Source organism: Eucalyptus grandis, chromosome 2 (genome assembly GCF_016545825.1).
Source record: "Eucalyptus grandis isolate ANBG69807.140 chromosome 2, ASM1654582v1, whole genome shotgun sequence".
NCBI classification, from domain to species: domain Eukaryota; kingdom Viridiplantae; phylum Streptophyta; class Magnoliopsida; order Myrtales; family Myrtaceae; genus Eucalyptus; species Eucalyptus grandis.
Window position 1 is genome coordinate 34,031,329 of NC_052613.1, and position 139,543 is coordinate 34,170,871.

Consider the following 139,543-nt stretch of genomic DNA (forward strand, 5'->3'; position numbering starts at 1 on the left):
CTACCTCGCCTCCTGCCTTTCTGCCGCAGGCATCCGCAAGGGTGACGTCGTCCTCCTCTTCTCCCCCAACTCCATCTCCTTCCTTAAAAATCCCATTGTAAAAATTATTCAAGTGAGGCAAAATCACACAAATGAAGCAAAAGACCTCTTTCGCAAGTTTCAGTTATTAATTTTGCCCCAATCCATGATTGAGAGGTTAGGATTTGAAGAAAGGTTGAATTTAAGGGCAATCATGTGTTAAACAACGTCATTGAGGGCTATTAACGCTGATTGGGCCACCAACAAGCCATGTCAATGGGAAGAAATGTTAGGATAGTGTTGTCAGATTTTCAGCATCTCAATTCAGAGTTGACACTTAATAATTGTTTTTTTTTTTCAAATAGTGAAACATAAGTGACTTAACAAAAAGTTATGGCATCAAAGCGAGCGGTGTAAGAAAATTATGACACTTCTAATTTTCTTTTCCTGGTTTTAGGAGATTATGCCCTCTTTCTTTTTCTCTATGTATATTCCATCTACTTAGCGTTGCACTTTTCTTAAATAAATCAAAAGGTGCATATGATGACCCAAGTACGGCGTGATGTCCTCAGCTGTTTTTGCTTTACTTATGATTAACCTCCCTAATGTTGTTTATTACAAGAGAATTTGGATTATTTAGAGGAATCTTTTGCCGTCTTCTCTTGTCATTAAGTCGCCATCTTCGACCTCCATTGTATGGTCGGGGGTGGCCATAATACGTTAGGAAATCTCGGTTTACACAATGATCTAACCACAAGAAAACTCGGTTTTTGGCCGGATATTTGGAAAAAAGAAGCCTTTGACTTTCTTTAATTTGAATAGATTCAGCAATGCTAACTAAAGATTTCTGCTATTTAACTTATTAACACGATTTCAACAAGGTTATTAGCGGGCAAAGCGAAATCAAACAAAGGACAATTTGCGCCAACACCATCAACAACGGAACGACTCATTACTAGATTATTTGGAGCCTTAGCATAATAAATTAGCATCTTCAACACTAAAAATATAATCCCTAACAATCAGATGTTGAAGGCAAGAGATTAACTAGCATAATTAAGTTCTTTTTAATCATCACTTATCTTCCATATACATGTTTATCGAAATATGTTTGTCCAAATATGATTTGTCTCTAATCATGCCCACTGAAGTTGGCAAAGATGGAGGCTTTTGTTTACACACTTCCCTTAGGAGAATATATGACCTTGATGAAACGTGGAGCTTATTATACTAGATTCCCTCTACCGCACCAGACACCTCCTGGACATGTCAAATGTATACCAATCTCCATGCATCGTCACCTACTTCATCTGGCCCACGAAAACCTAAAATATCATTGGAGGATTACTCTTATCACACCTACATTTTGGTCAAGGATTTGACTCGTTTCACTCGTTGTAGGAGGCAACGCTGATCGCTAATGCAAGGAGTGGACATGGTCTCTCACTAACGGACATAGCAAGTCAAGCCAAGACGTTTGAGAACTAAGGCCTAGATATGTAGGATGCCGCCTGCATGTTCACTTGCATTAGTTCTCCAGATCTCCATCATTTGGTCTTTCTCTCTCTCTCTCTCTCTCTCTAAAGAAGAAGAGGAAGAACAATGTGCTTTGTTTTAATTTATGAGGAAGTGCCTCGTCGTCATAAGCTCTTTTTGAGAATTTGAGGTGAATATTTTCATGAGCTTCGACTGAGCACTAGCGGGACTAAGCATGACTCATTTGGTCATCTGTCTATTCATTCAAACTTTTGGAGTTAGCATGTTAGCTCTCAATTAGAATTTTGCATCAAGATTTGGCTACCGATTACTTGATACAGAACAAGAATAAGACCTAGAAGGCGAGGAATAGCTCTAGGAAATATGGAGGGATTCGAACGAGCGCAATCGTGGAGGCAAACGAGCCGAAACATGAGCTGGAGCCTAAGCAGGAGCAAGAGCAAGACTAATTGGGGCATGGACACCGTGTTTGCTGGTGCTAGGCAATCGAGTCGGACAAGTCGCATCGATGAAGACGAGGAAGCTCTCAAATGGGCCGCGATTGAGAGATTGCCGACGTATGACTGGCTACGGACGAGCATTATCCAAACTTTCGTCTTGAACGATGAGCAGAACTGCGAACAGAAGTTGATGGTGGATGTGAGGAAGATGGACCTGAATGATAGGCAGCAGTTCATTGATAGGATCTTCAAAGTGGCTGAAGAAGATAATGAGAGGTTCTTGAGGAAGCTTAGAAACAGGATTGACAAGTAAGTTCCCTTTCACTTTTGAATTGGATGCAAATGAAATGCTTCACGAAATATTTTAGCCCCACTTTTCTCAGCTAGGCTTGCAATGACATTGGTTCAATCTTATTTTCTCTTTCTTTATGAGAGATATATTATGATGAGTCATGACATTGTTCTTGTTCATTTAGTGATCTCTTCCAGCAATGCAGATGAACATGACCAAAGGAATGGCCGGCCAACCTCTGATTTGATAACGCATATCGTTGGTTCAAATTTTGGTTTTCTATTGCGATGATTTTGTGTTGATTGTGAATGCATAGAGCTCATGTGCATATCCAGACTACTAGAGGTGGGGGGATGACAGTGACATGCGTTGCCTTCTTTATTAACTCATGCATATCAGGACTTTTGATTTGTGTAATAGTACTGTTTCGTTAGAATTTGACTGCTCATAACTGTTCACAATATAACTGCTCATGAGTTGTTTCGGCCAGCCTTCACACCTCCGGAAGCTTTCAATTTCATATCTTCACATCGCCATTACTTCTCATTTCTACATGGATGCTAAATTAGATGAATAATTTTGTCATTCTATCTACGGTTACAAGAAGTTATCCATAAGAAACTCAAATATTCGAAAATATCACTATTAAGTAGTTACAGGTCAATATTAGTCGATGACTTCATCCCGAAATAACTTGCTTGGTTGTCAATACTTTTTAACTTGTCGACATTTATTTAAAAGAGCTAGGATTTTCGAAGACATCACTATTCATGGTTCTTTTTATTGATGACTACTGCTATTCACCATTTTACTCTCATTGGCTTAGACTATCACTAGCACATAATAATAAAAAGTTGGTATTTTTTGTGTGTGAACAAAAACAAGTGTTTAGTACAAGCACTCCTGTCGGTTGTAAAAAGGGACGAGAAAGTGACATGCATCGCCTTCTTTATCAACCCATATGAATATTTTAAGATATGCACATAGTGATTTAGCTAAGGCCGGGTCATGCTTCTCCATATATAATTTATTGATGTATATGCCGCCGATTGACTTTGTTTGTAATAGAATGACTGACATCCCACCCTGTTGACAAGGTCAGCTGCTAAGGACTAGGCCCATAAGGAAAAGAAGTAGTCAACTCAGCCAATTAATTAATCATGAATTAATGTGAATTACATTTGAATATTTGTCTTGTAATTGATTTGACTCGGATGATTGTTTGCAGGGTGGGGATCCAACTTCCGACGGTGGAGGTGAGATTTGAGCATCTAAATGTGGTAGCAGCTTGTTACGTCGGAAGCAGAGCTCTTCCAACACTCACCAATGTTGCCCTAAACATGGCTGAATCAGCTCTCGGATTGGCTGGGATTAGACGGGCCAAGAGGACAAAACTCACCATCCTCAAAGATGTCTCTGGCATTGTCAAGCCATCGAGGTAAACCAAAGGACATCACCCCAAAAAGAATTCTACTAAATTAAGGAAATTATTGTTAGGATTTAATTAATCGGTTCGGATTGTGTTTTTAAAACACTGACTTCTTGGTTGGACATTTCTTATGACTTAGTTACAGGATGAACCTCCTATTAGGTCCACCATCCTCAGGGAAGACTACACTTTTGCTGGCTCTGGCAGGAAAATTGGACACAACCTTGAAGGTAAAGACTGAACTTGGATAAACTCTCTTGACCCTATTGAGGATTTATAAACTGGTTAATAAGATAAGTGTGAGGCCGAAAAATAGATTGTGAAATTGTCATGATTGAGCAGGTTGGAGGGGAAATATCATACAATGGGTACAGGCTCAATGAATTTGTGCCGCAAAAGACATCTGCATATATCAGCCAAAATGATGTGCATTTGGGTGTGTTGACCGTGAAAGAAACCCTAGATTTCTCTGCAAGGTGCCAAGGAGTTGGAACTGGATATGGTAAATTTTGATTTTATTAAATAATTATCGAATTAATAATGTATTCTTTTTTGTTAAGAAGTTTGCTTAAATATATATGACCCATGATTGTATTTTAGTAAGTTGGTTTTTCTTGTCACAGAGCTGCTCTCTGAGCTAGCAAAGAGGGAAAAAGATGCTGGGATTTTCCCAGAGCCAGAGGTTGATCTTTTCATGAAGGTAATGAAGTTCAATATCTCTTCAGCTTTCAAACTACTTTTAATCCCGTGGTCACCGCATTTTAATATTAAGAAATTCTTGATTCCTGATGATTGAATTATTATTTTCCTCACAGGCCACAGCCATGAAAGGTGTTGAGAGCAGTTTGATTACAGATTACACCTTGAAGGTAAGCCAAACGTTAAGTATGCAATCACTTTCTGGCAAATTTTGAAATTTTATACTTGTTGGAAGCAGTCTTTTTTTTTTTTTTTTTCTTTTCCCTGAATTTCTTCAATTGGTTGGTTCGCTTGCAAGTTGCCTGGTATTCTGGGATCTTTAAGAAAGAGGAAGAGGAAATCAATAAAGATTTCATCTTTACTTAATTGACTATAAAAGAGTACATGGATGGCTCTATTTGTAAAAATGAAAGACACCCAAAACCCCTAATTACCTTATTTATGACCACCCACTAACTATTTAGTAATATTCATAACTATTCTTCAACATGGCCAAGCTTTTTTATTTGATTCTAGATCTTTTTGTTGGATCATAAGGCATATGAGCTAACTAGATTATCAATCTGTCCAACCACATGGAAATAAGTGAATTTAGGTCCTTTTCAATTTCTCACCTTGGTTAAGATTCATTTTCCTGTTTGTTAAAAATCATAGCAAATTGCTGATCATGAACGCGTTCATCATGATGCACCTTTGGAGACTTTGATTTATTGTAGGTGCACTCAGAAACAGACTCTGCCTTAATCCGCGGGAATTGTTAAAGTTGATGAACCCTCAATAGTACTAGGCAGTTTCTCTACATAAATGACCTCTTCCAATCTCACTATGTCTGTTTTTTTGCCTCTTTTTTCCATCAATATAAGAAACAGATCTTAGGGCTCGACATATGCCGAGATACAATTGTCGGAGACGAAATGCAGCGTGGGATATCCAGTGGACAGAAGAAGAGAGTAACGACAGGTTTTATTTTTAGCACCTCTTAGTATAATTCCTTCTAATTATCGACTCCATGTCCGTGTTTAATGAGCCAGAATAAGAAGTCATTGACAATTTACTGTGACCGTGCCTGCAAAAAGATAAACTTCCATGAAGCAATATTCGTTAAACTAATAACAAGCCCCCAAGATCATTATGGAAGAAGTAACTAATATGCTCAAATTCTTGTAAATACAAGAGAGATGATTGTCGGGCCTACAAAAACATTGTTCATGGATGAGATATCAACTGGCCTCGACACTTCGACAACATACCAAATTGTGAAATGCTTGCAACAAGTGGCTTATCTCACTGATGCCACAATCTTAATGTCGTTGCTGCAACCTGCACCGGAGGTGTTCGATTTGTTTGACGATATCATTCTCTTATCAGAAGGCCAGATTGTGTACCAGGACCATGTGACATTCTGAAATTCGACCCCGTATTGATAAAGTGAAATGGGCATTTCGTCGACATGCCTATGGTCTTTTTTTCTCTAAGTTGATCACTCACGAGTTAACTAATCTATTGAGTGAAGCCGTTAAGGGATGTATCCGCGGTAAAATCCCTAAAAGCTATCTAATTAGTTAGATTGGGCTAAAATCACGTCTGAACGATTCTAACCACAACATTGAATTTGATTTCGGGAATCGAATATTCAAGCGTGTTATAATTCATTTTTAGGATCCTATCTCATCGTCCGTCAAATTATTGACAAGTTCGAAATTTCGGGAAAAAAATTATTGAAGAAAAATTGAAAATCGAAAGAAATTAAAAGAGAAAGGGAAAATAATAGAAGTAATTTGAATAGTAGGATTTTTTTTACTATTTGATTACTTTTTTTTATTTTCTCTCTCTTCCCCTTCGTGCGAACTCCCCCTCCCTCCACCGACTGCCCCCTGATGTCTTCCACTTTGCTTCTCTTTTATTTTACTTTTCAACCTCATCTCTCCTCTCTCTCTCTTATTTTCTTCTATCTCTCTCCCCCTCACCGTTCGAACGAAGACAGAAGCAACAGCGCCGAAAGAAGAGGAAGACCGGAGAAGCTCGCCGTCTGCTCCACCGCCCGCCGTTCACGCGTCCTCCACAATTGTCAAGTTGCTGTGTGTCTCTCTTCATGCCAGTCCAGCCGCCTCTGTCCGACCTCGTGAGCGGCTGAGCAGGCCGCCGTGCAACCTCACGGACTGCCACCTGCCTTCTCGACTCTTCTCCGCCCCCAACCATCTCTATTTCCCCCTGTTTTGCAACCAAACCAGCAACCACCGAGTGGGTTTCCAGCCCCTTTGGGGCCCGCTTTTGGCTGTTTCCGGGCCTCGAACCCGAGACCCACTTTGGGGTTTATTGTTCCTCGCGTCGCCCCGTCGGATTGATCCGATTTGCGCGCGATTCCGGTGAGTAATCTCACTAATCCATGCTTAGTGGGCTAATTATACTTAATGATTGTTTATTTTTATTTAATTAGGTTTAGGTGGTTAGATTAGTGTTTATTAGTTAATTGTGATGCAAATTAGACAAATTGAATGTGTATTTAGCAAGTAGACATGGTCTACTATTTATTGAGGGTAGCTTAGGATTTTTCCGACCCTTTATTGGACTTCAATTTGACAATTCGGGCCTAAGTGGAATTTTTGGTATTTAAACATTATTTTTCGGAATTAAATTAATTAATTATTTATTTTTCGAAAATTCAACTACGATGGTCAGTCACCGGAATATTATGATGATGATCGTGGTGAAGTCCGTTATTAATTAATTAATATTATAAATTCAATTTAGCTCAAAATAAAGCCCGATTAAATAAACGAACCCGATTAAATAAACGAACTCATCACGATCATCAACATAATATTCCGGTCATTGGTCATCTCAGTTGAATTTTCGAAAAATAAATAATTGATTAATTTAATTCCAAAAAATAATATTTAAATACAAAAAATTATACTTAAGCCCGAATTATCAAATTGAAGCCCGATAAAGGGTTGGAAAAATCCCGAGCTACCCTCAATAAATAGTAGACCATGTCTACTTGCTAAATACACATTCAATTTGTCTAATTTGCATCACAATTAACTAATAAACACTAATCTAACCACCTAAACATAATTAAATAAAACTAAACATCCATTAAGTATAATTAGCCCACTAAGCATGGATTAGTGAGATTACTCACCGGAATCGCGAGCAAATCGGATCAATCCGACGGGAGCGACGCGAGGAACAATAAACTCCAAAGCGGGTCTCGCGTTCAGGGCTCGGAAACGGCCCAAAAGCGGGCCCAAAGGGGCTGGAAACCCACTCGGTGGTTGCTGGTTTGGTTGCAAAACAGGGGGAAACAGAGATGGTTGGGGGCGGAGAAGGGTCGGGAAGGTAGGTGGCGGTCCGGTGAGGCTGCACGGCAACTCCGACGGCCTGCTCAGCCGCTCACGGTGGCTGGAACGAGGTCGGACAGAGGCGGCTGGAGGCTCGACGGCGCTGGACTGGCGTGAAGAGAGACGCACAGCAGCTCGGCGGTTGTGGAGGACGTGTGAACGGCGGAACAGCAGCGGGCGATGGAGCAGACGGCGGTCCGGCGAGCTGCTCCGGTCTTCCTCTTCTCTCGGCGCTGCTGCTTCTGTTTCTGCTTCTGTCTTCGTTCGAACGGTGAGGGGGAGAGAGAGTACCGAGAGATAGAAGAAGATAAGAGAGAGAGAGAGGAGAGATAAAGGAGGTTGAAAAAGTCAAAAAGTAAAATAAAAGAGAAGCAAAGTGGAAGACAGCAGGGGGCAGTCGGTGGAGGGAGGGGGAGTTCGCACTAAGGAGAGGAGAGAAGAGAGAGAAAAAGAAAATAAAAAAATAGTAATCAAATAGTTAAAAAAATCCTACTATTCAAATTACTTCTATTATTTTTCCCTTTCTCTTTTTAATTTCTTCTAATCTTCAATTTTTTTCTCCGATAATTTCTTTCCCGAAATTTCGAACTCGTCAATAATTTGACGGACGATGAGACAGGATCTTAAAAATGAATTATAACACACTCGAATATTCGATTCCCGAAATCGAATTTAATTTCGTGGTTAGAATCGTTCAGACGTGATTTTAGCCCAATCCAACTAATTAGGTAGCTTTTAGAGATTTTACCACGGATACATCCCCTTAACGGCTTCAGCCAATAAGTTAGTTAACTCGTGAGTGATCAGCTCAGAGAAAAAAGATCATAAGCATGTCGACGAAAGCCCATTTAACTTTATCGAAACGGGATCGAATTTCAGGATGTCACAGACCACGAGAACACATTCTTGAGTTCTTCGAGCAATGCGCGTTTAGGTGCCTTGAGAGAAAGGGTACTGCTGATTTCTGGCATGAGGTAAAAAAGAAAATCAGCAACATTGATATGGTTAATTTAACTGCTTTTGCTGCATTTTGTGCTGCAACTTTGAGTGTCATTATATGGTAGAATGATCATTGGTCAGGTTAGGTCGATGTCTAGGACCTTCACGTGAATTATTGTTAAGCAGGTTCAAAATGTGCTAGACTTAGGCTGCTTTAGATATGTATATTAGGCAAAAGTGAAGTTATCAAGCCATGTCTGATATTGTCCCCCCGTGAATCTGACGGTCTAGCTTGATGGGTGCTACTACAACAGGTTACCTCAAAAAAGGACCAAGAGCAATACTGGGCAGACAAAACCAAACTGTACAGGTACATATCAGTCAGCGAGTTCATCAACAGATTCAAGCAATTCCATGTCGGCATGAGGCTCCACATTGAGCTCTCCATCCCGTTTGATAGGAGCAGGAATCACCAAGCGGCTCTAGTCTTCACGAAATACTCTGTCCCTATGATGAGCTAGTTAAAGCCTGTTTTGACAGGGAATGGCTGCTGATTAAAAAAAATGCATTCGTGTACATTTTCAAGACCTTCCAGAGCATGATCTTGGCAATCACTGGGTCAACGGTGTTCATTAGGAGCAGGATGCACACTCAGAACGAAATGGATGGGCAACTGTATATCGGTGCTCTCCTATTCTCGATGATCATCAACATGTTCAATGGTTTTGCTGAGCTAAGCATGGCTATTATGAGGCTTCCAGTCTTCTATAAGCAGAGAGACCTTCTGTTTCACCCTCCTTGGACCTTCACATTGCCTAATTTCTTGGTGACGATTCCCATGTCCGTGATTGAGTCCGTCGTTTGGATGGTCATTATATACTACTCCATGGGATTTGCACCTGAAGCTAGCAGGTATGTCAGATGAAGTTGCAGAAGCATCACTCGGAGCCTTTATGATATCACCATAAGTTGCGAGGATCAATTGCTTCTTGCCTACGTTAAAGTTGTGGGGGAGTTTGCAATGTCCTTCCTGACTTTGGCTCTTAACAATCTACCCCCAAAAAGTCTACAGATCATTCGATCTAACAAGCTAGTTTCTCACTCAGTTTTAGCCATCATAGGAATGATAATTCTCAAGAGCTCCTTCTTGATTAAGGAAAATAGCTCAGGTCATTTAGTTTGGAAGAATCGTTTAGTGTTGCTTTTCCTGCAGGAATGTATCGTTTTTACCTGAAATTCGGTACTGTTAATTGATAAAGCAGGCAGACTTTCTATTGGTTTGCAGTTACTTAGGAACGTCATGGCCATATATAGCAAAAGTTGAATTTTATTGGAGATTGCTGCCATTCTTTCCTTGAGGCAAGAATGCAATTGACCCTGAATCTTACTGCACAATGATAAAATTCATTAATCACACTAGACTTCAAGGAATGACACCTCAAAGTAATGTACTAAATGACCATACTTCGGTTTTACTACTTGCGGATTCTGCAAGCAACTTCTATTAATATTCTTGATCCAACAAATGGCTGCTGGGCTATTTCGATTCATATCAGGCGATTGTAGGACCATGATCATTGCTAGCACAGGTGTCTCTTTAATCCTTCTCCTTGTGTTTTTGCTTGGAGGTTTCATTATTCCTCGAGGTAAGGGTTCCATAAAAGAAAAAGGACATAAACTGCTCTTTAAAAGAATAGGTCCTGACTAGTACTTAGCAAGCAAGGTGTAGTGATGGCAGAGAGCTAAGAGCTTGTTCGGAGATGGCAGGTAATATGCCTAGTTGGTGGAAGTGGGGTTACTGGGCATCGCCCTTAACTTATGCTTTCAATGCCATTGCTGTGAATGAGATTACTGGTGAAATTTAGTAATTTTATCTTGAAATTGTCATGCTGCCAGATTTTTGTTGATGAAGTGATGGAATTGGTAGAATTGGATAATCTAAAGGATGCACTAGTTGGTCTTCCAGGAATCACGGGTCTACAGAACAGAGGAAAAGATTGGCTATAGCAGTAGAGCTTGTTGCTAATCCATCCATAATATTCATGGATGAGCCAACATCAGGTCTTGATGCACGAGCTGCCGCTATTGTTATGAGGACAGTGAGGAACACGGTGGATACCGGTCGGACTGTAATCTGCACGATTCATTGGCCTAGCATTGACATCTTCGAAGCCTTTGATGAGGTAACTAATTTGAAACTTCTGCTCCTTTCGTTCTGTACAAGCGAGCAATGACTATTAAAATATATATATATATAATTTATTTTTTTGAGCAAAAAAATACATATATTTAACTGGATTATCTTTGCTTCAGCTACTGCTGATGAAGAGAGGAGGGCAAGCGATATATTCTGGTGTGCAAATTTCATTTTACACATCTGGTGTGATACATATTGACAAGTCAGAAACATGTGGTCTCACTATCCTATTTACTAATTTCAGTCTATTCCTAGAGTCCCGAAAATCAAGGAGAAATACAATCTGGCAACTTGGATGCTCGAGGTGAGCTTGATAGCAGCTGAAATGCAGCTCAAGATGGACTTTGCTGAGCATTACAAATCGTCTGTCCTTGTTCAAGTAAGTAAAGCACTGAGACTTGAGATCAAACTAAATCCTTTCCATGTTTTCAATGAATACTTTTTGGCTGACCTGCTAAAATTATATGCCTTTGTGCAGGAGGAACAAGGAACTAGCGAAGGAGCTGAGTATGCCACCTCCAGGAGCCAAGGATCTGTATTTCCTGACCCAATACTCGCAGTCCTCATGGGGACAGTTCAAATCTTGTCTGTGGAAACAATGGTGGACTTACTGGAGAAGTCCTGACTATAACCTTGTGAGATACTGTTTCACATTATCATGCGTCCTAATGGTGGGGACAATATTCTGGAGGGTCGGCACCAGAAGGTACGTGCCTTCATGCCCTACTGAGTAAACTTTCGACGATGTGGTCTTTCTTAGAACTGCGAGGTTAAAATTGATGTTTCATCCAATTTATGCTTTGCTTCGTTATATCACCGTCCAGGGAAGATCAGTCTGATCTGACCACGATTATCGGAGCTATGTACACTGCGGTCTTGTTTGTCGGCATTAATAATTGTTCTACCGTACAACCTGTGATAGCTGTCGAGAGAACTGTGTTTTATCAAGAAAGAGCGGCCGGAATGTATTCTCCTCTGCCTTACGCAATGGCACAGGTAGAATCCACTGCTAAGTTATAACTCAATTCTTTACTGGCGATACATCTTCACTCAATTCATTAAACTTTAGCAATCCGCCATGTGCAGGTGATATGCGAATTGCCGTATGTGCTCTTTCAGACCGCATATTACGCGGTGATTGTGTATGCAATGGTCTGCTTCGCGTGGAGAGTGGCAAAATTCTTCTGGTTCTTCTTCATCTGCTTCTTCTCCTTCCTCTACTACACATACTACGGCATGATGACAGTTTCCCTCATGCCCAACCAGCAAGTCGCCACCATCTTTGCTGCTGCTTTCTATGGTCTTTTCAATCTTTTTTCTGGATTCTTCATCCCAAGACCAGTGAGTTCACTTTACTCCTCGATCTTTTATAACCATCGGGTTATACGTGCCCATGCTGAACATGTCAATTTGTCCTCAATTATTTTCAGAGGATACCGAAATTGTGGGTGTGGTACTACTGGATCTGTCCCGTGGCATGGACCGTGTATGGATGCATAGTGTCACAGTATGGTGATGTCGATGACAAGATCAAGGTCCCTGGCCAAGCTGACCAACCCATCAAGCAATACATTCAAGATACTTTTGGGTATGACCCGAACTTCATGGGACCTGTTGCTGGAGTCCTGGTTGCTTTCACAGTCTTCATATTTGCTTATTGCATCAAAGCACTCAACTTCCAGATGAGATGAGGCTATGTTGATGCTCTTGAAGATGAAGGCAAGTTCTTGCTCTGATCATATACATGTAAAACATGGACACAAAATGCAGCCCGGTAAGATTCTGCAAGGCATTGATTGATTTTGAGAGAAAGATTAGGCTATGACCCCCTACTGGCTTCAGATGCATAGAAAAATGCAGAAGTTAGCAAGTTTAGAGGATAATGCGCAAAATGTAAAGAATTTTCGTAGATAAACTTGCAAATTGGTCAAATTTTGAAAAGGTCACAGTTGCTTTCCGGGCGAACTTTATAGATGCAGACGCAACATCTTCCTAGCATCATATTAATGGATTCCCTCACTCTTTTTCCTTTATGAAAAGGTCGATATTCATGTTCCATGAAAGTTCTGCCATGTAAGAATCAGGAAAATTCAGAGAAAAAAATATGATAATTCCAACAAAACTGTGAAAAATTTGCATGTTACGGGAATGAAAAATATTGCTGGCTTATCTCACATTTTTTCAATTTTGGCCATAGAAATCGATCGCAGTTTAGTGTAGACTCGAGCAAGGTCTATCGAATTGATTAACTCAAGGATCATGTTAACTTAATACTTGTTTTGATCTCGTGCATCTAATTTAGTTTCATTACGTGGGTAACTACATAAGTAATGAAAAATGGATAAGGATTTTCAAACCTCCGATGGTAGAATTGCTTTTGTGCAAGTATCTTTCTCTACTTTAATGAATTATACAACTAAGTAATACCGTTGATGAAATTAGACACCGTTAGTTTTAAGATAATAATTAATTGTATGATATAAACACTTCATCATAAATCACAGGGCTAACTGGAGTTATTATATGTTCCAAAACCTATTCATCTATCCAAAGGCGAGGATATATGCAGTTTTCTTCCGTAATGATTTAGATACACTCTACCGATCAAATCAGCGTCCGAAATATGCGGGCCAAAACGTGCATATGATGACCCAAGTACGGCATGATCTCCCCAGCTGATTTTGCTTTACTTATAATTAACCTCCCTAATCTTGTTTATCACAAGAGAGATTCCGATTATCTAGAGGAATCTTGTGCTGGGTTCACTTATCACTAAGTTGCCATCGATTTACTATCACAAGGGAGATTCCGATTATCTAGAGGAATCTTTTGCTGAGTTCACTCGCCACCAAGCTGCCATCGATTTACACAATGATCTAATCACGAGAATAACTCGGTTTTCTGCCGGATATTTGGAATAAAGTACCCAAATTTGGGAAATATAGGAAAGAAGTCTTCGACTTTATTTAATCTGAATAGATTCAGGAACGATGATTAACCATTTCTGCCATTTAACCTATTAGCATGATTTCGACAAGGTTATTAGCGGGTGAAGCGAAATCAAACTTAGTACAATTTGCGCCAACACCATGAATAACCAGATCGACCTTAGCATGACGGATGGAGGTTGGAACATGTTGCAATCGAATAACTAAATGATTCATTATTAAATTATTTGTAAGTCTTGGCATAATAATAAGCATCTTTGACACTAGAAATATAATCCCTAACAATCAGATGTTGAAGGTGACAGATCAACTAGCAGAAATTTTTTTTTTTAATTATTATTATTGTTTTCTTCCATATACATGTTCATCGAAATATATTTGTCCAAATATTATTGTCTCTAATCATGCCCACCGAAGTTGGTAAAGATGGAGGTTTTATGTACACACTTCCCTGAGTAGAATCTGTTATCTTTTTTGATCATTTGTATATATGTTCACCAATCTTCAAGGATGCCGCTTGTTTGTTCACTTGCATTAGTTAGGCAGACCTCCATCATTTGGTCTCTCTCTCTCTCTCTAAAGAAGATGAAGAAGAGCAACGAGCTTTGTTTTGATTTATGAGGAAGTGCCTTGGCCTCGTAAGCTCTTCTTGAGAAATTGAGGTGAATGTTTCTCTTTGTTCTTTCTTTTTGTTTTCTATTTTCTTTGGTCAAACTACGTAATGAAAATGGTTTTGTCTGGTATGCATGCTTTCTTTCTTTCATGAGCTTCGACTGAGCACTAGCGGCGCTAAGCATGACTCATTTGATCATCCGTCTATTCATTCAAACTTCTGAAGTTAGCAAATTAGCTCTTAATTAGAATTTTGCGCCAAGATTTTGCTTACTTGATACAGAACAAGAGTCAGAATACGAGGAACAGTTCTAGGAAACATGGAGGGATTCGAACGAGTGCGATCCTGGAGGCAAACGAGCCAAAACATGAGCCGGAGCCTAAGCTGGAGCGGGAGCAGGACTTACTGGGGCATGGACACCGTGTTCGCTGGTGCTAGGCAATCAAGTCGGACTAGCCACATCGATGAAGACGAGGAAGCTCTCAAATGGGCTGCGATTGAGAGATTGCCAACGTATGACCGGCTACGAACAAGCATCTTCCAAACTTCCATTGAGAATGATGAGCAGAACCGCGAACAGAAGTTGGTGGTGGATGTGAGTAAGATGGACCTGAATGATAGGCAACAGTTCATTGATAGGATCTTCAAAGTGGCTGAAGAAGATAACGAAAGGTTCTTGAGGAAGCTTAGAAACAGGATTGACAAGTAGGTTCCTTTTCATTTTCAAATTGGATGCAAGTAAAATGCTTCACCATATAATTGGCCCTAGTTTCCTCAGCCATGCTTTTTAAATGATAAATTAAAACGAGATTGTCCGGGAATAATGTCTCGCAATTACATGGGTTCTCTATCATTTTCTTTTGTTTTCTTTTAGTGATATATTCCAGCAATGCGGATGAACATGAGCAAAAAAAAATGGCTGGCCTCATCAGCACCACCAGCCCCCTGATGTGATAACAGGGAAGGGGGGAAGATGAGAGCGAGAGGTCGTATTTCCTTTGCATATTCAATAGTCCATTTTTTATCACTTTCTAGGTTGTATTTTCTAGGTCGTATTTCCTTTGCATATTCAACTAGTCCATTTTTTTTATCACTTTCTAGGTTGTATTTCCTTTGCATATTCAACTAGTCCATTTTTTTTTATCACTTTCTAGGTCGTATTTCCTTTGCATATTCAACTAGTCCATTTTTTCCCCAACAAAACGACAGCGAAATCAACTTTAGAATAAGTTTTTAATACAAGCACTTCTGTTGGGCTTAGAAAGGGACGAGAAAGCGACATTCATAGCCTTCTTTGTTAAATTTGTTTATCATTCAATAGCTGACGTCCCACCTTGTTCCCAAGGTCAGCTGACAAGGACAAGGGTAGTCAACTCGGCCAATTTAATTTATCATGAATTAATGTGAACTATAGTTGAATGTTTGTCTAATTGTTGATTGATTTGGATGATTACTTGCAGAGTAGGTATCCAACTTCCGACGGTGGAGGTGAGATTTGAGCATCTAAATGTGGAGGCAGATTGTTGCATCGGAAGCAGAGCTCTTCCAACGCTCGCCAATGTTGCCCTAAACATGGCTGAATCTGCTCTTGGTTTTGTGGGAATTAGATGGGCCAAGAAGACAAAACTCACCATCCTCAAAGATGTCTCTGGTATTGTCAGGCCATCAAGGTGAACCAAAGGCACCCCCCAAAAGAAAAAATTCTTCTTAATTAGGGGAACTATTGTTATGATTTAATAAATCGATTCGGATCGGTTCTTAAAAAACTAATTTCGTGGTTTGACATATGCTATGATTTAATTGTAGGATGGCCCTTCTATTAGGCCCACCATCCTCAGGGAAGACTACTCTTTTGCTGGCTCTAGCAGGAAAACTGGACCCCACCTTGAAGGTATGGGATGAACTCAGATAAACTCTGTTGACCCTAGAGAGGATTTACTAATTGATTAATGTAATAAATATGAGGCTGAAGAGTAAATTGTGAAATTGCCCTGATTGAGCAGGTTGGAGGGGAAATATCATACAATGGGTACAGGCTCAATGAATTCGTGCCTCAAAAGACATCTGCATATATCAGCCAAAATGATGTGCATTTGGGCGTGTTGACCGTGAAAGAAACCCTAGATTTCTCTGCAAGGTGCCAGGGGGTTGGAACAAGATATGGTAATTTTAATTTTATCAAATAACTATCGAATTATTCGTATGTCTCAATATAAATGGACTGTCAATGAATTAGTAATCAAACACAAGCATAATTGGTCTTATTGTCACAGAGCTGCTTTCTGAGCTTGCCAAAAGGGAAAAAGATGCTGGGATTTTCCCAGAGCCGGAGGTTGATCTTTTCATGAAGGTAATTGAGTTCAGTATCTCTTCTTGAACTTGAACTTGTTTTGATTTCCTGGTCACTTCATTTTCATATTACAAAGTTAGTGATTCTTGACGATTGAATTATCAATTTCACTTGCAGGCAACAGCAATTGAAGGTGTTGAGAGCAACCTAATCACAGATTACACCTTGAAGGTAAGCACATTGCTTTCTGACAAATTTTGGATTTATGCTTGGTGGAAGCACGGACTCTTTTTTTCTTGACTTAGTCGAGTGTTTACTTGCAAGCCAGCCAAGCCGTTCTATTTGATTCTAGACCTTTTTGTTGGTTTATGTATACAGACATTTAAACTAAGTAGATTATGAACCGGTCCACCAACAAGATAAAAACTTAAATTTATGTCCTTTTCTCTTTCCACCTTACTTTTGGAAGATTCAATTTCCTTTTTGTTAAGATTTCCAGCAAATTGGTAATCAAGAACATGTTCATCTTGGTAAAACTGTGGAGACTCTTGACTTCTTTTCAAATCAAACGTGCAGTCAGAAACTGAGTCAGCCTTACTCCGCATGAATTGATAAAGTTGGTGAACCCTCAGATACTGATCAGTTTCTCTACATAAGTGGCCTCTTCCAGTCTCACTATGTCTACCTCTTTTTTCTTTTTTTTTTTTTTTTTTTTTTCGGTTACATGAATGAAACAGATCTTAGGGCTCGACATATGTCGAGATACAATTGTTGGCGATGAGATGCAGCGTGGGATATCTGGCGGACAGAAGAAAAGACTAACAACAGGTTTTACTTTTAGCATCCCTTAGTAAAAATCCTTTAGTTTTCGATTTTGCATTCCATATTTACAGAGCTTGAATAAGAAGTCATGACACTTTTACTGTGAGCATGCAATGCAAAAAGATAATATCCATGAGGCAATGTTAGGCGACAAGCCTTGTCAAAAGAAGTAACAAATATGCTCAAATTCATGTAAATACAGGAGAGATGATTGTTGGGCCTACAAAAACATTGTTCATGGATGAGATATCAACTGGCCTTGACAGCTCGACGACATACCAAATTGTGAAGTGCCTGCAACAAGTGGCACATCTCACTGACGCCACAATCTTGATGTCGTTGCTGCAACCTGCACCAGAGACATTCAATTTGTTTGACGATATCATTCTCTTATCAGAAGGTCAGATTGTGTACCAGGGACCACGAGAACACGTTCTCAACTTCTTCGAGCAATGCGGGTTCAAGTGTCCTGAGAGAAAGGGTGCTGCTGATTTCTTGCAAGAGGTAAAAAAAAAAAAAAAAAAAATCAGCAATAATGAGATGCTTAATTTAATAGCTTTTGCTGTGTGGTGTGCTCCGAATTTGAGTGTCATTACATGGTACAATGATCACTGGTCGGGTCAGGTTGGTGTCTAGGAAGTTTGTGTGAATTAGTGTTAAACACTTTGAAACTGTGCTAGACTCTGGCTGCTTTTAAATCGTGTATATTAGATAAAGTGATGTTATCACGTCATTTCTGATACCGTCGCCCCTATGAATCTGATGGCCTAGCTTGATGTGCGTTACTACAACAGGTTACCTCGAGAAAGGACCAAGAGCAATACTGGGCAGACAAAACCAAACCCTACAAGTACATATCAGTCAGCGAGTTCGCTAATAGACTCGAGCAATTTCATGTCGGCATGAGGCTTGCCAACGAGCTCTCCATGCCGTTCGATAGGAGCAGGAATCACCAAGCAGCTCTAGTCTTCACAAAATACTCGGTCCCTATTATGGAGCTAGTTAAGGCCTGTTTCAACAAGGAATGGCTGCTGATAAACAAAAACGCATTCGTGTACATTTTCAAGACTGTCCAGATCATTATCATAGCAGTCATTACATCGACAGTGTTCATCAGGAGCAGGATGCAAACTCAGAACGAAATGGATGGGCAACTATATATTGGCGCTATCCTGTTTGCGATGATCATCAACATGTTCAATGGTTTTGCTGAGCTGAGCATTGCTATTATGCGGCTTCCAGTTTTCTACAAGCAGAGAGACCTTTTGTTGCACCCTCCTTGGATGTTCACATTGCCTAATTTCTTGCTCACAATTCCCATGTCCGTGTTGGAGTCCGTCGTTTGGATGGCCATTACGTACTATTCCGTGGGATTCGCACCTGAAGCTAGCAGGTATGTGAGCTGAAGCTGCAGAAGCATCACACGGAACCCTGACTTTATCACCATAAGTTGCAAGGGTCCAATTGCTTCTCGCTCGCCCTAAAGTTTTGGGGTAGTTTGCAATGTCCTTCCTGACTTTGGATCTTAACAATCTACCCCCAAAAAGTCTACTGATCGTTTGATCTAATAAGCTAGTTTCTCTCAGTTTTAGACATCAAAGTAATGGTGTTTCTCATGAGCTTCTTCTTGATTGAGGAAATTTGCTTAGGTCACTTAGTTTGGAAGAATCACTTAGTTTCACTTTTCCTGCTAGCATGTATCAATTACCTGAAATTCAATACTGTTTACTAGTAAAGCAGGCAGACTTTGTATTGAGTTGCAGTTACTCTGGGACGTCACGGCTATGTATTGCACTATGTGAATCCTTATTAGAGATAGCTGCAATTCTTTCCTTACTTAAGGCAAGATTGCGTTGCCCTGAATCTTACCGCACAATGATGAACTTCATTAATCATGGTAGACTTCAAGGAATGACGCCTCAAAGTATGTACTGAATGGCCATACTGTGGTTTTACTACTTGTAGGTTCTTCAAGCAATTTCTATTGATATTCTTGGTCCAACAAATGGCTGCTGGGCTATTTCGATTCATTGCAGGCACTTGTAGGAACATGGTTATTGCTAGTACAGGCGGTAATTTAATGCTCCTGCTTGTGTTTATGCTTGGAGGTTTCATCATTCCTCGAGGTAAGTGCTCCATAAAAGGAAAAGGATAGAGTACTCAGTTAAAAGAATGGTGCTTATTAGTACTTAGCAAGGAAGGTGGCGCAATAGGAGAGAACTAAGAGCTTGTTCGGATGTGGCAGGTAGTATACCTCGTTGGTGGAGATGGGGTTACTGGGCATCACCTTTAACTTATGCTTTCAATGCCCTGACTGTGAATGAGATGTTTGCTCCTCGTTGGATGAATAAACCGGTAAATCTCCTACTCTCCTCTGATGTTCTGTTAAGTTAGCATTTCAGGGCCTGCTGTTAGTTCTGAGTCATTTCAGCAATTTGACTGAGACATTATGTTCTGCATATGTTTCATAGTTTTAAGGTTTTTGCTTACTTAATTAACATATCTTAAAAGAAGCATGAGCAAAGACAGCATTTGTCACCGTCAAACTTTTTGTTCCTTTACAAGAAACCGACATAATATCAGTTGTCTTACAGGCTAGCAGCGGTAATAGAACTTTAGGTTTGGCAGTGCTCAAGAATTATGATCTCTCCAGTGAGAATTGGTACTGGATTGGTGCAGCAGCTCTCGCTGGATTTGTCGTTATCTTGAATGTGCTTTTTACCCTTGCGCTCATGTACCTAAATCGTAAGCTCTTGCCCAACGTGTAAAAAGTACTGAGTTTCCATTTCCCCTGACATGCTCCCTCAGAAGGCATCAACTTTTTAACTCTCTTGTTTACTGGGATACATGGTACTGCAGCCTTTGGAAAACCTCAGGCTACAACATCTGCAGAAGCAGACAAAGATAAAGAGGACAAACAATCGGAATCGAAGGAAGAATCTAGAATGAGGAGACTTTCTTCGATTATGAGAGAGTCTTTTAGTGGACCCTTACCTACATTCAATGGCAACGACACAGGTAAACAAAAACACAGGACGAATTACTCTCCTTCCCGAGAAAATCTTACCAGTTTTTTGAAAATTTGCTTCTGAATCTTTAAGGAGGCACGGAGCTCCAAAGGATGAGTAGCCAAACAAATAGTAGTGGAGTGAGCAGAAATGCAGATTCCAAACTTGAAGTGGCAAGAGGTGTGGCTTCAAAGAGAGGAATGGTTCTGCCTTTCAGTGCTCTAGCAATGTCGTTTGATAGCATAAATTATTATGTAGACATGCCTCCGGTATGTAATCTCTAGCTTTCGAGCTTGTTTTGAGTCAACATCACATAATGTATAGTGATTTGAGATGGCGGAGCTACTCAAGTACTCAATGTTGTGAGCTTTATTCAACAGGAAATGAAGGAACATGGGGTCACGGATGACAAACTCCAGTTACTCAGGGAAGTAACAGGTGCATTTAGACCTGGAGTGTTGACTGCACTAATGGGAGTAAGCGGAGCTGGAAAGACTACCTTAATGGATGTTTTAGCAGGGCGGAAGACAAGTGGCTATATTGAAGGTGACATTAGAATTTCGGGATTTCCCAAGAAACAAGAAACCTTTGCCCGAATTTCAGGGTACTGTGAACAAAACGATATTCACTCACCACAGGTCACTGTGAGAGAGTCTTTGATCTACTCGGCTTTCCTACGTCTACCAAAAGAAATTGGGAAAGAAGACAAAATGGTAAAAGTACATTTGTTATCAGCCTTTCGCCTATTTATTCAAGTTGGTATAGAAAGATTTTTAAAACAGTACCATGAAGTCCGTGACATTTGACAATTTTATCTTGAAATGTTTGTGGTGTCAGATGTTTGTCGATGAAGTGATGGAATTGGTAGAATTGGATAATCTCAAGGATGCACTAGTTGGTCTTCCAGGAATTACGGGTTTGTCAACAGAACAACGGAAAAGATTGACTATAGCAGTAGAGCTTGTCGGCAATCCATCCATAATATTCATGGATGAGCCAACATCAGGTCTTGATGCACGAGCTGCTGCCATTGTTATGAGGACGGTGAGGAACACAGTGGATACTGGTCGGACCGTGGTCTGCACGATTCACCAGCCTAGCATCGACATCTTTGAAGCCTTTGATGAGGTACCTAATTTGAAACTTTTTTTTTCCTTCCTGTATAAGCAAGCAATGACTAATAGAAGTTCCTAAATTTAACCAGACTACTTTTGCTTCAGCTGCTGTTGATGAAGAGAGGCGGGCAAGTGATATATTCGGGACCCCTGGGTCGGAATTCCCACAAGGTCGTTGAATACTTTGAGGTACTAATCTTGTACACTTATACAAAATCCTTTCAACACATCTGGTGTGATACCTATTGACAAGACAAGGCAGAAACATCTGGTCTCACCCTCCTCTTTGCTTATTTCAGTGTATTCCCGGAGTCCCAAAAATCAAGGAGAAGTACAATCCCGCAACGTGGATGCTCGAGGTGAGCTCGATAGCAGCTGAAATACCGCTCCAGATGGACTTTGCTGAGCATTACCAATCATCATCCTTGTTTAAGTGAGTAAAGTGCCAAGACTTGAGATCAAACTAAATCCTTTTCATGTTGTCAACGTAAACTGTGTCACTGACCTGCTAACATTTTATGCCTTTGTGCAGGAGGAATAAGGAACTAGTGAATGAGCTGAGTACACTGGCTCCAGGGGCGAAGGATCTGTATTTCCCAACGCAATACTCGCAGTCCTCATGGGGACAGTTCAAATCTTGTCTTTGGAAACAATGGTGGACTTATTGGAGAAGTCCTGACTATAACCTTGTGAGATACATTTTCACATTAGCAGGTGCCCTAATGGTTGGGACAATTTTCTGGAGGGTTGGCACCAGACGGTACGTACCTCCTTGTCCTACTGAGTGAAGTTTCAGCGATATGGTTTTTCAGAAAACATCGAGGTTAATATTTGCTCTTTCATCCAATTCATACTTGCTGCATTACTTCACAATTCCAGGGAAGATCAGTTTGATCTGATCATGATTATGGGAGCTATGTACTCTGCCATCATATTCATTGGCATTAATAATGCTGCAACCGTACAGCCCGTGATAGCTGTTGAGAGAACCGTGTTTTATCGAGAAAGAGCGGCTGGAATGTATTCTGCTCTACCTTATGCGCTCGCACAGGTGGAAATTAATTACCAAGCTATACCTCAACTCTTTATCCCTGTACATCTTTCACTCGATTCTTAAACCTCAGTGATTTGCTGTGCAGGTGATATGCGAATTGCCATTTGTGTTCTTTCAGGCCACATATTACACGGTGATAGTGTATGCAATGGTATGCTTCGAGTGGACAGCGGCAAAATTCTTCTGGTTCTTCTTCATCTGTTTCTTCTCCTTTCTCTACTTCACATACTATGGCATGATGACAGTAGCCCTCACGCCCAACCAGCAAGTAGCCGCCATCTTCGCCGCCGCTTTCTATGGTCTTTTCAATCTTTTCTCCGGATTCTTCATCCCAAGACCAGTGGGTTCCTTTTAGTCCTCAAAGTTTGAACTCTTTTACGACCATCTGGTCATACTTTCCTGCTCAGGACATAACAATTTGTTCTCGATTCTTTTTCAGAGGATACCGAAATGGTGGGTGTGGTACTACTGGATCTGTCCCGTGGCATGGACCGTGTATGGATGCATAGTGTCCCAGTATGGCGACGTCGAGCACACGATCAAAATCCCTGGCCAAGCTGACCAACCCATCAAGCAATACATTCAAGAAACTTTCGGGTATGACCCAAATTTCATGGGACCTGTTGCTGTAGTCCTGGTTGCTTTCGCAGCCTTCTTTGCCACCATGTTTGCTTTTTGCATCAAAGCGCTCAACTTCCAGAAGAGATGAGGCTAAGCTGATGCTCTTGAAGACGAAGGCAAGCTCTTCCTCGGATCATCCTGTACATACAAAACATCAGCACGAAATGCAGTGTGGCAAGATTGTGCGTGGGACTGATTGATTCCTAGAGAAAGACTTGGCCACGGTATCTGGTGCAGGCTATACATAATCAGTACGTAAACTGTAAAGTTAGCAAGTATAGTGTATAAAGCGCAACCAAGGCTTATTACCTTGGTGACATTTGAGGAAAGTATGCTTTATTTCAGAACAAGTAATTGAAGCAAAAATGATTAAGTGAGACAAAATACTATTTAAAGCTATGAGATTTTGTGAAATCACTGTTGTTAGATGAAGGCACACTCTCCCCCATACTTATTAGTCTGGTCTTTTGCCTAGTACTAAGTGTGAAAGTTTAATTGGTAAGACAAATAGGGCTAAAAAAAATTCAAACTCAGATCATATGACATATTGTAGGATCATTGCTAATTATTCTAAAAGTTTGAGATATTAGATGAAAGCACATATACATCGTTATCATCATTTTCCCTTAAAAGTCAGCACGAAAAGTGATTTCATTGCCTGAAAAATCTGTGAGGAAGTCCTCCTGTTTCAATCTCCAATTTTATTTTATTTTTGGATATTATGGAGGAAAACGCCAATCCTGAAATTATGCATTGTTGCTTCTTGCGAACTTCAACAGCTTACCAAGGAATAGGATTTAGTCTGCAAATAAAAGCTTGCAAAAGAGTGGTGCGAACCAAAGAATGAATTTCTAGAATAATCAAACCTTGTTTCGGAACGGCAACGAAAAACTAACTTACGATTGCAAAGGTAGACGGGTCCATTTGGAAACCACTTTATAAGGGCCTTTAGACCTCTAAAGGCCCTTGGGCAAAAGCAAGTGTGTTTGGCATTTATTTTTAAGCTTACATTTCCCAAATGCCAGCCTTCACAAAGCTGAAAGCCAGCCCAAAACAGGTGAGGGGCTATCTTGAGCTTTCAGCATTTCGAAAATGGGCCAGGCACTATTCATCTTCTTCTTCGTCAGAGAGGCCAGCGAGATCGGTCGACGGGCAAGAGAGGCCGGCGTGGTTGTGGCACCTCGGCGACCGTTGCCGACCAATCGCAGAGGTCGCGCGCCTAGGTCGTGGAGGTGGCGGAGGTCGCCTGGGTCGCGGAGGTGGCAGAGGTCGCTTGGGTCGCGGCGCGCGACCTTTGCCACCTTGCTGCGACCTCCGGCGACCCAAGACCTCGCCGCGACCCAGATCTGGTTCGCGGAGGTCACCTGGGTCGTGGTGTGCGACCTCCTCTACCTCGCCACGACCCAGATCTGGGTCGCGGCAATCATAGAGGTCGCCTGGGTTGTGGCGAGCTGTCACCGCGACCTCCGACGACCCACGACCTTGCCGCGACCCAGATCTGGGTCGCGGAGGTCGCCTGGGTCGCGGTGCATGACCTCCTCCACCTCACCGCAACCTCCGACGACCCACGACCTCGTCGCGAAAGTGGCCCGGAGGCACCGCCCGACGGAGGTCGAGCGACCCACGACCCTCGTTGGAGGATCGCCCGACATGCCGCGACCTCCGCCAAGGCTGCGCGATCTAGGCACCGCTTGCCAAAGGGTTGCGTAACCCTCGCCGGACCGCCTACCTCTGCCAAACGGCCTGCGTCAGACTCCCCACCCTTCGCCGGACCATCTGCTCCTCACCGACGACAACTTGTTCTGGCCAGCGAACTTTTTTTTTTTTTCTTTTGAATAACAAAAGGCTTTGCAAATATAATTCCCCAAACACTATTTTGCACAAAATATTTCCCAAAGAGCTTTTAAACTATAATTTACCATGTTTACATTTTAAAAATCACATTTAACTCAAAGGCATTTTCATTCTCCAAAGATTTTCCCCAAAAAATTTTCCAAACGCACCTAAGATTGACAGATTACTTTTGGAACGTGTTCTCAATCCCATTTTACCAAAAATAAATTTTAACAAACAAAAAAAAAAAAGAACAACATTTATCATACAAGCTTGACTAACGGGTCGAATCTGCAAGGGCCATATTTGCTGTTTGAAGGAACTTAACATAGCTGCCGTTTGCCGGTCACGGATCTTCAAGAAAATTACCAAAAGAATCTTAAATTTATTGCAATCGTGTCAGTTCAGTTCTCAATATTTATTATACAAATTCAGTCTTAAACATTTTAATTCAGTCCACCTGGCCTATTTTGACCGGCCGATACTAATGAAATCTTTGGCCGTTATTGATGTAGACAAATTTTTAATAATATTTTTTTAAATTTTTATTTTTATTTTTTCAATTGCTGGCCATTGTGGGGAAAACGAAACAAGAAGGAGGAAGAGAAAGATAAAAGGGAAAAAAAATTCAAAAAAAGTAAAATACTATTAAAAATTATCCACATCGAGTATCGGCTTCTTGCTAAAATTAACCAAATCAACTAAATTTGTACAATTACAAAATATTTAAAACTAAATTAAAAATTATAATAAAATTAATATTTTTTTTTATAATTCTCTCTACATCTCCCTAGTATCATGTTCATGGAACTCTTGCTTTTTTCTTTTTGGAAAAGTCAAGATTCATGTTCAAGGAAAATTGTAAGAATATGATAAATTGCCACAAAACTATTGGAAAAAGCAGTTGGGGGCAGCAACGAATTAAATGCGTACTGGTCTAGTGAGAGAGGAAGATTTTTCGTGTGGAAGTCGCAACCGGCTCCCGCTCGCTAATGTGGCTTTACGTGATGCGTCGCTTCATGATTGGTTCGGGACCAACGCCGGTATGGGGTGGCCGGACCACCCCATGTTCTCCCATAGCTCAAGAGATCCTTGTGCCCATATGGAGGTGATTGATTGAGGTCTATTCATCCAAAAGCGGGTCACGGCATCTTGTGGACGAGGATAATCATTTTCCATAAACTAAATTGTAACATCAAAAAACCAAAATATAAGAAAAGAAAAATGAAGAAAAATCTTTAAGAAACATGTCATCTAACCCCAACTACTCATTCGAAAATTATTAGGTCAAGTCATTTGGATTGATTGTTACTTTACTTTTTTATCTCACATTCTACAAAATTGATTTTTTTTTTTATTTCATCTTGAGCATTTTTAAGCATTTCAATATCGATATGAATTAACACACGGGGATTTTTCTGAAAAGTTTTCTTGAAAATTCATTATTTTGGAATTTTAGAAGAGGAAGTTGAAAAGTACCCATCTTACCACACGAAATAATTCCGCCTTGTAAATATATAAATATCTTCATGGGACTAATTAGAATTAATTCATCTGCATCTATTTCTTTATTTCGTCTATTCCCTATTGTCTTTATTTCTTCTCTAAATCGGTGCATCTTAGAGGAGAACACAATAATATTAGACAAGACATCAAAATTCGAAAGGTTTCGTTAGAAACGCTCCTAAGGCACTAATTAAGAAAAGGTAATTAATAATGAATTCGTAATTTTTAGTACGCCGATTTATTCGTGTTATGCCAAATAAGTACTTCGAAAATCGAAATATTCTTTTTGATTAAACCAGGGAGGTCAACGAATGTAAAAGCGAAGCGCGTGGCTGCCACTAGCAAAATAAAATGGAGTGAGATGGCCCACATTTTTGGACCCAAACCCTAATAATAATAATAACAATATTTCTTTTTCCATGAGATGCAGCGAGTCGACGCGGCTCTCCTTCCTCCACCACCACTCTCTCTCTCTCTCTCTCTCTCTCTCATTTTGAATCTTTATCTTCAGCTTTAAATTTCACAGTAGACAATCCACCAAACTTGGACCACCTTGCAGATAAAATTTGCAGATTCTGTATCTTGTTTTCTTGCAGGAAAAATACAAAAATTGTCTGATTAGTCATGAATTTATTAAATGAATGTTAATTTGATTCTAAATTTATTAATTTTATCAATTTAATTCTTTTTTTTGTGATTTCAATATAGTCCTTTAGGCTAATTTTGCTAGAAATCATTAACAGGATGGATAGCCAAATTGAAATATTTAAAACTGAATTAACGTTCATATAATAAATTTAGGACTAGTTGGTTGACTTTCTTGTTGAAAATATTCAGCCGATTTCTGGAGTTCTCCACACATAACAAAGAGAGGAACTCTCCCTTTTTATGTTAAGTATGGCATTAGTTTCTAGCAATAATTTGATCTCGAATTGAAAACTAGAGAGAGAGAGAGAGAGAGAGAGAGAGAGATATGCACTTAATCTTACCCATTGACGGCTATATATGACATCTTAAATTAGATTCATATTGCTTAGTGTAGTGTTCTTGTGGTAAATTGCGCACTTCCTCTTCAACCTGCAATCTCAAAAGGTTATGTTGGATGATAAAATAAATGAAATTCATGACATCACGCTAGTAAAGTATCTGCAACATATGTTTTGTGCAACGAAGAAGGTCAAAAGAGCCACACCCAGTGTAACTACATGAATTTCCATTAGTGCGATTTATCGAATGCCATCCTATTAAAAATCGTGATGCTAAGCATAAGAGACTTGAAGGTACCAGCCACAAACAATCATGGGTAATTGTCCAAAAAGCCCTAGATTTTGTGGTTCCACGATCCCAAAGTTTCTTCTTCTTCTTCTTTTTTTCCATACTCTTTCATAACAATAACATAAATATTGTTAAAAGTTTTCTATTGTGAAAACACAACGCTGAAATGCTAATGGTCACCAATAAATAAGACAAGATCGAGGATACCCTTTAAGTAGTTAATTCAATTCTAAATCTTTCAATTGTACCAATTTGATTTTCAACCTTATGATAATTTATTAATATAATATTTTCGGTAAATTTTAATTGAAAGTCACTAACATGAATATCGACCACCTTACATGCGTGGCCAATACGATATAAACAACTTTTTGCAATTTTTTTAAAAAATTATGGATTTTATTATATTATTTTTCTTTTCTTTTCTTTTCTTTTTGCATTACCAAGACCCTAGTTGGCAAAGGAAAATGAGAAAAAAATAAAAAGAAAAAGGAAAGAAAAGAAGAGAAAAAAGAAGAAGAAAAATCAGGAAATTTAAAAATATATAAAACCATCAATGTCGGCATCGATCAGAATTTTATGTTAGCAATTTCCCCAAATTGGTCAAAATGACTATATTAAAAAAGTCTAAAAAAGTTTAGGACTAAATTGATATAATTAAATTATTGTATAATGGGTTTATGATTTTTTTAACGAATTACTTTTTAACTAGCCATGATTAATGAGTCGCATCACTTAGCTTTTGACACGACTACGCCTTTGACAACATAGCTCTGGCTTTACAGTTGACATGCACACCAATGGAACATGCGGAAAATCACCCGACATTTTTAGAACGACGATGTTCAGACGGCACACGTCAATTTATAGTAACATTACCTAGAAAAAGTCGGATCGCCAATTTGGCATGTAATTTGATGCCATCAAGAAAGTCACTATAAAGTAATGAACAAAAGGAGAGATATAATTGGTTGACCTAGATGATGTAGCACTTCCCATTTAATCATCATTTTTCTTTTCCCCTTCAACTATAGATGTCGCCTCACCTACTCTCCACCGACCCCTAATTTCGCCAACCATGAAACAACCAAAATCTCACCAATCTTAGGAAGAAGTCCATGATCATGGAAAACACGTTTTGGTGTTTCTATAATATTATTACCATTTTAGCATCCTAGAAAGACCTAGCTAATCACTTTTAATTTTCACTTTTACATATATTCCCACATGCACATTTTTAATGATTCTTATTCAACGCGAAACATCAAAAAGCTTTTCAAGTATATATAAATTGACACATGTAGATCCTTATATAACTATTTCACATCTTTCTAAATCTTGAATAACACTTGAATTATTGAGGAAAGGTAAAAAATAAATTGTTTTCCCTTAATGTGGCCTCACGTGATATGTCGCTTCATGATTGGTTCGGGACCAATGCCGACAAGGGCATGTTCTCCCATAGTTCAAGAGATAATTAAAAAGTACATGTTTGAGCCATTACTTCACTTGAAAAAAAAAATAGATAAATCCAATAATCAATGATCTATCGGAATGCCAGATCTTCATATCTATGTATAACAACTTTCAATGGGATTCAAGCAATTGATAGATATAACCTATCATTTTATAGACTAGAGAGGAGACTTAGCAATGTCAACTAGGCCCTTCCCATTACAGGCATCAGTTAAACACAATTGTCTACACTTTGTTGCTCAACTAGGCTCGTTATCAATAGATATCAATACCTAATTCAATCAAATCACTGTAGAGTTCAACAAAAATTGAAATATCCATTAACCCGATTATTTAGAATAGAAAACTAATTAATTAATGTAAACCCATATTATAAAAAATTTCCAATTTCCAACACCTTGTGCACATATGGATGAGGTGATTGACGTTTATTCATCCAAAAGCGCATCACGGCATCTTGTGGACGAGGATACCTCAATTGACTTTTGGATATCAATCATTTTCCATAAACTAAATTGTAACATAAAAAAACCAAAAAGAAAAAAAAAAAAAAAAGACATGAGGAAAATCTTTAAGAAATGTGTTGTCAAATCTCGACACTCATTCGAAAATTATTATGTCTAATCGTTTGGATTGATTTTTACTTTAGTTTTTATCTCACATTATGCAAAATTGATTTTCATTTAATGTCGAGCATTTTAAGTCATCCAACATCGATAAAAATTAACATGTACGACTTCTTCTAAAAAAAATATTGGAAATTCATTATTTTGGAATTTTAGAAGAGGAAGACGAAAAGTATCGATCTGACCACATCAACTATTTCAGCTTTGAAATATTAATTAAAGTTAGGTCATTTACACTTTTTTTTTTTGTCTATTCTATTTTGTCTTTATTTCTTCTCAGAACCATGGTTTTTAAAGGGGAACACGATAATAGACGATACATCAACGCTCAAAAGATTTAGTTAGAAATCGCTCCTAAGGCACTAATTGAGAAAGGTAATTTAGTAATGAATTTTTAATTTTTAGTACATCGATTTATTCGCGTGGTGTCTTATAAGTACTTCGAAAATCGAAATATTCTTTTGATTAAATAGGGGGAAATGAGAATGTAAAAGCGAAGCGCGTGGCTGGCTGCCACTAGCAAAAGAAAATGGAGTGAGATGGCCCACGTTTTTGGACCCAAGCCCTAATAATATTAATAATATTTCTTTTCCAAGCAGACGCAGCGAGTCGACGCGGCTGTCCTTCCTCCACCACTCTCTCTCTCTCTCTCTCTCTCTCTCTCTCTCTTTGAATCTTTACCTTCAGCTTCAAAATTCATAGTGGATGATCCACCAAGCTTGGACCACTTTGCGGATAAAATTTACAGACTCTGTATCTTGTTTTCTTGTGGGAAAAATACAGGAAATTGTCTGATTAGTCATGAATTTATTATTATATATATGTTAATTTGGTTCTAAACTTATCGGTTTTATCAATTTAATCTTAATTTTTTTGCAAAATTTCAATATAATCCTTTACGTTAATTTTGCTAGAAATCATTAATAGGAATGACAGCTGAATTGAAAAATTTAGAACTGAATTGACGTTTATATAATAAATTCAGGACTAATTAGTTGAGTTTTCTATTGAAAATGTTCGTACGATTTTTGGAGTTCTCCACACATGATAGAGAGGAACTCTTCCTTTTCGTGTTACGGGATTCGTTTGTAGCAACAATTTGATGACGCCATACATCCTTGAATTGAAAACTAAAGAGAGAGAGACAAATGCACCCATTGACGAGCATATATGACATCTTAAATTAGATTTATATTGCTCGGTGTAGTGTTCTTGCGGTAAATTGTGCACTTCCTCTTCGACCTAGAATCTCAAAAGGTTATGTTGGAAGATAAATGAAATTCATGACATCACACTAGTAAAGTATCCATAACATATGTTTTGTGTAACGAAAAAGGCCAAAAAGAGCCACACCTAGCATAACTACATGAATTTCCACTAGTGCAATTTATTGAATGCCATCCTATTATAAATTGTGATGCTAAGCATCAGAGACTTGAAGGTACAAGCCACAAATAATCAGGGATACTTGTCCAAAAAGCCCTAGATTTTGTGATTAATCCCAAAGTTTCTTCTTCTTTTTTTCCGTACTCTTCCATAACGATAACATAGATATTGTTAAAAGTTTTTGTCGTGAAAACATGATGCTAAATTGGTAATAGTCACCAATAAATAAGATAAAATTGAGAAAACCCTTTACGGCAATTAATTCAATTTTAAATCTTTCAATTATGTCAATTTGATTTTCAACATTTTAATAATTTGTAATATAGTCTTTTCGGTAAATTTTGATCGAAGATCACTAACAAAAACATCGACCACTTTACGTGCATGGCCAATACTAACATGGACAATTTTTGCAAATTCTTTAAAAAATTATGGATTTTTATTATATTATTTTTCTTTTGTTTTCTTCTTTTTCATTGCCACAACCTTAATTGGCGAAGGAAAATGAGAAAAAAAAAAAAAAAAAAAAAAAAAAAAAAAAAAAAGAAAGAAAAGAAAAGAAAATTCAGGAATTTTAAAAATACATATAAAAATCATCAATGTCGACACCAAATGCAATTATTTTTTTTTATGACTCGGAACCGCCGTACATGGGCGGTCGGAAGCGGCAATGTAAACCCAAGGTGACGCTAGTGCGGGAACCTACCTCTCACAGCACCGCACTTAAGTCACACAAATGCGACCGCGGTGACTCGAACTCCCCTCAACCGGAAGAGGGAGGAATGCCCAAACCAACGCGTCCGCAGCGGAATGGGTGCACCAAATGGAATTTTACATTAGCAATTTTCTAAAATTAGTCAAAATGACTACATTGATAAGTTTTTAAAAATTTTAGAATTAAATTGGTATAATTAAGAGATTTAAGATTGAATTAATCATTGTATAATAGGTTTATGATTTTTAACAAATTATTTTTTAAATAACCATGATTAATTAGTCGCATCACTTAGCTAATTAACATCCATTTCCATGTACACGTCACTTCATTCTTTCCCGACTCGTGCTTTTGACATGACTACACCTTTGACAACATAGCTCTGGCTTTATAGTTGACATGCACACCAATGGAACACACGCGGAAAATCACCCTCGACATTTTTAGAACGACGATGTTCAGATGGCGCACGTCAATTTATAGTAACATTACCTAGAAAAAGTCGGATCGCCAATTTGGAATGTAATTTGATGCCGTCAAGAAAGTAACTATAAAGTAATGAACAAAAGGAGAGATATAATTGGTTGACCAAGATGACGTAGCACTTCCCAATTGATCATCATTTTTCTTTTCCCCTTCAACTATAGATGTCGCCTCACCTACTCTCCACCGACCCCTAATTTCGCCAACCAGGAAACAACCAAAATCTAACCAATCTTAGGAAGAAGTCCATGATCATGGAAAACACGTTTTGGTGTTTCTATAATATTATTATCATTTTAGCATTTTCTAGACCTAGCTAATCACTTTTAATTTTCACTTTTACATATATTCCCGCATGCACATTTTTAATGATTCTTATTCAATGCGAAACATCGAAAAGCTTTTCAAGTATATATAAATCGACACATGTAGATCCTTATATAATAACACTTGAATTATCGAGGAAAGGTGAAAAAAAGAAATTGTTTTATTCCCTTTTTTTTTTTAACATGGATTGATGTTAACATGTGATCTCATGATACTAGTTAACATGACCATTTTTATAAAATAAAATAAAACATGCGCCACGGCCACGACCAGATATAATTGCTCATTTGCCAAACGATCCCTTAAATGATGCTCAAGACTTTTTGGGCCACGCAAGGCTGGTGATGTTATTGTCCTAACTGTCGGGTGGAATTTGAATGGCCGCTAGTGTTCGCCATAATTGACATGTTCTGTGGGGACTCCAAAGAGGGCGGAGTGCACAATGTGTGTTCTTTGGTGGGATCTCTTGTGCTATGGACCTTGGATTACTTGTCACCATAGTCGTGGAGATATAATTGCAATTCTTCTTGATGTATCGCCACTTTTTTAATTTCAAATTGGGGCCAATCACAGCCTTTCCCATTGCCTTGAAGTGACAAAGTATTGGACTAGTTTGAGTCATTAAGTTTCTTTTTGTCTTTCAATTCTATATAAGAAAGCCAACTTCCAACTAATCTGATGTCCACTCTTCACGTGATCAGTTTTTATGTCTGTGAAAATTTGATATATTTGGGTAATGATTTAACAAATCTCTTGCTTTCGTATGCCACGTACTTTCCGTTTGAAATCCATGTCTATGTTTGTCCTAATAAAGACAATCCCCGTGAGCTGTTCTATCTTGAAAATAAGGGCCATGCAAGAACTTTGATTTACATAAGATTTGACGTAAGATTTGATTCTCGATTTTAATTTTTAAGGATCTCCGATACCTACTAGGTGTGTGCACGCAAGCATATTCAATTTATGAAATGCGATTTTGTAATCTCAGGTGTGAAAGTCCTCCAATGGCCTAATGATTGCATTATTTAAGAAAACTATACACCAAGTGCATTCAGAAATAGATAATGCACAAGCCCCTAAAATATAATAATGCCATATACAGTTAGACTGATTCATAAAAATAGTTTCCTAAATGACAGGGTAAAAACCTATTCATCACATAAATTCCGAGAAAAATAAATCAATCTCATAAATCAATCTCAATTTATATTGGGGATGATGTACTTTTGTTCCAAATCTAATGAATGCCCAGCAAATAGGGAAGATTGTCCTGACCTGTGCATGATAAATAGCCAAGGAAATCTGGTGACAGAGAGGTCGACTTGAAATTCTACATAGAAGACAAGGCCTTCGATGCTAAACATCCATGCATCGACAGCGCCAGAAATTCTACATCGAAAAAGAAAATAAGAATCTCCAATGCCCCCACAAATTCCATATGAACCGGTCATTGTCTGATTGCTGTCTTAATCCAAGAGGTACGGTTGAGACATCATCGTCAACTTGTTGACAAAATCCGGAATAATCTTTCGTAGAGGGAGTTCTCAATTGTGCCGAAGAAAACAAAGAACAAACTCCCACCATATGTTTATGTTTATTTCCCTCCTTTTTTATAAGCAAAATGAATTAAATACGGTCCTTATATAATTCTGATACGTGAAAACAGATCCATACGTACGCATTTTTTATTGACAACATGCAATGCGATGCGATGCATGTTTGACTGATCTAGTATATAATTCGAACTTGAAACTGTTAATATAGCCACCGAAATACCTAAAAGGGAAAAAAAGATCTTTGATTTTGAGCCGTGAATTAACTTTTCTTGAAATTAGATCGCCAGAAATTAGTTTTTTGTGGATACCCTTTTTATCAATTTCCAAATGAAATATTTATCTTGGTTTGGATCGAAAAAAATAACCATTCCGTGTGTGTGATTAATATGGATCGAGACGCCGCATAATGACAATAAAAAAAGCGTCTCACATATTATTTTCTGTCACTATATTTTATACGCTCTTAAATCATTGGAAGGTCCGGCGAGATGGAAAAGGACCTTTCTGATTTCTCATTCTCAAGGAGAACTTTTCACTGCAAATGGACTAAATAACAAAAAAATTAATTTCACAGATATTATGCAGCTTAGTTATAACAAAAAAAAAAAAAAAAAAAAAAAACCTGATTTCACATATATAGATATGGTAAGTTGGTCTTGTTATGGCAAAACAAAGCATATTGTCAGATTGCTGCTAAAACTCAACTGTCAACGTGTTCAAATTGACCCTTTGCAGGCAGATGCATGGTCTGCTTGTAAAGGAAGCACTTTCTCCATATTTTGCAAACGATTAAGAGTATAATTCAAGTTCCACTCTTTGTCAAAACTAATTCGCCTAACTGCACGGCCCAATGCAAAATATTAAAAAAAAGTTAAGAAAAAAAAAAGCAAACCCAACCAAAAGTTTAAATTATCACAACTCAACTTGACTCTTTTAAAAAAATTTACATGAACTCGATTGAGATTGATATTTAAGATTGACTTACACTTAGTAAAACTCGAGATAGAGGCCTGATTTGATAGTCATACTAAAGTTTAATTTCAAATGTCCTTTTAAGTCTCAATGATGTATTTATATAAAAAACCAATCCAAGAGATTAGATTTTACATGGAATTTGTCATTAATTGAGTTGGTAAAACCCAGCATCATTGCAGCCGATAAATCTCCAAACTTCCTCACACAATTTTTTACGGGTGCCCACAAAAAGTCGTGATTTTGGGAATATTCCTCGCTCGAAAGTTCAACTTATGCAAAAGCAAAATAAAACCTCCGACCGAAAATGAAATAAAATAACATTGTTGGACCAAAAAAATATAATAATAAATAAATAAAATGGAAGGGAGGAGTAGCCGGGTATAATAGCCAGTTTTCTTGCCAAACTTCGTTCCTTCTTCCCTCGCCAGTCGCCACCTGATTTGCAGAGGAGAGAGAAAGAAGAGAGAGAGAGAGGAGAGAGAAGGAGGCAAGGGGAGGTGCCCAAGGAGGGGGGGAGCGAGACCCTTTCTTCCATTCTTCCTCTTTCGCCCGCTTCTCTCTCTCGCTCATATATCCACGCGGGAGCGGAAGACTCTCTCCTCTTCCCGACAGCTATTCCGTCATGATCTCCTTAAACCGCTCCTCTTTCCTGGTAATTCGCTCGTCTGATTATTCTGTCCCCGGTTTCTTCGTCTCCTTTGCCTCTTTCAAGCATCAAGTTCGGATCTTCGGTGGATTTTCGCATCTGGGTCTGCCTTGATTTTGCAATCTTCGAGCTGAAGTTCGAATCTTTCTCGTCACGACGTGTTTTGCTGTTCTTGTTGTTGGTTGGCTTCTTGTTTTTTTTTTCTTTCCTTGTCCGGTCTTGTCAGCTGCTTTAACTCGTGAATCGCGAGTTCGTTTCGGAGATTTCTTGAAACTTTTTCTTCGTTTCGAATGTTTTCATCCACATCGGTTTTCACGAAATATGAGTTCCTTCACTGCTTTGTCCCCTCTTCTGCATTGCGCGACTTCTGCGGGATTTCCGTCGATATTTGAGCGCCTAATTCATCCTCTTTGATCGCCACAACTGAAACTTTCGTGGGAAATTTGAACAATTTGTTGCTGGTTCTTTCGTCACAGAGCAACTCGGGCGTTAATGGGTCGGGTGTAAATGCCCAGAGGCAGAGAAGGCGACCCCCAGCTTTCGTGAAGGTCGTTGCTTCGCGCTCGAATCAGGATCAGAAAGGGAGAGCAACCAGCGAACGAAGCGGCAGCGTTTTGGTGGATAGCACTTTGAAGGAAATGAAGGACCATACTTCATCTTCGCCCATCGTGGACCCAGAGTCCGCCGTCGGTGGCGGCGTCAAGGACGTGTACGGTGAAGATAGCGCCACGGAGGATCAGCTCGTGACTCCCTGGACTGTGTCTGTGGCTAGGTATCGCAGAAGTTTACATTTCTTTTCTTGCCCTGATGTGTGTGCGCGTGTGTTTGTCATGTGATTGGTGCTTCATGTAAAAAGATTGTAGATTGATGGTTTTGTTGCTTTGGCCTTTGCATCGTAAGTTATATTTGAAGGAATAAAAAAAAAATTTGCGTGGATTTGAACTGCATTGTTTGTATGATTATTTTAGAAAATTCTTCTTTTATTGAAGCCTTATTCAAATGTTATCTTTCGATTTCTCTTCAATTTGCGTGGTCTGGTGGAATGATGGGAGACTTTAAGCTTGTTCTGTCATTTTTCTAGTTATCCTGTTTCTGGATAAGGCGTTCAGTGCTGTTTTGTCCCCTTATGACTTTAGGCTCCCAGGCTTGAGCTCCATGTTTCTTCCTCTAAAATGATTCATGTATGGATCACACTGCCATGTATCATATAAAACTTCTTTTTCATTGGCTGTTCTCTAATGGGTTGATTATGTTCTGCTTTCATTTGCCCAAAGCAGGTAGATTAGTAACTACGCTTATACATTGGCTCTTACCATATGATAAACTCAATGCCTCTAGTAAACATATTTTTTTCTTCTGACATGGTATATTAGTTCTTATAAGTTATAAATGTCTGATTTCCACACCACAAATTTAATGCGTGGATTGTCTTGTATTGGTTTCTTTTTATAATGCCATTTGAGTATGTACAATGGTCTGAGAAGTCGGTTGATTAGTGACTCCATGGCTTCAACATTCCAAGCTGGTCAATTTTTGTGAAGAAAATATTCTTACGATATTACAAAATCATACTGGGATAACTGATGGTAAAATTGGTTAGGGTTGTTGAGAGGTCTAAAATTCTTTATTGCTTTATACTGTCTGAGATTTTATTCATTTATTCTTTCCTTCTTAATTACAGTAATCCTTCCAAGTCACTTTTCTGTAGTTTGCTTTGCTGGTCTTTTGATTATAACCATAGTTCCTTACTGAAGTTGTATGGTCATTTGTGATTCATTGCTCTATATTCTTTTTTTTCCCTCGGCTTTATCCTGATATACTTTTTCCCCATCTTTTGGTTTCAGTGGATATAGTTTATTGCGAGATCCACACCATAATAAAGGACTGGCCTTTGCTGAGAAAGAAAGGGATGCACACTATCTGCGTGGCCTCCTTCCCCCAACAGTTGTTTCTCAGGACCTTCAGGTTATCAGATAAGCCTTACCATAGAAAGCAATACTTTTTTAATTTTATGGTTTTTATTTTTCTCACTATCGTTGACAAAGTTATTTATTACCTTGCATTTCCCCCTTTTTTTTTGTCTGCCTATTCTACTCGCCAGGTGAAGAAAATGATGCACAACATTCGCCAATATCAAGTTCCCTTGCAGAAGTACATGGCCATGATGGATCTTCAGGTAATTGTCTGCTTATATTCATATTTTAACTTTAAAAATAGCTTAAAACTAATTCGGAACAAACTCAATTTCCAAAAATGAATTATTGGTTTATAATTTGATGCATTAAGTCTTCTTTGTACACAACTTTCCCAATATCAAATGAAAGTAGTTTCCTCATGGAGTAGTGTCGTGATGAAACAGATAGTTAATGCTTGCAAATTTACCACCTTTGCAGGAAATGAACGAAAGGCTATTTTACAAGCTTCTCATAGAAAATGTTGAGGAGCTACTGCCTGTTGTCTACACTCCAACTGTAGGTGAAGCTTGCCAAAAATATGGGAGCATCTTCAGGCGTCCTCAGGGCCTGTTTATTAGCTTGAAAGAAAAGTGAGCTTAACTGTCCGTGTCACTTTATTTTGAGGGTCCTTATGTATTCCTGGTGCATATTTTGGTGACATTCTGTGAAAGTGTTGAATGGTGGGTTGTCTTTTGCTAGGGGGAGGATTCTTGAGGTTTTGAAGAATTGGCCGGAGAGGAGTATTCAGGTTATTGTTGTGACCGATGGTGAGCGGATCTTGGGACTTGGAGATCTTGGTTGCCAGGTATGATCTATGTCTACTGTCTTTGTGAGGGCAACTCTTGATAAGTTTGGTGGTGGACATGTAACTTGGTTAGGTGAACAAGGTTTCTTTCTCTCTCTGAGAACCCGCATTATTCATAATTATTCAAATATGCTCTCAGGGAATGGGGATACCAGTGGGAAAGCTTTCATTATACACTGCTCTTGGAGGAGTCCGTCCTTCAGCGGTAAGTTGCCACTGAATCATGAGTTGTCGGAAAAAGATTTCAATCAAAATTTTGTCCAGCTGGATATAGTTACTTGCTAATGCTAATTGTGACATTGTATCCACTCATTGTACTTCCACTGGAATAAAATAACTTTTTTCCTCCTCTTACATGCAATCTCGTTGATTTTGATTCAATCACCTATTAGTTGAAAGTTACCATGTACCTTCCTGCACAGTGCTTGCCTGTGACCATTGATGTGGGGACAAACAATGAGAAACTGTTGAACGACGACTTCTACATTGGGCTCAGGCAGAGGAGGGCTACTGGACAGGTTTCTAAATTGTTTCAATTGCTTTCTTTGAGCTACTTGGAGTTTGGTTGTCATAATGCGTCGCACTGTTTTACTGACTGATGCTGGGCTTTCATTTCCCTAGGAGTATGCTGAGCTTCTACATGAATTCATGTCTGCAGTCAAGCAGATCTACGGGGAAAAAGTCCTTATCCAGGTTGTGCTGTGGAAATTTTCAGTACTAGATGAGCTGTGTAGACTGTTCACTGATTCTGCTAAATGTTTTGCAGTTCGAAGACTTCGCAAACCATAATGCATTTGATCTACTCGAGAAGTATGGCACAACTCATCTTGTTTTCAACGATGATATTCAGGTAATGTGCATAACATGGCGGAATGGAGGAGTCTGTTGAAAATGCCTTAATTGCATGCTTATAATTTCTTTCCTCTACAGGGAACGGCATCAGTTGTTCTTGCTGGGCTTATCGCAGCTCAAAAATTAGTTGGCGGAACGTTAGCTGATCATAAGTTCTTATTCCTGGGAGCTGGAGAGGTTGGATCCAACCTGTGCTTATCACACTTGTGTTTCTTTGATGCCCTTCTAATTGTTGAGTGAAAGGACATCCTGGAACAATTGACAAAAGAGACTAGAAAAATGCTGTTTAGGCTGCCTTAGGGAAAGGAAAAGAACCCTCCCCCCCCTCTTTCCCTTTTTCTCACATTGTGACTGTTTTCATATGTAGACCTGCTAGTCTATTAGTCTTGCTGATTTCTATTGAGCCTCAACTATTTGGAATTTAGCATATTTGCAGCAATATTTGAACATTTATATTTTTTCTGGAAAAGGGAGGTAAAAAACATACCACACATTTTCTAATCCAGTTGTATCATGTTATCCCATGTAGTCCAACTGTCTCAGCATAATTGATTGTGCTTGCAGGCTGGTACTGGAATAGCGGAACTCATAGCCCTTGAGATGTCAAAACAGGTTTATCCTCTAGATCAAATTATTTATCCATATATTCTTTCGAATCTTGATTCGAGGATTTTGGACCGAAAACAATTTCTAAATTGCTGAGGGTTTTTCACTGTGCTATATGCAGACGGGTGCTCCTTTGGAAGAGACTCGTAAGAACATATGGCTTGTTGACTCAAAGGTAGTGAAACACATCATTTTGCTTATCATGTCAATGAAATTGCTTTTAGTTATTCTTTAGTCCAGTCCATTGGCTATGAGTTGACATAGTGATGAATAATTTCTCAGGGACTGATTGTTAGCTCCCGAAAGGAGTCTCTGCAGCACTTCAAGAAGCCCTGGGCTCATGAGCATGAACCCATTAAGGAACTCGTGGATGCTGTAAAAGTGTGCATTCTCTCTCTCTCTCTCTCTCTCTCTCTCTCTCGCGCGCGCGCGCCCACATGCAAAAAATGAATGCTCATGTGTGGTTGGAAATGGTCCTTTCCTTTATGTATGGGATTTTTTACTCACCTCACTTCTTTGACCTCATCAGTCAATCAAGCCAACTGTGCTGATTGGAACATCTGGAGTGGGAAGAACGTTCACCAAAGAAGTGGTTGAGGCCATGGCTGCTATAAATCAGGTAATTTTTAATCTGTGTATATTCATTTGTATTTGAAGGATCTTCTCTGTAAACTTGAGTAGCTGGAATTTAATCATTTGGGTGACTGCAGAAACCAATAATTCTTTCTCTTTCAAACCCGACTTCACAATCGGAATGTACGGCAGAAGAAGCATACGCATGGAGTCAGGTAACTTAAAAAAACGCAACTTTTAAATTGAAGCCTACAAATCTATCTTTAATCTCTATTTTTCTCTTCTGGTTCATAATGTGAGTCTTTAGCAACTAACCAGTATATGTTTATTTGTGTTACAATGCATCGAATATGACCCGTTCATGTTACCCCCTGATTACTACCTGCAGGGCCGTGCCATCTTTGCAAGTGGAAGCCCATTTCCTCCTGTTGAGTATGGAGGGAAGGTTTATGTCCCTGGCCAGGTTTGATTCATATAAATTCCCGTCACGTACAGATGCATGAGGTCATCGGAAGGCTGACTCATTTTTGCTATTTCTCTTCTTTAGGCAAATAATGCCTATATCTTTCCTGGACTTGGGCTGGGCTTGATAATGTCTGGCGCAATTCGGGTTCACGATGATATGCTTTTGGCTGCATGTGAGTGCTCTTATCTCGGTGTTCTGTACTCGCAATTTCAAATACAGTCTTTTCGAAATCTCAATTTTTGTAGCTCTTTTCTTTTCTGGGCATTTTTATTTTAATTTTTTAATCCTTGGGAACAGCTGAGACCCTGGCTGCAGAGGTGACTCAGGAAAATTATGACAAGGGACTCATCTACCCGCCTTTCGCTAATATCAGAAATATTTCTGCACATATTGCGGCCAATGTGGCTGCCAAAGCTTACGAACTGGGTAGGCGCTCTTTACACACATTGACAACTACCTAGGATTTTTTTCATAATGCATTAGTACGTCGTTGTGAACTAACTGGAGGAAAAATCTTTTTCAGGTTTGGCGACTCGCCTTCCTCAACCGGAAGATCTGGTGAAGTATGCGGAGAGCTGCATGTACAGCCCTGCCTACCGAAATTATCGGTGAACCCGTGAGAGATGCCGAAGTTTTGCCGCTTCGAGTTTGCTGTCGGAGCATACTATTTATTGGTCTGTCTGTTTTGCCTCATTTGCTTATTTATACCCTGTCACTGCCTTAGGAGAGACGCTCTACGAAAGGAAAGAGGAAGAACATAGGTCATACAATAGCGAAAGATGATAAGAGGGGATCATGATAACTATATATCTGACTACTAATGGGGGGAAAAGTTCAGGACTTGTGTGATTTATTATGTTCCAAGTTTGACAGACATGACGACGTACCAAATCTCGAATATTGCTGTAGCTCGGGCTGGATCGGTTCAAGGAAGACGGTTCTGACAACGTACACGCCTGAAATGTTATTTCAGTCTGTTCTTGTTGCGAATGTTTTGTATGACAGCATCCCTTGTCCCATTTACCTCGTGCCCCGGTACCAGATGTATACATCAGAGACGATGTTTTAGCGGATGTCACTGCCTTTGTCGCGCCCGTCGGATGTGCAAGACGATGGCATCATCGATCGGGATACGACGAACTAATCCTAGCCCGCTAAATTAAAGCCTTCTCCGATCGGCAATCGGGTTTAGCCCCGTATTTTTCTCGTGCCAAATACTGATGGTCGTGCACTACACGAGTGAAAAAGATAGTAAAATCCAAAGCAAAGCCAAGCCAAGCCAAGCCAAGAAAAGACGTTCCCTCTCCCTTCCACTTTCACGGGCACTTTGGAGGCGTCTCCCAACGTGGGAGCTGGCCATTGTTGACTCGGCTGGTGCACCGCCCGATGCCGTGTGGATCACGAGGAAAGGACAAAAAGATTCGATCTGGTTGGAGATCGGGGAAGGGTTTTGTCCCGAACCGATTCGTGCTCGTGGGAGGTGTGAACGCCATGCAACATGTTCTTGCATGCAAGTAGTACGATTTCCACCGATATTCATCGTGTCACATCTTCATCATCTCCTTCTTTTAAAAATTCAGTAATCTGCAAAGAAGAGGAGAAGTCGTTTTCAGAGATTCCAGCAAGATAGCGTTGGATCGAAGATAATGTACGTTTATGTTATCTTCTTTCTCTTCTTTCCGGGTAAAGAGATAAGTTAAAGTGGGCAGCTTTTCGGCGCGTCTTGGACTGGAGGGAACGTGATATCCGGGAGCCAACTTTGACTTCGCTTCCTAATTTCCTACTCTCTCGTGACTCGTTCTCCATATGCGCAATTGGATGAATTTTTAGATGTAATTGGTACTCCACATATTAAATGATTAGATAATGTTCGACTAGACATTTAAATGAATAAATAAATAAATAAATAAAGAGAATGCATTGGATATCGATAAACTTAATCAACATCATGTGTCGGTCCATTCACCTTCCCATGCAACAAGAGAAACCTGGTACTTGGGACCATTTTCGCATAAGAGCTTTACATGTCTATTCCCATCAGGTTTTAATAATGGGGTTGTCCTTTCCACATGTCAGCAATACCGACTCATGATTATATTTTCTAATTCTAAGCGACGTGCTCTTTGGAGCTAGGAAAATCAGGAGTGCCGTGCCCTGATTATTTCAATCATATGTATGTCACTTTCTTTTTTTTATAAGTTTCAACTATGCCTTTAGATGATCAAAAAAGTCCCTGTTAGATCGGATTGAAGAGGGCTTTGCATAGATAAGAAGCGAAAAGGACATTTTGGCAAAGATTTGGATAAAAATTTGGAGGAGCGGATAGATATTATTCTTCCTTGTGGATGAGGAAGATGGCCCACCGGACACGTGTACGGTGGTCGGGCGGCCCAGCGAGATCTTCCTCAAACCCAACGAAAAGAGGGGGGAGGTGGGGCCCCTGTCCCTCCACGTGGCGCGATGTTTGTGGAGAAAGTACATGCCTCCTTGGTCATGATTGCGGGTGACTTCCAATCGATTAGAAGCACCTGTTTGGTTATTTTTGTGGCTATCGATTTTGATTTTGACGGAAGACGTGACTGAAAATTCCACGTCACCAAGCGAAATTTATTCTCGTACGGTCCAATTTGGTTCGACATGTTTGGGGGAAAATGTAAGAATTTTTTTCTTTCCAAGTTTTGTTTTCTTTGATTTCAAATGCACAATTATTCATAACCAATCAAAGAGTAGGACGGTCCAATGGGGAATAAGAATTTCAGGCTGCTCGGTAAGCGACATGATGCCTATGTTGAAATAGAAGTCGTACTCGTCTTACTTTAAATGACATCGTACTATCTGATTGGATCGATGACTTATAACCTTAAATTTTATCGATGACTTTTCTTAAATGAGAATATTTTGATAAGACAGTAATTAGTTAAATATAATGCTTAGCAAAATCTACGGATTGGACGATAAGACTCAACCGAATGATATCTAGACATTCAATGGATACGGTCACAACTCATATAAATCCAATGTTTTTATTCAATTAGATGTTTGGAAGTAAATATAGTGAATCCTTTAACTATTATAACTTGCAAAATCAGATTACCCGAAATAATCGAAGGGAAAATTCTCACGAGGACCGTCTCTTTAAAATTTCAAAAAAAAAAAAAAATTTACAATTTTATTTTTTTCAATGAAAGAGCGCTCACTTTCCTCACCTCATTTAAGACGCCGAACGAGATGTACGCGCCCGAAAACGTTTTTCTGCCTCGCCCTAATATTTTCAGCACATCGCCGGACAAATGAAAAAAGCTAAAATATATTTTCTCGGGAAACGCCTTTCACGTGCGTTTTCCTTTACGACTAAAAAAAGAAGCACGCCCCGTAAAAAAATGATCCCCTTTTTTTTTTTTTTTTTTTTTTCAAACTAATGATTTTCCTTTTTCTCCTCTTTTTTTTCCCCGTCCGTTGGAAACGGTACATCGTAAAAATTCTAAATATCGCAGGGGCGTCCACACGGGAAACACCAAAAATACCCCTGGAAAAGACAAGCACGAGCGAGCGCAGAAGCCCAAAATGGTCATTTCGCGACCCCCGCCCCTTTTAACGAACCCCGGCAAAATGCCATCCGCCCCGCGTTTTTCCCATTCATCCTTCACTCGCGCGGACACGAAGCGACGATCGGGTCGTTTCGGTCGGGTCGGGTCGGGCGTCGTCATGACGCGGCGGTGCTCCCACTGCAGCCACAACGGCCACAACTCCCGGACCTGCCCCGCCCGCGGCGGCGGCGGCGGCGGCGGGGAGGCGGCGTGAGGCTCTTCGGGGTGAGGCTGACGGACGGCTCGATCATCAAGAAGAGCGCCAGCACCAGCAGCCTCTCGTCGCACCACCTCCTCCCCCCCTCCTCCTCGCCGTCGCCTTCGCCTTCGCCGTCGCCGTCGCCGTCGCAGGCCGCGGGCTCGCCGCCGTCGGGCGACCACCACTACGACCACCACCACCAGCAGCGCGACCCGGACGGGTACTTGTCCGACGATCCCGCGCAGGGGGCCTGCGCGTCCGATCGCCGCGGGGAGAGGAAGAAAGGTACGCACGTCCTGGCCAGATGTATGGTGCGGCTCGCGTTCGTCCGGTTCGACGGTGGACGTCGCGCCTTCCGTGCGTGATTCGTCGGCATCGAAATGTTGAGATGCCGCAGATGCAAAAATTTGTTCTTTTCAAACTAGCGCTGAAAAAGATGTGATTTTTACCTACCGGAGTAGTGCATGGATGCGAATTGATTGGTGGTGATTCGTGCTGTTGCTTTGGCTTTTGTGTGGCTATGGTAAACAATGGTGATGAGATTAAAGATCACATTTTGACGCATCACGACCACAAAAATGAGAAGGAAAAGAGGAAAACGCTTGATGTTGCAGAGGAAATATCGTGTTCCCTATCTTCGGACCGATGCGATGGCTTTGTCATTGCCACCTATCGTTTGCGTTATGGCGTACTAGTTCTGTGTTTTCGATTACGCGAAAGAGCTTTTTCCAGTTTGTTTTCTTGCACCGACAGCTCTGCTTTTCCGGCCCTTTTGTTCTTTCTTGTTTGTGATGTTGTTTACGTCTGTAATAATCCTTTTCTAGTGTTTTCATGGATGTAAAGGAATCGTGCCCCTTTTTACATTAGATTTTATGACGACAGCTCGATCTCATTCTGAGTCAGGCAGCAATTTAGATTGCTGAATCAGTGGCCTGGGGGGGAAGTCAATCGTAGATATTCCAATTTGACGGCGTTTTTGTCAAGCAAGAATGTTGTTTACAGACAAGAATGTTGTTTACACACCGCGTTTGTATTTGCAGTAACAGCTGCAAACCATTTCCTGTCTTTTTACCATCAATTAAGCGTTCTTTGAGATGCCATCCACGTTGAATCTGCGAGGCTAATTATTGGTAACTTGGTATTGCTACATGCTATGACCTGCTTGATTGCGAATGAAATTGCTCTTTGGTCAAAAGTTTTTTGAATGGGGGCACTAGGTGAAGTATTGTGCGACATCTGACCCATGTTGGATTTGGTTTTCTAGGTGTCCCTTGGACAGAGGAGGAACACCGACTTTTTTTGATTGGTCTGCAGAAACTGGGAAAAGGTGACTGGCGTGGGATAGCGCGCAATTATGTTACGTCGAGAACTCCTACTCAAGTGGCTAGCCATGCCCAGAAGTACTTCATTCGGCAGACTACTGCTGGCCGTAAAAAGAGACGCTCCAGCCTCTTTGACATGGCTCCAGAGATGGTATGATTTTCCTTCTACAACATGCCCGCTTTTTCCATGTATTCCATGAAACCTTAAGGCGCATCCGATGTTCAGCTTTAACTCAGTGAAGCACATTATCTGTTGAACCTTTGCAACAATAACGGATGAACTGCCAAGAAGTGCTTTTATGAAGATACCTCAATAGCAAAAGTGAACTGTCTGTTTACATGTGTCCTTAAAAAATCAATCATTAGAAATTATGAAGTTTGGAAGAATGGAATATATCTATCTTTAGATTTCTAGTCGCCATGGAGAAACTTCACTAGTAGCTTGATCTACGTTTACCATTCAAGGTTGACTTGTCTTGTATTTTTCTGCCTATTCAAGTTTTGTCATTTTACAGTACTTCATGATGCACTATTCTGATTAATCGATTTTGTGATTTTAGGCCACCGATCGTCCACTAATACCAAAGGAAACAACCTTGCCTCCTTTTGCAAGAGATTCTGATCAACCAGATTCAATGCCTTCGCTGGATCTCTCACTGGCCTCAGAATCTAAGCCAATGGAAACCTCTTCTCATGAAACAGTCAAAGATGTTGCCAAAACTGCAATGGTATCTGATGTGTTTCCGTGTACCATTCCTGGACATTTCCCAACTTATTATGAACAAGTACCTCTTTCAATCTGGCCATCCAATATAACCTCTGTGGAAAATAAGACTGCAGAGATATCTCATCATCAGGTCCTGAAGCCAATTCCCTTGCTTCATAAGGAACCCGTCAATGTAGATGAACTATGTGGTATGTCTCAGTTGAGTCTCTTAGAGAGTGAGAATGGCTTTAAGGATCGTCCAGTTCTCTCTTTGAATTTGCTTGGTGAGCCCTTGCGCCAATCGGCTTTTCATGCTAATGCTGCTCCAGTTGCTTCACCAGATATAAGCAATAGCAAGAACAGTCCAATCAAAGCAGTTTAATTTTCAGAAAGGGTATGGTACATAGGCGTCTCATCTTTTCCCTCCTTGAAACATCTTGTTTTCCTCAATATTATGCTTCTATGGTAGGCCCAGTTAGATAGGCATAGATAGATAGTAAATCATATTTATTTTATTCATCTGTAATCATGTATGCTATTATTTTGACTGATTTACATCCAGACTCTTATTTGGATCCAATATATGTGTGCTTGTTAATTCTATGCTCCTCCTCTATTTTCCCCTTTCATTCTTGGGGGCAAATGTAGCCCCTAATACACATTAAAGTCAACTGGAAGTTCATTCGTTGAAATCAATCGAGTCTTACCACCACGATGATTCTACCTGATATAGACCATTTCAAGATCACTTATATCACAAGTTTTGGGCAGGATTTGGACTCTAAGCTGTTCTCTTCTTTTCCCAGAAATGAGTCAGGAAGGTTATGATCAGAGATATTAAGCTAATCTGCCCTCTGTTTTCTTTCCAGTTTTGTAAATTGGCTAGAACCTCTTAATTTTCCTTTTGCTATAAATTAGTATTTGCTTACAGCTCCATAGCGTTCACTTGCAGCTCTTTAATAGCTATAGAATGGAGAGTACATATCATCTTGTGAGCTAGATTTGAGGGCAAACAGAACTTGAGCATCCAAGGAGCCTGTGCATTGAAGGCCAGGAAAGAAACAAATTGACAGCCTCAGTCTTAAGGATCGTATTGTAGTAATTGAAACGAATCAGGTCACCTTACTGAGAAATGAGAACATGACCGTGTTTCTGGAGAATTCCTAACTCGTTCCCCATACAGTTGAGAAAAGCAAAAATGAGAAATGATGTTATCAAGACAGAACATTCATGGGAACAGACATTACAAGGCACGCCATGGTATTCATCGACATCTTTCCAACTAGAGCTTTTGCACAGTTTTGCTTTTGCCAATGAGTTATACATAAAAATTCAAGAACAGCCGCAGTTCCGATCTGCCTGTCAGTTGCAGTGCCTAGAACTATTTGCAACAGGAATAATACTTATCTCTTCAGGGGCATCCAAAAGAAAATGCCATCATGATTGATCAAACTGTCAAAAATTGTACATGAAACCGTAAACAGGTAACGCATCCCATTTGTTGACCAAGAACCCTGCAAGATACAGCAGGAGCAAAATCTGAGACAGCCGATGCATGGCTGTTCTCGTCATCTCATGTTTTCTCACCCAGAATTTCATGCTGCGGAGGCATAAAATCCTCCAGTAAAGGCCATCGAAGCAAAAAAATACAGGCACCCAATTTACAAGTCAAAATTTCCGGGGTACTTTATGTCAGCTGAAGGTCTCTGCCGCTGGACTTCCTCCATCAAGGGAAACCTCATCTAATCTATCAAGAAATCCTTTCCCTTCTGTCTCTAATGGTGTAGAGCAGTTGACCCGGAAACCATAATCAGATGCTGCTTCAAACTTCGTCCACAGTTCTCTCTTAAGTGTAGTTTCGCCGGGTCTTTTGCCCATCAGAATACTCTCCGGTTCCTTCCAAACTGGAGTATTTTCAACGAGTGCCATGGTGCTGCCAACAGGTTCTGCCAAAAAAAAAAAAAAATCATTCCATACATTTTCATAGGCAAATGGCGTGTGTTACTAAGATCCTTTTTTTTGGAAAGTTTTTGAGACATATAACCTTGCTTTCTGGATTTCTCAATTGCTAGATGGCTTTCTAGAACAGCATTTCCTTGTGATAAAAGAGAGTCGGCTTGCTGGGCCAGAAGAGGCACAGTTTCTGTGAACTGGCCATTAGTGGTTGCGATTGTCAGCTGTTTCTCATCAGGGGGCTCCATCAAAATACAAGACTTGGGGGGAGACATAAACCAATCTGGTGAAGACGCCTTTTTCTCCTTTCTGATTCCCAGTTTAATATCCTGTCTTATCCCCAGAAGCTCTGGATACCTTGCGGCCAGACCTTCTGGAGCTCTGTCTCCAGATGATTCCGACAATTCTGACGCACTGTAATTATTGACTCCCACAGGAAATGGAGTTGACTTGCGAAGATTAAGATTCCCCAGTGAGAAGATTCAGAGATGGGTTCGAGCAATGAACAGGACTTCAGTGGTGACAGCTTGAAGCAAGGCGTCATCATGAGCGTGGAGCAGTCCCTCTTCGATACCACCATTGGAGAAACAAAACCCAGCTCTTCAGTGTTGTCCTTCCTCCTCACAAGAGTATCAATGGGTTTATTTGGGGTTGGATGTATAGCCACACTTTTTAGTGAGTCATCTTTAATTTCTTGAGGTACGGTAAGTGAAGGTGGTGGAGCAGTGGCCGAAGTTATCTTGTCCAGTAAAGATCTAGATGATTCCTGGCATTTGGATGACAATGCTCTTGATATTGGCAAAGGTGTGAGCATGAACACTTGCCTACCTCTTTCGACGGTACAATTAGCATGCCAGGATACAAAGGGAGAAGGAGAAATCAGCAAATCCATTTTGGCTTGCTCTGGACTTTGAACCACAATGCTTTCGTCGTCTTGGACAGGAGAAGCTAAGACTGCTGGAGACGGTTCTACCACATTTGTAGGCTCAATGGGAGGACTGGAGAAAGCCTTCTGCAATCTGGAAGGCCATGGCTGCAGACAAATATTTTCAGTAGCCTGATTAGGGAATACAATATATTAACAGAATTCTACCATAAGAAATCCCAACAGTCGGACCTTCAATGAAGACAGCATTTTGGACAGGAAGAGTGCCAAAGACTCAACTTCCTTTTTTCCCTGCTTGCTCATATCTTCGAGTTTAAATGCTTGGGCTACTAGTTCATCGATCTGGGAAAAAACATGGAACTCAATCACTAATTACCAAAAGGAAGAGTCTAATAATGGAGAGGCAATATATATTTTTATATGCAAAACTCATCGCTCGGTTAACTATATCCTCACTGTCAATAGAGCAACCCGATGAGAACATCCCAATGAACCTCTCCATGAAGAAAAGCAGACTAAAATAAAAAAAAATCGTTGATAAGTGCGTTTTTCAGGTGAAGCAGGGAAATGGTTCGTAAACATTCCGGTCAAACATCATACAATGCTCCACTGCAGATTTCAAGCAAATTCATCAAACTGCAGATTCCGCCCTCATCCTCCCCAACAAATTCAATGCCCTGCAAATCCGAACCTCGCACTGTCATCCTCCACATACACTCCGAAAACATGAATCGCATTGTCGGGCCTTGAAACCTTGAAGACTAATCACAAATGAGGAGCCCGCAAAAAGTAGCCGATTTTCATCATCACATACCACTTGATTTCTGGGCCTCTTTCTTCCAGTCATATCACCACACAGCGAGACTCAACAGCAATCGACACCAGCGCCAATTACAGGAAAAAAACCGAATTCGACCAATGAACCGCTCCAAAACCACTACCCAACTAGAATCCACGGCCGAAGCCAAATGGGTCACAGCCAAACCTAACGTTTCCCCCGCGCACAACGGGAAAGGCCAAAAAAAAAAAAAAAGGAATCATCTTTCTCATCAAAAGTACCTGGCGCACGACGCCGGAGAGATCGGACTGGACAAGCAGCAAGCGGTCGAGCGAGTCCCCGCCGCCGCCTCCTTCTTCTGGCACTCCATCCTCGATCTTGCATTCCTCGATTCCCACGGGCGGGGCGGACGGAGGGACCGATTTCTTGCTCATACCCGCGGCCGTTTTGAAACCGCACTTCTCCCCGGAGGCCTTCGCGCCGCCGGCGCCGGCGCCGGCGGTCGTGCAGCCATTGCCGCAGTTGTTGGGCAGTTCCTTCAGCGCCTTCCTCCCCGACCGCGCTCGGCTCCTCTGCATCTCTCTCTCTCTGAGATCGACCGAAAAAGTTCGTGCCTTTTTTCGAATTCTCGAACAGGCGGGCAAACATCACGTCGAATCCTCTCTAGAAATTTCTCTGGATCGGGCCGGAGATCGTGGGCCGGGCCCTGCTCGAGCCCATCACGATCGCCAGGGCCCAGACGAACGATCTCCCCGGGGGAAATTTCTGAACCTGGTCGCAGATCCCGTCCAGGTGGGGGAGGGGGAGAAAACGACCAGCGCAGACCTCCTTCGTCATCCTCGTTCGAGCACCATCGCGAAACCAGTAAGGAAAGCCACGAGCTTTGGCCATGGCGGAGCCGAGTCTTTTCGCGGAGGCCCGCCTGCCCCACCAGCGATCGTACGGCGGCGTCTTTTTCCCGTCGGTCTTGGCTCCGAACTCCGGGATTCCACCGCCTTCGCTGTCCGTGCTGACCCAGGCGATCAAGACGCAGAAGCCGTACCTCGAGTCGCTGGTCCGGGAGGCCGGGACGCTGCTGCTCCGGGGGTTCCCGGTGGGCTCCGCCGCCGACTTCAACGCCGTCGTCGAGGCGTTCGGGTACGAGGAGCTGCCGTACGTCGGGGGCGCCGCCCCGCGGACCAACGTCGTCGGCCGGGTCTTCACGGCCAACGAGTCGCCGCCCGATCAGAAGATCCCCTTCCACCACGAGATGGCTCAGGCGAGACTCTCTCTCTCTCTCTCTCTTCCCCCGACCCATTTCTTGCCCCTTACTACTTTTAGATCACTGGGTCTCAGACTTTTTGCGGGTTCTTGGATTGACATATTGGATCGTGGCGAGGTCTGTTCAACCATTGATATTTTCTGGGAAAGTGGAAACATTGAATAAAGATCAGTTTTTTTCCTGAAAAAATTTCAGCTTTGTTCTTGTTCCGATTGCGATGATGTTATATTCTTGCAATCTCTGTAGCATGTGAAGTTTAGTAGTATCAGTTCCTTGATGGTGCGTTGGTCCTTGTTTAATGAGCTGGATCCGATCGTCGACAGGTTCCTGAATTCCCATCCAAGCTGTTCTTCTTCTGCGAAGTCGAGCCGGCGAGCGGCGGGGAGACTCCCATCGTGCTCAGCCATGTCGTCTACGAACGGATGAGAGAGAAGTACCCGGATTTCGTGCAGCGGCTAGAAGAGCACGGGTTGATCTACACGCGGGTGCTAGGGGAAGAGGACGATCCATCTTCCCCGATCGGCCGCGGCTGGAAATCGACGTTCTTGACCGATGACAAGAGCTTAGCCGAGAAGAGGTTTGTGCAGACTCAATTCGACTCGGCAAACAACTAATTGAGCCGCCATTGTGATTGAATTATGAGTTCGTCGCATATCGTTTGTTTTCTCAAAATTTGTGGAGGATGATCTGGAGCGTTGTTGTAACACTTTCAGTAACCTGCTTAATCTGGACATGTTTATCAGCAATGGTTTAAGGAGACATTCTCATTTTAACCTCTCATAAACATTTGGCCAGGGCTGCTCGGTTGGGTATGAAGCTGGAGTGGACAGAAGACGGTGTCAAGTCGATCATGGGTCCGATCCCAGCAATCAAACACGATGAGTCGCGGAACCGCAAGATCTGGTTCAACAGCATGGTGGCGGCGTACACTGGCTGGGAAGACGCGAGGAACAACCCCGTGAAGGCAGTGACGTTCGGTGACGGCAGTCCCTTGCCTGGCGACGTGATTCACGACTGTCTCAAGATCCTCGAAGAAGAGAGCATCGCGATTCCCTGGAAGAAAGGCGACGTCTTGCTGGTGGACAACTTGGCCGTCCTTCATTCTCGGAGGTCGTTTGATCCGCCACGCCGGGTGTTAGCTTCACTTTGCAAGTAAATCACAGGCACTCTGGCCATCACACTGGGATGGAGAGGTGATGAGAATGGCCTAGATAGTACATCAACTGAATAATTCCAGTGTATATGATCATCACTGGAATAGATTGTACATGGTGGATCTACTCTGAACAATTAGCATATTCCTTCAATCCTCTAAACCGCACGTCATTGTCAACTTTTTACCAAATGAATCCCCAAGCACTGTTTCTGTCTGAAAGTAATCCGAGTACACTGAGAATCCGCATAAAGTAGAGACGCGATATGGGTCGAGAACCAGATTTGAACTCACTTGATAGTGAATATTCACATCAACAAAACAGAACAGATCTATTGAAAAATAAGCAGCGCACTTCGTCCTCACTTCATCCTCACTTCACAGTTACAATTTACACTGGAACTAGAACTAATTTTCCTGCCAAAAAAGATTTATACTTCCGAATGGCAATGCACCTAGATGGAGAACAAAAAAGTAGACTCACAAGAACGAAAAATAGGACGTATAGAAACAACCGTCCGGATCCGCATTTTGTATACACGCACGGCTACAAGTCACAGGGAGGTGGCCTCAAGCCAATATAGACTTTTTGAAACCCTAGCTATCTTCCTTGGACGAGGCCACTGAACACTTGGCTGTTACCAGCGAGAGTAGCTTCCCACTCCACCGACGACAAAAGGATTTGAGAAAGGGTGATCACCACTTGCTTCATGTCTGGCCTTAGGATGGGATCGTCTTCCACACATTGCCTCGCCAACATGGCCATCTAACAAGAAGAGCCCACCAAAAGTTTCTATGAGAAAACCATCCCAAGCACATACTCTGTTGCTTGAAGTTCTTGAGCCTAGTTAGGCGCAACAAGAAATCGGAATTCTTTTCTAGACCATGTATAGTGATCTTGTGATGTCATGGTGATGCTTCATGGCTTTACACTATTTGTGACACTAGTAATGCTTGATAAAGAACTTGTATAGGATCGCAAAAAGCCACTGCATATTACCTTGTATACACAGTCGTGGGGATACAAATCCATCAGATTGGGATCGATGCAGTCTTTCAGACTCGACATGTTCATGGAGTCCGGTGTGTTCCTAAGAGCTGCCAACATCTGCAGTTGTGTTAGCATTATGATTAGTACAATTCAAGGTCGTCTTTCTTTCGTTCTGCAGAACAATATCAAGACATTTCTGCATATTTTCCTACATTGAGTCGTGCCCAATGGGCAAGCCAACAAAATGATGACTTGAGACCAATTTCAGGAAGAAGATTAAAATCTCTATTCAATTGTATAATATAATCTAAAGATTGGACAGACTGTATATCATGACTGAATATGTGCTGGAGAGAACTTTCCATGAGAACTTACAATGGACACCAATGAACGTCTTTCTGTACTTTTTGTCCCTGTGCCTTCAGTGCGTATTGTGGCCTCCTTTCCAGATATGATCTCGAAAAGGACAACACCAAATGCGTATACGTCACTCTTGGTAGTGGCAAGGCCATTACTCAAATACCTAAAACCACCAACAACATTAATACACAGCTAACTAAGGAGGGACAGAGTCGCCACATAAAAGTTTGAAATCTTACTCCGGAGCCAAGTAACCAAATGTGCCAACAACTTTTGTGACGCTGGCCTCTCCTTCACCTGTTTTTCCAACAAGCTTTGCCAAACCGAAATCTGATATCTAACGGAAGCAAGAGGAAAGCACTTAAGTCAGCAAAGATGCATCAAATGGCCACTGGATCTCACTAAGAGAATCAAAAAACAAAAATACCTTTGCCCTAAAGGAACCATCAAGTAAAATGTTGCTGGTCTTGATATCTCGATGAACATAATGATTCTTGGCATGCTCATGAATGTATTCTAGACCTCTAGCAGCATCAAGCACAATCTGCAGCCTCATAATCCATGAAAGAGATGTTTGACCTAGCGACAGTATTTGCAAATCATCAAAAACTCAAACAGACAGGTCTAAGCTGAAATGTGTAAGAACATATTTAGCGCATCAGAATGAACAAGAACCAAATCTTCTACTTCCTTCTCCAAGTACGGTTGATAGACGACAAGAATATATCATCAAGCAGAAAGTACCCAGTGAGGCGCATGCACAGGCATAGGGCATTAAGCACAATGTTACCTTTGCTTTGTGGGTCATGTAAGTGATTCTTCAGTGAACCCTTCTGCGAATACTCATAAATAAGGAATAACTCATCATTGGTGGCTGCATAACCAATCAACTCCACCTGCAGAAACCAAAACGGGACCATCTTCAAACTGATGAACAAGATTCAGAAAGGAAATAATCTTTCCTTATTTAGATGAAGAAAGGACCTTACCAAATTTGCATGATGGACTTTGCATAAAACCTTCATCTCCGCTAGAAATTCTCTTGTTTTTGTAGCAGTCATTCTTTTGATTGCAACTTCCTAAAAGAATTTAACAGACAAGAAAGCTCTCAGGTAAAGAACATTACCCTATGAGTGAAAACATTTGTTATTAAGAATAGGTGGTTGTGTACCTGGTCATGCAAGACTCCGTGATATACAGAACCATATGTACCATGGCCAAGAAGGCTAGCGTCGGAGAATCCATCAGCTGATGACGTGACCTCTTCATAACTGAAAACTACAGGCTTCTCAACATCAAATACATCAGTTCCCAGAACTGCAAAATACAGAGAAGCACCTTAGCATATGAATGGAAAAAATTACCACAAAGACTTGAAGAAGGTATGTAGAGAAAAAGAAGGCTGAAAAAATTTAAATAAAAGAAAAGTCTCCAATCCACATCATTCAATTGGGCAATTGAGCTGAGAGAATAGCAAATAACTGTGACACCATTTCAATTAAACTGGGAAAGACGGTGAAGGCAACTTTCAGCATAATCATATTTTTGCAAATTTATGCGCTAAAGTTCAAAAGATATCTAGAAAAAGTGCAAGCACTTTCGTGGTGTTCAACTCTAGGGGTAGTGTATGGCGTAAGTTGCAGAGATGACTGAAAGTACTGTACCTTTTGGAAGATCTATCTGGCGAGTACTGGGTTCCCCATTGGTTTGCCTCCAATCTCCTGGTTTGCAGCAGATATATCTTCCTGAACCACAAAGGAAACTTGGATTCCGAAGGATATGAAACTTATGTTGACTTTTTTCATCATGATCCTTTCCACGGTTTCCTTGGGCTTCGCTGAAGCAGCTTGATGACCTCAATGAAATGAAAACAACAATGCATACTACAATAACAACAAGACCAATCCCCAAGCTCCCTATTATCCAGCCGTATGATACATGAGCCTTGTGATGCTCTTTGCCATCTGCAAACAAATAGGAGGTAATTACATGAAATTCTTGTGTCTAGGAAGCCCGAAGTCAATGTTTGATATCAGAAAGAAGTTAAGAGTGATATGCATGAAAAGGGAATGCCACATGGATGAAAAGATCTGTAAGAGGATGCTCCCCGTAAGATCAAATAGAGTGAGCAATTCATGGTTGCTTCCACAGCAGATTTCTGATCCTCAATTGCAAAATGGAAAAAGAATAAAGTTGGGATTCATATCAAGCATATCTATTCGTGAAGTGGATGTTGAAATATTGTCCCACATCGCTTGACAACGAATCTTAAATGCTCTTTATGTTCATGTGATATCCCTCCACTTATAGGCTTAAGCTTTTGGGTTTGACTTTTGAATATAGTATCAAAGCCAATTAAAGATTCCATATGAATGTGCGTAGGTGTGGGGTAAAAGTCAAAATTCCACGATTAGCTCATAATCCGACTTACGTGTGAGAGGAGGTGTTGAAATATTGCCCAACATCGGTTGACAACGGATCATAAATGCTCTTTATATTCATGTGGTATCTCTACACCTATAAGCTTAAGATTTTGGGTTGAACTTTCTAATGGTATATGCAATATGTGAAGATAATCTGCAGTTTTCTTATGCTCAATTAAATCAGCATCGTAAACAAAAATTACTTCGAATAAATCCAGTTCTAAGTGATCCACCCCCATGTTTATTCTCCCATGTTCACAACTAGAAGACATAGAAAATAAACAGGAAAAGGAAACACGGAATAGCCTACCTAAATGCAGAGCCCAACACTTGACTCAGATACATTATACACACCTGAAATGCTCTCCACAGATGGTCCTGGAGCAGGGGCCAGAGTAACATCATCCTCCAAAGGATAAGGCTCACCAGGAACTGCAGGCATTGAATCAAACAATGAAGTTAACAACAAAGGGCGACCATAAGGTCTACAGCGTGAAATTTTCAATGCATAACCAAAGACGGGAAACAAATCAAAATCTTAATCAGAAAATCGCAGGTGGATCTTACTTAATACAGCGAATCAGATTATTTAGTCCAAGAAATCGCCTATCTGGGATAAGCCCAGATCGAGAGACATCCTCATACACATTAGCTCAGACTGTAAAAGTTTCATTACATTGTGTTAAGCTCAAAGTAATTAGACACTGTGTTGGTATAACCTGCGAACCAGGATTTCACGCAGGAATTAACTGCTACACTCCCGACCACAAGCTTGAAACATGTGCAAGAAACTTAAGGCGAAAAACAACTTCATCATTTGGAAATTGGCCGAGAACATGACTACGACTCCTATGCCTCCCACCGGATAGCCACTATCCACGAATTAAACTCAATTTCCCCAATCGAATGGACAAACGTCAGGCAGAATTCGCCGTCGTCGCCGACTCAAAACACAACAATCTAACCGCGTTCTGAAACGGTTCACCCCCCCACTTTCCCTCATGCTTCAGAACCAAAATCAGATTAAAACACGAGAAATTACCTGAATTGAGGGGTATGTAGTAGAGATCACCGACCGTGAAATTGTCTGGGTTACTAATCCCATTCACTTGCTCAATGCTGTCCATGCTCACACCAAACCTACTGGCTAATGACTCCACACTATCCCCATCCTTCATCACGTAACTCATTAAGTAATTCCACAAACCACTCGAACACCCACAGAACAACCTCAGAGACACGACCGCGCCGGCCTTCGCTCTCCGCGTCGAATTCGGCAAGAGCGCGAGCCCGTCGTAGGCCTCAATCACGGTGTCGTAGACATACCCTCGTCGGATTTCATGGTGTAGGTGGTGTTGGTGGCGTATTTCCTCGGCGTGGACAAGCAAGAACAGTTCTTCCTCACGAATACGTAGTCAAGATTGGAGCTTTCCACGGTTACGTCCGCCGGCAATACGTCGAACATGGACTGGATCACGCCGAAAGTCTCGTTCTGCTCGGGCTTGAAGGCCAGAAACGACGTGCAGAGGCGAGATGTGTCCGTACAGTTCATGGGCGTCGAGGAGGAGCGGAGAGGATCAATGTGGAGGAGCAAGCAGAGGAGGGGAACCAGAAGACGGGCCTGCGAAAGATACATGCTTTCGACGAGTGGGGAAGGCTAAGCTTGGCGAAAGATGTCAACTTCGGGGACGCGGTGCATGAAATTTGAGGTGAATTTGCACAGGTACAGGGAAGAAGCCGAACAGTGGAAGTGAAACTGAGAAGCCGATGCTGAAACTTGGTGGGTTCTTCAGAGCTCCCGGAGGCTCCCACAATCAAGAATCGTCAAGAAGCAGGGGAGGGGGCGAGACCCAGAAAACAGGGGAAGATCAAGTGTGGAAAGACCGGAGCCTCTGCAGAAAGATTTTGCCAGAACAGGAGAGGATCCTTCCTTGCTGGGTGGAGGCTTTTGGGGACCGTGGAAGGGCAGACGAGAAGAAAGGAATGAGGAAGGGACTCATGAGAGCAGAGCACTTTCACTCATTTTCCTTTTGCGCCTTTTCTTCTTTCCTGTGCTACCGACTCTGCCTCTCTCTTTCTCTCTCTATTCTGCCAAAACTGTTCGCAGCACACGACAGTGAAAAAGAGAAAGCGACTTAGGGAAACTTTGGACAGGAAGACGAGAAAACCAACTGCTGCGGGGATACAACAGATATTTCCGCGATCTCTCGTGCTGGAGTAGGAATCCGCTCGCTGTCTTCTTGATCACGACCCATTTCTTGAAAAAATTTCTTGGAAATTTTTCATGAAAAATTCTAAAGTCTCTTTCTTTATTGTGGATTTAGCAAGATGGTGGATATTAGAGAGGAAAAAAAAATCTTCTTTCTTCTTTTCTTTTCTTTTTTGGTTTGGTGGGGGGAGAAGTTCCGTTGCCTACAAGTTATGCAAAGGCTTTGAGATCGTGTCCCATTTGCTGTCTTGACCCGGATCTCGCTCTCTCCCAGGCTAGCATCTTCAAATATCTCTGTTTTCTCTGTTTTTCTCTGTTTTCTCCCTTTTTTTTCACATCATATTATAGTGAGCAAGGTATAAAATTAATAAAGGACAATTTTGCATTTATTTTTCACATCATAATGTATAGCCGCCGAAATAAAAAAAAATATATGTAGGATGGAGCTTTTACTGGCCAAAACAGCTGGTCTTTGAATGAACAGAAGCAATCTCCATTATGACCCATTTGCCAAAAAAGGGTTCTTGTTTATCACGCATAATACGAGAAAAAAATTACTTTAAAAATGATGGAATTTCTTTATTTGAGTCGGGTGCAGTACTAAGATACGAAATTAAATAGGAAAAAAAAGGGTAAAGCCCTCTTAAATCTGGGATTTAGAAGGGTCTTCTCCTAAGCACGAGAGCAAGAAAAGGAGAGAAGCATCTCCCTTGTCATGAAAATAGAGACAGAGGAAGGGGCATGAGAAAAACAAATTTAATGAAAAGAAATCAATTTTAAAAAAGGAGCAAAAAGGCCAGGAAAAATTCAATTTAAAAAAAGGGGTAAATTCTTAACTCGTGGGTGAACATCTTGGGAAGTTTCACGGGGTTGATTTCGGAGTAGTTTAGGGGTAATTTAAAAAAGGAGCAAAAAGGCAAGGAAAAATTCAATTTAAAAAAGGGGTAATTTCTTAACTCGTGGGTGAACATCTTGGGAAGTTTCACGGGGTTGATTTCGGAATAGTTTAGGGGTGGGACATGGCTGGGAGTGGGTTTTGGGAAAAGTGGGGGCACGAACTGCGAAAAATATTGGGAAAAAAATGATATGTCCCGAAAATTAAAATTAAAATTAAAAATGAAAATGTAAAGGAAAATGAATAGGACGGTTGGGCCCCATTCGAGTAAGGCGCCGCGGGCCCCACGCTGCGTTGCCGATTAATCGTTGAATTCGCGGGTCAAACAGAGGGTAAAAAAAAAAAACGTTGACCGAAAGGCTGCGACCCCGGTAGCCGACACTACTAGCACTACTTCCTACTACTAAGTACTAGGAGCATCAAAGGACGGTTGATTTGATTGGCCACACGATTTTAAAATTTATTACGATAGTGTAATTAAATTATAAAATTTATAAAAAAATATAAATTAAATCTTAAAATTTATTAAATTTGCGCAATCTAATTCTTCTGTTAAGTCCGCTCGATTTGACTAATAGAAAATATTGACGTGATTATTTTTGAATATTTTTTGTCTTAGTCGTGATGATGTGACTAAAACTAAAACGACATAATTTTGATTTAAATCTGATTTTTCATATAATATTTATTTAAAATAAATTTTAAAAAATCTAAAATTAACAAAAGGAAAGACAGGAAGAGAGAACTGGGCAATGAGGGCTGCAAATCCCCATGGCTCGTCGCCATCTCCCACCATATGTTCAAGCAATATTAGCAAGTTCATCCTATGTTCTAATAACATTTTCAAATTGCACGACATTATGTAAAACTAAAGAGCACAACATGTAGATAGAAACCCGACTTGTCGGCTCTTTTCTCTTCTCCCATGTCAAATTTTGTGCGGAAACTATGCTCTCTTTTTTTCAATGTAAATTCAAATTTAAATCTCAATAGTCTTCATCCGAATCTTAAACCCCCTTCAATAACTTCTTTCTATTAACAACATGGCGATTTCATTCTTTTGCATTCGCAAGAAAACCTTCTACGCGATGGACTTGGATTATATCTCTCAAATAATGTCTTAAGTAAAGTATTCATAACTTGTGATCTTTTTTAATGGATAAATCTATTAAATGAAAGGGGACAACTGAGAAAAAATTTATGCGACATCGTGGACCATGCTAAATACTCTATGGTTAGTAGGACTGCAGGGAAATTAATCAAACATACCCGATGTTGCTTGGCTTGCGAAGATCTCATTTCAATTCAATTTCTTATTTTGGCCTCATTTTCGGTCGTTGGTGGGGGACCGATTAATTGAAGCGGCATGGAAATGTCGGAGAAAATCGGGGACTCGGGAATTTGACGGGACGCGGGACCGCACGTGGGGGCTGGAGACAACTGTAAGAAGATTGAAAAGATTATGATAATGTCCTTCGGGAGACACGGAGATCTAATGCACCTGGAGGAAACGCCAAAATATACTCTTCTCCTACTCCACCACCCGGGCCCCACCGCCCCCCAAAAAAGCCATCTTTCGCTTAATTAACTCTTGAATTAACCTAACTTTTTTAATCTTAATCTCAATTCCTTAATCTCTCTCTCCTCATTTTCAGGCACAGGTCTCCTCTCTGTCAGACAGTGGTGACTGATTTCTGCTAAAAATGCCCTTTTTCTCACTGTTCTAATTCATGGGTTACCATGAAGAAAAGAGAAAAGAGAAAAAAAAATGTGGGTTACTTGTGGTGTGGATACCATTTCTCAATAGGTTTTTGCTAGGCTGGGAGAATTTTGTTGTCAGATGAAGTCCAGAGTCCTTTTATCATGATGTGGTCTGTTGAAGTAAGGTTGCCATTGCCCTCTTGAAAAGAGAGGGAGAGGGCATTTTGAATAATGGAATGAGATTGGATGTAAAGTTCTGAGTTTGAGTGTGGTACAATTCATCTTGAATGTGTCTCATCATGTATCTCGCTGGCACTGAGATTGCAAGCAACAGACATAGAACCAACGGGTATTGAGAGTGCCCCTTCTTTTCTTGCGCAAGACTAGGAGTAAGTACGACTCTCATATATGATTTGAAATTGGAGAATCAAACTAGTGGGAACCTATTTGGTCTCAAATTTCAAGATATGCTGGCAAATGGGTGGGTCAGGTTGGGTATGGGTTGGGTCGACCCATATTTGACCTATTTAACCCGTTTTCACCCATATTTTTGTAGTATAAATCTAGTGACTCATACCCGACCCGATTCGTACCTGACTCATATCCAATCCGAGCCGTATTGCTAAAACCTATTAATATTTTAAGAAAATCCACTTCTACTATATGCTAATTGGATTAAAATTTCAAATTAAATTAAAAATAGTAAATAAAAAAGTTTTAAAAAAAACCTATAAATTAAAACATTTATAAAAAAATTAGACTATGCACATGCTTCTCTTATTTGAAGTGACCATACCACTAAATAACTAAAAGCTGTAACATGAAAAAAAAAAAAATTAACTAAACCTAAAAAAACTCATTTTTATGATTTTTTTGTTAAAAAAAAGTATTGTTAAAACAATTTTATGCAATAAAATTTCTTCAACAATTTTTATGCAATACAAATATAATGAAAAAAAAATTATAATTCTTTTTAAAATATTTTTAAAAATCCAATTTTTAAATTTTTAAATATAATTTTTAATAATTTTTAAATTTTTAAATATAATTTTTAATAATTTTTAATTTTTAAATATAATTTTAATTATTTTAAATTTTTTAAATATAATTTTTAATTATTTTTTTTTTCTCTTTTCTTTTTTTCTTCTTCTTCTTGGCCAGGCCACCGCCATGACGACGCCAGTGACCGAGCCACAAGCAAGATTGAGCCTTGCCAGTCATCAACGAGGCCGACGCCGACCGCCGGCTAAGGAAGGAAGAAAAAGAAAGAAAAAAAATAATTATAATTTCGATTTTTTATAATAAAAAATTTTTTATAAAGTTAAAAAAATACCATGGGTTTAAACTTTAAAGTGGGTTTCTTTTCATAATAACCCATTTAGACCCATTCATTTTGTGTTTTACTTTTTAGACCCATTTCTTACTCATATTTAACTTTCACTCGGATCCATTTCCGATCCATAGTTAACTTTTATTTGACCCATTTAACTAAAAATGGGTCATAATATGGGTTTGTGACCCATTTTTCCAGCTCTACTGATAAGTTTCAAATTTTAAAAAATTAAGGAATCTATTTTGATAGGTAAGTTTCAGATTTTATATAGGTAAAGCATGGAACGAGTTTTGTGTTTTTTTTTTGGTCTATATCATCGCAAGATCTTGAAGTTTTCATGATGTCCATTGATGAGTCCGTAACTGGAATCACTAGTCTATAAGCTTTTAATGATCGAGATTTTTATTTTGTTAATAGTTCATATTCTTCATGTAATTAAATATAAGTTGTGATTAATGAATTGCAGCAGAAAATGGTAGTCATTAAAAGCGATGGTTCACTGCAATTTTTCAATTAATATAAATTTCGAACTCTAAAATATGTAGAATAAATTTTAGGTTAAAAAAAAAAAGAGAAACCCATTTCAATAGGTAAGTTCTAGAGTCACTTAAAACTTATATGGAATCTAAAACCGCTCATCCTTATGTAAGACTCTCGTTGCATCCATGATCGCAAGATGTGCATTATCGAGTCGACGAGGAATGAAATGATATCGATACCCAAAGAGTGATGACGTTCGTGTCTTGGTTTGCCGCCGATCGCTTGGTCTATTCACATTGTGAGGAGAACGAAACGATGTCGATATGCATTTTCATCCGTCCAGACATACATGTGCAAAAGTTAAAAAAGTTTTATGTCTCTTGCGGTAACTATTGAGTCTTTTGGAGCTTAACCTACCTGATCCTTTTGCTCGGTTGGTGGACCTTTACCTAATTCTAATCACGAGATGAGCTCGCATAATTCTGACAGACCATGATTTCTGCTATCATTGCCTAAAACCACCTATGCTAGTTTAATAATTATAAATGACAAAAATAATAGGGGATGATTACATATATAAATTTTAAATTTTAATTTAATATTTGATATGGTTTATAAACTTTTAACATGTTCAGCGTCGTCCATAAAATTTAATCCAATGTGTAATCTCATTTCTGAAATTTTAATTTGTTAATTGTAATCCCTAAACTTTTTGTACACTTTCAATCTAACTCACAGACTTTTGGTAAATGTTCGATATTATTTTCCGTTAGTGCAAGTTCATGGGCAATATCGAGCATTTCTATATAGTACGGGGAATATATTGCATACGTACTAAAAGTTTACGAACGATACTGAACAGATTTAAAATTTATGGACGATACTAAATATTGAACTAAAGTTAGGGACTGCACTTCTCATTGGGGACAAAGTTTTGAGGGTCACTTGTGTCATTTTCTTAACAACAATCAATGCTAGACACATGATATTAGTTGGAGTAGGAGGAAGGACGAGGGAGTAAGTATGTGCATGAACTACCACATTTAGAAAACCTAATCTCTTTTAACTTTATCAATAACACCAAAAAGGCTTAGCAGGGACACGTGGGGCCCCAGTCCAACGTAGCATGCATGTGCATGTCCCCGAGACTCTCTTATTCATTCTTTATTATTATCATCGAGTTTAATTCCACGAAAAGAGCTTCTCTAATTATATAGTATGCTAAATTTATTATGCTTTTTATTCATATGGTGGGCTGCTCTAGCTATATAATATAGCTGATTATTAATTATTCTTTTAATGATGTTCCTTTTTTCTGTGTTTTTATATAGTGATCGGTGGACCCTCATCCAGACTGGAGTTGCGGGCAAAGCATGCTGTGTCCAACCTCATTCGCTTGCGTATGGCTGTAACATTTGCAATATATTACTACCTTGACATGATCCAATTTTGGGCACCTTCTTTTTTGGGATTTTCAAGGCTAAAATAGTTTGCTTAATTGGTAAAACTCTGTATCCTTTATTGTTAATTTTGGGGAAAATCGTCTAATAAAAAACTAAACTTATTATACACATGTCATTTTAGTTCTAATCCTTTGTGTGAAATTTCAGTGTAATCCATATTGATCAATTTCAAGGTCTCAAACTAAATTGACAAAATAAAAACTTTTAGAACTAAATAGCATCTATACTTTATGACTAATTCAACAGTTTCCCTACTAATTTTGGTACTCTAGCATGGGAATTATTTCTTGCTCTATAAATATAACCAAAATTCTCACTATCGACAACATGTCTATAACTAGAACTCTAGAACTATGTCCCATGCCTAAAAATGTGGTTTTTTTTTTTTTTTTTTTGAATTTGATTAGTGTTGGTAAGTGCGAAAATGGTAAAAACAAATGACCGGTGGCTTTTTTTTTTCCCAAGTAATTTGTTAGTGAAATATCAACACTTTTATGAAATTGCCAATTTTTATACATGCACTTTAGTGATTCAGTATCAACTTACCAATTTTTATTTGCACTTATATAAAATTATAAACCTAAATCATAGAGTGGCTTATTAACTTCAGTCAAACAAAAACGAATTAAGTTTGAGTTACCAACTCTAGTTTGAGCTATTTACTTCCATTTTATCTTCTTCTTGAATTTTTCAACTTCTTTTTTTCATTTTTTAAATTACTAGAAACCCATTGTGAAATCTACTCGGCCACGTCGGTGCCGATCCTGCACTTTCCACAAGTTCTTCGACACACCCCTAGATTCGATATACCAAAGCAAAAATCGCGAGGATCGATGGGGACCAAGCTTTTAGCTTCAGCACAGGAAAAGGGCTACTTGACAACCAGAAATCACTTCACCTAATGGCTAGACTTTTCGTGCTCTACAAAAGCCCTCGACACTAACCCAAAATGATGGCTCTCTTTTCAGGCTATTCACTTGCATGCTACTGAGCTATCTCCAAGTCTAAACCTAAGTCCTCATCTCCCATGGGGCCCTCCCCTAAAAATGATAAATTATGACAATTATGACATTCCTCGAGACCATAGTTGGAGAAAAACAGAGGAGCTTTTGCATGGCTTCCATAATTAATGATCTCATCTCTGAGAAGAGACTAGCGAAGAGATTATTATTACCCTTTCCTCTTTTCTGCTCATTTACTCATTTCTGGACCTTCATAATTGATCTGGTCCCTAATGCGTTCCACATCGTTTCATTCAAACCACAGTCAAGTTAAACTCTATAGCTGATGCGGGGCGGTTCTTAGTTATCGAACAGTCGTGCGAAGCTGAGCGGGCAATGACGCTGACGGCAGATGACTCTGTTCAGAATGTGCAGACTAATTACGAGCACAAAGTGATGTGGACATTCTGTAAGTGTATTGTGTACATCTTTCATTAATGAAAGGGGAGAAGCAATTCAAAACGAAGATGGCAGATGATACTGATGGATATCTCTGGGTTTGAGTGTAAGATGGGCCGAGAGGCCCGATGCGAGCGGGACTCTTCTGGGCCTCTCAGATCTTTGGGATAAGCAGAGGCCTCTGTTAGGCCCAATTTCTAAGCTTGCAGCCAGTCAATCAAGTCTCAAGAGCACAACCCAACACAACTTGTAATCTTATAAAAATAGCAGAATCTGATAACATGGGCATGAAATTTTGGAGGAACTGATTACGATTTCGTACATAAACAGCGTTGCGTGAACGTGTTGACATTATCCATCTTACCGATTGATCATGAGATGTCTCGAAGCTAAAAGAAAGTTCTTTTCGATATATTTCACCAACCGTTCGAAATAACCAATCTTAGTGTTTGTAACGTGGAATTTTTTTTCTGAAATCAAGTCGATTTTGACTTGTGTTTCTGCCGTTACTCATGGGATTCATTTTAAGCTCGTGTTCGATACACCTTTTCAATGTGATGGCTTAAAATTTTCGAATGAATCGCTTGTGTCATGGTGGCTGCATTCAAGTTAAGTTTCATCTCCTCAAAACTCCTATAGTGTTAAACTGCAGATATTGAAGCATTGCTCATCTTATTCCTCATTCTTCCGACTCCATGTACAAAATCATATAGATCCGTAGCATTTCGTGTATTTTGCAACTGGCACAAACATACAACCGTGCCACATGTTCCCACTCGACTGGCGTCCGAATACCTCAATCATTCCATATAATGGATCGGCTACTTGTATAAACAGATTATGCACAAAAATCTACATGATATATTTGCCCCAAATGATGTGAGGGGATGGCCAATGCGTACCCACATTAAAAGTAAGGGAAAATGTCACAAATGGTTCCTGTACTTTTACTTAATGCGCAATTTTGTCCTTGAACTTTCAAGTTGCTCAATTTAGTCAATGAATTATTGATAAATGTCCAATCTTATCCCTGAACTTTCGATTTGCTCAATTTGGTCCCTGAACTATTGATAAATGTCCAATTTAGTCCTTTGTTACTATCTTTCCTTTTCTTTTTTTTTTTGCTTCTTCTCTCTTCCCTCCGCCGGCTCCGACGAGGGTTGCCCGACACCGGGGTGCTCCCTCGCAGATCTGGCGAGGGAGCCCCTCGCCCAACAGGCTTACCTCCGCCGGAGCCGGCAAAGGGAAGAGAGAAGAAGAAAAAAAAAAAAGGAAAAACAGTAACGAATGACTAAATCGGACATTTATCAATAATTCATAGACCAAATTGAGCAGATCAAAAGTTCATGGACTAGATTGGACATTTATCAATAGTTTAGGGACCAAATTGAGCAAATTGAAAGTTCATTGACGAAATTGCACATTAAGTAAAAGTATAGGGACCATTTGTGACATTTTCCCTAAAAGTAATTTAACAATTCGGTGAGGTCCCCAGACCGAAAAACAGTCAAACCTCTAGACGGGGCAGATCGCGTATTCTTATGGTCTTTGAAATCTTTACGTGTTTCATCCATATATGGACTGAGAAATCGCCCTTCAAGATTGACCAAGAAAGCTAGGGCTTGGGGTGAGCTTTTTCGCTTTAAAGCTTGGAGGGTCCTCAAGAACTTTTACTTTAGGACCCAAAGGGCAAAAGGGTAGGGTCAAAACACCAAAGATGGAAGTAGTTGATGAAGAGAGGCTCTTCTTTTTGTTAATGCTAGATAGGTGGTTGGGATTGCAACAGTTGAGAACGACATCTATATGTCCCTCTTCGTGAGTTGGGGACATTAAGGACTGTCCCAACAAGGTTCCGATACAATGTCCACATTAAATTGCCCACGTTTCGATTCAAGGGAAAGTTGCCAGATTGGGGCCCCTCTTCATCATCACAAGGCTTAGTGTAGTGCCCTTTTCCTTGTGGCTTTCGTTTGGGTTTTTCCTTTTGCGTTCCACCTGTGTTCTTGGTGGACATCAAGATGGGTAACCGAGGCTCAAGAAGGACGTAATAACCAAAAGTTTGTACTAGGATTTATCTTGATCAACATCTTCTTGGTGTCTAATCAATGGGAAATGGAAGTAACTCTTCTCATCATTTATCTTCCTTTTCGCCAACCACGTCTTTTACATTTGAGCGTGATAGATAAATGATATGACAAGTAAACGATAAATGATCCCTTTCACATAATGGACAGAGATGAAAAAGTGAAAAATTTGAAACGGATGTGACCTTTGATAAATTTTTAAGAGTGTTCAAATAAACACAAAAATCCAAAGAGCAGGCTCAAAAACTAGAATTCACATATCATCAATAGTTTGAATGATGTTATGGAATCCATGAATTTGATCTAGAAAAGTAAAGAGCCCTGCTATATCTCATCATCTTGGCAGAGCTCGACCGAGGCCTTCTTCGACCTCAAAATCCATCTTTTTCAAGGTCTTGCAAGTAGTTCTCAAGCTTATCCCTAGATGTATATCAAGTGGCTACGCAATTCTTCATTTCTATTAAGCAACAACAGCTGTATTCATTACTCTTAAGCCGAGTGTATTGAAAGGTCATACTTTGAATACACCTAACATGTATTTTCCTCGAGAAACATCGAATCAAAGCCGAGATTCGAGGGTTAGAAAGAGATTGGCGATTAGAGACAAAGATCAATCCTGCAGCAAACAGAAGAGGTGGACCTAGGCATGATTGCTTTTTCACTCGCAATGGGCGCTATCTTTTGGCCAATGGTACAAAATATGAACCTCATGGAAATAGTAAGTCTCTTGGCTTTCGCGGCGCATCAAGTGTTCACATTCGGGTGACTCCGGGCATAAGGGCTTTTTCTTGCCAAGACTAGATAGATGGACTTGACAAGGAGCACTTTCTAAATCACTGAGAGGGAAGTGATGCATGATGGGGGCTCCTTTTTGAATCATATCCCAAACGACAAACGTCAAGAGATTCTCCAATTTGCCTCCAATGCCGACCTAGCTACAGTTCTCTATGCTCACAGACATCAAACACGTATCTTACTTCTTCGATTTTCCTTTTCGTCTTTCGTCTTGTAACAATGGGATACTGTCGTTCGGCGATACGAGACAGAGAAAAGAGGGCCATGGTGGAAATAGGGCGTACTAGACTCGACAGAGAGTCCCGATGATGGAAGACGGGAATGTTTTTTATTTCGCTTGCACAGGCAACGTGCCCTTAATTAACGTTTGTCGACGAGTCGGGGAAGGCGTCACTCGAAAAGAATGTCATGCACGAGGGCCAAAAAGGGTCTCTCAGAGTGAGGTGTAAAGAAGGAGATGGGACTTTTTGAGTGTATTAGATCACGGAAGATTTTCAATGATCTTAATCAGCCTTAAAAGGATCAGCCCACTAAAAGTCTTGCCGCCCGCAAATCAGATTACACTCATAACATTTTTATAATATCCACGATGGATGGGGTTAGAAGTAGAACCTTCCTGTAACATCAACTTGGCTGACAAAGTGCCACACGAAAATATAAATTATTGTGGTGCGACGAGATAAGGTTAACCCAAGTTTGGTCACAACAACCAATGATCTTGGATTAGCATGCCTAATTAAGAAATATGGCGACTGATCTTTTAGATCATTCTTACGTGGATGATTGTCTTCTTGGTTAACTAAAGATGGGGGGAGCGATTCTTCACGCTTTCAATGTGGTATCTTGACCCCTGGTCATCCATAGTCATAATTAAAGGTTTGAATGTGCGAGGAAACCTCCTTAAAACCCTAATCATCAGGGTTGTAGAAACCCAGAAGCTCTCCTTCTTTCATGATTCGATGCGGGGAAAAAAGCTTTCGAAATGATGATCGAACTCGGTCGTCCAATGTTGAAGATCTGCCCTTTCTCTTTTTTTTCTTCCTTGTGGAAAACTATGGAAAAGGAAAACACACCGATGCACCACCATGGGACTAGGTCTCATTTCTTGACCAATAACTAAAGAGAAAAAACCTCAAAAAAGGGTCTTCAGGAGTGATCAAATCAAGCAATTTTTCCTTCTCATTTTCGGCTGAATTTTTTTTGGACATAATGGGTCTCGATGACCAATGATCTTGTTCATACTTTAAATTAGTTAATTTCTTGCTGCAATATATGGTATGCAAATGCGAGGCAGATTCAAAGAACATAAGAATCTATTCGATCATGGCAATTGATTGCACTCCTAGTTTTTTTCCAAGATTTCGGGTCCACATGCACTTTAGCTCTTTAGAGCATCGAGGAATTTATATTGAACCATCACGAATCTTCGATATTTTCATTTTACCCCATGATTAATCGGGAAATATATAATGTATGTTCATTCATGTTTGTTTTTCTATAATCTACTGGACCTTTCTTAAAGCATGCGTTGGAAATCTCACAGCATTCATCATTCAAGTCTTGCTGAAAGTTGTCAAACAACTAAAACATGACAAAATTTCTAACACGCATCATTGTGCACCATTCGTTTTGACTGAATTCAAGTTATAGCCTAGCACACTAGATGGCCAAATGATTAGTGGGATGGAATTTCTAACACATATTGACCTATTTACGCTCGGTATATCTTAATCGCCAATCAGAGATCCTTAAATTATTACTTTCGAATCTCAAGAAATCATTCTCTTGACTTTTACCCCCTCTCTTTTCGAAAATCATTGAGGGCCCGCTTTTCAGATCTTATAAATGAAAAAAAAAATCGAAAATTAAAGGGAATGAAGCTCACAAGATTCTAGCTATGGGGGTGATGATTTTGTCATCAATTATTCGTCGGTTGATCATGAAATATCATTGCAAGGAAGTACACATATGCGGCGCGTGAGGGTAGGGATTCAATCAAAAGAGGGGGCAAACATATGCAAAGTCTCAAAAGAGGGAGGGTGATATGGATGTAGGGTGGCGACCAATTTGGCAAAAAAAAAAGAAGAAGAAGAGAAAAGACTTTATATTATATAAACGTCTCTTTGAATTTTATGTTAGTGGTTGGGGATGATGAGTAGCTATCAAAGAAATTGAGAAAATGGATATTGATAATATATGCATATGAAAAATATATAAAAATTAAGTGGTGGGGTCTCTGACAAGCAAAAAGATAAGGATACGCACGTCAAGGAAAAAAGATGCAGAAATTTAGGAAATGTGGGTGATTATGAGTACATGGAGGAAATCATGTTTTAAAACGTGGCCCAAACGATAGCCGGCCATCGCGTCGACATGGGAAATTAATATTAATCGCCTCATTAAAGTTTTTAATTAAACTATTCTCATCAAGCTTTGTGAAAAAAGGAAGAAGAAGAAATCCCCATAAAAATGTCTAAGCAGCCAACCATCTTGGATGTTGATGTCACCTAGTTCTAATCCCACTTCTAAGTTAAAATCAAAATGTTACACTACGTTTTTTCCCTCAAATCTCCGTCGCTTATCTTACCTCTGCGCACCTGTTGACACCAAAAAAATGTCCAAGTGCTTAGTCGATAACTCAATCGGTAGAGGCCAGTTAAGGGAGTAATGGAAACAGGAGATTGCTAAGTGTTAAGCGCCGTTAGTCAACAAATCATGTTTTGTCGACGAGAGAATCTGTTTTAGTCGACGGAGATATCGATGAATGATTAAGTATCGAGATAAAGAGTCAACTATTAAAGAAACGCGTGTGATGTAACAATTGGATGGAGACGACAACTGTTAAGTAATGGAGCCGACAATCTTAAGTGCTGTCGGTAAAGATGTAATCGTTAAAGAGTAAAGACGATGTAAGAATCAAGTAAGGGAATCGGCTTGCATTGTAATATATGTAAATGACCGCTAATCTATCTAAAAGGTGCCCATTGTTTTGTCAAACCAACTAATCTCTTTTTCTCGTGAACAATAAAAAGAAGGCGAATATAATTGAAATAAAAAGCTAAAATTAACCATGGAAGTCAAACTAAATGGGGGCACCATGCTATTTTATGAATGGATTGACAGATGAAAGATGGACCAACGTATCAGCACGCATCATATACTTACCATAGCTCGATTACCTAGACAATTTTTATAATTTTATTATTTTTCTATCAATTTTTCCGTGTGTATAGAATTTACTAGACATTCTCATGTTTACAATTTCGAAAGTGACACTTCCAACGTGGAGAGCACTCGATAAAAATCGAATCCTGGATCACATCAAAACCACATCTTATTACTAACTATTATCACTAACTATTTTTTGCAAGATCTAATTTGGTACAGACAAGCTCGTCAAATATCTCACCATCTATTGATTTCGTCCAACATTTTTTATTGCAAAATGACATACAACCTTTTCTTCTGAAAGATACTGCCGTCCTTTTGTCTTCATCAAATGAGATGAGACTCCCCCATATTGTCCATATTTCCCACGAAATTTATTCTAAATACCCAATTTTGATAATATCATCATAAGGTACGCAATCGACATTAAAGTATTTTGACACGAGCACTCATGGGATGGAAACTATTATTTGCCAATGGAATGATCTCATTCATCAAAATTTGTAGTTTTGCATTCGTCGGAGCTTGGACCTTATTTGCGCAACGCTTTTTTTTATCCATCAATTCGTAGGACAAAAGATAATATTGATATAACCAATGCAAGTCAGACCGGGCAAAATGCATTTGTAGTTTAGCCATTTCGTCGTTACTGATTCTTTTATTATTTTCACAAAGACGGGCTATCTAGATATTATGTAAATCGAGATTTTAAACTTATCCAAACTTGCGCATCCCCGGTGCGTTCATCGCCGACATGTGATCAAGATGTAATCAACAGGTCTGATTACACTCAACCCGGAACCTCTGATTTTCTTGCATTTTCTTGCTGCACAAGTTCTCCCGCGCTCGAAGAATGCGGCTGAAGCAAATCTCTCTTTACTCGTTCCTCCCTGCCAATGAGCGGAGGCCAAGAAGTGCTTCTTCTCCATCAAGATTTCTTGCGATCCTTTAAAAAAATGCGAACTACCCAATTGAATTCAACCGCAAGCGACTCTCTTATCCCCCCAAAAATCCCACCTTTGCCTTAATTTTAATCTGTCTAACAGGGTGGACTTACGCGGTGTCATGGCAGTAAAACCAAGATGCCGAATCGCTCAAAGGACAGGATATTTGAAAGAAAAAGCAAGAGATGTTAGAAAACAGAAACAGTACTGTGTCTCTCTCTCGGGAAGAAAACAAACAATCTTGCTTGATTTACTCGGACTTCTCAACTAACAAGTAGCTTTCACACCTGTCCGCTTCCCTCCCCCTTCTCTCCACCCCTGTGAAGACTTTGGACTAGTGTGCGTGGAGAAGTTAGCTCGTGTCCGGGAATGTGTGGTAGAGTGTACTGTAGACAGGGTGTGTGGAGATTTTGAAAAAAGAAGAAAAGAAAAAGAGGGGGTGAAAAGGGCGGATCCTTTAGCTTTTTCATCTTTTCTCTCTGGGTCTGGAACAGGGGAGGAGAGAGAGAGGTCATCTTTTTAGGGCCCTTTTAAAGGGGGTGGTCAGACACAGCACGCTTTGCTTGTTGAGCTGAACAATCCAGCGTTTTATTTAGGGGACGAGGGCCGGGGGGTTGCGTGCGTAGTGCTCTCAAAATTCCATTTTTTTTCCCTGTTCTGGGTTTTTCGGGCAAAGGGAATCTTTATCATCTTCTGTTCCTCTCACTTTCCTCTTGCCCCCCCTTCTTCTTCATCTTAAAAAATCACCTTTCCTTTACAATATACCATCCTATCTCGCATAAAGATAAGAGGGAGAGGGAGAGGGAGAGGCCACTAAGCGTGCCAATAATTTAAACCAAAGCGGTGTATCATTCCTCCCTATCGTAGCTCTCTTTACTTGCTTTTGGGAGAGTGTTGATCATTATTAGTGTTTTTTAAGCTTTTGGCCTGGTGGGGTTTTTGTATTTTCTTCTGGGGTTGGTTATAAGAAGCTGAGAGATGGGTGGTTTTTTCAGTTTGTGCTCCTGGTGTTTCCCTCGAGTGGTTTGAGTCTCTTGTAAGGCTGTCTCGTTCTTGCTACCTGGTTAATGCTTTTGGCTGGTTTTGAGGATGTGGGTCTTCGTGACTCTTTGCTCTGGCTGATTACCTACAATTCCTAGGATAGGTAAGTCTGAAAGTTTCTATTTGGCTTTGGCTTGTTCCCTCTCTTGCTTCTTAGCTTAATCCATGTGGTTTTGGGGTTGAAGTTACTCTTGCTTGTAGAAATCCAACCTCCATGCGGATTTTTCTCATTTGACTTTTCTGGTTTGTTCTCTGTTTCAGCGAAACAAGCACTTTTCCCCCCTCGTTCAACAGGTCACTTTAAGTTTCTCTTCTGGGTGGTAGCATATGGAAGGAGTTTCAGGAAATGGGGTGGCCAATCCTCAGCTGCTGGATTTGATGCCTAATAAGAGAGAATGGCACGTGATGATTGATGGAGCCAAAGCTCGTGGTTCTTCAGAAGAGAAAAAGCTGGAGCTCAGGCTCGGTCCACCGGGCACTGATGACTGGTGCAACCTAAAACAGGACATGAACAACAAGAGAAGGGACGAGGCTCTCCTTCCCTTCGGCCACTTCCCTTCCATGGCCTCCACACAAATCGCCACCAACAATGGTGGACACCAAGCCCGCAAGTTTGGCTCCTCAGAAGCTCTGGCATCTCCATGGCCTGGTACAAGTTACAAAGAGAATTGCCAAAAACTGCAAGACCAAGAGGAGATGAAGCCACCCAGGCCATATTACCCGTTCCCATCGACAATCTCTCAGAGCAAGAACTTGCCTTTCTTGCCAAAGGAGACTTCACAGCCCAACTGCAACAATAAAGGGTTGAACTTGCAAGATTCAGGAATGAAGAAGGCGTTTTCACAGGCCTCTGCCTCTGCCTCTGCCTCTGCTGCAAATACAGCTGTTCCCTCTGTCTCTCAGAAAAGGTACTGGAAATTATTCGTGTTGGGAACACAGCATTAATTTTCTCTTAAACCTATGACATGATGATTCTTCGTCGATGCCTGCTAAGGTGGCTCCTTTTATTGGTATTTTTTAAGTAATGATGTTTTTTCGTAGCTTTTCTGGCAACTCAGGCTTTTCCCTCTTTCATCCTTTTTCTTGCAAGTTTTGCCTTTTCCCTGCTATGTGTTCTCTGCATCTGTCATAAGGGCTAAAAAGGATGTTTACATGTAAAGATTGTCGCAGATGAGTTTTTCTTTTTTCTTTTTTCTGCGTTTATCAACTCTAGAGAAAAAGATGTTTTCTTGGTATTTACAGATTCTTAAACATATTAATCTCTGTCAAAAGATATGTATATATATTTATTTTTTATTTTTTGCTCGCATCTGCTTCTGATTGCTTCATTTACTCTTGTCTGGAAAATACTCATCTTCTAGCGACAAAGTCGTTCTGACTTATTTGGCTTTGCTTCTGTCTTTTTGGTTGCTATCTCTGAATGTTCTTGAAAGCAGAACTGCGCCTGGTCCAGTGGTTGGTTGGCCTCCAATCCGTTCATTCAGGAAAAATATAACCAGCGGCAGTTCCACCAAACCATCTCCTGAGCCTCAGAATGAGACCCCAAGCAAGGTTGGCAGGGAAGACAAACCTGTCGAAACCTCTGAAAAGAAGGGCATGTTTGTGAAGATCAACATGGAGGGTGTTCCCATCGGAAGGAAGGTTGATCTTAAAGCCTATGATAGCTATGAGAAGCTCTCATCTGCTGTTGATGAACTCTTCAGAGTCCTCCTTGCAGGTTATAACCATTGTGGATACCTATATAAACTCCTTAAATTTTGTCATAAAGGAATATTGTAGTACATGTTCCATTTATTTATATTTATTTTTTAGGGGTCAAGAAGAAGATTAGCTGACGATGTTCCTTGGTTTTTGTTCTTCTTCTTATTATCCAGCCCAAAGAGATTCCTCAGCTGGTGGAATCAACAAGAAGCAAGAGGAAGAGAAACCAATTACAGGGGTATTGGATGGGAGAGGGGAATATACTCTTGTTTATGAGGATAATGAAGGAGACAGGATGCTTGTTGGGGATGTGCCATGGCAGTAAGCATCTTAAATCTCTTGGTGGATGGATCTGATGCATTAAGATTATTATTCTCCCTCGCATTTTTATATTACAGGGTTTAACATGAATCCATTAGTGGGCTCGTCGTTTCATGTTTTAGATGTCATTTAGTGAACTCCGGACATTGCGTGTGGAATTTTCACCCGCATCGCTGTCCTTTTGCCTATTCTAGGATGAATTTTCGGTTTAGGTGCACTCGGAGCTCGATGTAGTGGATTTTCGTTTATGGACACGAAGAGAATTGGATTCTTTAATTCTCGCATTTGGAAGTTGGCTTGTTCTGTGATATTAATGTACAGAGGAGTACCATCTTGTTAATATTCTAATATATTGCTGCATGTATGGTTTTGCAGCATGTTTGTATCCACCGTCAAGCGATTGCGGGTGCTGAAAAGCTCTGAAGTTTCTGCACTGTGCCGTAAGTTTGTGCTTTGTTGGTATACAGGGACTAAAAATTCTTGCTCTATGTTGAGATCTAATAAATTTTTTGGTGTTTATCTTTTGTCTCAGTTGGCACCAAGCATGACAAGAATAGCCTTGAAATGAAGGAGTAATCAGAGGATTTTTTCATGAAGGATTTCCTGAGGAAGAGAAAGACACCATCTGTGTTCCATCTTTTGACATTTGACTTGAGATCTTTGATCAATGAGAAGTAAAATTATCTGTGAGCTAACTGTGTAGAATTTCCGAAGCAAAGTCGATTCAAGAGGGTCGTTTGGGTTTGTTCTTGTTGCAGATCCTCTTGGTTTTGTAAAAAGACAGCAGGAACTGGTTTTGGGTTCATGTAATATTGAATGCTACGTTATGTGAGATTTTCAGATACTCTCCAATCCCTCTTTTTGCTTCTTCAATTAGAAATCTTTAATGCCAATTCATGCAGTTGGGGTTCAAGTTAGGAGAGAGAACAATTGGTTGAAGCCTCCTCTTATTCAAGCACCGCAATTGGTTCTGAATCCAAAGAAGTGCTTTATGTCTTAGCTGACCATTACATTTGACTTTGACGTGCTAAGTTTCCAATGGGGTGAAATTTTTCTGATGCCAAACAAGCGTCGTTTGACCTCTAACCTCTGCTGTCTGAACGCCTTTTCTCACCCGTTGTTGGACCAAAAACGTCACGTTGCAACAGTTGTCGAATCTTAAATATCTGAGTGATTTACTTGAGGAAGGCTAAGGTTGTTGATGAACAGGTCGGTCAGAACATTTTAATGCACATGCCGCTTTTTTTATGCTAAGAAAATGAAAGTAATCTTTGATACATTCATCTAAGGTTAGTTTTAACTAGGTCGATGACTGAGGATAACATGGTCTCTCTCTTTGTCCAATTTAGTGTTCAGTTTCAGATGCTCCGAGAGAGATTATAGATTTAATTAACATTGATTGAACATGTCCATGAATTGATAAGGTAAGTGCAGGCACGACTAAATCTTCCATGGCTGATCGACAACTCAGAATTCTCAATCATTCCAGCATTTGATATAGGAGACTGGCATGTATGGAGCGTGTTGCGGCCGCACTAGAGCTGTGAGATGTATCAAGAAGAATGCACGGAAACAGCTCCACACAAATTGGTCATCATCTTTTGACCAAACAAATAAAAAAAAATAAAAAATTGGCCATCATCTTCAACATCCAATCCTCCATATGTTGTCTGTTTCTTTAATTCCCTGTAGACTGAAATCACTACCACTCAAAGCCTCCTTTTGGGCACGAATGGAGTGATGAGAAGTGAACAAAAGGCATGCCCTTTTTGATCTCAAAAGACCCTCCTCCACTGCACTGAGAGCATAACAAGGACATTGCAAAGTGATCTTCCATGGACTCTCAACTCTCCTCTTTCTTTGGTCCTCTCTCAAGGACGATCTGTTATTCATTTTATGCGAACGGGAGTTCAACATCTGTACTTTTAAATTTGCTTCGGCAGGGCTTCTTGATGAGCTCAATTAGGGGCTGGAGGAGCTGTTTTCTTTTTTGGGTTAGGTTAGGTGCTGAGAGTCAATGCCCCCGCAGGCAATTAAACAACATTGGCTTGAAAACTTTGAAAATGCACTCCACACCGAGAAAGCGGTGGGGTCCTTTTGGTTGCGTGCTGCCTAACTTGAGGGACAAACCTCTCAAGTAATGGTCTCCATGCCGAAAGGAATCATTCGTTCGTGCGCGCCCCCACGTGTGCGTTTCGGTTGGTGAACGTCTCAGTCAATTTCTTTTCCTTTTGTATTTTCCTGTATCAATCTTAAAGATTTTCTTGTTTTGGGGAGAGGTTCCTTTCGTTGAACATTGCTGGCCGAATTTAAATTGGGACATGCCTAAATTGCTGAGCGAAAACAACTGCACAGCTTTTGTAGACAGACGACCCTTGAAGTGGTTTGTGTTGGTGGGAGTCTTTGGAAGAGACAAACCAGGCGTCAATTGTCTTAAAGACAAGGACGGAAGGAGAGAGCTATCCTTTTCCCACTGTTGCCTTAATCATTGCAGCGATAACAGTGGGAATCTTGTGACAAGGGTTGTGCGAAATCCTTACGAAATTCAATCTTAAAACGTTCCATTATCTTCAAATAAACATCATCCGGACGCAATTTTCAATTACCGATTCAAAGATAGCGAGACCTGAAATTTTATAGAGGACTTACAAAGCATAACGACAAGCAATAATTTTTCCGATAATATATTTTGTAGCACTAAGCTTTGTTTAATCTGGGCTGGGCACACGAACCGCAAGGAGAACCCAGAAAGACTAATAAAAAAAACTTAACATCCTCAATCGGACACATAAGACTCTAACGATAACCAAACTGCTGCGTACGACTTTAGGTTAGAAAAATGGAAAAGATGGATGACTAAAAATCCGTTTGTTCCAACATTTTTCCTCCTCCACCCGGGGCAAACGTGGGGGCAGGGGTGATGGAGATAGCCCACCTGAAAATCGTTCAGACAAGAGGGCGGGGGGTTTGACAAAATCCCTGAAATTTGGGGGGCTGATTGCACAAATAAAAAAACATTTAGGTGGAGAGAGAGAGAGAGAGAGAGAGGCAGGCAACGTGATGCCTAGTCAAAGTGGCTTTGCTTTATCGATTGAACTCGGCATAAAAAAAACGGATACAAATTCGTGATTTACCCTAAATCGTTGTCATGCACCTCTGTCTAACACAACATTGCAAGTGTATGGTCATGTGAACTGATTTGATTGCCTATAAAGACTATAGCGAGTAATGGCTCAAGAAGAGTCGTAGCATGTCGTGTTGAATTCGTGCCGCGCTTTCGTGCCGACTTGAGCATTAATTGGGCAAAAGCCCAATTTCGAAAGAGAGTTACTACAAAAGTTACTGCAAAAGAATGGAGGACTACGGACTCTATTGATAACTATAGAACCTTCTACCTCCAAGCAAACATGTCAAAACCTCCAAACCTTTCTGCCACTACCAAATTCAATTGCTTAACATAGCGCTTTTTCCCCAAATAAACCTTGTGAAATCTCCTCCCGATGTTCTCAAGTAAAATCGAGCAAGAACAACTTTTTCGGGTCAAAAGAAACTTCAGACACAACAGTTCAAAGGGTCAATAGGTAATTCTTGCCATGTAACGGTGCTGTATTTTCTAACTATATATCGGTCGAGGTAAAACAAAACTGTTCAAGCTGCATGCCGGATCATCAGTAAACTTTTAACGCTAAAAGGCCACCCAGTCAAATCAGAGAGAGAGAGAGAGAGAGAGAGAGAGAGAGAGAGAGAGAGGGGCTAAATATCCGTTACATTACACGTCAGTAGTGTACAATGACTCGGAAACAGAGTAGAACATCGAAACCTGCTACACACACTAACCTACCGAAGCATCTCGTTGTCCATATGGCGAGATCCTCCATCCTCATAAACAAAACCACTTTCTATAGAAAGAAAAACCCACCGAACAAGTCCAGCATATTTCGCGACATTTTCCCATACTTGACAGAATGCTGGAATAATCAGTGAGAGCATCAAGCGCAAGCGCTTCGGTCTAAAATTAGAACTGTACAGATCAAACTGCAAAGCTTTGCAGTTCACACTTCACATCACGTTCGAAGACAAATTTTCTTCCCTTTTTTTTTTTTTGACATTTTGGTTGAAGTTTGCTTCACAATATGAAGGTACCAATGCGCCTGAAAAAGAAACAAATGAAAGCCAGCAATTAGTATACTTACCAGAAACTGCTGGCTTTCTGTCTCCTTTGGTCTTTCTGACTCTGATGGCCTCACAGCCAAGAACTTTTATCAGTTGATTCACAATTTCAATCCTTTCAAAGCTGCTCATGTAAAACTCAACCTGCCATCGAGCTAAACCACCAGAAAGGGCACTATGTAAAGACAATCGTGGTGCCAAAAAGTAGAGAATGCTGCAAAAAATTTAATAAAAAAACGCATGAACCTTATCACTGGCTTTTGCACCTCTGGGTCCATGCCGCCCCTCGGCTGAAGTGCCAGCCCAACCACCGCATTTGGCTTCACAACACACAAAACGAGATGAAAAGGAAAATAACTCAGTAAATAAAACGACGCCAAAAAACAAAGGAAAAATGACTCTCCAAGAAGGTAATGCAACTTGAATGAGTCGCTTAGATGGACAGATATTGTCCTGATAGAGGCCCGGGTACTGTATAATCAGCTCTAAATGAAAAGGGCAAAATAGAGGAAAGGGAACACAAAAACTAAAATGCAAAAGAGAGCTTAAATTTAAAACCTCCAATTCTTCTCGCAAGCCTCCTGCGAACTCAGGACATCCAACCTCCAAAGGTGAGTTCGAATCTGCCTCACATGAATCACTCCGAGAAGACCCCAGATTGGTACTACCATCAATGCTAACCTCAGCACTCCCATTATTCCCCTCACTGCTTCCGAAGGTAGAGTCAAGCCGCATTCCCTCACATGAACCCACCTCACTGGCAAGCACTCTAACAGCACTGAAATTAGAAGCACAGCCACCTTCGGCATTTTCTAACTTTGACCGTTCATCAACCTCAGCTACTTTCAGCTCTTGGTTGATGGACCCAGTATTAGCACTAAAGTTAATAGACTGAAAGTCGCAACTTTTGCCAACCTGCGATGTCATGTTCAACTCAGAAGTCTCTCCCTTTCCCACTAAACCTAATATAGAATTCTCCTGAGACAGGTTGCGGGGTTTGTCAGTAACAATTTCAGGTGATACTGAACCACATGTGTATGGACTGAGAGATCTGCGTTTCTTCAAACCACTTTGATTCACATTCTCCCCTACAAGGCTTTTCTTCTTTTTAAGGTCTCTCTCAGCTGATTCACCCTTGCACACATCAGCATCTTCTGAGGAAGCTTTTTCACCTTGATGCTGGGTTGAAATTCTAGATCGAGCTCGCTTATATCCATCAGGAAACACATAAGAAGGAATCTGTCTTCTGCGAACATGAGACACATATATCTCCATCCCCGGTTTCCAGAACATATACATATTTACGGAGTGCCTAAATTCATCAACCGTCCCACGTATGTCAAACTGCTGACCTTCCTGAACTTTCTCCCCCTGTTTCCTCTGCAAACCCATGAAAAAAGCCGTATGTGCACATTGCTTTGATGTATCAACATACTCGTGAGGGTATGGATGGCATTGCAACTTCCCATATGTGTCCCGTTCAATCTGCAAAACAACAGAAAAAAGTGAACAAGGAGTAACATAAAAGTTGCCATTCTATTTTATCTCATCAGTTCATAACGGATGCACATATAGGAGTGCATCAGGTTGAACTCTCTATTCCCAGTGAAAGAGGATGGAGACTACCATCAAAGTCAACTGCCTAAGCCTCGATTCCACCCAGCCTTTCCAAGAACGCAAGTCATCTGCATCGTCAGCAATTACGTCGACCTGCAAATAATTTTTATAGCTTTCGAAGAACATATAAGGCTCAAATAGTGCGTTCCACTGGGCCTTGTTCAATTCTATCTCCTGTAAAAAAAAGAAGGTACAACACAGAAGGACATCAGAATATATCAGAAAACTAACCAACCTATGTGAACAAGATACTGGTATATGCATACCTCACATATCTTGTTGCCAAATTGGAACTGTTCCATCATAACACGCAGAGTACTGGTTGAGACATTATAACTAGAATTCATACAAGGATATGCAGGTGTTATGATAGGCATATGATGGGTCCTGTCACGAGGATTTTTACGTGGATCCCAAACAGAAAAGCCAAGTTCATCCTCTTCAATTGGGCATAACATAACTGGGTTTGGCCAATGCCACTGTGTATAAACTCTGAAGAACCGTGAAACTAGCATACTGGGGACCGCATTAGGATAAAGCTGGCACACACGAGCTACAAGCAATGCCCAGTTGACACCACCAAGAAATCCAGTCACCTACATATTAAAAGATAGAGAGAGAGAGACAGAGAGATCAGATAAACTGAACAAGAAAAACCTGACACTAGTTTGTTGATCCATTGCTGTATGTAAATAAAAGGAGAATACTCACATTGGAATAGACGCCACGCCTTTTAGCCCAAAGCTTTAGACAGCGGAGTGTAGTCCGAAAATTCTACACATAATTGACACACATAAAAGCGACATAATACTGATAAACAGGGAAAGAGACTCAAATAAATCAAACCACCAAGAAAAAAGTAGTACACATCTTTGTACCTCAGCATTCGGAACAAGCTTCAGAATTTGATCTGCAACCCTGCACCCATTGAGACTTCGAACAGTAGGTTCATCAACATCATACAGAACAGATACTTGGGAGATGTCAAAATCCTGTAGAAAGGTGATTCCCAAGAAAAAGAAAGTCAAGAAATGAAGCATAAGGCCAGAATATCATCTCTGATGAAAGAAACATGAAAAAGAGGAGGATCCATGCAGCATACAAAATACAGAGGTTGAAAACTAGTTAAAAATTGACAAAGGAAAGATCTCCAATAACTATGTCTCCCACTCAGTTCCCTTCACAAGTTAATCCAACACATTGAAGATTCTAGTCCTAGCATTTTGCACATATAAACATGTCTCATGGTCATAATCATTACCCTGCCTGTTTGACATAAGGAGGCTGCACCACAACAGAGGCACAGGGAAAAAACCAAACAAGAGAGAAATTGCAACAGCGCATTCTGAAAATGCAAGTTAGATGTATTTAGCATCCACTATCCATGTCGTAATTATTATAGCTTAATTTGATACAGCTACAGCAAACTGAAGCCCACAGACATCACATTATCCACATCTATGCTAATGTTTGCATGCAGTCAAGCATGAAAGACCTAATCGTTAACATTTCAGTGCATACACATCAGGAACTCAGGGATTTTAAACTGCCACAGAAAACACAGAGGACTACGATGTGTAGGCGGATCCCCAAAGACTTTTGAGGACTCAACTTTGATCATAAAGTAAGAGAAACAGTTATAAAGTTCATAAGAAGAACAAAGATAATCTCCACTCACATCTGGCACAACCAGTAGCGAAATGCTTGCATAAAGAAGGTCGATTGATATCCCATCAAACTTAAATTTCATTACAGGCACATGAGCATTGGGAACTGGCTGTAATTCCGTCACTTCTTCCATCTGTGCCAGGATGTCATGCAATATGAAGAAGAAATCCTCCTGATGAGGGTTAAAAAACTGAATTAGATATATGTAAAAATGAGGATGGAGCAGATAAACAAGTAAGATGAACAAATTGAATTACCTCTCGATTCACATAGGATGGCCCAACACACAAAGTGTCTATGTCAGCACCAGGGCCATGTACCTGCATAAAAAGAAAAGTTTGAATTATTTTTCCCCACAACATAAAGGCAAAGAACAACACTCAGAATTGCAACTATACAATCAATCATTAATTAATAAACAAAAATTTTGAAAAAGGGAATCCTACTACTTATGTCACTAAAATCAACCAAAAACTAAAAATCAAGAAGCAGTCTCCCTCTTACTGTCAGAACGGGGCATCACAGGCTGCACACTGCACACATGCGGTAATACAAAAAAGAAACAATATTATGCTACTGCAGAGAACCCTCTTACAAGAGGAAAATTACTGAAGATTTTGATATAGAAACCAAGGGTAAATAACAAGATGAGAAATGACCAGGAAACTGTTTTTGTAAAACCATATAAGGAGTAAATGAACCAAATGAAAGAACCTTACCCCAAGCCTATAAGAACCAAAAGTAAAAATAACAGCATTTGCATCCTCCACCATTTGATCCGAGTACCCGCGTAGACGAGTTAGTTGCTTCACCCAATCTTTTACAATCTGAAAATGGAAAAAGAAAGCATTGACAGCACGAATAAACAAACTTAGGAGACTTTTTACCACAGACAGTACTTTCACATATTACAGGAATGCTTGAATCCTCTTGAACTTCCGAAAAGCTCAGTATCCAAAAACAGTTGGACCAACAAAAATTACCAACAGCGATATAGGAGATCCTAAAACTTTCTCTATTATTATATCATTTACTCATACAGAGTAAGAAAAACCATCAGAAACACAAAGTGTAATCAACAATGAGTACCAGCGGGTAAAAACTCCAAAAGTATTACCATTAGCAATCCAAAAAAAAAAGACTCATCAAACTAACAAATATAGATAATCCATGCAAGTACCAAATAAACAAAATAACTATCACATGCTTCAATTTGCAGAAGACAATTTCTTTGTTTTCTTTCCCCAAAAAAAAAAAAAGAAGAAGAATTTATTCTGACCCTAAAATCTAAAAAGATATTTTTGGCCTTTCAATATTAGAGCAAATTCAGCTTCTCTCCAGCTAGGCTTGATGTAACACAACAGATTATTAAGCAAAATGCCCATCGTTTTATCTTTGGCATGAAACCAATGCAATCATTAAATCCTGTAGCAGAACAGGTTTTAATGTAACATCAATTTCTTGAGCAAAGTTGCCAGCTAAGTGAACTCAACTGAACATTATTACACCCTTCAGCTGGCCAAAAGCAATTTTCCTCGCTGCCTCCACAAGAGAAAAAAGCATCTCAAGAAAATTTTTAGTATGTAGATTGAGAACAGAAATCTGCTGAGATCATCCCCCGTATTGTTCACCTTCTCCAAGAACCATGTCTATGATGCAATCATCCAAGAAAACAAATTCAGGCCTCATCTATAATGCTCCCTGCCACATAAGTTACTAGCATAAAATACGAAACTATCGATGGATCCTAAATGGACTCTGTTGTTCCTCAGGACGCATAGACACTTGAACCAACAATTCCAGATTTTAGATACAAAAAGAATTTACAAATCCCATTCCATGCTTGTGTTTAGCACGTAAAAGCAACACACAATGCCTCACTGCTTTCACTAAAATCGTCCAACTTGGCAGAAACCAAAAAAAAAAAAAAAAAAAAGATTAACCAACAACAGCTCCTCCTATGCAATATCAATTTAACTGCGAATCATAGAAATCTCCCGCAACAAGACCTCAATACGCAGATGTAAATTCAAACCAAGCAACAGCATCCCCAATATCCTAATCACGTACAACCCACAATTTACCTGCCCAATCCGATCGAGAACCATCTGTCTCTTCAGAGCCTCCTCTTCGCTCTCATAGAGCCCAGCATCGACCAAAAACTGCGCGCCCAAGCGAAATCCCAGTGAGAAAAAAAGAAAGAAATTCGCAAACGCCGAACCAAACACAAGACGCCAAGAAAAACACAAATCCAACCTTCTCCAACTCCATGCTTCTCTGAACATCGACCTCGGTGGGCCCCAACACCGATATCGGTTTCGTGACCCCGAATTGCTTCGCGGCCGTCGCCGTCGTCGCCATCGCCGGCGGCGGCGATGCCCCCAAACCCTCCGAGCTCACCATCTGAGACGAATCGAACGCAAAAAGGCGGAACCCCAATCGGGCCAAGAACCGTCCCAATCGACGAAAAGAGACGCCAAAGAAGAAAAAAAGCACAAAATCCCCCCTTTATCCCCCAAGAACACCCCCGACCAATTCCGGCAGATACCCAGAAGACCTAGAACCGAAGGACCGATCGCCGATCGCCGAGATCGCCGAAATCGCCGGAATCGAGCCCCGATCGGAACAGAGAGGAATCGGGGGAGGACCAAAGACTCCGACTTTCCGGTCCCATCGAGAGAAAGGGGGCCCGCCAAGGTAGAATAAGAAGGAACAAGCGAGGAACGGGAGCGGATCAAGAAAAAGCCGAAACCCTAGCGGAGAACGCAGACCGACCGCGAATCGGCACCGCCAGCGGAGGAACCCAAAAGAGGAAAGGGGGAAAGGGGGGAAGAAGAAGCGGAATCTCTACCCAATTCGAGAGGGAGAAGGGCGAATGGCGAAGCAGATGATGAAGAGGAATCGCAGTGCGAAATCGCGTTGGCGAAGATGCAGATAGAGAGAGAAAGCGAGAGTTGATTTTTCCAAGCTGAGGAAAGAGAAAAAAAGAGAGAGAGAGAGAGAGAGATGATATTTTCTTTTTTTTAAATATCGGGAGACGGTGGTATGGCATCGGTGATTTTTGTGGTTCTTTCCTTTTTTTTCTTTTAATTCGTGCGTATAAATACTTCTACTCCTCCTCCTTCTTTTATTTATTTATTGAAATACGGATTAATTTTGCCCTTTTTTTTTTATAATTTTTGATTGATCTTATTTTCCGGTCGGAAACTTAATTTGAAATTTAATGAGATGCATATTTTTGGGTTTCCATCACGGATTTGTTTAATATTTTCACGTGATTTTCAAAGTCCGGATGATATTAGTTCCTTAAATTTGATGGGAAAACTTGAGAATGTAACGTCTCGCTTTTTTATTTAATTTGGAGCGATCAAGAATTTTGTTTGACAATGTTGTATCTATTTAAGATCTTTAATTGATCTTTTTTCCCACCTTTTTTCCAGTGTTGTGATGTGTGATTTTGGTTTTATTGAACAAGAGATATTTATATTTCTTTTTAAAAAATTCGTACATGCATATGCATACAATTGTTTTATGACATTTTGATGGTTGAAATATTCGTTTAACTATACAACTTCGGTGGAAAGTCAAGAAATTTGAAGATTCTTTTTCTCGTGTTCACATTAGTGACTTTAGTAAATAACTAAATAAAATAAAATTGCAGTTCTTAATGTATTAATCGCGTGATCCGATGCTTCGAACTCGAAAAAATTCAAATTCGGCTTCTGTCGATAACTTCCGTTCCCAACACTCGACAACCCATAAATTTTGACAGATCTCGCGTTGCAATTTTCATTTAATCTCGAAATGCTTGGAATATTCCAGATATTTGTATTTCTGCACGGACAATCGCATGAAACACGATCCTAATTTGCCCTAAACAGACAAAACAACGTGAACTGTTTTTTCCTGGATATTTAATCTGGAGGCAAAAATAATAATTAATTAATTAATTATTATTGAGTGAGTGGGGTGAGGTGGGGAGCACTGTACGGTAACGTCGGCTTGACGCGGAAGGTTAGCCAAATGCCTTTTGACTCCAAATGGCCTCTCTCGTTGGCCGGCCCTTCCCCCACCAATAATAATCATCACGTGGTCGGTTTCTTTTCTTTTATTATTTTTTTATATAATGCCTCGCGCCTGATTTGATTGGTGTAAACATAACAGAAAATAATGTAAATAATCCCTAAACTTTTATCCGATATGCAATATTATCCTTGAATTTTTAGTTTCTTCAATGTGGGATACGAATTTTGGTACAATGTGTAATGTTGTCCATGCACATTTAATTTGTTTGATGCATGCTTTATGTTGCCCCTAGAATTTTAAATATTTATATGAATTATATTGAACAAATTAAAAGTTTATGAATGACATTACATATTAATAAAAGTTTATGGATCATTTGTGAATCACTACATTAATCAAAAAACAAAATCCATTGTGCTTTTCCAAATGTGAAAATTTTACTCTTTTGTTCTTAATTTTTTGTTAGACTTTAACCGGTTATCTAAAATGGTTAATATCACAAAAAAACTCCAAATCGATATCTATTCAAAATTGTTATTCGTGTAACAAATTTATCATTCATTAATTTCCGTTAAATTTACTATCAAACTGTTGAGTCATATGATATGTGGCAATTGACAATACTAGTTTGAGATTTACCATTCGTTTGTTAAAATTAATGGACGGTAAATTTGTCATAAATATGCAAATTTTGAGTTGTTTGTGGTTAAAAAGATTAGTTTGAGGTAAAATATTACAAGTCTACTAGCTTTTGGTCAAAAAATTAGTTTAAAGTAAATTTGTCATAAATATTTTTGTAATATTAATCTTATCTAAAAATATATTGCTTGATGGATGAATTAATTTAAGTCATAAAAAGATCCTACGCGCTGGCGTAATTATAAGTAATATATAATGGTTCTATCTCGAAATTAGCGAGGAAGACAAATGAACTTTATTTAATAATTAATTTGAATGATGGGAGGGATTCGAATTTGACAGACAAGAAACGGAAAAAGAAAAAGAAAAAGAAAAGGTTGTTGAATTGCCACTTCCTTGACATTGTTAATGAAGATAATGATTTACCTCTTGTCTCTTTGGATTCAAATTTGGGGAAATTTCTTCTTCTTTTTTGTCATCTTAATAAACGATTAATGTGTTTTTTTTTTCTTTGTATAATTGAGGCTAGCATGAATGGGTCGGGTTGTACATTTAGCTCTAAGGAGGATGATTCATATTAATGGGCTTGGTGGCCAGTAGGCCCAAATAGGATTTGGGTGTCATTAGTTACTTTTTATGCTCACTTGGTATGGATCCAAACTAGATCAAACCACATTAAACAATTTGAAAATAAGCTTCACCAAATCAAAACATTTAGGTTGCATTTGATGATCCAAATTTGAATCTAGATAGGATGTTAAATTATTTTCTCTAATGTTTCATGAGGTTCTCCAAACTTGATATTCCCAAATACATTCAAATAAATTGCTAGATAAGATATGGCATATAGGGTGAGATAATCCAAATTTGATATAAAATTTTATAAACTAACTTGGCAATTTCCACACATTAGGAAAACCCCATCTATGTGGGACTCACTGGTGGCACCCCACCAACACTCTAGAGGTTGTCCACCATGTTGATCCCTCATTCTAGCATCCTTAAGTATCTTGTCGGTCCTCTTACTCGCGGCTCACTTACAAGGCTAGGGCTCTCTCTTTCTCAATTAGTTTTCTAGCTTTTCCACCATCACCAAATCATCTCTCAATTCATCTCTGTACATCGCCTTTGATCCCTCATTTTCATCACTTTAAATTAGGTGTTCATACACCAAAGATAGATCCTTATCACCTTTAGTTCACAATTTTGCTTAATGGAAGATGTCGCATCTGTTCAAAGTAATCAAGCCCTCGAGGTCAATTTCATAGAGACTGTTTTAGTGGTTGAGAGGTTTGAGTCATCATGTATACGGAGTTCCTCGAACATGGGATATTCAAAGATTTTCAAATAATAAAGATTTTAAAAGATTATCTATTCTATTTTAAATTGTAGGTTTTCAAAGATTTTAAATTCTATTTGAGGTTGCACCAAGGATATTTATACAAATTAGAGGATATTTGGAGGATTTCAAATTCCCATTTATCATATGCTATCTTAATTCGAATATGGACGACTAAACACAGCCTTAGTATATTGAAATTGAACTAGGTGGTTTGATTTGGTTCAAAACCACGTAAATTGTTCCTTTGTGCTTTGTTTGGCTTATCAAGATTTTCATTTGTTGGTAATATTATATTTAAAAGGGTAAAAACAAAAAAAAAAAAACTCTAAACCATGCCAACTATGATATGATACATTTACCTAAACTATTTTCAGTGACATAAAAAAATTCTAAACTTGTACTTTAAGTAGCACCGACACCGACACGCCATGTAGGACACAATGACATGACAAACCGACACGTTGTCTCTTAAAAAATAGAGAATTCTGACATGTTTAGGACACGTATATTAAATGTATATTTTATATATACATTATAAGTTATTGTTTTTATGATTATTTAAATACATTAATTTGATTCAAATTCACAAATAAAAATAAATAATAACCTAAAATGAATTTACACTAAAAATATTGATCTATGGTTTGTTAATATCATTTATTATTTCAATTTGACAAATTCAACTTAATTTTAATAATCCATAAAACTTAAAGAAAAAAACAAGCAATCCACATTTTGGACTTGCATGCTAGAAAATGAGAAAAAAACTTAGGGAGTGAATTGTGTATCGCGAGAAGTGAAAATCGGAAAAGAAGAAAACATTAAGACACATTTGGTTCAGCCCTTGAGGAAAATTTGGAGTGTTTGTCAACCATTCCCCAAAGAGTCTTAGATTGAAAGTTAGCCTTGAGAAGGTTAGAAGCTCAACGCTAGTAAAACTAGCATTGAGCTTTCAGCATTTCCAGAACACTGAGGGGCTCTATTAAAGAAAGTTCGTGAAGTTCCTTTTTGCCCTCAAAAAATCATTAGAAATCCAAGTTTAGCCATTTTTATAAAAAAACAAAACATAAAGTTCGTTTCTCTCCCTTCTCCCTTGAGGCTTCTCTAGAAAACAACTCATGCCCGCTCTCTCTTACTTGCATCTTGCTCCCTACCCCTCATGCTCACTCTTTTTTACTCCCTTGCAAATCCTCCCGAAGTTCCCTTGTACTTGCAACTACTCTTTTACAAGTTCACAATCGGTACGCCTCTTCCTCTTAATTTTTTTTGCTTTTTGGGTTTTCCTTCAATTCCTTCAACGCGTGATTTCCAGGGTTTTACATCTTGTGTTGTCAAATGGGTTGGAGGAATGTGAGAGCCATAACTTCCCAAGCTGTCATTTTAGACCTCGTCTATAATCTTATATTTTTATTACACAAGCAAAAGAGTATATATTTTTTATATAAGGAAATTTCACTTAAGAACAAGTTTCATAATGACATGCTTCCATTTCATTCATCATGAGTATGGATTACATGAGGAAAAGAACATCTTGACAATTACAAACCCAACAAATTGTACATTAAGATGACCAAAACAAAATACTTGAGAAAGCCAAAAATGTGTCTAACTCCTCTACCCGATAGTTTTCTTTATTCACTACATCCCTCCATATTTTTACACACTTTATGCCTAACAAATCACCAACGGATGGGGCCAAACAACCTTTCATTCACATTGAGATACACAAACATAAAATGCATAGGAAAATGATTAGGGCTTCCATCATCTATCTAGATACATGCATAATGAGTCAAAAAATGAGTCAAAATAATGCTAGAATCTTGATCTTCGAAGTTTTATATACACCCACAACTCACACTAGTGTGCCATAAGTTGCTAATGGAGGTACATCCATAGCTAATAATCTAAGAGGGAAAAATAAGGAATGGGTAACAATGCCTAGTAAATGATAAAGCATAGCATGAAATAACAAGATCTTAACTTTGCTCACTAGTGAACATAGCTCAAACATAGTGAATGCTTATAAACAAGAAATATATCAAATAGGACAGCATATGATACCAAAAATATAATGCGAACTAAACATGTTAAAGTGAATAAATGCATGAAAACCGCATCACAAGGCATACACAAATCTCGTTCATACATCACAAATCACACATGAACTCATTTATGCATCACATGGCACATGGCTACATCGTCACACATACTTATATGCTTTGTGGATTAATTTCAAATGTGTGAATATTTCATATCCACCATCGAATTGGATTTAACCTAAGATGCTAACCGGATTCATTCGAGTCATTTTGGGTCATTGGTTGGACTTCAAGGGACGCTGGCCTTAGCCATCTCTCTCCGAGGCATCCCGGCATCCAAAGGTCACCGGACTTGTGACTAAAATCAAGGCATCCCAAACCACACAACTTTGGGCATTTCCACTTCTCGAGGGCATCATGTGTCGCTAGGTGATGGAATATCTCTTAATTTGGTCAATTCACACATTTCACTACATCACTATTTTATTAAGGCACATTTATAACACCTCTAGCACATGCATACACCACCACACAACATGCTCAATATGCCAAGATTGCAATGCAATAGCATGCACTAAATAGAATTACTATTTATATGACTTTCCAAGCTTATTTTACTTCATTTTGCACACATGATGAGCACTATCCATGTACAACCATCAAGCATAGGTTCTCAACAAGCTAAATTCATCAACAATCAATAAAACATGCCTTTTTCAATAGGTGTAACATTAGAAACAACAACAAGACCACAACTGGCCCTTATCGACAGAAACCAAACCCACATGCATGGCTCTAAAATTAATATTAGAAACTTAACCAAACAAGTTTGAAAAATTTCCAAAATTTAATTTGTTGTAAAACACATTTAAAATAATCTTTCATGTGGAAAGCTTAATCCATTTCTTTTTAGAATAAGAGTAGCAAATCGCACAATACAGTTACCAAAATTATTCCTCTATCTGAAAATCACGTTTTAAAAACTAGCTTGGTTTGAAATCCAAAACTCATTTATTTACTCTAAAATTTAGATACATTATACTTTAAGATGTACAGAACAACTTTTGTGAAAAAAAATCATTTTAATAAGAGCTAATAAAAATTCATTGAACACCAAAAGGTCTTTAATTCCAGTACAAAAACAAGTTACTGATTTGCATGAAACGAGACTGATAACTTTATTTTATTTTATTTTTAAATCCAAAAAATCCCGTGTAAAATATATGTTGTAAGATAAGATGTTTAGAACATTTTCCAAGAGAAAGCTACCATAAATTCGCAGCACATTTCAATCCACAAAATCATTAAATGTAGGAGGTTCGGCAAAACATATCTTAAGGAAATTCAACTTCAACTTCTAGAATCGCATCTCATGCAAGTTTAGCACCTAAAACCTTTGAGAAAACTTACATGCAAGACCTCTCACACATCATAAAACACATGCAAGCTAACATTATCCAAAGATCTATATCTTATAGCCGATAATCCACTAGATTGAGCTAATTCACCCTTAAGTGTCAAGAGAATGTCGAAGTATAATACCTAGCTTATTCCCTTACTTAGTTTAGGATACAAAAATGGCTTCCATGAGCTAGCTTGAAGATTGCTCGTTTCTCTATTCACTAGTTCTTTGATGAACAATAAGGGAATGGGAAGAAAAATGTGAGAGAGAGAGAGAGAGAGAGAGAGAGAGGGAAAGAAGAAAGAAGATAAACCAAAGAGAAGGGAAAATGAAGAGAAAAGATGGTGGGAAATGATGGTATTCCTTGGGAATTTTCCCTCGTTGTAGCCATGAAAAGGAGAAGTTTGACTAGAGAGATTTTAGGGTAATCATGAGGACTAATTTCGACTGGTGGGTAAGAGAAAGGGAAAACTGAAACTTTCATGGGAGTGTCAAAGGTAGGTTTGTCTTATTTGCATGAAAATTCTAGGTTTGTCATTTTTTATTTGGATTACATATCTTAAACAAATCTTAACTTGAACAGAAACAAAACTATTCCCCATCCTAACCTAAAGAATTCGGCCATCACAAACTAGGCACCTAATTAAGTAACTTTATTATAAGAACTCTATTAATAACATGGGCCAAAACTTGGTGGAATTGCTCATATCTTCAAGTCACCATTTCTAATGTTCAAGGTTCTTATGTCCACCATTATTTCCATATATCATAACATCAATAATTGAACCATAAGAAAGTATCATTGAACATATGAAATCATTCAAATTAATGCAAGACAAACATTGACCAAAATCTCGACATTTTCCAATTCAACCAAACCTTCCGCACAAGTCTAGCTCATTGGGCCTCATTCACGACCCATCTTCCTCTTGACAATCCACGCTTAGCCCAAAACTAGGCCCATTAGGCCTTCACACATCAGCCCACACGCAAAGCCTATCGGACAATCCACCTAGCTCGATTCCATTTCCGTTGATAAGTACTAGCTTAAACAAAAATTTTATGACCAAATTTTCAGAATATCACAAGAAATTTCAAGTTTTTGTGCCATTTCAAATTTTATGACCAAATTTTATTTTTTTCTCACCCTTTTGTTGATATGTGATACATAAGTCAAGGAGTGCTACTAGTAGTGCAATCTAGGTTAGGGTTTCCATCTCTTTTACCTCGGGATGTTATTGGTTCTTCTTCTTCTTCTTCTTCTTTTTATTTAAAAAAAAAACTAGATTTTGAGTTGTGAATTTATTCATTGTTAGGAATTAGCTGTGCCACTGTTTTCTATTGCTGATGCGATGTTTGTATGAGACAAATTTGGAGGCTTTGTCTTGTCAGTATCAAGTGAATTTTGCTTTTGGAATGCATGACAAACTAAAATGACTTTTCCCTTCCGCAAAATGACTTTTCTTTGGATTTCATTTAATTTGAATTATTTGAATTTTGCAACTCCTTTTATTTTGTCATGACAATAGTCATTTTTTAGTTTTGATGTAGATATGTTTAAGGAAGATTCTTTTTTATATATCATTTTCTTAGATGGCATGAAGTTATAAATGTCTAAAACTAAAAAAAAAAAAAACAGTTTAGTGTAGATTACATCTATTTTTAATTGTCTTGCTTTAAATCTAGCCATACTTTCTATCACTTATATGATGGTAATTTGTGTTTTTTTTTTTAGATTTCTTCATATGCAAGACTTGTATCTTCAAAAAATTGTCAAGACCAATTGTTTACTTATGTTTGACAATTACGATTTTAATTTATTGCAATACTCAAGCAACCTCTTGAGTTTGAGAAAAAGATGTCTAAGAGTATTATCTCATGTGAACATTTAAGTCTATTATCATTAAATTCAAATTGTATTCGTTTACTTTGCATTTATTAGTATATAGCAAGTTCATTAAAGGAAAAGATATTTTGGAGTTCTAAAGATGTTGAAACTTTTTATAAGTTGTGAGTTAAACAAATTGATAATGGCAATTATTCTGTAACAACAAAAGAGATGGATTAATAGTTATAACTAAGAAATTTGAGGACTTAATGGGCAAAAAATAAGGTAAAAATCAAATGAAGAGTAAGTTGGATAATGCTAAGGAAGATTGAAAAAGATGAAGGACATTGGTTCTAAAGGAAACGAGATTAGAATAAGATCCAAAAAGGAATATCATTGATACAAGTGATGAATGGTGAGAGAGGAAAATTTAGGTTTTTTCCCATTCTTTTGTTATTTTTTTTTTAAGTTCATCCCTTCTTATATATATAAAACTCACGAAAATGTTTATTATAATAGGAAAAACTAAGGTTAGAGCTTTTAAACGAAATGTGTACATCCAAATCTTTAAGTTTTGTTGGATAGGATGTTTGGAGATACTTTTGTTATTGGAAACATCATATAAGATCCTATACAAGGCTTATGTGTTGATGAAGATATTGTGGCAATATAATTTGATATTGATGGTTATGCAGGATTATCCCGATGATAATATAAAGTGCAATATGGGTGAAAAAACTAACGAATGGCCTCGAAACAATAAAAAAACATTGCAGAGTTCGGTGAGGCAATTTCAAGAAAATAGATAAAGGAAATTGGATGTAACTGATAAGTTAGCGACACAAATGGAGAGAATTTGTTTAGTTATTAAAAGTAGGAGATATGCTAGAAAGTTTGATTTTTACAAGGAACTTAAGAGATGTTGAAAATTATATTTGAAATTAAGCAAAATCAAGATTTATACATTTTGTAGGCAAAAGAACACCTCAAGTGCCAAAATTTAGCACAATGGGACACTTAAGTATCAAAAGTTAAGAAAATGATACTTAAGTGCTATTTTTTTAAAAAAATAGGACACTTAAATGCCACATTTGATGAATTTTGCCAAAAATCTTACGTGACATTTTTTTATTATTTTTTTCTCATTTATGTGGCTTGCCAAAAGGCTGACTCAACAAAGAAACAAAAAACGACGTCGTTTTGCCACAATTCAAATTTTAATATAAAAATTAATTTTAAAAATAAGGGAATGAGCAATTGGCCGAAGGCTTAACCTCGTCGTTGTCGCCTCCTAATTGTTGCCGAAAGGTGGGGAGGGTCAGCCGGGGTTGCTGAGCCATGGCCGGGCCGGTGACCCAAGTCGGCGGTGGCGGAGGGCTGTAAGCCCTGCATTTAGATTTGGGGCGAGGGTTGTGGCCCTCTCCTAGATCTGGCAAGGGTCGCTAACCCTCAACCAGCCTTTCAAGCAATGACAAGGAGGCGGTAGCGGCGAGGGCTGAGTCCTCAATTGCCGGCTGCCTTCTCCCTCCTTTTTTTTTCCATTTTTTTAATAGTAAATTTTTATATATTTTATTTGGTTTTAAATTTAATTTAATATTTTTTATATTATTTATTTACCCATGTTAGTGTGCAAAATGACGTTGTTTTGCACTTGGCTCATTGGAAAATTGTCATGTTAGTGTTTTGGCTAGATTTTCTCACCGTTGGCATTTAATTGATCCATTTTACTCCGATTTTGGCACTCAAGTGCCACTTTTCTAACTTTTAGCATTTAAGTGTCCATTTATGTCAAGTTTTGACACTCTAGGTATCCCACTGTTCTTTTTTGCACTAGATCATTTTAAAAAAGAAAGACAATAGGAAAATTTTCATGAATTTAGATGGTAATCAATAAAAAGTCACATGATTCAAATATAAGTTCGAATAACGTAATCATCAATAGGATGTTAGCTATTTATTTGAATTTTTTCATATGCAACATTATTGTAATGTGAGATCTATTTGCACTACTTATTTATCTAGTTGGCGAGACATGTTTATGTTATATCGTAAGACCCGTTTTTAATTAGTATTCTTTTTATTGAGTGGAGTTTACATATATATGATAGTGATAAATGCTTTATGTTTATGGATGGTCTAGATAATTTGTTATATCTCTTATTGTAATTTTATTTTGTTACTTTAGCCAGTTATGAATAATTCTCATGAGAGGGAAGACTATGAAAAAGAGGAAGATAAATATTGGCAACTCATACCTATGCTATTTGTTAGGTAACATATTTTCAGAAAATACCTTGCATGATCTTATCATATACAAGAAATGCATGGTTAAGAGACTTGATAGGCATTAATGCTAATCTCAAATGGTATTATCGAATGTTTATAATGGATAAAACTGTGTTTAAAAATTTAATGCATGATTTAGTGACACGATATAATTTGCAAGAATCTAGGAATATTGATTTTGTAGATATATTGGGATTTTTTTTTCATATTTTAGGACATAATATAGGTAAAACATTAGCATAAGAGTGTTTTCGGCATTCTAGGTAAACCATATGCAAACTATTTATCTTAATTTTTGATAAAATACATGAAATTGAAGCATATTTGCTTCAATCATCCGATTGGCAATTTAAGAAAGTTCCAAAGAAGATTATGACTAATATAAGATTTTCTCAACATCTTAAGGTAAGTTATGATTATACAATAAATAAGTGAACTAAATATAAATCAAGTAATATTAATGTTCTTGTTTTAATATTGTATTGAAGTTATAGATGGTATTCATATTTCAGCAGTTGTACCTATGAGTGACCAACTTCATTTTATCGGTCAAAAAGAAACATCGACACAAAATATAATGGCCATGTGCACATATGAAATTTACTTATGTTTGGGCTGGTTGAAAGGGAACAATTCATAATACTCATGTATTTTATGAAGCCATTAGGTGACATGATTTATAATCTCCTCATCCTCCAAAAGGTTTGTTAATTAATGGTTTCTATGTATTAATATATGTATGTGTTATATGCTAATTAAATTAACAATATCTCCGTATAGGTAAATATTATTTGGTAGATTCTATATATTCAAATCTCACGGGTTATTTGGGGCCATATAAAGAAGTTAGATATCATTTGTCTGAGTTTCAACGAGATTCTCAAGAAGTGTTCAACCATGCCTACTTCTCACTACAATTAGAAATTGAGTGAGCTTTTGGTGTATTGAAGAAGAAGTGAAAGATTATAAAAATATGCCAAATTATTTATATACACAACAAGTAAAAATTATGATAATAGCAATGACTTGAATGATGCACATTTTGCTAGATTAGATTTGGATTCCAATTTATATAAAATGGATTCCAATTATGTAAATAAGGAGGTAATACTTCAAATAATGATGTAGCATATGATATGACACATTTACGTGATTAAATAGTTATGAATTTAGGAAATGGTTAATAATGTTTGTAATTTTTAAGGATGTTGAGTTTTTTTCCTTCAATCATATGGTACTGTGTTTATTGAAATAAAAAAGAGAGGAAAATGAGAAAAATAGGTCTCTTATTGAAAATAGTTTTAATCTGGGCTAAACATGTTTGTCCAATGGGCGTGGTTTAGTGCAGCTATGTTTCAAAAATGGGTTTAGTAAAGATTGGGACAAATCTCATTCCAATAAATTCCAAAATAATAAATAAATTGACCTTATGTATGTTGGAATCATGTGTCAAAATTACAAACTTGCATATTAGAATTTTGGACTTGCATATCGAAGAGTGTCGGGAGGGTTAACTAAGTGTTGAATTTTTTGACACCTCTTGATTGATTGTCGAAGAATATCGGATAAATATTGGAGTGTTTGATACGACACGACATGAAGACTCTCGAACTCTTGAAGAGTATAGGCGCTTCCTAGCTTGTACCTATATGACATATTTACCTTTTGTCAAAATCTTGTCAATGAGAACCATTAAAATTCTATCTACAAGGATGCTAAAAGTAAATTTTATTGACATGGCGGTCAAGTAGCTTAAGTGAAATAAAAATATTATTTTGGCTGAAAAATTATCTAACGAGACCTTGACAGATGGTAAATATGTTATAAAGGTACAAATTTAGGATTTTTAATATTGTAATAAAAAGTTTGGGGTACATGTAATAGTTTGAGTTTTTTTTTTTTTTTTTTTATTTAAAATCCAAGTTAAGACAAAAACTATCCTGAAACTTCAATAAGAAGCGATACGAGTAGAGACTTCCTCATTGTTAGTTTCTTGGAGGGACTGCGGTACTCATCAATCTTGGGTCAACGAATTGCAGGTAGAGCAAAGTAGTTAAGGCTTTAATCCAATATTTCATAGCAAGCGTAGAAGCCATATGATAACACGCAAAGAAGGATCACTGTGTTGGTCATATCTTCCCGACCTTTTAAAGTTTAAAAACGATAACCTATGATAATGTGTCCAACTTTTAAAACCACACCACCTAGAAAAGTAAGAGGAACATGACTACAAATTAGAAAAAGAAATAATGACTTGAGAAAAACTTCACGCATCAACTTCAAAAATTTTAACTAAGGAAAATATGAAAATGATTTGGTGGTTTGATTTGATTCATGTGTGAGTGTTGTAAGAATAGTCCAATAACAAAGAATTGAAGTGGTGTTAAGTGGTTAATATATCGTAGTTGATATATAATCACTAAATTTTCGAGTGAAGGTAAGTTCAACTTAATATATTGATGGGTTCAAAATTTTGGCTCACTCTTGACGATCTTCCCACCTAATGGTATCAAATTTGCACCAACGATTAGCGTGGATATCTCAAAGATTTGAATTATCTGTTTGATTCGATTGGGTTTTATGGTTTGGACTGTTTTTGCTCATCCTTGAGCAAAATGTCCAAGTATTGCTATATTTTCATGGGCCTAATTCCCTATAGGTCAATTTCATTTTTGCCATTAACTTCTTTTTATCTTAAAAGATATAGGAAAAAGAAAATAACCAATTTTAATCCTAGTACCAAATTTCTCCAAACTCTTTTTTGTCTAAAAAAATAACCAATTTTCAATCTAGTCTCAAATTTGGCCCCATTAACCCTCCGTTCAAAAATCACCATTAGTCATTTGACATGGTATTTTCATGTTATGCGACATAGAAAATCATTTCAAAAATGGAACTAAGTCGGTTCATATGTTGTTGGTACTAACTTATGTACGAACTCAGGAGATGAGTAAAAAGAAGTACGTCGCTTTGAGCTTTGTCATTGTACAGTTTTCATAATTTGTGCACTCTTTCCTTTGAAAGATGAATCATTTTAGATTACGGATACTTAATGGTGTTTTAAGAGAACTTATTAATGTGATTTTATGTTTTCCTTTTAACAGGAGAGGAGAGTAAGAAATTAAGAATACCAGAAGGTAAAAAAAGGAACTTCTAAGGTCACTGTGGAACAGGGAGACAGATAGCATTAATGGAGAAATTCAAAGCATAGGATCACGGGTATCATTAATGTTCCCTTCTCTCGGATAACACCAAGATTCGAATATCCCTCAAGAGATTTCGAAAAACTCAAATGCTGAGGAAGCCATGGGGATTGAATTGAATGTGATCCAGATTCTCATTTTCCGTACAAAATTCTCATCGGTATACACAAAGAGTATGCCCGATTTGGTCTCTCTCCCCCCTCCAGATGTCCAAATTCATTATTCACCTTCACCTTCCCCTTTCGTTTTCATCAATCAATTTTCATCCCATAGCCCCATAATCTTTCTAACTATTCAAAATTTGAAACTCTCCAACATTTTCAAAATCCCCCACCACCATGGATGGCTGCCGATCACAATTTCTCTTGCTGCATAAAATAGTAAATATGTGCAGAAGATTTGCAGGGACTTCTGGGATTAATTTAAGACGCGGGGGAAGCCAAGCAAGATTAAAGAAAGCTTCTATGCCCAAATTGTGAAATGTTCTTTTTTCCTTGAAATTGGTCCACAGAGTTATCTACAAAGGAACCCTTTTTTATTTCCAGACAAGAAAAAAGGAGGCTAAACCATCAAATCGGAGGTTCCATCAAAGATCTTCTCTAACCCAACAGAGGTAATTTTGACTGAAGGGGTCATTATTTCGGACCCAAAATGGAAAAACCCATTTGGTTGGTTGGTTGGTGTGGCTTTAATTGCTGTGGAAATCAGAGAGAGCGAGAGAGAGAGACAGAGGGGGGATCTTGAGGCAGCCTTTAAAAGGGGAAGCAAGGTAGAAAGGACACTACTCAAACAGGTGTTTGAAAGAGTGAAAGATTCTCTGCGACAGCCACTGGCTGGCATTATCCCCACTTGTACTTGAAAGAAGGAAATAATTTTACGTGAAAAACAGTGCAGAGAGAGAGAGAGAGAGAGAGAGAGAGAGAGTTTTTTTTTCTTTTTCGGTCTGAAGAGAGAGTTTAGCAGCTGAAATTCGGCGCTCTTTTTGAAATTTTGGAAATTAGCTCTTTGGGTGAGTGAGCTCATCAGCTTTTTCTCCATAAAACTCCTTGACTCTTGACTCTGTTCGTGTACTGTGTCATTGAAATAGTAGTCAAAAAGTCTCTGGTTTTCGTGACATCCTTTTGTCTCCAAATGCAGTTTCTTCACGAGTTGTTGTCAGGTTATCTTCCACCAAACCAGACATGTCCAATCTTTATCCGTTTCTCTCTCTTGAGACGCCACTCTTTTAATTTTTCATGACAAACATAATGCATTTTCTGTTGTTGCTTCATGGAGTTTTGACCCTGCGTTTGTTGTTTCTCAATTGGTGCTTGGCAACTTCAATTCTACTTGCAGGTGTCTACCTTTAATTTCCACCGGTTATCAAGTGCCGCAGACTAAGATGGGAAAAGCTACAAGATGGTTGAAGGCCATATTGGGAATGAGGAGAGAAAAATTCAGTCTTGACAGTGCATATTCCGTTTCTAGCGACAAGAAGGAGACAAAAAGGTGGAGTTTTAGCAAGTCTGGGAAGGATTCTGATGCGCTGAACAAGTATCGGCCCAGCAGTTCAATCTCGGATGCTGCATGGCTCAAGTCTTACGTTGCGGAGGCGAAGAAGGGGCAAAATGAGCAGGCGATTGTGGTCGCAGCCGCCACGGCAGCAGCTGCTGATGCCGCAGTTGCAGCTGCAGAGGCGGCGGCGGCGATCATGAAGCTAACGAGCTATGGCAGAGGGACCATGCCGAGAGGTGGGAGGGAGAGGTGGGCTGCAGTGAAAATCCAGACCACTTTCAGAGGTTTTCTTGTAAGATGTTTCTCTTGAATTGGCTTTAACTTAATTTGGTAAAAGTAGGTTGTTCTCTGGTTCTGATAAAATCCTATGATGCTTAAATTTTTGTGAATGCCCGGGGCAAATCACATCTCTCTCAAACACACACACCTGTGAGTTGAAATGAGACATCGATTATGAATAGAACAGTATCTCATGCCATTGAGACTTGACTGATTGAGTTCCATGAATAGAACAGTATCTCCTGTTCTGCCTGAACTATTCAGATTCGAACATTTTCGATTCAGAATGTTGTTCGTGTCTTTCTATTGCAGCCTCCATATTCCATCTTTCTCTCAATTTTTGACTCTGCATTTGCCAGTTAGTCTAATATGCTCTTTTACAGTGCTTCACCATATGAACATCGGTCGCTTGCTCCAGCATTTGTCAGCATTGTCTCAAATGGGTATATATTTTTGATGAAACTATGCATTGGTGACAGGCCCGGAAAGCGCTTCGAGCTCTCAAAGGATTGGTTAAGCTGCAAGCCTTTGTTAGAGGCTATCTGGTCAGGAAGCGGGCTTCTGCCGCTCTGCGTAGCATGCAGGCTATAGTTCGAGCCCAAGCTGCCGTCAGATCGCATCAAGCTCGCCATTCCCTCGACAAAGAGAACCGGTATTCTTTGGAAAACCGACCCCGGAGATCCATGGTGAGAATCTTTTCGAAGCACATCCCTCTGGTTATTAGCTTCAATTGTCTGTCTCACCGTGTTCTGTTGCATTTTACAGGAAAAAGTTTGTGATCCAAGAAGTGCAATCCACAGCAAGAGGTTCTCTACTTCTTCAGAGTTCACGAGCAATTTCGAAGAGAGCCCCAAAATTGTCGAGGTCGACACGTTCAAGCCTCGTTCGAGATTCTGCCAAATCCACAGCCCGTTGATGGAATGCATCTACGATGGATTGGACTATTCCGTTTCGAAGCAGTACTCCGAGTGGCCCCTCGCCGGCAACGAGTGTAGAACTCCAACGCCGGTTAGGAGCCCCTGTGGAGATGGCTACTACGGGCCTCGCTCCGAGCTCCCGAGCTACATGGCGAGCACCCAGTCGTTCAAGGCCAAGTCGAGGTCGCTCAGCGCCCCCAGGCAAAGACCCGATGAAGGGTCGAAGAAGAGGTTCACGCTCAGCGAGATCATCGCCGCCCGGAACAGCGTCAGCGCCATCGGAATGCATCGGTCGTGCTCTCGGTTTTGAGACATCTTCGAATGACCGCGATTCGTTTGCCAATACCCACGGTCGCTGCCTCTTGCGAATAGTATAGATGTCTCGATTTAGAGCTTTCATCTTCAATTTAGATGTCTGCAATGAACGAAGATCCAGCAGTGTTTTTTTGTGTAGATTCTTAGTCAATTTTGGGAGTTGTTCTTGGATGTTTGTTTTTATGTAAAACCAACCAAATGGAATTTGCTTCAGATGGTTCCTACGCTTCCCTTATCTTAAAGTAACCACGTATTAGGATGAGTTTGTTTCAAGAGAAATAAATGTTTTTTTTTTTTAAATTGATTACTTATTTCACTTATAAAAATGACTGAATAAAAAATATTTTCATGAATATATTAGACATAAATTATTGTTGATGATGAAAAGATCTTTTATTAACTAATAACTTCAAATGATATGGACAATCATTTTGATGAAAAAAAATTTAAAATATTTATTTTCGATTAAATAAATAGACCTTTTGATAAAAATAAATGAAAAAAAAGGATAAACATTTGAAAGTTCTTTGACCAGCAGCACCCATCTCTTCCAAGAATTGCTTAATGTTTATTGTCTAATCAAAGCGTGAATCAAGGAGGATCTTGCATTAAGATATTGCCGAATTATCTCCAAATAGAAATTTGTTGTTTTTTTTTTTCCTTCTGTTGGAAAAATAAAAATTAATATCAACGTTGACTACAAGATTGCTACGGTTCTAATCTAAGCTCTATTTTAATTGTGTTAGGAACGTGAAATCATTAACCAATCAATGTTATTGATATTGGAACATGATTTACATTTAATTATTTTTATACATTGTGGCATTATTATCTATTGCTCATTAATTTAACTAGTAAAAAGGAGCCAGCTATATGTTTTGTCTTTACGGCGAATGTTCTTTTTCACTTCCTCCCATGTTCTTTCTCGAGTCAATAAACGAGCCGCGGCGACGAGGTTTGTCCAAACGCTTTTAGGGTTTCCTATCATTGTTCTCTAACCCTTTCTATATTCATTAAAGCAAGAGATATTAAGATGCTAAATGTAATTCAATACCTCATGATATTAAGTGTTGTCTTTTTAACATTGTACTAGATTCAAAAGGTATCAAATCGGAATTCTCACATTCCATTTTCAAAATTTTCATCATTCATATATCTCGGAGCTTTTGCAAATTCTTTAACTGTCATGTATCAAGTACGTTCATGCCAACTTCAAAACTCTTATATTAGATTTCTCACTTTTATTTTTCATTCACATAAGAATTCACATTCTTCGATTATCAGGAAGGATTTACAAATATTTCAATTGACATGTATGGAATTTGCACACTTTTGATTTTTATCGTATTCTACCAACCTTCAAACGAAAAAGTATTGCCATATACGATATTGTGTTTCAATAATTTAAACTCATAGAATCAATGATAACTTACATAGAGTCTATATGTAACCTATCATTAGGTCAAGTAGTATTATAGTAAGAAAAGAACGTTAATTGTGTATTTAAACTTCCTAATCAAGTGAAATGATAAAACTTAAGAATGAACTAATAATTTGACAAGTTAAATACAACATGTTTATTTCGATGACGAAAGAGATAAGATACTTGACTCAATTGGCTTGCTAGCCTAATTGAGTATCTTGTTTTTTATTTATTTTTTATATGGATTTCCTTTTAATTTATGTGACATATATTATTATATATATTTGTAATATTACTTTTTATTACGTAATCATTGTTCCACCCCTCAATATAGTTTTAAACAAAACCCAAAGAGCGAGTGAGAGTATTTCGAGCCAAGTTGAGTTCAATCGAATCATAAAAGAACGAGTATGTTTAGTTTTTTTATACTTAAATGTAGCCAAGCTTAGTTGAGCTCCAGTACGTCGAGTCGAGCATGCCATGTCTTATATCATATTGAGTTTAAGTAGGAAAAAGAATACTTGATTTTGTTCAAGTAGAATTTTGGATTTCGAGTTTGACTTCACTGCTGCTGCTGCTAATAATAATAATAATAATAATAATAATAATAATAATAATAATAATAATCATAATAATCATAATAATAATAATAATAATAATAATAATAATAATAATAATAATAATAATAATAATAATCAATCCCACTAATTAGGATGGTGAGTCTCGCATGAGGTAAGGTTTTTTAGAGCATGAGTATCTTAAGTTAATTTTTAAAATTTTATTTCCAATCCGGGCAAATTTATTATCCGGTATTTTATCCGGATACATCAAGGTTTATTCGATCTAAAGAATGTAGCCAAATACTAAATAAGACAATTTAATATCCTATCCGAACTCAAATCCGGACCATTAAGTGTAGTATAATTCCTAAACATCCTATGAACTTTCATTACAACTCCGAGTGATTAAAGTCAATAACTGTTCTTGCGCATCATCTTTTTCACCTATTTTCCATCTTCTTCCCTTCCGACGATCCACAATCCTTCGCACCAACTTCACCAGTAGATTTGGCTCTCACTTCCAGGGAACGAAAACCCATCGCAGCTTTATCCAAAAAGCCAGTGATAAGTACCACTCGGCACTCGTGTTAGATCCTGGGTTCTTGGTCGTCGCGGTCTTCTTTCTCGAATCCATTCATCATCACGAACGAATCCTCGAATGACAAACTCACTCGCTCAGCGATTACGGCCGATTCGGCTCCGCTTGTCAACGAGTGAAAATTGACATCATCGCCACTGGCGCGACGAATATCGGCGAAATTAACTTTACATCATCTATAAAAGTCTAAAGCATGATTTTTACAGGGAGTTGAATGGTACTTCCATATGCTAAACTAGCGAAGTTTTGGGGTGCATAAAGATACCATCTCCTATTCCTAGTTAAGGAGTAATGTTATTTATTGCTTGAAACTAAAACATTTTTTTTTTTTTTGGGCGTCGTTAAGAGCCAAAATTTCGTTGCTCTAAATTTCCTTTTTAAGCATATTAAGGACCATAAAAAAAAAAAAAAAAAAATCCTTTCTTCATTTATTTTATTTAATCTCAATTTTTAAGAATCATTGGACTCCAGCTCAATGATTGGTCTCGAAGTAATTTTTTCAATTAATTTTTTATTTAATTAAAATGATCTATCACATGGCAACAACTGGCCTATTAGCTCAGTTGGTCAGAGCGTCGTGCTAATAACGCGAAGGTCGCAGGTTCGAGACCTGCATGGGCCATTCCTCATTCATCCTTTTTATAATCATTTTTTGGGCCTGAAATTTGCTTTAACTGTTCTTTCCCGGGCCGGGCTTGATTTTGAAAAGCACTCGGATTCTCTGCAATAGCCGATTCTGAAAGTAACGGTCAAGAACGCAATTCGTTTCTGTCAACTGCCAGGAGAACACAAGCGAGAATGGGGTTCAAGATATGGCGTACCCACATTTTCTGCAATAGCCGATGCTTCCTCATCAACACCCTCAAAACCTCAATCGCTCATGCTTCTGAACCCCCACGAATTACCCTTTTCTATTAATATCTCTCCGTGCGCATTCGTGTTTTCGTTTGGCCGAGAGGGATGTTGGGTGGACCACAGAGAAGATTCGGAACCGCGACGAGAAGCCGATCACATGAAAGATTCGATCGGGAAATGAGGATGAACCCTCGATACCCTGGTGAGTCCGAGTCCGATTCTTCTGGTGTAGGAACACCGGTCTCGAGCCCTTATGATCCTTTCACCAATTACCTTTCGCCTCGGCCCAAGTTCCTCCGCTACGACCCCGGACGGCACTGTGAGGTCCTTCGTCGACTGGAGGAAGTGATGGACAGTTTTGGCGGCACGAGTATAGGTTCCAATTCGGGAGGGTCCATGAGTGAGGATTGGCGGAGCAAGAGCAGGAGGATTCTGAGTTTGATGGACCAGGTAATCAAGTGGAGGTGCCGCAGATTTGCAGGTTGAGATGGTTATGCAAATTGCTGCTTTTGCTTCACGTTTTGGTGCTGCTGATGGTGTGCATCTGTCATACGAGGATTTCGTTTCCGTTACAGGACTTTGAAGATTGGCAAAAAAGGTCGAGTTGTACATATGAAGATGTTTCTGAGGAGCTTGTTGAATTTGTTGAAATTGATGCGTCAAGTAAGAGCATTTCTTCTCCTTTAGATGAAATTGGCGACGTTGAAGGAAGGCATGGAAATTTGAGTTCTACAAATGAGGAGGGACCTGAAAAGATAGTTGAACTTCATGAAAGCAGTGTGGCTCAAACTGGTGTCGACTCGTCAGGCGATATAGGGGATGCCGCCGAGTGGATGGAAATGGATGAGGTGATGAAGGGTTCTTATCAGTACGATGAACTAGATGAGGCTGTGGAGGGACGAGATGAGTGGGATTTGGCAGAGGGCTGAAATTGAACTCGAAGAATCTTCGAAGGCGGCAGAGACAAGACTTGAGAAAAATGATGATGTCTGCGAACAAGAAAACGAAGGCATAGAGAGCAACTTTTATTGGATTAAGAAGAGCTCGGAGCCTCAGGGGAGTGGAATTGCCAAACCAGAAGTTGGAAGCGAAACTGAAAATCTGCTGCTAGAAGAAACTCATGAAGTTGGTGAAGTTACTTCAGGTTCATAGGGATTGATTTAGTGATGATGGTTCTTCTTTGTGTTTTTGCCGCAGCAGTTCTTGCATTTGTGCTGGTGCTGTACTTGAGAAGGAAGAAAAAGTTTGCTTATGATTCGCCTTCAACTTCAGGACGTTCTTTCAGAGTGTCGCCGATCAAGTGTACTTGCGAATTCGCAGAGAATTCAGAAAGAGGGGATCGCTTGGCATCCGATCGAGTCTCTTCTTCTCCTCTCGAGAGTTCTCCTTCGCTCGGAAGCTTTACTACTACTGAGATGATATCGACAAGAAAGGTAAGAACGGTGGTGTCATACTCTTTAGTTAATATAGGCTATTGATGGCATCATTTTCCATGGACTTCCGTGACAAGTAAGTTTCTCTATTGCCTCGTCGCAGGAGGATGGAACCGGAGAAGCTTGGGTCAGTATTGCAACTCCAGTGAGGAGATCCAGCCGAATTCACGACCGTGCAATACGATCTCGACGACATCTGATGAGCTCAAGTTAGTCCCCAAGTGCAGGAAATGGGAAAACAATCTCTTTGGTGGAGATTTATTCAGCGTGACTGGATTTTAAAAAGAAATGGAGCAATTCCTGTTGTTTTTTTTTTCATGGAGTTTGTGAAGAAGAATTGTAGTTGTGTTAGCTGAGGAAATGAATATGCCCAGAAAACTTCCCTCCACCACCTTGGTGAACGAAAACTTCTCTAGATTGCCCTCAAAAGAATGCAAATTCAAGCTCGACCTGAGGTTTCGCCAATGCCTATTGCCGTCGCCATGAGGAACTTAACTAATCATAATGAAGCTGGAAAAGCATTATTTCAGAAAACAATGGACAAACTTTCTGTTCATATCACATCATAATATGGATTCTCAGAATCATTTAGAAAACCAAACTTGGGGCCATGATTACAAGAATTGAGCAACTAGACATATATATATATAGATAATGAAAAAGCAAGGACGACTTGAACATGAAAGGCTGTTCTAGTCCTGACATGGTTATTCCAATTGACTCTACTCCCCCTGTCTCAGCTGGAGCAAGGAAGAAGACAGCAAGCCTCAAAGTGGAGTCAAAATCTGTAAAGAAGTATAAGCTTTGGCGCAGAGATTTACAGGCCCTGATCGATCAGGTAATCTCCCATCCTCTCAACAACCATGTTGCACTGTCCTGGTGTCAAAGGTTCCTCATAGATGCCAAAGATCAGAGCTTGGGTGGTCTTCTTCACGGTAACGCCACCGGCACCCTGCAAATCAATGGAAACACTAGCACGCTTGACTATCCTGTTAGGAATCAGCTTCAACAGCCGTGGCACTGCTCGACTTGAGGACACAGAATTCAAGCCATCCGGAGTTAAATTCTCAAGCTTTAAACTCAAGTATCATGTACTGTCTCCCATGCCCACCTTAACTTGAAATAAGTTTCGTGCTTACTTTGGTTATATAAAGTATCGAAATGTATGAATTGCAGCACAGTGAAGGAATGATTTAGAAGTGAAAGACAGATCGAAATACAATGCAGAATCAATTATAGGTATGATGGCCCCTTATCCGGTAACAAGTTATAAGATGGCAAATTAGCTTCATCCATGTACATGTGATATCACTCGTTTAGTTAGATTTTTTTAAACAAGCACCACCCGCATGTGTCAAATTCTCCTATCAATACATAAACTGAAGAAGAAGACCTGCATACCTTCTTTCCACGAATAACAGCTCCGTCCTCTCCCTGGATAACCATGTATTTTGCGCTGGCAAGGTGTAGCCCCGTCGGAGCAAGCGAGCCGGGCTCATCAAAATCTTTCATGATGGCAGCAATCTCCTGTGGCTTAAACTAGAGAAAAGAAAAAGAAAAGGGATGACGCAACATTATCATCTCATCTCAATACAGAGAAAGGCGCTCAATTCAGTTGCATTATCAAGGCGACATACAAAATACCAACCCCAAAAAACCCATTCCCCGCAGGCCCCCTGAAAGATCATCTATGCACTCGTCATGAGCTGCATTACTAGCGTAATGCTCGCATATCGATGAGAAACTTAGCTCCCGCTAACCCGCCAAACATCTTTCTGTCCATTGAATCGAGACCACAATGAAGCGAAATGATCATACAGTTAGCTAAAAAGGGAGGGTAACAAGCATCGGATTATCCAATAATTGCGCAATGCAGAATGTTGAAACCATCGAGATCAATCTCAGATGGGACAACATGCTGTTCCCACGACAGACATCGATTCCTAGAGAAACATCCCCAGTTCCGATCACGCAAGCGTACGATGATCAAATATCAAGCGAACAAGGGATCAATCCGACCGCATCATCATCATCATCATCATCATCAGGAGATCGGACGACGAACGCAGCTCTAGATCTCATCATTGCTCGCGCATCCATAACCGACAAGACGGGATCAAACGCAGATCAAATCGAACCGGAGATCGCGAACACGCACGCACATAGCTTAGCTAGATCGGAGAACGACCTGAGGGAATGCGGAGCTCTGCGCCCACACGCTCCCGTCGTGGCCGACGATGGCCGCGGCGGCGAGGTGGTGGCCGTCGATGTCGCACATCAGGTGATCGTCCACGTACGTTTGCCACGACATTTTCTCTCTCTCTCTTTCTGGCTTTCGCTTCTCTTCTCTCCGCGGTTCAAAAGAGAGAGCCTTATATAGGGGATGGGGAATTAATCCCCTGCGATGCACGTGCACCGCAATCATCGTGGACCGGCGCGGAGGGGGTCCCACCGGGCGGTGCGCGGGCCCCGCCTGATGAGACTGCAGCCGTCCACCTGGCGACGTGATCTCATGATTCGGGTGCGCTGGGGAATGAGTGCCGTTCACGTTCGCCCCTCGGCCATTTGGATCGTGCCTCGTGAGGTTTTTAGTGGAATTGGATTTGTTGTATAACTAAATAAAAGGTACTATTTTTATCTTCTTTTTTTTTTTTATACCAAAAGAAAAATAGGGCATTTTTTTTCACCAACCAAACCAAATTCTTAAACTTTTTAATTTTGGTGATCGGATAATCAAGTTTAAATTAAGAGCAAATTCAGTTAAGGTACTCACAAGTCACAAGTAGCTCTAGCTTGGATGGATGATTACTCAAGATCGACTCATTTAATTTTGAGTCAAACTTGAGCTCGATCGATTCTAATATTTTGTCAAGTCAAATATTTTCTTTAAAAAATGTTTAGATTAGTCAAAATAGGCACAAATGTCTCAAGATTGTTATAATTTTTTTTTTTAAATGTGATCCCACATTCAGTTAAATTTGCATACATTAGATTTCACTAAGAATTTATTATCCAAATCTAATAGTTGATAACTATGAAGACTGTCCATTTCTACTAGGATTAGTCTTGATGGTAGACTATATTTATTAGTATTTGTATGGGCATATAAATAGGCCATCTAAGTCAAACTCTCTTATTATTCTCATTATTTTGATTATCTAATAATCAAATAACACACATCAATGTCAAGTGGGCAATTGGCTAGAAGTCCTTATTCATGATTGCTCAAGCTCAGCATATTTATTCTTGATATAATCGATGATTGGAGTTAGTATAGAATTCATACGTTTCCGCAATTGATCCTAATCATCGGGATCATGATTTTTTGTAAATTTTCTAATAAAGACTACATAACATATTCACATTATTTGAGCCTATAGAAAATTGGGATCAAGCTCAAGCTTGAGCTTGAGTTCCTTGATAAATTAATTGTACTTGAGTTGAGTTGAGCCAAATTGAGCTGAATCGAGTGTGATATCTCGATTTTATAGTCAAGTAGAGCTGTGGCACAAATGATAACAATTGATCTAGTTTTTGTGTTGTATATGCAAGTCGAGCTCAAACTCGACAGTGTATCGACTTGGCTCAACTTGATTACTCTCCTATTTTGGATAACTTTTTCGACTGTTTCTCTCTAGTTCCAATATAAGCTGACATGTTCGTTGAAGCATGCAAAAGTTTCGATGCAAAAGGCCAAAAGTAAATTTCGTGTTGAGAGATTTCATTGCTCAAAATCTGGGTTAATTCCAAAAAAAAGCACCAACTTTAGGTCGATGGACAAATCTGGCGAACTTTTTTGTCTCGTAAAAAAGCACAAACTTTAGGTCAAGTGACAAATGCCCGAACTTTTCTTGTCACATAAAAAGCATCAACTTTAGGTCGAGTGACAATTTTGGCCCGTTTTTTTTTTTCGAAAAAAAATCACCAACTTTCACTTAATCTTAAATCTAGCCCCCCTTAACTTAAATTCATTGATCGTTTTTATCAATAAATCCATGTGCACTTACTGGCTAACACCATTAATTGTCTTCTTGTTTGAGCTACAGCTGTGTCATCTCACAAGTAAAAAAAATCTACAGATTGAATTTCTCTAGCTATACTTTATCGTTTTGTCGTAATATGAAGCTGTAGATCACCGCCTGTCAAGAGAAATCACATATGAGATCCACCAATCTCATAGCTAGAATATTTTCTCCTGAAATAAGGTTAACTTCAAATAGAAAGTTAATGGTAGGGGTTAGATTTTGGATAGGAGCGAAAGTTTGTGATTGTTTATGAGACAAAAAAAAAAAAAAAAAAAAAATTGGGGCCGAATTGTCACTTAACCTAGAGTTAGTGCTTTTTTACGAGACAAAAAAAAGTTTGGGCCAAATTTGTCCCTCGACCTAAATTTTGTGCTTTTCTTTTTTATGAGACAAAAAAAGTTTTGGCACAGATTTGTCCATCAATCTAAAGTTGATGCTTTTTTTTTATGGAATTAGCCCTCAAAATCTAGTCATGGTCTTCATTTTCGGAGTTAGTCCCCTAAATTTGTTGATAGTCCATAATGAAATAACTAAATAAAATATATATTTAGCGTTAGACTCTTGAATTTGGAGCCGCAAAACATCTGATTTAAAGAGGTATATAACTTCAATGACAAATTGAAAATCTAAAGAATGGATTGGAAAAAAAATAGGCAAGCTAAAAAAATATAGGCTTTCACCTAAAAGTAAAATCGAATTTGATAGATACTAATATCTTACATTGGCTTGAAACTGATCTATAAAATTATGCATCTTTTACTCTTTAGTTGTTGGGAGATGGATCCCCTGGCCATTGTGATTTTTATATTTAATGTAGAAAATTAACTTTTTGTCATGGAAAAAATTGTTAAGCACGGGAAACAAATTTACTAGTCACGCTTTTCACATAGAAAAACAAGACTTTATACGTGGTAATTTATTCATGTAATGGTGAATTTTCTTATATGAAATGTCTCTAGCAAATGACCTTTAGAGGCGACCAACAACTTTTCCCTAATGGAAAGTGAATATCAATATATTTGCGATCCATAATTCCAACTATTTGTTGTCCCACGGAATAAGCGAGTCCAAAGTATTTACTGAGCTTTGTTCCATATAATATAATGCGATGTTACTTGATATAACTTCTGTATGAGTCAAAATTCTGAAAAATGATATAATATTACTTGATTACTTAATCAGTAGATACATAACCCGAATTCTTTTACCGGGTGGGTAAATAGAATAAAGCAATAGTGACCTGTATACGTTAGAACGTTTCTATTATTAAAAGATCTTTGTCATTGCTTGAGATTTAAATGTCTAAATGATAAGAGAGTGTTTAGATACATCTAATCAATGCATACTAGACCCGTGGATTGGATTGATTCGGTCCAGTCTGAGATCCAATCAAGATTAATCTATTTAACCCATTTTGATTCATTTTTATGCAATACAAATATAGTAACCCAATACATACTCGATCCGACTCATATAGCTAAAACACTATTGTATTTAATCAAATCTAAAAAAATTCATACTTATAGAAGTTGGTTGAGTCTAAATAAGTTGCAAATTCATTTAATACTTATATTATTTTTGGGTTTTAACATTCTAAACCAATTTATACCGTCTACTAAATATATATAACTCATATAATAATTGTCATCACAAATAGGTGAAGAAAATTTGGTTTATAACCCATTTTGACTGGTTTAATGCATGTCCTTTCTCTCAAGAGATTTATGGTGCGCATGACAAAATTTCTGGAACAAAAATTGATTTCTAGCAAGAAATTGATTTCTTAATTTCTATTTTAGAATTTGAGAAGTTAAAAATTTTAGTTTCTGATTTCTTCTTCAAATCTATTTATGGAATAGAAATTTGTTCTAGAAATTGAAAAATCAAATGCGTTCTTAAACGGTTTACATTCTAAACCTATTCGGGAATAGAGAAATAGAGAAGTAGAAATTTTATTATGCGCGTCTCTTATTAGTAGTCAATCACATCGACGATAGACTTAAATGGGCCCCGATCATTGAAGAGGAACTGATGAAGGGATCAACTAATGTAATACATGGGATTAGGCAACTTGAAGGTTCGATTGCCGACATGGATTCCGAGCAGGTCGCTCCATTGGTCTCCGATATTGCCAACGATTCTGTACCCGCTCTCTTCCACCTTCCTCCTCTCGCTCGATTTGTACACCACCGCCGTGGTCTCGAGTAAGCCGATCCCCTGCAAACCCAAACGACCGGTGAATCCAATTTCGATACGGAATGACTTAAGGCATGAGGTTGTAACCCTAATCAATCATTTTAAGTCTATAGAGGATGAAGCAATGAATTTCGTATAGTTTTCTTGCTTCTTTCGTCGCGTTTCAGGTGGATAAAGAAGTCGGAAGGCGAGCTTACTTCAGGATGAGCATCTCCCAAGTGCGAAACCCAGCGTTCCTGAGATTGGAGGAAGTGATGTTCCTCGCGTCCTCGGGTCTTCCGGTGAGGAAGATGGGCTTGATCCCCAGTTTCAACAGCTCCCGGTACAGCTCCAGTGTCTCCGGCAGCGCCGGTGCTTTGCCAGTTAGGATCCACTGACCGAACTGCGTCGGGTTGAGGGGCTCCACCCTGCGCATTCGATAATTAGACCGGTTACTTCACACATGAAAATGGATTACAAAGCTAACCAAAGCGCAACGAATTAGAGATGGACATGATTGTGTTTCTCTAGGAATGAAAAAGAAATCCTAGAAGTAGCATAAGATTACTTTTGAGTTCTTTATGTCCTGTCATGAACAGTCCAAGCTGTCCCTCTTTTGTCAGCAGTGTCGACTCGGAATCCAATCATGTGGGCAATTCCAATGACAGGGACAACAGCCAATTTTACATTTTTAATCGGACATGATCAATGTACTGTTTCCGAACCCGGGAAGGGGCGGATCGTCTTGCATATTGAGGTTATCCAACGGCAGAAGAAATCACATCATCGTATGATTCATTATAATTTCGTGCACGCAGGTCTTATTCATTTGCTTGTGGAAGTTATGACTTGGCGATGTTACAGACAAACTAGAGAGCAATATCATACGTATTTCGCCGTCCACGTTGATTTTCAAAGTTCCGCAAGAAAGGAGACAACTTTGGCAAGATCTCCTTTCTGGACCTATTAAGCAAGCACGTTGCGTTATTTTTCTTGGACTCTTGAGGCTTCTGCTTTTCACGTGGTCCTCCATGTGGCTCTCCTCTTTATCTTTTCTTTACTATACTTTGACTAAGTCTCATGAGATGAACATAGATGGTACCTATCCTTTGTTCAATGACCACCATTATTGTTTTTCAAGGCGACAACGTCATACATCCTTTTCTCCCCTAGGACGGCCGACTATCGTTTACGAGCTCATTCCAAGTACCCGATACCAACACATGAAAGACACCGAGCAATCGGCAAAACCCGCATTATCATCAAAATATAATCTTTTCGCAGATACAGAGAAAGAGTCTTCACTGTAAAAATCTATATGAAGTAAGTTCAGATAGACTAATGGTAGTTAAGATGGTAACTACAGGGCGCTTTTCAGATTTTACCCCGACGACTGTCTTTCTACGGCGAACAACCGTGGATCCAATCAAACAAACACGACATCTTCGAAGAAATTTATTCAGCCATTCAAGTTTCAACTTTGGCAAAAAGTAAACACATGCTTTGGGCTTTGACAAGGCTTGCAAAATCACTTTCTTTCACTGTTTTGGACCGTCAAAATGAAAGAGGAATTAAAGAAAACAAAAGCTTAATGCATTTGTAACATACCCGAATCCATGCTCCGCGTAGTAAGGCAGATTGGAGAGCGAGGTCTCGTCGATGTCGAACACCCACACGTCCTTGCCGTCTCCGGCGAGCTTCAGGCTCTTGGCGTAGAGCACGGCCTCGTGTGCCACCACCTTCGAGTCCTCCCTATACTGATGCAGCATGTAGTGACCCACGTAGCCCTCGCACTCCCGGGGGACCGTGTTCCAATTCTTGATGTTGTGGGTCTCCACGCCCAGCCTCCAGCTCAGGCAGTACAGGCCGTGCACGCGCTCGCCGGCGGAGCCTGAGCGCGGCCGGAGGAGGTGGATTTCACGGGGGATTCCGGCGAGCGAGCCTCGGATTGCAGCCACAAAGATGAGCAACGCCCACATACTTTCTTTCCCCATTTTTTGCCTCGAGAGAGAGGGAGAAATAGGTGTAATCTTCGGCTTGCTATACCACGAGGACGCTCCTTTAAATAGGCTCAACATCGCCTCTCCATACGACATGAACTTAGAATTATATGTCGATAAACATCACGCCACGTAGCCCTTTTTTTTTTTTTTTTGGTTTTTGTTTTTCCTTTGTTTTGAGATAGTTGACAATTTTGATTAAGCTAATCAAATCCGTGGGGAAGCTATACAGGCTAAAAGAACATAATTGTACGATGAAATGACAATTGACTAGGACACTTACGAGATAAATAGGGTAAAAAAAAATCTCCCATGTAGCTGCATGAATATCCTCCGGCATATGGGCATATCCACACGTACAGAGTTCCTGCCTCACCTCTTCACCGTCCAAATGCTTTGGAATTTCACCGGAAACATGCATTAATCCTCTGGCTTATATGTAGATTAAAAAAAAAAATCTGCATTATTGATTTAAACTGTTAAATAAGAAAGTCGAGTAATTCGGACAGTAATCGCATTTATAACATTATCCAAAAATCTGAAAAATATTTAATTAATGGAGGACCCTCTTCCTAATTTTTTTTTTTTAAATTGTACGAAAAATTCTCGTGACTTTTCAGCCAAGCTTTTTTTGGGGCACGTTTTATTCGTGAAACCGTCATGTCACGATCGGTCCCCAATCTTCTGGGACAAAAGATGCCTTCATATCTGCTTTAATTAGAAAAAAGAAAAGAAAAAAGAAGAAGAAGAAAAAAACAAAGCATCCAACTTCAATTCAATCTGAACAAAGGAGATGAGCATTTTCTTCATGTCTTTTTGTCACTTTATGATGCATTTCACCCGAGTGAAAATTTACGGTGGATGGATAATAGACTTATAATATGTCATAATTCCTTACATTTTTCAATGCTCCTTTGATTCTACTTATTAGTGGCCAATTACATAATGATAAAAAGCACATTTTATTTTTCATTGAGCTCCTGTGATGTATATGTGATGTATATAGACGGCTTCCTTTGTGTCAAACTAATGTTATATTTATTTTATGGAGAATGAGTGATGTGAAAATATTTTAAAAAATAATTATTTTTATTATTTAAAAAAATGAATGAGTGGAAAAGATTTCTCAATGATTGGAAACATTTCACTATTCATAAAATTAACTCAATGGTTAATCTGTCATTAATCTGTCTACTCTTAACTCAATGATTGACCAATTATCTTCCAAAATCACTCATACATCACAAATTAAAACTAACCACTACTCTCTCTTCATCCCAAAAAGAGAAAAAGAAAATCGACTCTACTTACAATTATTTAATTACGATCCCATTACACAATCAATCAAATAAATTCACTCAAAATCCTACAAAAAAAAAAAAAAATTTTTTTTTTTGTTCTTTTCTATTTTCTCTTTAATGCACCTCAATTCTAGCAAGTGTAGACTTCTTAAAACTCCCCTTGCTTTTAGGAGGGAAACGACCCCCATCACGCGCCTCTCTCTCTCCTCCTCCTCCGCGGTTCCTGCGAACAATCGATCGCCCACCATTTGCTGCCGCCGCCGCTGGCTGCGGTCGCTTCGGCTCGAAATCATACACGCGTACATCCCGCGAGGGGGAGGGAGAGAGATGAATCAGCAACAGCTGAGGGTGCTGAAGTCGTTCATCGCAGTGATGGCGGTGTGCATGTTGTGCTACATAGTAGAGCCCCCTCTGCACTGGCGCGCCACCAAGGCCCTCGGCTCCGTCCGCGGCGGCGGCGGTGGCCCCTCCGCCTCCTGCCCTCCCTGCCGCTGTGATTGCTCCTCACAGCCACTCCTCTCCCTCGGTGACGGTATCCTCGCTTCCTCATTTCCCTCGGTTTCCCTCCCGCTGCCTTTTTGTTTCCATCGATCACCTCGGTGCCAATCGATCGCTCGCCCCTCGGTCGCCACGATTGATGTTCCCGCGTAATGGATGGAGCTGATTTGGTGGTGTTGGCGTGATCTTTCATAATACACAAGCAGCGGGAAAAATGGGCTGACTACATTAGATTTCATTGAGGATTTATTATCCAAATCTAGTAGTCGATAACTATGAATATTGTCCATATATATTAGGATTAGTCTTGATGGAAGAGTATATCTATTAGAATTTGTATGGGCATATAAATAGGTCATCTAAGCCAAACCTTCTTATTATTCTCATCATTCTAATTATCTGCTAATTAGAGAGCACACCATGAACGTCAAGAGGGCAATTGGTTAGAAGTGCCCATTCATGATTGCTCAAGCTCCACATATCTATTCTTAATATCATTAATGGCCGGAGCTAGTATAGATTTCATACGTTTCTGCAATTGATCATGATCATCGAGATCATGGCTTTCCGCAAATTTTCTAATAAAGACTACATAACATATTCACATTATTTGAGCCTTTAGAAAATTGGGATCAAGCTAGAGCTCGAGCTTGAGTTCCTTGATAAATTAATTGACCTTGAGCTGAGTTGAGCCGAAGTGAGTATGAGTATCTCGATTTTATAGTCAAGTAGAGCTCCGGCACATATTCTAATAGTTGATCTAGTTTTTGTGTTGCATATGCAAGTCGAGCTCAAACTTGACAAGGTATCCACTTGGCTCGACTCGATTACGCTCCTATTTTGGATAACTTTTCCGGTTGTATATCTCTAGTTCCAAATATAGTCAATTAAAACAGACACGATCGTTGAAGAATGCAAAATTTTCGATGCAAAAAACCAAAAGCAAATTTCGTGTTGGGAGATTTCATTGCTTAAAATCTAGTCATGGTCTTTATTTTCGGAGTTAGTCTCCTAAGTTTTTTAAAAGTCCATAATGAAATATATATATATATTTGGCGTTAGGCTCTTGAAATTGGAGCCGCAAAACATTTGATTTAAAGAGGTATATAACTTCAATGACTGATTAGACAAATTGAAAATCCAAAGAATGGACTGGAAAAAAAATAGGCAAGCTAAAAAAAATATAGGCTTTCACCTAAAAGAAAATTAACTTTTTGTCATGGAAAAATTGTTAAGCACGGGAAACCAATTTACTATTCACGCTTTTCACATAGAAAAACAAGACTTTATACGTGGTAACTTATTCATGTGATAGTGAATTTTCATATATGAAATGTCTCTAGCAAATGACCTTTAGAGTCGACCAACAATTTGTCTCTAATGGAACAATATATTTGCGATCCGAAATTCCAACTATTTGTTGTCCCACGGAATAAGCGAGTCCAAAGTATTTAATGAGCTTTGTTCCGTATAATATAATGCAATGTTACGTGATATAACTTCCGCATGAGTCAAAATTCTGAAAAATGATACAATATTACTTGATTATCTAATCAGTGGAGACATAACCCGAATTTTTTTTATCGGGTGGGTGAATAGAATAAAGCAAATGTGACCTGCATACATTATTAAAAGATCTTTGTCATTGCTTGAGATTTAAGTGTCTAAATGATAAGAGTGTTTAGATACATCTAATCAATGCATACTAGACCCGTGGATTGGATTGATTTGGTCCGGTTTGACGTCTAATCGAGATTAATCCATTTAACCCATTTTGATTCATTTTTATGCAATACAAATATAGTAACCTAATACATACTCGATCCGACTCATATAGTTAAAACACTTCCGTATTTAATCAAATCTAAGAAAATTCATACCTTTAGAAATTGGTTGAATCTAAATAAGTTATGCATTCATTTGATACCCATATCATTTTGGGTTTTAATATTCTAAATCCATTTATACCGTACTCATATAATAATTGTCATCACATATGGGCGAAGAAATTGGTTTATAACCCATTTTGACTGGTCTAATGCATACATTGTTCCTCTCGAGAGATTTATTGGTAGTCAATCACATTCACCATGGACTTAAATGGGGCCCGATCAATGAAGAGAAACTGATGAAAGGGATCAACTAATGTAATACATGGGGTCAGGCAACTTGAAGGTTCGGTTGCCGGCATGGATTCCGAGCAGGTCGCTCCATTGGTCTCCGATATTGCCAACGATTCTGTACCCGCTCTCTTCCACCTTCCTCCTCTCGCTCGATTTGTAGACCACCGCCGTTGTCCCCGAGTAAGTCGATCCCCTGCAAACCCAAACGACCGGTGAATGCAATTCCGATACGGAATGACTTAATGCTAAGTCTATAGAGGATAAAGCAATGAATTTCGTTTAGTTTTCTTGCTTCTTTCGTCGCGTTTCAGGTGGATAAAGAAGTCGGAAGGCGAGCTTACTTCAGGATGAGCATCTCCCAGTTGCTAAACCCAGCGTTCCTGAGGTTGGAGGAAGTGATCTTCCTCTGGTCCTCGGTTCTTCCGGTGAGGAAGATGGGCTTGATCCCCAGTTTCAACAGCTCCCGGTACAGCTCCAGCGTCTCCGGCAGCGCCGGTGCTTTGCCGGTGAGGACCCACTGATTGAACAGCGTCGAGTTGTAGGGCTCCGCCCTGCGCTTATTTTACACATGAAAATGGATTACAAAGCTAACCAAAGCGCAACGAATTAGAGATGGATATGATTGTGTTTCCCTAGGAATGAAAAAGAAAACCTAGAAGTAGTAGCGTAAGATTACTTTTGAGTTCTTTATGTCCTGTCATGAACAGTCGAAGCTGTCTCTCTTTTGTCAGCAGTGTCGACTGGTAATCAGGTGGGCAATTCCAATGACAGGGAAAACAGCGAAGTTTACAGCTTTAATCCGACATGATCAGTGTACTGTTTCCGATAATAAAGAGGCCATTGGAATCGATAGCAAGAGACCACAGAGCAGGCAAAGTACGCATACTCAAACCTAGAAGTAGGTGCCTGCAACAGCGACAGCGAACTAGCTGCATGGGCTTAGGAGAGGTAGAGATCCTTAGCAACCTTGGCTTCCGGGAAGGGGCGGATCGTCTTGCACGTTGAGGTTATCCAACGGCAGAAGAAATCACATCGTCGCATGATTCATTATAATTACGTGCACGCAGGTCTTATTCATTTGCTTGTAGAAGTTATGACTTGGCGATGTTACAGGCAAACTAGAGAGCAATATTATATGTATTTCGCCGTCCACGTTGATTTTCAAAGATCCGCAAGAAAGGAGACAACTTTGGCAAGATCTCCTTTCTGGACCTATTAATTGCGTTATCTTTTTTGGACTCTTGAGGCTTCTGCTTTTCGGGTGGTCCAAGAACCCATTCTGCATCTACATCATTGCGGATTTCCAAGGAGGTACAAAGGCTAAAAGGATAAGATTTTCGACCAGCATTATTATGCAAGAGTATACTTTCTTAAAAGATACAGCATTTACCATCTACCTCCTCCATGTGGCTCTCCTCTTTATCTTTTCTTTACTATACTTTGACTAAGTCTGATGATATGAGCTTAGATGGTACCTATCCTTTGTTCAATGACCACCATTATTGTTTTTCAAGGCGACAACGTCATACATCCTTTTCTCCCCTCAGGACGGCCGCGACTATAGTATACGAGCTCATTCCAAGTATCCGATACCGGCACGACGCCGAGCAATCGACAAAACCAGCATTATCATCGAAATGTAATCTTTATGCAGATAGAGAGCAAGAGTCTTCACTGTAAAAATCTATACGAAGTAAGTTCAGATAGACTAATGGTAGTTAAGATGGTAACTACAGGGCGCTTTTCAGTTTTTACCCCAGCGACTGTCTTTCTACGGCGAACAACCGCGGATCCAATCAGACAAACACGACATCTTCGAAGAAATTTATTCAGCCACTCAAGTTTCAACTTTGGCAAAAAGTAAACACATGCTTTGGGCGTAAACAAGGCTTGCGAAATCACTTTCTCTTACTGTTTTGGACCGTCAAAATGAAAGAGGAATTAAAGAAAACAAGAGCTTAATGCAGTTGTAACATACCCGAATCCATGCTTCGCGTAGTAAGGCAGATTGGAGAGCAAGGTCTCGTCGACGTCGAACACCCACACGTCCTTGCCGTCTCCGGCGAGCTTCAGGCTCTTGGCGTAGAGCACGGCCTCGCGCGCCACCACCTTCGAGTCCTCCCTATACTGATGCCCCAGCATGTAGTGACCCACGTAGCCCTCGCACTCCAGCGGGACCGTGGTCCAATTCTTGATGTTGTTGGTCTCCACGCCCAGCCTCCAGCTCAGGCAGGACAGGCCGTGCACGCGCTCGCCGGCGGAGCCCGACCGCGGCCGGAGGAGGTGGATTTCACGGGGGATTCCGGCGAGCGAGCCTCGGATTGCGGCCACAAAGATGAGCAACGCCCACATGCTTTCTTTCGCCATTTTTTGCCTCGAGAGAGAGGGAGAAATAGGTGTATTCTTCAGCTTGCTATACCACGAGGACGCTCCTTTAAATAGGCTCTACATCGCCTCTCCATACGACGTGAACTTAGAATTATATGTCGAAAAAAATCACGCGACGTAGCCCTCCCTTTTTTTTTTTGGGTTTTTGTTTTTCCCTTTGTTTGAGATAGTTTTTAATTTCATTAAGCTAATCAAATCCGTGGACAAGATCTCTCAATGATGTCCTCATCTTAAGAAACGATTATAAGTTTAATTGTTGGTGGTGAAAAACGAGAACCGCAGCATGGGAAAGCACGACATTTATGGATCACGTTATCTTATCTGACAAGATTGCTGGCGGGGATGCCTCGGATTCTGTCCTCGAAACAGCCCAGTGAATCGTCCTTTTGTTTGCTACTCCTGTTTATGGTCCTGCCCCGATAATATTTATCAGAGGACCCTTTCCAAGTTCAGGAGTGCAATGATGCGAACCACCGAAGACACTTTCGCCCCTGATCATTGCGTACCCAAAAACCTTTCGCATTCGATTTGTTAGCAAAATACGGTGATACTATAGTTTCAAATATCTAATGTACTTATGGCGTTGCCTCGACATCATCCGTGGATATCTAATATTTGTCCCACTTCCTATTGATAAGAAGGGCTAGGAAAAGCTTGAACCGGATTCATATAGTGATCAATAAAAGCGCAACTCACTTAAGTTCAAAATTTGGGAAGATGTAGTGGGGAAATTCTATTCTACCAATTCCGACACTCGGTCAATTATGTTATACTTAACTCTTATTTTATGGTCATATATTTTCCCACCTAAGTAGTCGAAAAACCATTCTGCCGTGAATTTGATTTTTGATTTTTTTTTTTTTATCTCGAAAGTTCTATTTCTTCCTTTTTTTACTCCAATTGTTGTGGGAATATCGTTTAGTCGGCCCGTAAGGGAAAAAAAATCAATCGTGGAGACTCTTAAGGCTCCTACAAAATAGACATAGGCACTGCCACCGTTAACAAACACATCTTTTCAGTATTAAGTATAATCTAACCGAAAAAAAGGGGGGGAAGAAAGATCGGCAAATCTGCCAAGTCCCACGAGATCGTCAATTCCAAAGCAGAAGTTAGCTTGGAGTCAATTTGAAGAAATGAGATAGGAATTGGTCAAAAAAGCATTATTCAACCCAATGATTGCCTTTATTTTCGAGGGTCTATATAATTGCCAGGTGGAAGGACGAAAAAGATGCCCCATGTGCCAGGAGAGCTGCAAAATGTGAAATCTTTGAACGAGATTTCCGCTGTGAATAATAATAATTTTAGACCGTAAATTCAAGGTCAGTGCATAGTTCCATTCATAGAAATATTACGTGAAAAATGGAAAATCTGGCAGTTACCAAAAAATATTAGAGGAAGAGAGAGAGAAGCCCTAGCGTTCCCATCTATTAAAATTTGAATTGTTTGACTAGAGGATGAAGAAGGGAATATGCTATCTCAGATCTTTGATGCTTTTTCACAATTGATTGATTATAATACAGCCAACGCGGCGATAATGGTGTTTTAGAATATGGCACATTAAACATGCACGATGTAAATTTATTTGCCTCGTTTTTTTCCTATGGCTACAGAAAACAGATGGAAGTCCACGTTAAGTTGAAAAGGATAATGGGTTAATTTTTTTAATCAATTTATAATTTATTAATTAGCTAAGAGACAAATATCCCACATATACATTTAAATATTACCCTCTTGATTGATATTGCCTAACCTAATTTCTTGCTTCAACGATCATCTTAAATGAGACTTTTTGGACATGGAAAAAAGTGATATTCAGCCGCACATGTTGATTGTGTTAAGGCATCTCAAATAGTATGTATATGACGTTTGTATCATACGATCTCCCTTCAACTATCGGTAGTTGAAATTTTTGGATTGAACTTTCTAGCGTACCAAATGTGGGTTCTACCTAATTTATTTCAAATGTGCGGTCCCTGTTCGTCAAATTCTATTTTGTTTGCGCGGCCTCGTCCCTCCATATTATTTCGTGGAAACATGTCTACCGCGCATATGAACGCAGCCCCATGTCCTCCACCGTTGGATCAAAGAAGTCCCGTTTGTCTCATCCAGAGCGCAACTAAATTTGGATCAGAATAGACCTGTCCCAAGCTCCTGTAGGCATAATAAATTATCGATATAACTAGATAAGAATGGACCCGCCAGCAGCTTTTTTTTTATATAAAAAAATTAATTATGTGATAATTTTTAATATGCTATAATAATAATAATTTATTATAAATTATAAAAAATTAAATTATAAATAATTATAAATTATCGTGGGACCCACTTCTTTAAAAATTTGTGGTTCAAAATATATTATTTTTTTCATGGTACCTCAATGACTCTTATGCTAGTAAAGCTTTTTATTTAAAAGTTAATCGGTTTTGTCGAGTCCCTGTTTGAGTAATTTGATGTAATGCTTTAAAATTGGGGCTAGAGATTTATGTAAACATTCCATTAATCTACTATTGATCCCTTGATTAAATCACAAAAGGCTTGTGTAGGAGAAAATTACCCAATCAATCGGGAGCTTATACTACAAATATGCTAATTTGATCATAATTTTTTTCAATTTTGTCAAATTTAGTCATAAACCTTTGCATGAAATTTCAATTTATTCCATCTTATCAATTTTTGTTGGAAAATCGTCAATTTGATAATCTAATTTTCGCACGTGGCACACTACCATGTCAATAATTTTAAATAAAAATTGATTGAATGGATTGGACTAGAATTTTATTGTAAATATTTAGGATTAAATTGATAAAATCAAAAAATTCATACAAACCGTACTCTAATATTGATTGTACGGTTCATCAGCTTACACGGTCCTCCTTTTATTCCCCTCTACTAAAGAATAATGCCGACGTTCCTCGTTTCTCGTTTCTTGTCCACACATCCGGCAATATCTATTGGTTTGGTTTGTTTGGAAAAAGAAAAAGTTCCATAACTTTGTCGAAAGTGAAAGAGTTAGCGGCATGGAGTTTAGCTCATGTACCTCCAATCTATCTAAATTCACTTCAATCAAATCTCAACCGACGAGACTCGGCACGTAAAGAGGGCAAGAAAGGGAAAACAGTGGCACAATTACTGCAAATCTCACATCACAATATATCCCATTAGTACTAGAACATAAACGACAAGACATAAAGCATTACAAAGGTTGAGTCTAATCCATCCTTTTAAGCTCTTATTTGTGTGTTGCCGACGAAAGGATCTCCTCGCGTTGGCCAGCGTCGCTAGCTAAGCGTTCGGACCTTTCTTAATACCACAGATTAGCGGGGGCAGCATAGACTCCAGACATAGACACAAGACACACGTCGATCGAAGCTTTGAACGACATTAAAAAAAAAAAAGAAATCCGAGGAGGAGGCTCAGGCGATGTAGAACATCGGATTCGGGACCTTGAAGGTGCGGTTCCCGACGTGACTCCCCATCAGATCGCTCCACTGGTCCCCCATGTTCCCCAGGATCCTGTAGCCCGCCTCCTCCAGCTCCTTCCTCTTCTTCGACTTGTACACCATCGCCGTCGTCCCGGATTCCGACGTCTGCCTGCGCCGACGGACGTTTCACCGTTCTTAGTTCAGTCTCGGGGGAGGAGTGAGAGAGAGAGAGAGAGAGAGGGAGAGATGGTCGGAGATGGTAAAAAATATATGTATATAAATATTTAGGCTTACTTGAGGATGAGCTTCTCCCAGGTGTGGTAGCCCACCTTCTTCATGTTGTAGACGGTGATGGACCTCAGGCTCTCGGACTTGCCGGAGATGAACACGATCTTGAACCCTAACTTCAGCAGCCCCTTGTACAGGTACAGTATCGCCGGCACGGCGGGCGCTTTGCCCTCCAGCTCCCATTCCTTGAACGTCGTCTCGTTGTACTCCTTCGCCCTGAGATCATCGAAATGTCGTAAGAAAAACACCTAGTTGTTCTCGTTTAGCACATTCATGTCTGCCTTAGTAGACCCTTTTTAAGTTTTTACCCGAATGCATTGTCGGGGCGGGCGTAGTAAGGGAGGTTGGAGAGGGCGGTCTCGTCGATGTCGAAGATCCAGACGTCCTTCCCGTCCTTCTTGAGCGTCAGCCCCTTGGCGTAGTCGTACGCCGCCCAGCCCGCGGCGTTGCAGTCCTTGCGGTACTGGTGGCCTAGCATGTAGTTCCCGACGTAGTTCTCGCAGACCATGGGGACCACGTCCCAGTCCTTGATGTTGTCGGTCTCCACCGCGAGCCGCCAGCTCTGGCAGGAGACGCCCGGGATGTGGTGGCCGCCGGAGCCGACCTGCGGCCGGAGCGGGTGGATCTTGTTGGGCACGTCGCCGGCGAGGGTCAGCGATGCCGAGACTGCGATGGCGAGGAAGAGGAGGAGGAGGCTCGTCGGTTTCATAGCTCTCTTATTGCTCTCTCTATCTCTCAATCTTGATGCTGGATGACTAGGGAAAAGGCTCTACTCACTGACTTGCATGCATGCGAGAATTGGTTGTCCTTTATATAGGCAAAAATCCCGAAACGCCACATCCCCACAAAAATCTCTGAGAGATTTTAAGCCTTCTTTTGAATAGCTGATCGATCTTCACTGTATACATATGCTTATCCACATTTCACGTGCATTGTGAATGCAGAAGCTCTAGGCTCGATTTATTTTGTAGAAAATAAATGATTTGAATGGTACTTGCTAAAGACGATCGCTTGCATCGCTTATAAAAAAAATAATTATTTGGATAGTCCACAGATGGTTTTGACATTTTTCATGAGCAAATAATTAGAAATGATACAAGCAATCATTTTAAAGAAAAAATATTTTTAAAATCATTCATTTCCTATGACATAAATGGAGTTCTTTAAATTTGGAATTTAGCATCGAGAGAGATTTATATCGAATATTGGCCATCGATCTTATGATGATTTTTCTGAACCAAAGAGTTTGAGGCTAGAACTAGCATCATGTTTTCTTTAAAACAAAGAGACAAGAAAGTGTAGCCATTCTCCAGCACGATACCGACACTTGGTAAAAGGAAAACAAAGGATACGACAATTATTGTAAAATGCTGTTGAAACACCGCCAATTGCTTTATATATTGTTAGATTAAGACGCGATTATCCTCTCGTGCATATGCTAGACTTTTGGCGTGAGATTGAAGCGTAGAAATATATATCAGGAGAGGAAAGTATTAGTTTGGAAGTGTTTGAACTTAAAATATCTTGGGACCGCTACAAATTAAGTGTTTAGAAGGTATACAGGCTAAAAAGACATAATTGTACGATAAATTGACAATTGAATAGGACACTGATGACATAAATAGGGTTAAAAAAAATCTCCCATGTAGCTGCAAGAATATCCTCCGGCATATCCACACGTACAGAGTTCCTGCCGCACCTCTTCACCGTCCAAATGCTTTGTAATTTCACCGGAAACATGCACTAATCCTCTGGCTTATGTGTAGATTAAAAAAAAAAAAATCTGCAATATTGATTTAAACTGTTAAATAACAAAGTCGAGTAATTCGGACAGTAATCGCGTTTATAACATTATCCGAAAATCTGGAAAATATTTAATTAATGGAGGACCCTCTTCATAATTTTTTTATTTTTTATTTTTTTAAAGTTGTACAGATAATTCTCGTGACTTTTCAGCCAAGCTTTTTTTGGGGCACGTTTTATTCGCGAAACCGTCACGATCGGTCCCCAATCTTCAGGGACAAAAGATCGATTCATATCTGCTTTAATTAGAAAACAAGAAAAAAAAAAAAAAAGGCATCCAACTTCAATTCAATCTGACAAAGGAGATGAGCTTTTTCTTCATGTCTTTTTATCACTTTTTCTTACATTTCACCTAAGTGAAATTTTACGGTGGATGGATAATAGACTTATAACAGGTCATAATTCCTTACATTTTCAATGCTCCTTTGATTCTACTTATTAGTGGGCAATTACATAATGATAAAAAGCACATTTTATTTTTCATTGGGCTCCTGTGATGTATATAGACGGCTTCCTTTGCGTCAAACTAAGGTTATACTTATTTTACAGAAAATAAGTGATTTAAAAAATATTTAAAAAAAATAAAAGCTTTTATTGCTTACAAAAATGAATGAGTGAAAAAGACTTCCAACGTTCACATAAATGTTTAAACACAAATTTTGGTCAGTAATGATATATTTTTTGTTAATTAATTATTTCAATTGATACACGATTAATTTTAGGAAAATATTTTCAAAATAATTCATTTTTCGTAAAATAAATAGCGCCTAAATCCACTTTCTTGATCCCCTCAAAGAAAAGGTATGACACGTTCTAAAGGTGTAGAAGCAGTGAGATCTGAAATCGAACTCAACCGCCACCTTTTTTACACATGAATGTGCAGTAAAAGATTCCAGAAATTACACAAAAAGTTGCAAAACAAGCATTTCGACAACGTCCTTGATCACTTTACAGGACCCGAGCTAATATGTAAACTGTACCGGTAAAAAAGACATTGAAGATATCATAGAGATACTCACAATTTTTACTTCACAGCCAGAGTTTTTTTTTAATCTTCTGATATCAATGAGTGCAACCTCCATATCATAAACCCCCTTTCAAGCTCTTAACGGACCTGACCTTCTCGACCACGTGACGGTGGAGACTCCAATGTGATCTGTAAATGTCACATTTCTCCGAATGAGTATGTAATGATCGATCACAAACCGATCTCGCCTCGGTCAGTTCATGCGGTAAACACGGCGTTTATGACTTCCTTCAAATTCCGACACCCTACGATGAACATGTCCCCGAAGGATGAACTCGCGAGAGCCTTCTCAGCTGACCTTGGGACGATACACATTTTATATCCGAGCTTTGCCACAGTGTGCACCCTCTTCTCAATTCTGGGAACCTAGAAAGGACGGCATCGAACTTATTGACATGGCAAAATCAAATTGCAAAGGAAGAGGGGGGAATTGCAGTTGCCTTGGTGTAATGAAATAAGTTGACTGAAAAATTTGGAAAACTGGATCATACCACGCGAAGCTCGCCGCCGAGGCCAATCTCTCCAATAAAAGCAACGCCGGAGGGAATGGGAAACTCAAGAAAGCTAAAGAAAGCACATGAAAATGGAAAAGGGAAGGAAAGAAAAAAGATTTGAAGTTCATGAACAACACATCGATGCACTAAATTTATTGGTGCCGGGAAAACGAAATCAATGCCATAAAAGCTCATATGTTTAGTGGCATTGCACTTCTCATTCATGCGAATAATGGACATCAAGAACATGACAGAGAGCGCACCTGCTGCAGATTGCTGCTGCTACGGCAAGATCACCAGACGTCTCTGTTAATGTCACTCCACTCACCACATTTAAGAAGATGGCCTAGAGGAGGAAATATCAATTACAATTACACAAGATACTCAGAATCCTTATTTTTGTAGCTCACAATTTTCAGAAGCTGTATGTGTACGACGAATTAAGTCAGATGCTAAAGTCTGGTAATATGTATAAGAGGGAGATAGTACGCAAGTAGTGAAGGCATAAACAACTAGAGAAAAAGGTAGATAAAGCGTAATTGATCTCACATTTTCCTGAAGCTTCAAACCAGCTTGCTTCACTAAAACCTATGAAGAGCACAAAAACAATAGTTAGCTTTTACTTTCTGATTTCTCCATGCAGGGGACAGAAGCTTTCAGCTCAGCTCAATAAAATAAGGCCAAATGGCCAGTCATCACACTTTCATGCTTGATTCTCTAGCCATTTACCAGGTTGCGAACAAGACACCTTTAAAATTCATGTGCATACAAGCACATACAAATTTTATAGCCTCAGTTCTTGGCCTCACAAAATAGAGGTGAAAGTTTGGTTTACAATGCAGCTTATTATGTAGAGGGTTGTCCTCAGAGATATCTCATTTCCATAACCCCCTCCCCCAAAAAAGAAAAAAGAAGGAAAGAAAAACAAATGTCGCTAACCGAAATAATCATGTCTGCTCTACTTGCTTGGATGCCATTGACCTGTCTTGAAACTGTAGAGCTTGATAAACATAAGGCCTATGGCAAAGTTACAATAGTCAGAATGAAGAAGACAAGAAATAACACCACACATGGCAGAGTCAACAGCAAGGATGATGCCAGAACAAGGCATTAGCATCGTGGATGAAGAAAAAATGTCAATAAACTTTGCCTGTCCAAAATAAATGTTTCTGAAAATTTCAGATCTTTCCAAAGTAAATTTGCTAACCTAAAGTCCATTGATGTACCCTGAGTATTAACTATTGGGATGAGCAGCTTCATGTGTGAATGATGACTGTTGTAGGACAAAGAAAACTGATTGTGGAAAATCTACCTGAATTTCAAGAAGAAAGGTTCGGGATCCATCCATCACAACAGCAACAGCTAATCCAGCCATGACTTCTGATTCAGAATGCTCTTCACTTAATAAGATCTCGCTGGGATTCAAGACAGCTTCTAGTCCCGATTGTGACATTTCAAATACACCAAGCTACATTAGGGGAAAAGAAGATCTAAGTGTCCCAACACCTTGAGAGTTCAATTCTGCTTCACAAAATAGGGATGTTTTTAACACACCAATAATCTTTTAGCATGAACACACTTTAACTTAGTATGCAGTGTGTGTGTGAGAGAGAGAGAGAGAGAAGGGGGGGAGTGCAGTACTTTTATGAACCATACAAAAGGAAGCTCCAAAATGGAGCAATAGTCGCCCACGGTGAACACTTCCAAGCAGATAAATGTTTCTTCTATCCACAATTGTATCAAGATGACTGGAAAAATTTTGAGATCAACTTTGGTAATCATGATCTAAATGTGTGCCAAAGCAAACAAATAAAGCAAAAATTTGACGTAAAAAATTGCTCACTAAAGCAGCTTTCAAAACAAAAGAACAAGTCAAAGATACACAAAACTGCCTAAACAAAGAAAAGAAAACAGCATGAATTCTGGTCCATGTGCTAACACAACACTTAGTGGAATGCATACCTCATCAGTGGACCCAAAGCGATTTTTCACGGATCGCAGCAGACGATGGGTAGAGTGCTTCTCTCCCTAAGAAATCAAGAGAGGTTTTAATAAGATGGTGCAAAGCGCTAACTTGTCAAGAAGCTCATACATGTAGCATACCTAAACTGAGTATGATACGTTAAAGAGAAAAAGCACTGCAGTTATTATTGTATGAAATACACGAGATAACACATGAAACTACTTGTTGAAATGAACTGTTGCCATCCCCAAGAAACAAAATCGATCCAGAAGTAGCTGATAATTCTTTTAGGTTACCCCGACCATCGACCCATTGTATGCTAAGATTACTTGAATTGCTAAGTTTGAACCAAATCACTTCAATGACAGTAAAAGAATGCATTAAGTGACTCTAGAAGACCTAAAATGAGATGCTACAGTTATGCCACAGCTTCAGAAAATCCACAATCAATACAACAAAAGAAATGTTGATAAAGGTACCAACTTCCAGATACAAAACGACATCCACAATGTGCTCCAAAACTCTGGGACCAGCAATTTCTCCAGATTTTGTCACATGTCCAATCTGAAACATACAATCAATAAGAGTGGACTCACATAAGCAAAATCTTCCAGAAAGATTGGTTTTACAGCAACTAGAATATCACTGAGACACTAAAGATGTATGGGATGACATAAATGCTATAACATCATATAGGAATAGTCCAAATTTGTGGGTAATTTACCACGTACAAAACAAACGATGAGACTAATAAATTTTGAATACCAATAGAACAGGAATGTTTGTCTTCTTTGCAAAACGAAGCAATGCTGATGTACATTCTTTCACCTGCCACACACCAATGTCAAGATCAATCATACATTTGTCCTTGGTGCATTTATAAAGATAGTCAAGATGAAGCAATCGATATCAGTACTCTTAAATATTGGGTAAAGTTGCTTGGTTAACCAATAGAATTTTTCAGAAAAGCTCATTTAAATATGTGATGACGACCACATGCCAGTAATACCGGTCAATCTCACGAGAGAAGTGAAAAAACTTTAGGCAAAATAACTTTTGGCAACACGAGATCACTTAACAAATTAGAGTGCCCTAAACAATCACCATCTCCTGAATTCAGATCCAATTTCGCCTCTTGCAAGGGGGTAGATTGCAAAGATGTTACCTGTGAGAGACCTCCAGCACTTCCAGCCACTCCTTTTAGATAAACTGTCTGAATTGAATCGACAATCAAAGCTCGAGGTGAAAGAGCTTGAATTTTTTTCTAGTATGTCCTGCAGAACAAAACGCATGTCAGGCCTCACACAGAGCAGATGCATAATCGGCACCTTTGAATTTGTGACAGACCTGGACTCTCTATATCCAAACATAGAGAAATTTTTTAATGTAGACAACCCATAAAAAGGTTCCTTTAACAAACACACGTTTCAATTGTTTTCTAAGGAATTATCATCCCCATTGAACTATGGGTCTATCAGGTTATTAATGGCAGTTCAAGGATCCAAACCAATTTACACATGAAAAATCAGGACAAAATTGTAAAAGCAATTTGAGAGGTATGAATAGCTGCTCAGTGCAAAATTCCTGAGTTTGCACTCACCTCAATATCAGTGCTTGAGTACAAATACAGTTCTTCAGTTCCAATGCTTAGACGGTCAGCTCTGCTTCCAATTTGCTCCACACTCTAATACAAAATAAAAGAGAGTCCTCAGAAGGGGAAAAGGTAGATTCTAAGTGTGATATGACAATGACACATACAGGTTGGCCAGAAAAAAAGATAAGCAACACATACAGCACATGCCTATCAGAGAAAATCTATATCCTCATTTCTATCGAGACTCCTTGAGTAAAATTGTCTCATGGCTAATTCTTAAGGTACAAGCCAGAGAAATCCTAAGACAGAAAATGCACAAAAGCCTATGTTTACAAACAAGAAAAACCGTCCGAAAGCAATAACAAATTTGATCTGGAACAAGAATGAATATGCATGACAGCAAAGATCAGCAGAAGGCTAACATGAAAAATCCATTTACCTCTTCCCCAGAGACATATACTACTGGAGCTGATCTCCCAAGATCATGCCCTTCGGCAATCATTGCAGCCATCTTCCAGTATTAATATATGAGATGGACAAGGTAGGGCACAATGGTTAGACAGGGAGGTAGATATATACAGAACTTAAAATATTTTATGAATATTTAATGTATCATCTAAGTACATTACTTGTAGCAACAGGGTACTCTTGCCAACACCTGGATCACCTCCCACCAAAATTAAGGAACCTTTAGAGCCACAATGCAGCAAAATCAATAGCTTTGATACAATTAAGATCTTCAAAACTTCCATACATCTCAAGTGAAAGTTCTAGTACAGCAGCAGATTTGTGCGACCATACAGCAAAAAAGTAGGTCGAACCTGGCACAAGACCACCGCCTAGCACTCTCGAAACCTCCTCTCCAAAGGGTCCATACCTAAACATCAAGCACCCCGAGAGATCATTTACTTTAAGGAATTAGGGTGGCATGCACGTTTCTTTCAAAATAAATTAACAGAAGTACTAATGTGTTAGAATAACCAGCATGAATGGTTTCATCGAGGTGGACAACAGATTGTCATCAGGACCAAAGGTCATATCATCACTCTCGTATTACTCAAGAAAAGGAAATATACTATCATTCCAGCAAAATTTCATCAGAATCACAAGATACGCTCTATGATCCAACTCCTGGAAAGATGTTTCGAAGTAAATTATGTCAAATGTAGATAAGACAATAAAATCAACTCGACAACAACTTTCTTCAACTATTTATCCTTCTGTAGCAGCTGCATATAGGGTCCAAAGTTGACCAGTTACTAATTTCCAAGAACAGAACAAACTTACAGAGGAATCCGCCACTCTAACTGATTCAACCCCCTATTCACATCCGTCAACCGCAGCGGCCGCTCCTCGCCCGCCCGCCGCGGCAGCCACGTCCTCACCGCATTCTCCGACACCTCGAAGCCCCTCACTTTCTCGCTCCCGCCGCCGTTCTCCTCCACCGTGAACTGCTTCATCGTCCCGGCGCTACGGCACGACCTGCACGAACCCCACCACTGTCCATCCGTGTACCCACATTCCGAACAAACCCAACAACTCCTCTTCCTCCCCTTCTTACCGCTCCCACCATACGAGCTCCTACCACCTCCAAAATACTTCCTTTCTTCGGGGATTTCGCCATTCCTGCTCCTTGCTTCGCTCTCGGGACCCGACCCAGCTTCCCCGCCGCTGCTTCTGACCCAGCGGGCAGAAGGGTCGTAGACGTTGCCGACACCGGGGGCGGCGTCGCTGGCCTCCGACTCGGAGCCCGAGGACAAGGGCGCGAGGCCGGGGTCTCGAGAGAGGAGGCGGCGATTCGTGGAGTGGATGCCGCGGTAGAGACGGGGGTTCTGGAGGGGCTTGAAGTAGGCGAGGGATGTGGGTTTGGAGGTGGGATGGAGGAGGTGATTGTGGGTGCAGAGCGTTCTCAAGGCTCTCATTTCCGATGCTTGCATGACATGGAAAGAGGGAGGGGGCGAGAGAATCTCAGAAAGATGGAATCTTTAGGGCTTACTTGCAGTGCAGAGCTCACAGCGAGGGGAGGACGACGAAGTCAGCGCAAAACCCCGCGAAGTTCAAAAGTCAAGGGCGCTTCGGACGGGAAAGAATACGGAAGATAGCAGGTTAAGGCATAAGCTTGTTTCGTTTTATATATAAGGAAAATTCCAAATAAGGACTTGAAGTTGACTAATTTTTTCAAATAATGACCCGAAATTAATTTTGTGTCCTATAAAGATTTAAAGTAGACCCATTGTCTTAAATAAGGATCCGGAGTGATTGAATCACTTCCAAATAAGAACCTGAATTTGTTGGTCAGCCAAATATTTACCAGATATCAAACATGTGACATTTTCGACGATCGAAGTTTGGGCAAACAAATCTTAAAATAGAAAAAAAAATCCTAGTTTTTCTACGGTCTCCTCGTTCCTTGTACCCATCTTCCACAAAGTTAACGACCGAAGTTTTCCCTATTCCTTATACCCATCCTCTGAAAAGTTGAAGACCCAAATTCTCTGCCGATTGAGGCACGAATTCAAAAACAAGAAAAAAAATAGATGCTTCTTTCTTTGTTTGTGGAGACCAAAATTCTCCACCAATTGAGCAAGGCGAAGAGCAATGGGGGAGAAGAAAAAAAAAACGTAAACATCTAAATGAATAACCTAAACTTAATTAATATAGATTTTTCCATTTTTTTCCAATCACAAATTTCTAACAAAATTGCCCTTATTTTAATTGCTGGAAAATGTTTGCCGGAGAGCTAAGGTTCTCAATAGAGATTAACTTGATCACTTCGGGTGCTTATTTGACACAAAATTCACTTCAGATCCTTATTTGAAATAATGGGTCCACTTCGGATCCTTATATAACACATAATTCACTTTGGGTCATTATTTGAGAAAATAGATTCATTTCAGGTCCTTATTTGGAATTTTCCCTATATATATTTGGGCTGTTAGGAAAATGATTTATTAAAAAGATATTTCTTTAATTAAAGAAGAAGATTCTTTATTTATCAAAACCTAAATTTAGAAAAATGATTTTTTTTTTAAATCAAAGATCATTTTCAAAATATGAATGAGTAGACAAAAAAACAAATCCTAATGCTTATCTCAAATTCTTGACATAGTGGGGTGAGGTCCCTCGTGCTTAAGCCCAGGCCAAGCCAGGCTAGGTCCATTAGGCCATACCTTGATCCTTGGCGCCCCTGCAAGGGTCCATCAAGGCTGAGCTGTGGATGCTGATGTCGATGCTTGGGTCCTTGACTTTTGAGCTCGGGTTCATTAAGTATGGCCCAAGACTCCCATGCGCAAGCCTAAGTCCCCTACGCCAGCACCATGGTCCATTGATGTTAGGGTTGGGCCCAGGCACTAGGGATTGGGACCTAGCCTCAATGGACTTAGGTATGGGCATTAAGGTCTCCAACCCAATCTCAATAGACCTAGATTTGAGCACAGAGGATCGGATCGTGGATGCCAGGTTCGAGGCCTAGCTTGATGGACTAGGGTGTAGGCACCAATATAGAAGTCCTAGGTGCTTGCGCCCAACTTCAATTGACCTAGGCTTGGGCGTCGAGGTCCCCATCCTAGGCGCTGGGGTTTGATGGCCTAGGCCTAGGTGCGGGGAACCTAGCCTAGCCCTTGTAGACTTTGGTCAAGGTGTGAGGGAGTTAGGCATGGGCATCAAGTTCTCTAGTTTGGTTTTGATGACCCAAGATTGGTGCCCGTGCCCATGCTTGAGAGTCGATATTTGGGCTTAAGACTCTCATACTCATGTCAAGTTCCTTACTATCCACGTGCAAACCATTGGTGCTCGAATAATGTATGTCTACATGGAAAAATCAAATAAGATTTTCCTCCAAACAATGGAAATATTTTCCATTTTATTTTTTTTTAGGTATTAGTCATCAAAAATTATTATAATTATTATGAATAATGATTTCCTGAAAAATATTTTCTAAAAAAAAATTACATTTTTACTTCTTTATGAAATATATAGGATTCGATGTTATAATAAAAGATTGTTAACTATAAATATAAAAAAAAATAGATCACCGTTTCATGTCATGTCATCCACATTCTCTAATACGTAAGAGTAAAGTGTTTTTCCTGGTACTTTACTTGAAATTCTAATTGACTCACCATAAACTGATTAGTAAAGATTTCAAATGAAAATGATTTGCATGCTAGCTCAAAACTAAGTTGTGAATTAGCATGAGCTTGAGAGAGCCTGAATTATGTTTAGGCTTAATAATCTATTTGCTGAACCTTAGGTGAATCACTATCAAGGGTAGGTTGTGACAAAGATGGCTCATGCATATAAACAAAAACAAAAGTCTCAATAATGCTTATTTGTGAAGATTGTGAGCAGTTGATGCAACCACTGTCCCCATCTCCATAAAAAAAAAAAAAAAAAAATCCCTTAAGATTACTTGGAAAATTTGAATGTTGATGAAAATAGAGCAATCATTTATAGATCTTTGATGATTATTGTCCTTAATATATTATTTGCCCCTCACTATAATTGTAGTCGGGTTTAGAACAAATATACCTTCAATATATACACCAAAGCAGTAGAGAAAAATTACTCAATTTTTTTTTGGAATTTCACCTTGAATGTGTTTTCAAAGTTGTGTGTGTGAAAAGAGAAGAAGAGAGTTATGAAGAAGAAATTGTTGCTTTAAACAGTTGTAACAAATAACTATGTTTTGGTTTAATTTATATAAAATCAATCAATACATCTCTTGGTAATAATTACTTTATCTCCACCATCAGTATTTTTCATGATAAACTATCACCATTTTTTGTGTTAACAATGAACTCTTTTCATAATTAAGAGTCATATTCTTTTCATTACCAAGAGTCACTCTTTTCATGATCAGAAGTTAAATTTTTTCATGATAACAAACTATTTTAACAATTGAGAAATTTGTCTAAAAAGTTATAACTTATTACACTTTTGTCAATTCAGTTCTCAATTTTTTAATTGTGTTAATTAAGTCATAAACATTTTCATGTTTTGCAATTGATTTGGCCAATTTTGATCAAAAATCGATAACATATATATTTTTAATTATTTTTTCTTTTATTTTCCTTCTTTACATTTTTCTTTCTGCGGTAGGTGAGGGTCCCAAAAAAAAGAAGGAAAAGAGAAGAAAAGAAAAAAATATAAAAAAAAAGAAAAAATTTGAAATAAATATTGAAGAATTAAACTTGTCTATCTCAATGCCGGTGTAACGTAACGTAAGAAGGCCGGTATCCACATTAGCAATTTACAACCAAAATTGATTGAATTGACTCAATTGACAAAATGTAAAAATTGTTTATGACTTAGTTGGTATAATTAAAAAGTTTAGGACTGAATTAACAAAATTACAATAAGTTTAAGATTTTTTAGACATTTTCCTTACAAAGAATCTGGACATGATAACCTCATGTACAAGTATAGTTAACGAGCCGACGGAGGACTATCAAGCTCTATTGCGGTTGTATCAAACTCACTACTCTTACTATTTCCCATTCTTTGGCTTCTTCCTGAACTGATCTCCACCGTCAAGGATTCTTTTAGTTCCGACAAAACACGGTTTATGTCTGCCCTTTGGACCACTTTCGTTGGTACACACGACATGGCTATTTCCACCGCTTTCCGTGCAGAACCGATGTTGAATTGGTCATTTAACCTCGGATCGACAATGCTTTGGATGTCCCCTCTTTCTATGAGTGGAGTTACCCACTGAAGTATGTGCATGCCGCCCTCTGGACTTCTTATAATGGCAGGGTGGCCTGTGATTAACTCGAATAAAACTATGCCGAAGCTGTATATGT

At 39.3% G+C, this 139,543-nt stretch overlaps 15 protein-coding genes, 1 non-coding gene and 1 pseudogene across 17 annotated transcripts in view; 8 read left to right on the forward strand and 9 right to left on the reverse strand.

The window, feature by feature from the left end:
• Positions 1 to 1,914: 1,914 nt before the first annotated feature.
• LOC108955814 lies at positions 1,915 to 12,732 on the forward strand (annotated as a pseudogene).
• A 1,539-nt stretch (positions 12,733 to 14,271) lies between these two features.
• Positions 14,272 to 23,721, forward strand: LOC104423079 (ABC transporter G family member 29). Of its 2 annotated transcripts, none has more exons than XM_039304926.1 (23): positions 14,272 to 14,465; positions 14,699 to 15,121; positions 15,877 to 16,086; positions 16,223 to 16,307; positions 16,420 to 16,579; positions 16,690 to 16,766; positions 16,884 to 16,937; positions 17,444 to 17,534; positions 17,731 to 18,032; positions 18,323 to 18,921; positions 19,494 to 19,654; positions 19,774 to 19,883; positions 20,123 to 20,273; positions 20,388 to 20,546; positions 20,630 to 20,805; positions 20,917 to 21,249; positions 21,374 to 21,664; positions 21,757 to 21,840; positions 21,951 to 22,084; positions 22,184 to 22,411; positions 22,531 to 22,702; positions 22,791 to 23,068; positions 23,145 to 23,237. In XM_039304926.1, the coding sequence occupies exons 2-22, from the start codon at positions 14,736 to 14,738 to the stop codon at positions 23,058 to 23,060; spliced, it is 4,233 nt and encodes a 1,410-aa protein (XP_039160860.1). In that variant the 5' UTR covers positions 14,272 to 14,465; positions 14,699 to 14,735; the 3' UTR covers positions 23,061 to 23,068; positions 23,145 to 23,237. The 2 variants fall into 2 exon arrangements, with proteins under 2 accessions (XP_039160860.1, XP_039160859.1); XM_039304925.1 differs by having other exon boundaries at positions 14,278 to 14,465; positions 22,791 to 23,045; positions 23,145 to 23,721.
• Positions 23,722 to 35,891: 12,170 nt separating this feature from the next.
• LOC104423077 (NADP-dependent malic enzyme) lies at positions 35,892 to 42,377 on the forward strand. The gene is made up of 20 exons (XM_010035536.3): positions 35,892 to 36,136; positions 36,607 to 36,902; positions 37,975 to 38,095; positions 38,232 to 38,306; positions 38,524 to 38,675; positions 38,785 to 38,890; positions 39,030 to 39,095; positions 39,313 to 39,408; positions 39,512 to 39,583; positions 39,657 to 39,740; positions 39,821 to 39,919; positions 40,307 to 40,354; positions 40,470 to 40,523; positions 40,631 to 40,729; positions 40,878 to 40,967; positions 41,059 to 41,136; positions 41,310 to 41,384; positions 41,469 to 41,559; positions 41,685 to 41,813; positions 41,911 to 42,377. The coding sequence occupies exons 1-20, from the start codon at positions 36,107 to 36,109 to the stop codon at positions 41,997 to 41,999; spliced, it is 1,950 nt and encodes a 649-aa protein (XP_010033838.2). The 5' UTR covers positions 35,892 to 36,106; the 3' UTR covers positions 42,000 to 42,377.
• Positions 42,378 to 45,092: 2,715 nt separating this feature from the next.
• LOC104423076 (transcription factor MYBS3) lies at positions 45,093 to 47,804 on the forward strand. Its single transcript, XM_010035535.3, is given in 4 exon segments — positions 45,093 to 45,171; positions 45,174 to 45,458; positions 46,438 to 46,646; positions 47,056 to 47,804. Coding segments are annotated over 4 exon segments (1,101 nt in total). The 3' UTR covers positions 47,584 to 47,804.
• A 608-nt stretch (positions 47,805 to 48,412) lies between these two features.
• Positions 48,413 to 51,501, reverse strand: LOC104423075. Its single transcript, XM_010035534.3, is given in 5 exon segments — positions 48,413 to 49,147; positions 49,246 to 49,629; positions 49,632 to 50,187; positions 50,272 to 50,382; positions 51,100 to 51,501. Coding segments are annotated over 5 exon segments (1,602 nt in total). The 5' UTR covers positions 51,397 to 51,501; the 3' UTR covers positions 48,413 to 48,893.
• A 111-nt stretch (positions 51,502 to 51,612) lies between these two features.
• Positions 51,613 to 53,449, forward strand: LOC104423074 (clavaminate synthase-like protein At3g21360). The gene is made up of 3 exons (XM_010035533.3): positions 51,613 to 52,076; positions 52,403 to 52,656; positions 52,875 to 53,449. The coding sequence occupies exons 1-3, from the start codon at positions 51,708 to 51,710 to the stop codon at positions 53,233 to 53,235; spliced, it is 984 nt and encodes a 327-aa protein (XP_010033835.2). The 5' UTR covers positions 51,613 to 51,707; the 3' UTR covers positions 53,236 to 53,449.
• Positions 53,450 to 53,539: 90 nt separating this feature from the next.
• Positions 53,540 to 59,248, reverse strand: LOC104423073 (lysM domain receptor-like kinase 3). Its single transcript, XM_010035531.3, is given in 12 exon segments — positions 53,540 to 53,998; positions 54,233 to 54,340; positions 54,599 to 54,746; positions 54,823 to 54,920; positions 55,011 to 55,162; positions 55,374 to 55,479; positions 55,573 to 55,662; positions 55,755 to 55,900; positions 56,248 to 56,547; positions 57,361 to 57,438; positions 58,049 to 58,336; positions 58,339 to 59,248. Coding segments are annotated over 12 exon segments (1,983 nt in total). The 5' UTR covers positions 58,643 to 59,248; the 3' UTR covers positions 53,540 to 53,833.
• A 14,739-nt stretch (positions 59,249 to 73,987) lies between these two features.
• Positions 73,988 to 77,393, forward strand: LOC104423072 (auxin-responsive protein IAA26). The gene is made up of 6 exons (XM_010035530.3): positions 73,988 to 74,622; positions 74,781 to 75,427; positions 75,956 to 76,236; positions 76,394 to 76,541; positions 76,917 to 76,981; positions 77,074 to 77,393. The coding sequence occupies exons 2-6, from the start codon at positions 74,847 to 74,849 to the stop codon at positions 77,115 to 77,117; spliced, it is 1,119 nt and encodes a 372-aa protein (XP_010033832.2). The 5' UTR covers positions 73,988 to 74,622; positions 74,781 to 74,846; the 3' UTR covers positions 77,118 to 77,393.
• A 2,895-nt stretch (positions 77,394 to 80,288) lies between these two features.
• On the reverse strand, positions 80,289 to 86,963 carry LOC104423071 (nuclear poly(A) polymerase 4). The gene is made up of 12 exons (XM_010035529.3): positions 86,253 to 86,963; positions 86,081 to 86,158; positions 84,716 to 84,823; positions 84,254 to 84,316; positions 84,007 to 84,168; positions 83,207 to 83,320; positions 83,040 to 83,102; positions 82,595 to 82,924; positions 82,338 to 82,502; positions 81,270 to 82,196; positions 80,958 to 81,031; positions 80,289 to 80,866 (listed from the first exon to the last, which is right to left on the reverse strand). The coding sequence occupies exons 1-12, from the start codon at positions 86,397 to 86,399 to the stop codon at positions 80,851 to 80,853; spliced, it is 2,247 nt and encodes a 748-aa protein (XP_010033831.2). The 5' UTR covers positions 86,400 to 86,963; the 3' UTR covers positions 80,289 to 80,850.
• Positions 86,964 to 101,836: 14,873 nt separating this feature from the next.
• On the forward strand, positions 101,837 to 103,931 carry LOC104423070 (protein IQ-DOMAIN 31). Its single transcript, XM_010035528.3, has 4 exons — positions 101,837 to 101,923; positions 102,100 to 102,550; positions 103,017 to 103,223; positions 103,303 to 103,931. The coding sequence occupies exons 2-4, from the start codon at positions 102,146 to 102,148 to the stop codon at positions 103,762 to 103,764; spliced, it is 1,074 nt and encodes a 357-aa protein (XP_010033830.2). The 5' UTR covers positions 101,837 to 101,923; positions 102,100 to 102,145; the 3' UTR covers positions 103,765 to 103,931.
• Positions 103,932 to 106,898: 2,967 nt separating this feature from the next.
• On the forward strand, positions 106,899 to 106,972 carry TRNAI-AAU. The gene has a single exon. It is a non-coding gene; the product is annotated as a tRNA-Ile (tRNA).
• Positions 106,973 to 109,162: 2,190 nt separating this feature from the next.
• LOC104422954 (profilin) lies at positions 109,163 to 110,978 on the reverse strand. Its single transcript, XM_010035412.3, has 3 exons — positions 110,827 to 110,978; positions 110,040 to 110,177; positions 109,163 to 109,590 (listed from the first exon to the last, which is right to left on the reverse strand). The coding sequence occupies exons 1-3, from the start codon at positions 110,947 to 110,949 to the stop codon at positions 109,456 to 109,458; spliced, it is 396 nt and encodes a 131-aa protein (XP_010033714.2). The 5' UTR covers positions 110,950 to 110,978; the 3' UTR covers positions 109,163 to 109,455.
• A 3,629-nt stretch (positions 110,979 to 114,607) lies between these two features.
• On the reverse strand, positions 114,608 to 116,906 carry LOC104423067 (acid phosphatase 1). The gene is given in 4 exon segments (XM_010035526.3): positions 114,608 to 114,864; positions 114,867 to 114,880; positions 115,057 to 115,266; positions 116,447 to 116,906. Coding segments are annotated over 4 exon segments (771 nt in total). The 5' UTR covers positions 116,833 to 116,906; the 3' UTR covers positions 114,608 to 114,703.
• Positions 116,907 to 120,587: 3,681 nt separating this feature from the next.
• Positions 120,588 to 123,203, reverse strand: LOC104423066 (acid phosphatase 1). The gene is made up of 3 exons (XM_010035524.3): positions 122,739 to 123,203; positions 121,102 to 121,311; positions 120,588 to 120,953 (listed from the first exon to the last, which is right to left on the reverse strand). The coding sequence occupies exons 1-3, from the start codon at positions 123,125 to 123,127 to the stop codon at positions 120,776 to 120,778; spliced, it is 777 nt and encodes a 258-aa protein (XP_010033826.2). The 5' UTR covers positions 123,128 to 123,203; the 3' UTR covers positions 120,588 to 120,775.
• A 3,071-nt stretch (positions 123,204 to 126,274) lies between these two features.
• Positions 126,275 to 127,696, reverse strand: LOC104422951 (acid phosphatase 1). The gene is made up of 3 exons (XM_010035409.3): positions 127,167 to 127,696; positions 126,865 to 127,074; positions 126,275 to 126,739 (listed from the first exon to the last, which is right to left on the reverse strand). The coding sequence occupies exons 1-3, from the start codon at positions 127,565 to 127,567 to the stop codon at positions 126,562 to 126,564; spliced, it is 789 nt and encodes a 262-aa protein (XP_010033711.2). The 5' UTR covers positions 127,568 to 127,696; the 3' UTR covers positions 126,275 to 126,561.
• A 1,785-nt stretch (positions 127,697 to 129,481) lies between these two features.
• LOC104423059 (DNA repair protein RadA) lies at positions 129,482 to 135,831 on the reverse strand. The gene is made up of 15 exons (XM_039305530.1): positions 135,027 to 135,831; positions 134,561 to 134,616; positions 134,369 to 134,427; positions 134,179 to 134,250; positions 133,746 to 133,829; positions 133,311 to 133,409; positions 132,911 to 132,973; positions 132,629 to 132,709; positions 132,145 to 132,210; positions 131,495 to 131,650; positions 131,122 to 131,199; positions 130,732 to 130,770; positions 130,446 to 130,528; positions 130,180 to 130,252; positions 129,482 to 130,054 (listed from the first exon to the last, which is right to left on the reverse strand). Exons 1-15 carry the CDS (start codon positions 135,674 to 135,676, stop codon positions 129,887 to 129,889), a joined length of 1,827 nt encoding a protein of 608 aa, XP_039161464.1. The 5' UTR covers positions 135,677 to 135,831; the 3' UTR covers positions 129,482 to 129,886.
• Positions 135,832 to 139,020: 3,189 nt separating this feature from the next.
• LOC120290661 (probable LRR receptor-like serine/threonine-protein kinase At1g51820) overlaps positions 139,021 to 139,543 on the reverse strand; it is a 1,063-nt gene continuing 540 nt past the window's right edge. Inside the window, exon 3 of the mRNA XM_039307016.1 lies at positions 139,021 to 139,543. This exon is cut by the window's right edge and continues 35 nt beyond it. Within this exon, the coding sequence (XP_039162950.1) occupies positions 139,167 to 139,543 (377 nt within the window). The 3' untranslated portion in view covers positions 139,021 to 139,166.

What these genes read in the sequence shown, in the direction of transcription:
- LOC104423079 (XM_039304925.1), top strand. Translation starts at nt 14,736, where the DNA reads ATGGAGGGATTCGAACGAGTGCGATCCTGGAGGCAAACGAGCCAAAAC. An exon ending in TGCGCTCATGTACCTAAATC is followed by an intron (nt 20,274 to 20,387) that starts GTAAGCTCTTGC and finishes ATGGTACTGCAG; the next exon opens with CCTTTGGAAAACCTCAGGCT. An exon ending in CAATCATCATCCTTGTTTAA is followed by an intron (nt 22,085 to 22,183) that starts GTGAGTAAAGTG and finishes GCCTTTGTGCAG; the next exon opens with GAGGAATAAGGAACTAGTGA.
- LOC104423077 (XM_010035536.3), top strand. Translation starts at nt 36,107, where the DNA reads ATGATCTCCTTAAACCGCTCCTCTTTCCTG. An exon ending in AGAGGAGGGCTACTGGACAG is followed by an intron (nt 39,409 to 39,511) that starts GTTTCTAAATTG and finishes TCATTTCCCTAG; the next exon opens with GAGTATGCTGAGCTTCTACA. An exon ending in AGGTTTATGTCCCTGGCCAG is followed by an intron (nt 41,385 to 41,468) that starts GTTTGATTCATA and finishes TCTCTTCTTTAG; the next exon opens with GCAAATAATGCCTATATCTT.
- LOC104423074 (XM_010035533.3), top strand. Translation starts at nt 51,708, where the DNA reads ATGGCGGAGCCGAGTCTTTTCGCGGAGGCCCGCCTGCCCCACCAGCGA. An exon ending in TCCACCACGAGATGGCTCAG is followed by an intron (nt 52,077 to 52,402) that starts GCGAGACTCTCT and finishes GATCGTCGACAG; the next exon opens with GTTCCTGAATTCCCATCCAA. An exon ending in AAGAGCTTAGCCGAGAAGAG is followed by an intron (nt 52,657 to 52,874) that starts GTTTGTGCAGAC and finishes ACATTTGGCCAG; the next exon opens with GGCTGCTCGGTTGGGTATGA.
- LOC104423072 (XM_010035530.3), top strand. Translation starts at nt 74,847, where the DNA reads ATGGAAGGAGTTTCAGGAAATGGGGTGGCCAATCCTCAGCTGCTGGAT. An exon ending in CTTCAGAGTCCTCCTTGCAG is followed by an intron (nt 76,237 to 76,393) that starts GTTATAACCATT and finishes CTTATTATCCAG; the next exon opens with CCCAAAGAGATTCCTCAGCT. An exon ending in TGAAGTTTCTGCACTGTGCC is followed by an intron (nt 76,982 to 77,073) that starts GTAAGTTTGTGC and finishes CTTTTGTCTCAG; the next exon opens with TTGGCACCAAGCATGACAAG.
- LOC104423071 (XM_010035529.3), bottom strand. Translation starts at nt 86,399, where the DNA reads ATGGTGAGCTCGGAGGGTTTGGGGGCATCGCCGCCGCCGGCGATGGCG. An exon ending in AGCTTGTTCCGAATGCTGAG is followed by an intron (nt 83,103 to 83,206) that starts GTACAAAGATGT and finishes AATTATGTGTAG; the next exon opens with AATTTTCGGACTACACTCCG. An exon ending in GCTTGCGAGAAGAATTGGAG is followed by an intron (nt 81,032 to 81,269) that starts GTTTTAAATTTA and finishes TGTGTTGTGAAG; the next exon opens with CCAAATGCGGTGGTTGGGCT.
- LOC104423070 (XM_010035528.3), top strand. Translation starts at nt 102,146, where the DNA reads ATGGGAAAAGCTACAAGATGGTTGAAGGCCATATTGGGAATGAGGAGA. An exon ending in CCACTTTCAGAGGTTTTCTT is followed by an intron (nt 102,551 to 103,016) that starts GTAAGATGTTTC and finishes CATTGGTGACAG; the next exon opens with GCCCGGAAAGCGCTTCGAGC. An exon ending in ACCGACCCCGGAGATCCATG is followed by an intron (nt 103,224 to 103,302) that starts GTGAGAATCTTT and finishes TGCATTTTACAG; the next exon opens with GAAAAAGTTTGTGATCCAAG.
- LOC104422954 (XM_010035412.3), bottom strand. Translation starts at nt 110,949, where the DNA reads ATGTCGTGGCAAACGTACGTGGACGATCACCTGATGTGCGACATCGAC. An exon ending in AGAGCTCCGCATTCCCTCAG is followed by an intron (nt 110,178 to 110,826) that starts GTCGTTCTCCGA and finishes TCTTTTCTCTAG; the next exon opens with TTTAAGCCACAGGAGATTGC. An exon ending in CTGTTATTCGTGGAAAGAAG is followed by an intron (nt 109,591 to 110,039) that starts GTATGCAGGTCT and finishes ATTGATTTGCAG; the next exon opens with GGTGCCGGTGGCGTTACCGT.
- LOC104423066 (XM_010035524.3), bottom strand. Translation starts at nt 123,127, where the DNA reads ATGGCGAAAGAAAGCATGTGGGCGTTGCTCATCTTTGTGGCCGCAATC. An exon ending in TACGCGAAGCATGGATTCGG is followed by an intron (nt 121,312 to 122,738) that starts GTATGTTACAAC and finishes AAATAAGCGCAG; the next exon opens with GGCGGAGCCCTACAACTCGA. An exon ending in TGGGAGATGCTCATCCTGAA is followed by an intron (nt 120,954 to 121,101) that starts GTAAGCTCGCCT and finishes TTGGGTTTGCAG; the next exon opens with GGGATCGACTTACTCGGGGA.
- LOC104422951 (XM_010035409.3), bottom strand. Translation starts at nt 127,567, where the DNA reads ATGAAACCGACGAGCCTCCTCCTCCTCTTCCTCGCCATCGCAGTCTCG. An exon ending in CGCCCCGACAATGCATTCGG is followed by an intron (nt 127,075 to 127,166) that starts GTAAAAACTTAA and finishes CGATGATCTCAG; the next exon opens with GGCGAAGGAGTACAACGAGA. An exon ending in TGGGAGAAGCTCATCCTCAA is followed by an intron (nt 126,740 to 126,864) that starts GTAAGCCTAAAT and finishes CCGTCGGCGCAG; the next exon opens with GCAGACGTCGGAATCCGGGA.
- LOC104423059 (XM_039305530.1), bottom strand. Translation starts at nt 135,676, where the DNA reads ATGCAAGCATCGGAAATGAGAGCCTTGAGAACGCTCTGCACCCACAAT. An exon ending in CCTTTCTTCTTGAAATTCAG is followed by an intron (nt 131,200 to 131,494) that starts GTAGATTTTCCA and finishes ACTTTGCCATAG; the next exon opens with GCCTTATGTTTATCAAGCTC. An exon ending in TCGGCGGCGAGCTTCGCGTG is followed by an intron (nt 130,055 to 130,179) that starts GTATGATCCAGT and finishes CGTCCTTTCTAG; the next exon opens with GTTCCCAGAATTGAGAAGAG.